Genomic DNA, 144,179 nt, shown 5'->3' with positions numbered 1-144,179 from the left:
AGAAGAAGAAGAGTTAATAGGCCCACTATATAAAGAACTCACGCGGGGCGCCTGGGTGGCTCAGTCGTTAAATGACTTCCTTTGGCTCAGGTCATGGTCCCAGTGTCCTGGGATCGAGCCCCGCATCGGGCTCCCTGCTCCGCGGGAAGCCTGCTTCTCCCTCTCCCACTCCCCCTGCTTGTGTTCCCTCTCTCGCTGTGTCTCTCTCTGTCAAATAAATAAATAAAATCTTAAAAAAAAAAGAACTCACGTGACTTTAAAAAACAAACAGTATTTCAGTAACGAACAGGAAAAGGGCACACAACAGAACTGGAAATGGTCAGTGAACAGACAAAGTTGTCCAACTTCACTAGTAATCCGAGAAATGCAGAGTAAAACATGATACTAATTTTCATCCATCAAATCATCAAAAGGTAAAAAATGGTAACAGTCGAAACTGGCTTGGGTACAGTGAGACAGACACTTTGGGCCACTACATGCCCTTCTGTAAAGCCACTTAGCAGCGTGCGTTCAGAGCCTGATAGTCACATTCCCTGGCCTAGGTGGTCAGCGCTAGCATTTTATTAGAAATCCATCCAAAGGAAATGGTCAGAAATTTGATGAAGATTTTCTGCAATTGCCTAATATATATTTTTTTTAATTGGGGAGAAAAACATGGGTTGACAAACTATGGCCTATGGGCCCACCCCCTGATGCAGCCTGTAAGCTAAGAATGTTATTTTTTTTTTAAGATTTTATTTATTTATTTGAGAGAGAGAGAGAGAAAGAGCGAGCAGGGGGAGGGGCAGAGGGAGAAAGAGACTCCCCGCTGAGTGTGGTGCCCCATGTGGGGGCTCGACATGGGGTTCAATCCCATGACCCTGAGATCACGACCTGAGCTGAAATCAAGAGTCGGACGCTTAACCGACTGAGCCACCCAGACGCCCCAAGAATGGTTTTTTACAAAATGTTTGAAAAAAATTCAAAGGAAGAATAATATTTCATGACATGTAATAATTATATGGAAGTTTTACTGGAACACAACCACACCCATTCATTGAGACAGTGTCTATGGCTATTATATACTTTAGCAGCAGACCTGAGTCATTGGACAAAGGCTGAAGGGCCTGCAAAACCTCAAATACTTGCTATCTGGTGCTTTTTGGAAATATTTGCATTTGGCATTTTGCCAAGTGCTGGTATAATAAATAATGGAATGCTCACATGATATAATATTTATAGCCATTAAAATGATATTTGCAGTTAAGTTTTAGTAACATGAGAAAATACTCATAACATCCTGTTGAGTGAAAAAATCTGGAATAGAAAATCTATTTATACTAGAGTTTCACAAGGAGTATTCTGTTGGCTAATAATAGAATTCATATATTGAGAAATCTGAGTTTAAAAACTTATGCAGGACCTCGCCTGGCTTTTACGATGCTACTTTGCAGAGTGAATCTCTATGAGGGAGAATATGGTAGGCTATGTTCCCCGATTTTTTGTTCATGGATTCCAACGTTTCATGGAGCATAATCTTGGAAATGTTGATTTACATATAATGGTTTCCATTATTCTAAAGTATATTTCATGTTCAGATGTGCATGTACACACAAGATAAAAGTGAGTCATAACATTGACTATGTTTGTTTATTGGTGATAGGATTATAGATAATTTTGGGGGGTTGTATTTTTATATATTTTCTAGAACAAGCATGCATTGATTAACAGAATATGGACTGATGTCTGTTAAAGGAAGAAGATTCTGGAATCAAAGTAGAGCCTTTGAGTAAATTAGGACTATGTAGAATACTGTGTATATGCAGCAAAATTTCAAGTCATTTCCATTTATCCAGTCTGTTTTCTCACGTGCCCCTTTTCTTTCTATGTATTTATGTATGTACATATTTAGGTAGATACCATTTAAAATAAGTGTCTAGATCACTTAGGACAGGTTTCACATTTTAATAGAGAAGCTAATCTTGTTTTTTGCCTCCAAGTAAGTAAGAATCATCATTTCCTCCCCGTCAGTCAAACTGGACCAGTTTCTTTTTTCTTTCTTTCTTCTTTTTTTTTTTTTTTGAGTAAACTCTACCCCCATCGTGGGGCTGCCACTCACGACTCCAAGATCAAGAGTCACATGCCCCAGTTCCACTGACTAAGCCAGCCTGGTGCCCCCTCCTTTTTTTAAGTAAAAGACTAGTTTTTTATTTTTATTTCTTTTAGAGAGGGAGGGAGGGGCAGAGGGAGAGGGAGAGAATCTTAAGCAGACTCCCCTCCTAGCGCAGAGCCCTACTCGAGGCTCGATCTCACGACCCTGAGATCATGACCTGAGCCCAAATCAAGAGTCTGACACTTAACTGACTGAGCCACCCAGGCGCCCCTTATTAGTATTTTTTTAATAAACTTTTAACTTTGGAATAATTTTATATTTACAGAAAAGTTGCGAAGAGAGTGCAGAGAGTTCCCGAACAACCTTCACCAGCTTCCCTCGATGTTGACGCCCTCCGTAACTGCGGTGCATGTGTCCACACTGCAGAATTAATAGTGATATGCTACTATTAACTAAACCCCAGAACTTGGATGGGTTTCCATCAGTCTTTCACTGATCTCCTTTTTCTGTTCCAGAATCCAATCCAGGAAACCACACTACATTTAGTGAACTGGTTTCTTTTAATTCACTAAAAACTTTTAAGAGTGAGCTCCATCTCAGTTTTGTGATTTATCAAGCCCTAAATATGGGTGAAGTATCTGGCTGTCCCTTATTAAATTCCTTTAAGTGGGCAGGAGGTGTCCAGGAGATCCCCTACTTGGGTTTCCAGACTGCATGGCCTCTGCTCTGGATAAAGAGCTTTCACATTTACAAGGAATTTTTACAAATATCTCAATCTGTCATCCCAGTCATCCCATGGAGGAGGCAAGGCACATGTCAGTATGTTCTTTCCCACTGTACCGGCTGGAGAATGAAACCTGGAGACAGGTACACCTGTGTACTTGCCCAGGCTCTCATGCTCAGAAGGACCCCGTGTTGGTTTAAGGCTCTGGTGCAACCTTTTTGAAATTCTTCAACATCTACGAACAAGGGCCCTGCATTTTCACTGTGCATGGGTCCCTGCAAATTATGAAGCAGGTCTTGCCCAGAAGAGCTTGCCTTGCTCACCCGAGGGCACACGGAATCAGAGCAGTTGAGTAAATTTTTGTGTGTTTCTGTCTTGGAGTTTACTCTTCCTTCTCCTACCCTCCAAGTTCCATCCACCTTGGGACCCATGCCTCGAACGCAGCCTTGTAGTCCATTCCCCGAATTCCCCAAAACTTCACTTTTCTGGCTCTGTATCAAAATGCCTCAGCATTTTTGCATGTAATTTTTGCCTCGGCAACTTTGACTTCTGTTTGAAAAACAAATCAATCTGAAAATTTGCTTACCTATGGCTTAGACAAACTGCTCTGCTAATTTATGTTCATAATAATTTCCTACTGGTGGCTACGGCCTCAGCAGCTATGCATATCATATTTCATTAAACAGGTTTAAAATAAAATAAAAATGGCTCTATTTTGTTTCCAAGGTTGGTTAATTAGCTCATGCTGTTGTCAGGCCTGAACTGTGAATTATAACTCTTTTCCTGAGGGGAGATATTAATTTTTCTGCACACATGGAAACATTTGCCTGAGCAGTTTGATTTTAAAATCAGGGAGCACTGCTTGGTGGCCAGATAGTCAAAGTAATGCTTAGTGGCCTGGATGGTAGATCCACATTATCCATGTGGGCTCGAAAGCACTCGATAACATCATTCCATGGCTCTTGAGGGAGGTGAGGACTTCACCCCTGGCTTCGTATCACTGACAGAAATAGTGGTTTTGTCTGGGAGCAAAGGTCTGGATTGACCTATAAAGTTCTGGTTATATGGGCCCTGGTTGTCCAATAGAGTTGTGTCATGGTCATGCTCACGTTTAATTTACAGAAGCAACCACAAGAATTTAGGAAAGAGAGGGAGAGAGGGAGAAGGAGAGATAGTACAAGTTTAAAAATATTTCTGGATGGAAAAATGTATAATAAAAAAACCCAACAGACAAGATAGAGTCAAACATGCACAGTATATATGACAGGCAAAAACTTAAAACCTCCAGTTTTCAAAGAACTCCCACAAACTGATGGGAAAAATGACACGATAGAAAAGAACCTTTGTATTTATATTTATAGAAACTCAAATGCAAGTGATGAATAAACTAACGAAAGGAGGCTTAACCTCATCAGCATTCAGAGGAATGTGGATTTGAAGAACAATTTTCACTTGTCCAGTTGCATAAAAATAAAAGATTGATAACATTCAGTACTGGTGACAATCTGAGAAAACAGACATTTGTGTATTGCTGTGGGAAAGCAGATGTAGACCCTTTATGGAAAGCTATCTTTTTATGTTCGTAAAAATGAAAAAATGGATATGCTTTTGGCCCAGCAATCCCAGCTATGGGGATCCGTCCTATGGATTAAACACACCGTAACATAAGGTGTAAATATAGGTATATCCAGGCAGCTTTTTCTTGTAGTGATAAAACTGGAAACAACATGAATGTTCCTCAGCAGAAAAATGGCTGAATTAATCATGCAAAATCTTACTTGGAATGATTACTAGAAAAATGAATTATAGCTATATATATTGACTTAGTTGCAGGGATACATAATGAAGTAAGGGGGGGAAACAATCTGGAAAAATAGAGTATGATATAAGTTTGGCAAAAAAAAAAAAAAAGACCCTTTCTCTCACCTGCATGTGTTTGTATTCCAGCATAGTGAGAAATGTAGCAGAATACGCCCTGAATTATTATTATTGGATATCTTGGGGGTTTGATTGGACTGGGGGACAGACAATGTGTGGTAAGGACTTAGCACTATATGTATTATAGTCAACATTTTAAGTGAATAGAGTATGGGGACCCCTGGGTGGCTCAGTTGGTTAAGTGTCTGACTCCTGATTTCAGCTCATGTCATGATCTCAATCGTGAGATTGAGCCCCGTGTCTGGCTCTGCTTATGATTCTCTCTCTCCCTCTCCTTCTGCCTCTCCCCCCTCCCCTCTAAAATGAATGAATGAATGAATGAATGGAGTATGTCATTGTGTTTCGATTACAAATGTACAAATGCTTATTTATTATAAAGCAATGCAAAATAGCATTACATTTTTCTAAAAAAAGAAAAAAAGATTGTCAATTTTTGAATGTCTACCTGTGTCCTATTTGTGTGTGTGTGTGTGTACTTACGTGTATCTCTCTCTCTCTCTCCCTTACGTATTGGCATAATAAATACGTGTAGTTTGGGATCTTGCTTTAGTCACTATTTTTAAGGAGGGGAGGGGCAGAGGGAGAGAGAGAGAATCTTAAGCAGGCTCCATGCCCAGTGCGGAGCCCAACACGGGGCTCGATCTCAGGACCCTGAGACCATGACCTGAACCAAAATCAAGAGGCGGTCGCTTAACTGACTGAGCCACCCAGGTGCTCCAGAATCTTGCTTTAGTCACTTAACTGCATCTCCCATGGCATTTTAAGATCCTCCGTAATATATATATTTTTTAGTATTGTAGTTTTTTTTTTTTTTAAAGATTTTTATTTTTTATTTATTTATTTGTCAGAGAGAGAGAGAGCACAAGTGGGGGGAGCAGCAGAGGGAGAGGGAGAAGCAGGCTCCCCACTGAGCAGGGAGCCCGATGTGGGACTCGATCCCAGGACCCTGGGATCATGACCTGAGCCGAAGGCAGACGCTTAACGACTGAGCCACCCAGGCGTCCCTAGTATTGTAGTTTTTAATGTCTGAATGGTATTTAAGTGAAATATCATGATTTTCTTAACTGTTCCCCTAATGTCAGGTATTTGTTATTTGTAGTATTTTGCTATTATGGTTTTTGCTGCATGAATACTTTCATGCTTATTATTTTAATTCTGTTGATTCATTTAAAAAATATGTTCTCTAGTATATGATTACTATTTAAACTATATAGGAATATTCATTGATCTTGTTACACACTGCCTTAGCTATGAAATTTCACATCAGATATTTGAATTGAGATTCACTGTAAATCCTTTCTGTCTGTGGGCAAACCTTCTAAAGGGAGATCTGAAAATAATTTGCAAAGTGTTGCTTTCCTCTGCATTTTACTGATATCCCATCATAAGGGCACACATTACCACTTGCTCATTACAGGTAGAAATTTTAAATATACTAAAATGCCTATAATAGCTGAAAGGTTCTCTTAAGAATTTGACAGCAGTATTGAAAATAATAACAGTAATTTGCATTGATCTGATACTCAACTGCGTGACTCCACTTTCTTTTTTAGAATAATGCATTGACACAGAATTTCTTATGCTGCTTCACTGCCCGCTCTGCACACATTGTTTAAGGAACTCTTTTCACTTGCCAGAGTTACAACAGTTTATTGGTGGAAATCGGAGAGAACTAGGGCTCTCTGTCACCGATGGTGACATCATACATCAACATTTCCTGTTTTCCTGACATATCCCTCTATCGTAGGTTCTCTTCCGTATTTAGGAGGGGATTTCGCAAGCACCAGTAAAGGCTTTGAGACACCCCCCACCTTCCCCGCTCATCTCTATTGACACCCGTGGGATTGAGGATTCAGGTATCTCACTCTGATCTTTTTGTCTCTTATAAATGACTCAACTATACCCATGAGTCAATGGATGTGCGTCGCTGGACTGTTTTCTATTACCTTTGGGGCTTGCCAAGTAGGTTTGGACCTTGTCCTTCTTTCTCTCGAGACAGAATTCCTCCTGTGGACATCTAATAACACTAGAGATATTTTCACCTCCTCTTTCTAAGCAATCTCAGCCAGCCCAGGCAAGACACTTTGTATTTTTCTTCAAGATTTTATTTATTTATTTGACAGAGAGAGAGAGAGCACAAGCAGGGGGAGTGGCAAGCAGCGGGAGAGGGAGAAGAAGACTCCCTGCCGAGCAGGGAGCCCGATGCAGGACTCGATCCCAGGACCCTGGGATCATGACCTGAGCTGAAGGCAGACGCTTAACCAACTGAGCCACCCAGGCGTCCCAAGACACTTTGTATTTTTAAGCTTCGTTGGTCATGAACTAGGAGCTCTAAGTGATCTTCATTTAAGTAGGCCTTGTTTTTTAGGATAAAGGGCTCACAGGGCTTCATGTTTTATTACTTCTCAAGCAACATCAAGATATGGTTCATGTATTACCTGCCACACTCCCGTCTCCTGTTCTGCTAGAGAACATAAGATACTTGGGGTGGTAAAGACGTCTGTTTCAAACTCAAGCGACAGTTGGTACCATCTGAACTCAACAAAAGTAGAGAAGAAATGGAACGAATGCAAACTACTCACCCCGTTAGAAACTATTTAACTGATGGTCTGCACGCTCAGATGGTACACATTGCTTCATACGTGATATACCTTAAATTGAAAGGCTCCATCCAAGATATTCGCCACTCACTTTCTGCTCAGTTCTTTTTCTGGACTCAGAGCAAGTTTCCGTTATGTAATCCTGAGTCATCCTCTGCGCTCATCCTCCTCATCAGACAACCTCACTAGTAATTGGCAATGGGACTGGTATTATGCTAAGCAAGGTAAACAGGTGTAGCTCCCATCTCTATGACTTACATTCTAAAAATAGCACTTCGCAGGGCTACGGCAGTTGAAGAAAAATAAAAACACACGGAACAATGTCATAACAAAATGTTACACCAGCTGTTCCTCCTGGCCCCCTGTTTTCTTTGTGTGTGTGAGAAGTATAATGACATACAGGGGCGCCTGGGTGGCTCAGTCATTAAGCGTCTGCCTTCGGCTCAGGTCATGATCCCAGGGTCCTGGGATCGAGCCCCGCATCGGGCTCCCTGCTCAGCGGGAAGCCTGCTTCTCCCTCTCCCACTCCCCCTGCTTGTGTTCCCTCTCTGGCTGTGTCTGTCTCTGTCAAATAAATAAATAACATCTTTAAAAAAAAAAAAAAAAATTAAAAAAAAAAAAAAAGAAGTATAATGACATACAGTAAAATGTTCTAATCTGTAGTGTACAGTTCACTGAGTTTTGACAATACGTACATGTATGGAACCAACACCCCAGCCAAGAGAGGGAATCTTCCATCACTTCAGAAAGTTCCTTTGTACCCCTTCCCTGTTCATTCTCCTTTCCACCAGGCAACCTCTGTTTTGATTTCTATCTCAGTAGATTAGTGTTGCCTGTGTTACAACTTCCTATACTTGGAATCACAGGGTATATGCTCTTTGGCCTCTGCTTGCTTTTGCTCAACTTAATGATTCTAGATTCATTCATGTTGATACATGCGTTTGTAGTTCATTCTTCTTATTGTTGAGTTGTATTTCATAGTATAGCTATCCCAGGATTTTTTTTTTCCATTCTCCTATTGATGGGTACCTGGTCTGTTTGAAGTTTTGCGCTACTATGAATAAAACTGCAATGAACATTCTTTTTTTTTTTTTTTAAGAGTTATTTATTTATTTATTTGACAGGGAGGCTGGGCAGAGGGAGAGACTCTTTCAAGCAAACTCCCTGCTGAGTGCAGGGCCCAATGTGGGGCTCGATCCCACTACCCATGAGATATGACCTGAGCAGAAACCAAGAGTCAGACGCTCAACTGACTGAGCCACTCAGGCGCACCTGAACATTCTTTTTTTTTAAAGATTATATTTATTTATTTGACAGAGAGAGAGTGAGAGAGCACAAGCAGGGGGAGCGGCAGAGGGAGAGGGAGAAGCAGGCTCCCCACTGAGCAGGGAGCCCGATGCGGGGCTCGATCCCAGGACCCTGGGATCATGACCTGAGCCGAAGGCAGATGCTTAGCCGACTGAGCCACCCAGGCGCCCTGCCCCTGAACATTCTTGATAGTGTTGTTTTTGAGGACATATGCTTTTACTTTCCTTTGTTTAGTCCCTGGGAATGGAACTCCTGGATCATGAGGTAGTTTTATGTTTGACTTTATTAAGAAACTGCCATATGGATATATTGTTTTACATTTGCACTAGCAATGTATGGGAGTTCCCTTTGCTCCGAATTCTTGCCAACATGAGTTTGGTATTGTTAGTTTTTAATTTTTCAATTTAGATTTTTTATTTAAATTTAAAATTGTAGTCATTTTAATGAATATGTAGTGGTCTCTAATTGTGGTTCTCATTTGCATTTATGTGGTAACAAACAGTGCTGAGCATCCTTTCATGCTTTCATTGGCCATTTATATATGTTCTTTTTTGACATGTCCAAATCTTTTGCTCAGTTTTTATTCAATTGTTTGTCTTTTTTGTAATTAATGTAGGGGTTCTTTACACATTCTGGATACAAATTAGATAGATGGATAGATAACTTCTTCTCCAAGTCTGTGGCTTGAATTTTCATTTTCTTAATGGTGTGTTTGTGTGTGTGTGTTTGTGTGTTTTAATAGAAGTGTCTTGTGAGAAGTAAAAGTTTTAATTTGTATGAAGTTCCATTTATCAATTTTTAAAAAAATTTTAAGGATGGAGATTTTTGCATTCTGTCTAAGAAATCTCTTCCTATTTTTCTAGTAGCTTTATTGTTAAGCTTTTATATTCAGGTCAGCAACCATCTTGAAATATGGTGTGAGGTATGGGTCAAAGTTCATCTTTTTAAATTTGGATAGCCACTTGTTCCAGTGTCAGCTGTTGAAATACTTTCCTTCCCCAACTTGACTGTTGTGGAATCTTTGTCAAAAATCATTTGACCATAGGTGTGTCAGTTTTTCTTCTCTCTGTGGTATTTTGTTGATATATTGGTGGATCACATGCCAAAACCTGCTGTATTGATTGCTATAACTTTAGAGTAAGTCTTGAAGGCAGGAATGTAATCCTCTGGTTTTGTTTTTTTTAAGAACTTTGGTCCTTTGTATTTCTATATAAAATTTAGAATTAGCATTCAGTTTCTAAACAAAACAAAACAAAACAAAACGTGGCTGGGCTTTTTTCCTGTTTTCAGTTTAACCCTTGACAATTAACCTAATACTTTATTCAAGAGTATTTTGTTGCCCCCATGGGTCTGATCTATTTCCCCTAATACTTTGTTCCATTACACTATGAAGTTTTCATTACATTAAACAGTCTTGGTTTCTGAAAAATAAATACTTTAGAAACTCAAGTCTTATTCTGTGAACATGTCTTTCAAGCACAAATTATTACTGCAAAATCAAGCTTTGTCTTTTCGCCTCGTAGGAAGCCTTCAAAGGCAGATGTGGGCTGATTACTGTCATTTGAACATTAGGAAATGCCAACCCGGAGGAAGTCAGACATGCTTATCAACACACTGTGAAGTTAAACGCTGTCACTCTGTGAAATCGTTTGAAGGCCAAAGTGATTGTAAAGAACAAAAAGACATAGCTGAAAGTAAGACAGTGTCTCCTGTAAAGAAGACACTCTGAGGATCTAGAATGTGGCATATTAAAACTTTATTTTTAAAAAAGATTTATTTATTTATTTTAGAGAGAGAGAGAGCAAGAGCCTGTGCATGAGTTGGGGGGGGGGGGCTGCAGAGGGAGAGGGAAAGAATCCCAAGCAGACTCCCCACTGAACATGGAGCCAGATGCAGGGCTCAATCTCACAACCCTGAGATCATGATCAAGAGTCACTGGCTTATCCAACTGAGCCATCCAGGTGCCCTCATATTAAAACTTCAGATGATTATTTGATGGAAAATGCAAAATTAAAAAAAAATTCTCAGACTTTGCAGACCCTTAATAATATGTCAACAGCGGTCCTAAGACGTCACTTTGAGAACCTCAGACACAATGTTTTTAGCCATCTAGTTTTTCTGTTTGCTACCCAGTAGGTGTGTACCAGTTCATATTGCTAGAGTATTTTTTTCTTTATCATTTTCTGAATGACTGCTTATGCTCAGTAATGGAAGGGGTTACAGAATATCCAGGGAGACACACTGGCCATTGAATAATGTGGGTGCAATAAAACACAGAGGGAAGAATTCTATTCAAGCACTCATGTGCCTACTGTATATTAGGAACCGTACTAGGTGTTGGGTGTAGGGCAATGAACAAAACAGAGTTTCTCTTTCACGAAGCTTACAATGTATTTGGGAGGGGCGCATAATAATCACACAAATAAACATAAAAACACAATTATGAACTGTGATACGTGCAAGGAAGGAAATGATCAGAATGCGATGATAGAGAACATCACTTAGACTGGGATTAGGGAGGGCCTCTGTGAGGAGCGGGGCTATTACCCAGGGCAAAGGACAATCTTGCAAATGAAAGGCAGCCCTCCACCCTCAGAGTCAGAGAACCCCACAGTCTTGATCACAGGAAGTGGGGTTAAGGTAGGTGGGAAGCTCTGGGGGAGCTCATTTCCAAACCAGACCTTGGTCTCTTAGAGGTGGTTTTGTGGAAGATAGTGGGAGAGAAGGAAGAGGTGTGTACATCAATAAGGTTAGGAAAATGGAGCTAAAAGGCAAGGAGAGATGATTGGCATCTAAGTTTCAGGGAACAAGTGGAAGATGGAGACAGCTTATAAGGCAAAGTTTCATGATTCAGGATCAGATAGTGCTTGGTGCATAGGAGGTTCATTCAGGTGGATGGAAACATTTCCAAACCAATGAAAATGTGTAATGATAGAGCATCTTATTTTTTCTTAGCCTCAGCTCTCTGAAAATTTCATTGTTAGCAATGCTTTTCAAAAAAATCCACTCAAGTTCCACTCAAATATATTGATGCTATGGGTCCTGGGGGAACTATTTATGGCTGAGATATTCTTTTACAAGGTCATTTTTGAACATCAGTGTGGAAATAAATTCCTTTGGGTGGAGACCAAGATATGTCCCATGGGATGCCAACTTTTCCTGAATATATTATAGCGGTGGTCACATTTTCAAGTGGTGGTCATGTTTTCTATGCACATTATTTTCACTCAGGGCTACTATTTTGTGGGTCATACGTTTCATCTGTGAAAATGAGAATAATTATACATAGCAATTAAAATATGGTGACCTCTTGAAAATATCACCTTGAGTATTTATAATCCTGCTCATACCATAAACATCATTTGTTATTAATTCAGCCATGAAACTAAATGTAATTGGAAGAGTGAAATAGCCCATGGGTCTTGTAAAATTGGTTTTAAAAGCTGGTTATCTTAGGGACAAATGTAATGACCCAATAATCTCAATGTGTAGGATTTTCTTGAGGTGCGTACATCATTTGCTCCGTTTTCTATTTTAGGTTCTCCCACTCATCTGTCTAGCTGCTCCTGCATAAAGAGAGTATATCAGAGCATCTGGAGTTCTGACAGACATCTGAGAGCATCTGACAGACACCGGGAGAATAAGTTTTTATTCAAGAGTATTTTGCTGCCCCCATGGGTCTGATCTATTTTCCCTTCCGTTGTAGTTAATATTCTTACAAACTGTAACCCTGTGCTGTGGGATATGAATTGCTGATATTTTGAACTGCACTCAGGATGATTGGAAAGATATGAATATGAATCGAAATAGTGAATCAATCACAGTGGAGATGAAGTTCTTTAGCAGTGAAGAACCACAACACGGAGAGCTCAAATGTCAACAAGGTACGTGGTGGACTTGGAAGCCTTCAGGATACCGCAGAGCTTTCTGATTCTGGGCATGTCCACAGCCACAGCTAAAATGCCTTAGCCGATGGGGTGGTGTGGGTAGGGCTAGGTTCATTGGCTGAATGACACCCTTTGGTTCCCTTGTAAACTATAGGTTAGCTTTAGGCAAACTCTGCGAAGCCTTGTCTTCAACCCAGTTACTCTCACTTGAAAAAAAAAGACAAGGAAAGACAGAAAAAAAATGTGACCTAAAAATTGGGTGTGGTTCAATGAATGTCTAAAATGCTACCTATTTCTAAAATTTTCAGCTCCTATCAAATATATTAAATTAGTAGCTCCTATTTCTCAAATTTTACAGTTGTCACCTCTGCTTCCTTTGCCATCTGAGTGAAGTGTTAGATTCTGTTTTTCCAAAAGCATGAAGGAAGCTGGTAAAAAAGGCAGCATAGGGACGCCTGGGTGGCTCAGTTGGTTAAGCGACTGCCTTCGGCTCAGGTCATGATCCTGGAGTCCCGGGATCGAGTCCTACATCGGGCTCCCTGCTCAGCAGGGAGTCTGCTTCTCCCTCTGACCCTCCCCCCTCTCATGTGCTCTCTCTCTCTCTCTCTCTCAAATAAATAAATAAAATCTTCAAAAAAAAAAAAAAGGCAGCATATCCCACACTTTGGCTAATTAACTACAAAAGCCTTCCAATGGAGTCCTTATTGGGGCCATGGTTTTCTTGCTGGCCCCGAAGTGAGGGTTTGAACGGGGCCATTATCACTGGATGTTTTCTCATTCTTAAAAAGACAACTCTTCCTAAGACTTTTGGATGACCATATTTATCACTTCTTCTGAAATGAAGTGAATTTACTTGATAAACGGCTCAGCCTGGCTTCCGAGAGCTTGGGTGCACTTTTATAGGTGGAAAAACTTCCTTGAGATACCTGCCTGGCTTTCTTCGCCTCATTGCCTAAACTATTTTTAGGTTTCTGTTCTCCAGGTTCTTGCTCCACCCCCATTTTTGGGTTTCAAACTGTAGAACTAGCTCTTACGGCACACTTAACTGTTCGTGAAACCACTTGATAAAAATGCAAACGTCAATCTTTTCTTTTTTTTTTTTTTAATGTAATTTTAGAAGCTCTGGGTAACTTGGTGTAATTGAACCGTAGGGGGCATGAAAGAATGAGACAGCAGTGAGTCTTCCTGCTGTGTGTTTTGGCCAAGGCAGCCTTTTCTTGATGAAAGAAAGATTTTTTCAAGCCTCTGCAATGGGATGACATTTGTAGTGGAATGTAGGAGACACTGATAGGGCAAAATACTTTTAAATAATGTCATAGATTCTTCCAGATGACACAAAGTCTAGAAAATATTCCTTTTCTCAGTACAAATCACGAAGATCCCTGCTTTCCCTCCAGTCTGAACAGCGCAGAAGAGAAGGAATCCACGAGTCCTCTGAGCCTGCGGCAAGGAAGAGACCATTCCCTCTCCCCTTTATGCATTGCCCAGCATTTGCCCTGTAAGAGTAGCTCCACGGCTGAGGAACTGTAAACTACAGTGTGAAGAGGCCTTGACCTGAAAACACGGAGGAGGGCAGAATGTGGAAGTCACCTCTCTCCTTAGAACACAGGGAACAGTTGTCTTTGGCCCACTCAGTATCTGGTGGGGGAGCCTCGCAGTACTTATGGGGCCTTGATTCTGGGTGTGATCATGGGGCCCAGGTCTGGCCCATGAGAGCCTTGTGCAGGCCTCTGGGTGACCTCTCAGGAAAGCATCATTCTTTTCCACTGGTCTTACTAAAGTAGCAGAGGGAGGATCCAGAGCGGCCAGTGGCCCCCTTTGCCATCCCAGCAGGAAAGGCCACTTACAAGAAAGCAGAGCCCAGTGAGGATGACCATCCAATATCTGGGCACCTGGAAAGAGTAGCACTGCCTATATATCCTTCTAGTATTCCTGAGAAGCATGCAGGAAAGACAAATGGAAAAAGAGAAGAGGAAAGAGAAGGAAAGGGCAGAAGAGAGCTTGCTATTGGCTTGAGACCCCGGCGAGTTTCTCTGGGGAATAATACTACCCACATGGCAGCCCATTTTGAGGGTCAGAGGAAATGTGGAGGTCACAGAGGAGGCACCTGCCCCCCTATTGTAATTTGATAGGCGGCCACCGGAAGATCTGAAGGGATGGAAGTTATTTAAGGCTTCACATTAGCCTCGGAAGCACCCCATTCTGCTAACCTTGATTTTCCTCTGCTGGAAAATGAGAGGCTCGCCCTTGATTACTCCTAAGGCATCATTCAGTTCTGATCTTGGCAGAAGGCTCCTTCCCTTGGAATGATTCAGGCGCGGTGACTGCAGGATCTGGTTCAGTCCTGGCCTCCTCTGTCTTAGGAATGCAAGTCAATACCACAGGAGACGGTGGAAAAGCACCCTCAGCCACCAGTGCTTGCCCCCGGGTGGTCACATGAGACAGCATCACTTTCCCTGTCCTGTGGAGCTAACGCGATCTTGGGCTTCCTTGCTGGCCAGTCATCCACTGTGTAACATAGATCAGTTTTAATTCACTGTAGAATCCTCCTCCCAAGGGTATAGTTCAGCTAGGCATTTCCTGTCTCTGAACAGTATTGGGTTTAATTATTGGAAACTAAAAATCTTGTGCCTCTGATGAAAAGGTGAGCTGGAACACAAGAATTTCGGCTGGATTTTTGGCCAGTTTCTCTCCTCTTCTCTGTTCTGTGTGCTGTCATTTCAAAGCCACTACTGCCTAGAAGATGCCCCACCTTGCTGAGGACCATATGGTTCTGCTCAGAGACTGTTCTAGAAGCACCAGTGGTTCCCACACAACTGGGAATTTCACTGACCACATGAGCTCTAGCTTTAGGAATGAGGGTCTAGGGAAGATGGAGAACATATGGGCCTGAGTATGGGTATATCTATGTTGTTCCTCTCCCCATTGAACACGGATTCTATTCTTATTTAAACAGTATTTTGTTTTATGGGTATGGAAGAGATGGTAATGCTCACTAACTCACCACGTTCACCCTTCAACTTCCCATACTCCCTTGAAGCTAGGTTTGAACATGTCCTTAGTCCTGGCCAATGAACTCTGATTGGAAGTGACATGTTTCTCTCCTGAACAAAGCAATTAAGAATCTGCATGTCATATCCATTTCATCCCAAGCTACTTTGACCTTTTAAGGCTTATGTCCCAGCTGCAGAGCCACAAAATGGAGGATGAGGGACTGAATGTGACTAAGCAATAAACATTTCTGCATGAAATCACTGGGATTCCAGGGCTGATTTGTTACTGCAGCAGGGCTTATCCTATCCTGACTAACAGCCTGGGACTATGAACACATATAGGAGAAAGACATGGGCTTTATTCAGAAGCTAACCACAGTCCCTGGCATTTTAATTCTTAATTATTCTTAGTTTTCATTATTGATTAATTTGTAAGCATGGGTGAGAGGAACATTCCTGTAGGCCAAGCGCTGTCAGGGAAAGTGCCAATATCTGGAAAGCCTAGTTTTGGGTTCTAGAAATTATCATATGGACATTCTAATGCACCAAAAATAAGATACATTTGAATAACACATGTGCATGAATCTGGAACCAATGGTCCTATGGAGAAATATCCCTGAAAGTTCACAAAGGATGCAGTTCTTACGTGAAAAAAGCCTGACCACTCCTAAAATTAGTGGAGATGCCATGACTTTCTGCCACACTGTCTTTCCAAAAACATAAGAGACTCTTACTTTCTCTACTCAGGCCAAAATTGCACAAAATTTTAAGATGAAAAGAAATTCAAATAATTTTTTCCCAAGCAGATTTATCTTTGCTGTCTATTGATTCCAAATTCTAAACCAAAGGAAAGAATCTTTAGTTTGGTGGTTATGACCATAATGGAATCCCCCCCCACACCACCCCAAGAGACTGATAAGGAAACATTTAATAAAAATTCTTTTTTTTTTTTTAAAGGTTTTATTTATTTATTTGACAGAGAGATAGACAGAAGAGCACAAGCAGAGGGAGTGGCAGAGGGAGAGGGAGAAGCAGGCTCTGCACTGAGCAGGGAACCCGATGCGGGACTCGATCCCAGGACCCTGAGATCATGACCTGAGCCGAAGGCAGACGCTTAACCATCTGAGCCACCCAGGCGCCCAAAAATTCTTTTCTTACCATAACATTTCCATTGCATATTATTAGAGCTCACTGGTGATTAAGGATTTTTATGGTTAGTCACAGGAAAGAGAATTTGCTTTCTGCACAATACAGCTTGGGGCAGCTTTATTTACTGATAGATTCAGTTTTAACTTTGCTTCCTCCTCTTCTATGTTTATTTCTGCCATTTTATTAACTCAGATGCTAGAATATTCTTCAGTAGCCCATGTCTTCTCACAGGACCTCAGGCTTATCTTTCTGCCTTAGGGTTCGGTTTGAAAGTGAGTTCTCTCTTCCAGGTCTCTCCTTCTCTCCAGTAAGTAGAAGATCCCTCATGTCAAGCTATTACAAACTTCCTTAGAATGCAGACATTCAGCTCTAGGCTTCCCAAGTGACAATGCTTGGTAAATTGAGAGGGGTGCAATTCTACCAAGTCCCTTGGAGACCTTCCTCTCAGGTGTCACAGATTTATTATCTCTGCCTTGGGGGACCTGCAGGCATTGTTTCTAGATGGTAGTCTTCTCGTACACATTATATAGTATGGAACAACTGCAAGTGTCTATCCTCTTGTTTGCTTAAATTTTAGTACTTTAAGTGAGTGATCCAAGAGAGAGGAGAGCAAGAATGTACCCAAGACAGAAGCCATAGCTTTTATAACTTATTTTTAGAAGTGCTATACCATCACTTCTGTTGTGCACAAATGGTCACACACACCAAGTCTGGTACAGTGTGGGAGGGGACTACACAAGAGTGTGAATACCAAGAGGCAGGGGTCATTGGGGGCCATCTTGGAGGCTGGCTACCACACGGGCTCTTTCTTTTCTGGTCAACCCTCTTATCTAGGGCTCCAGGACCTCTGACCGACCTCCCTCCCTCCCTCCCTCTCTCTCTCTCTCTTTTTTTTTTAAAGATTTATTTATTTATTTTAGACAGAGAGAGATTGAGTACGAGCAGGAGGGGCAGAGGGAGAGAATCTCAAGCAGACTCCCCGTTGAGCACAGAGCCCAACACGGGGCTCTGTCTCACGACCCTGAGATCACTATCTGAGCCAAAACCAAGAGTCAGATGCTTAACCGACTGTGCCACCCAGGCGCCCCAGGACCTCTGACCTTTCGGTTCCTCCAGTGTACCATGCTCACTCTAGCTGCAGTGCCTTTATACATGCAATGCTTTCTTCTTGCAAAATTCCACTTCCCCTTCACCTGGTTAATTTCTGCAAACCCTCAGCTCAAACATCTATTTCCCAGAGAAGACCCCTCTGCTCTTAACATTGTTGTAATTTTACAATGGGCGCTTATTTTAATCAGTCTCTCTCTCTACCCACCCTCTGGACTGTAAACTCCAAGTTTATGTTAGTTTTTGCTTATAAATATATCCTTGGCTCAGTGGCTGCTGCTAGGTAGATGTGTTGAATGGATAAATTAATAAATGAAGAAGGTCAAGGTCAGTACATGGGGAAAGTATTGAGAGGAAGTTCAGGTGTGTGAGGATAATAGATGTGTGAACTGGAATTACATGGGGTGAAGGATTAGGCATTTCTCTTTCCTGTGACATTCTCTATTCATCTCCTTTTAGCCATATCCTCTCCCTTCTCTTCCTTTCCTTCTTTCCCCTCTCCTCTTCTCCTACATCTCATTCTTTTCCTTGTCTATTCCACTTTACCATGACTGTGACATCTTCTCATCGATAGTAACTGTAACAGGGGAATCACAGGTTGGAACAGGAAGATGAGAAGTGAAGTGAGCTGTGCAATAGAAGTAAATGTCTTGTAACACAGGCCTGAGTAGAGTACAGGAAGTTGAGGCAAAACTTTTTTAGACCAGGAAGCATACTGCTTCCTTGTTATAGAAGTGAGTAATTGGGGCAGACTGTCCTGTATGTACATTCAATCATATATTCATTTAACCAATATTTAGAAGACCTTACCTATCTGAGAATGGGCTGAGTGTTGGAGACACTCAGTTAAGGAGACAGGATACCTGATATCAAAGAGCCCAGTGTCTAGCATCATGATACTCAAAGTGTCGTCCATGTTAGACAACTAAATATGAGACCTGAAACCATAAAACTCTTGAAAGAAAGCATAGGCAGTAATATCTTGGACATAGGCCTTAGCAACATTTTTCTAGATATGTCTCCTCAGGCAAGGGAAACAAAAGCAAAAATAAACTATTGGGACTACACCAAAATAATAAGCTCTTGCAGAGCAAAGGAAACCATCAACAAAACAAAAAGGCAACCTACTGAATGGAAGAAGATATTTGCAAATGATATATCCAATAAAGGATTAATATCCAAAATTTATAGAAAAACTTACAACTCAATGCCAAAAAACCCCACCAAAACTAAATAATCTGATTAAAAATGGGCAGAGGACCTGAATAGACATTTTTCCAAAGACATATGGATGGCCAACAGATATATGAAAAGATGCTCAACATCACAGATCATCAGAGAAATGTAAATCAAAACCATAATGAGATATCACCTTACACCTGTCAGAATGACTAGTATCAAAAAGATAAGAGGTAAGTGTTGGTGAGGATGTGGAGAAACAGGAATCCTTGTGCACTAAGGGTTGAAATGTAAATTGGTGCAACCACCATGGAAAACAGTATGGAGGTTCTCAAAAAATTAAAAATAGAATTACCATATAATCCAGTAATTCTACTGGGTATTCACCCATAGAAAACAAAAACACTAATTCAAAAAGATATATGCACCTTTATGTTTGTTGCAGCATTATTTACAATGGTTATGATACGAAAGCAACCTAAGTGCCCATTGACAGATGAATGGATAAAGAAGATGTGTATATACACAAAGGAATATTACTCAGCCATAAAAGAGAATGAAATCTTGCCATTTGCAACAACATGGGTAGACCTAGAGGGTATTATGCTAAATGAGATAAGTCAGACAGAGAAAGGCAAATACTATATGATTTCACTTATATATAGAATCTTAAAAACAAAACAAATGAATGAAAAGACCAAAAACCAGAAGCAGAATAAAAAATACAGAGAACAAACTTGATTGTTGCAGAGGGGAGAGGGTTGGGTGGACAGGAAAATAAATAAAGGGCATCAAGAGGTACAAAATTCCAGTTATAAAATAAATAAGTCATGAGGATGAAAAAGACAGCATGGAAAATATAACAACAGTATTGTAATAACGTGGTGTGGTGACAGATGGTGACTACACGTACGGTGAGCATAGCGTAACGTATAGAACTGTTAAATCACTATGCTGTATACTTGAAATGAATATAACACTGTATGCCAACCATACTTCAATAAAAAACAAAACAAAACAAAGTGTGGTTCATGAACTGACAGCATCAGCATCCCCCCCCGGGAATTTGTTGGAAATGTAGAATCCTAGGCCCCACCCAGATGTACTGAACCCGGATTTTCATTTCCACTACATGGCCGGGTCATCTGTGGGTCTCTTAAAGTTTAGGAAGCACCTGGCTAGAAAGCAGAGACAAGTGAAAAGCCGAGGACAACAGGTGAAGAAGTGTCAGAAGGGATGTAGGCACAGGGCTGTGGGATTGCATTGAACGCCATCTGGCTCTGGTCTGCTGCCAGAGGTCAGGAGATGGCAGATGAATGGGAATTTGAAAAGGGGAGGGTTCCACAGGGTGTAGTGTGCAGAGGAGGGAGGATATACAAAGGCCCACTGGTGCTCAGGAGCGGGGCCCATTCAGTTAAGTGCATGCTTTTCAACCTGGATAAAACTAGAATTGAGATGAGAAGAACTAAGAGAAGAGGGTCAACACAGGGATGGAAGCAGGTCATGAGGGGTTAACTGTGCCCTCCTCAGAAGGCTTGGCATTGGAGGGTCACTGACTATTCTAGTTTGACTGGGAAGTCATTCTGAGAGGGACAGCAGCTGAACTAAAAATACTGTAATAATAACATTTATGGAGCATGTCATTATATCCTAGGTGCTATACCAAGTACTTAAAATGCCTTATTTCACTTAACCCTTCCAACAAGCCTATGAGGAAGGTGCTAGGACAACTTCTAGAGGTACAGGGGATGGATCCTATGCACATGAGTTGGAGAGGGGCTAGTGAGAATGTTCCCTTGGTGATGTTCCAGAAAGGGGGAGACTCAAGTTGCTTCATGCTTGGAGCTTGAGCGTCTATGTTACACTATCTCAGGGGTGACAGATTCTGGAGAAGAAGGGATGAGAGCCGGGGTGCCTGGGTGGCTCAGTTGGTTAAGCGACTGCCTTCAGCTCAGGTCATGATCCCACAGTCCTGGGATCGAGTCCCACATCAGGCTCTTTGCTCCGCGGGAAGCCTGCTTCTCCCTCTCCCACTCCCCCTGCTTGTGTTCCCTCTCTCTCTCGCTGTGTCTCTGTCAAATAAATAAATAAAATCTTTAAAAAAAAAAAAAAAAAAGAAGGGATGAGAGCCAAGATTTCTCTTGTCCTTTGTTTACTGCTTCCTGTTCAAATTCTGTTTTGTTTGAAGAATGATCTCTTCTGCCTCCTGACACGGGTTATGCACCGTCAGTCAGTTTAACACAGAGACCCTAGGCAATTGCAGGTGCTCTGTGGGTTACCTGTAAAGCGAATTCCTTGAATAAACAGTTCAGTAGAAAAACACCAGGTGCTCCATCTCACAACCCATAAAGTCAAACCTGACTTTTGCATCCTGTGGAGAAACCATTTTTGCCAGGGTTGGTAGTAGCCAGAATCGGGAGGCAGGGTACATTTGTCTTAGGGCTCCCCCATCCCCTCTTTTTGGAAAACTGTCAGACTTCATTGGATTTCTATGCCTCATCAAAACACACCTGCTTGTATCTATTTCCTTAGGGTTCTATCCTTCCCCAAGAAAATATGTCACAATGTATCAATTAATTAGATATTAATCCTTCATAATGTGTTGGCCCATCAATAATATAATTCCCAGGGGTGCCTGGGTGGTGCAGTCGGTTAAGGGTCCGACTCTTGGTTTAGGCTCAGGTCAGGATCTCAGGATCGTGAGATCAAGCCCTACGTTGGGCTCTGCACTCAGTGCAGAGTCTGCTTGAGATTCTCTCTCCCTCTCTCTCTGCCTCTCCTGGCTGTTCTCTCTCTCTCAAGTAAATAAATAAATGTTAAAAAAATAGTAATATTATATCCCCCAGATAACAGATGCCTTGTATTTAGAATGATGCTAATGTGGGGTATGGTAAACAAGAGTAGAGAAGGTGGTCTGCTTTGGGATGCCTTTTCTCCCTTTCCCATGACATCTCTCTGATCTGTTACGTGAGTGAAGCTGGAGAAGGAAAGAGAAAAACATCTCTGCTTAACTGGTCTCAATTGTTCTTTCTCTTGGTTTTGCTGTTTCTCTGGCCAACACTAACTGACCTTCTAGGTTGTCTGTGTGACATGCATCCCAGTGGTTGGGCTTTCTCCATGGGGCATCAATGTTTTCTCTGGAAGATTCTATAGAGGGTTACTTCACAACACATTTTTTTGTTGTGTCCATCTGACCCCAGAACTTTCTCTTCCATTTCGCCTTAAGTTACTGTCATGGGTGGTACATTCCACAGCCGCTTGCTGCTGGCTCCCTTCTCGCAGAAGGTAGACTTCTGGGGTTGGGGGCCATTACCCAAGGAGGTAAATAAATGAAATAACTTTGAAATGCATTTTGGTTTAACAAACAACAAAGATCAAAACAAAATAGTACATAGTATGGCCAAAGGTTAAGAAACAGATACATAATTGATAGATGTCTAAGTTGACACAACCCTTTTGGAGAACAATTTGGCAATAAATATAAAAATCTTTAAAATATTTCAAATTCTTTTTTAGAGTCTGCAGTTCTATTTTTAAGATAAAAGATGAGGCAAATCAATTTGAATCTACACAAAGAAATAGCTACAAGGATGTTCACTGTTGTACCTGTTTTGTGAAAACTTGGAGTCTACTAAAATACCCAACAAAAGGGGATTGGTTAAATAAATGATGACATTCTGTGTAACTACTAGACATAACTCTGTACAAAAATATTTCATAGAGTGTGAAAGTGTTAAAAATGGCTTATGAAACAGTACTGTGACACGATTTTATTTCGTAAAAGAACTCTACAGGTAAGTATTATTAAAAAAAGAAGGAAACCATTTGCTTCAAAATGTTAACTGAAGGATCGAGGAGTAAAGAGCAAAGGAAAAGAGAAGGGGAATGGTACACTTTCTTCTTCATTTTCTAGGTTTTCTATAATTTCTACAATGCATGTATACTCCATTTGTGTCAAGAAAGCAAATAGGAAGAATCCTAGAAATACGGCAAAAAGAATTAAAGGTAGAAAAGTGATATGAAAATAAAAATAAATTTAATACACCAAAGGCATGCCACAATATCCAGCACACTAAGAAGCACTGTTCTCTTCAAGAGAATGAGAAGACAAGCCACAGACTGGGGAAAATATTTGCAAAAGCCATCTCTGATTATGGTACCGCTACGCACTATTAGAACAGTTAAAATCCAAAACAATGACAATATCAAATGCTGGTGAAGATGTGGTGCTACAGGAACTCTTACACATTGCTGGGGAAGAAAAATGGTACAGCCACTTTAGAAGACAGTTTGGCAGACTTTTTTTTTTTTTTTTTCAAAAGTAAACATACTCTTATTATGTGACCCAACAATCACGCTGCTTGGCATTTACCCAAATGAGTTGAAAATTTATGTCCAGAGACCTGCGCGTGAATGTTTATAGCAGTTCTATTCATGACTGCCAAAACTTGGAAGCAACCAAGATGTTCTTCAGTAGGTGAATGGATAAGTAAACTGTGGCCCATCCAGACAATGGAATATTATTCAGCGCTAAAAAGAAATGTGCTATCAAGCCATGAAAAGACACGGAGGAAACTTAAATGTATATTGCTAAGAGAAAGAAAACAATCCGAAAAACCTACACACTATATGATTCCAATTATAGGACACTCTGGAAAAGGCAAAACTATGGAGACAGTAAAAAGATCAGTGGGTACCTGTGGTTAGTGGGAACAGGGATGAACAGGCCGAGCACAATGGATGTTCAGGACGGAAAACTACTCTGTATGATATTATAATGGTGGATACATGTCATTATACATTTGGCAAAACCCATAGAATGTTCAACACCATGCGTGAACCCTAAACCATGGACTCTGGGTGATAATGACGTGTCAGTGTAGGTTGTAACAAGTGTACCACCCTGGTGGGGATGTTGATAGTAAGCGAGGCAGTGTGTGCCTGGGGGTAGGGGATAAGAGAAATCGCTGTACTTTCTGCTCACTTTTGCTGTGAACCCAAAACTGTTTTAAAAAATAAATTCTGTTCAACAAAAAGAAAAAAGAGAGAGAGATGCACCCTGTATCCCAACTTGAGCCAAAGTAAAGACCCTTCACAGTTTAGAGGGAACATACGTAACAGACCCTGCTCCTGGGTCTTGAAAGAATTTTCTTTTCTGATTTGTTCTAAAAAGGACAAGGGGCTATGTGCTAAAAAACAAACCACCTCCCCCCAAAACATCAAAAAATTGATATGAGTCACTTTTTATCAACTCCTTTGATATTGCCTGATGGCCTAATACCAAAGCTCAGTTCAGTAAATCCAAGACTGGAAAGAGCCACAATAAAATGGATAAAGAGCACAATTCTCTGATGATCTGGTTTTTACAAGAATAACATTTATGTACATGCAGTTGAATAGAGTAGACAGCAGAGTGTGCTGGTCATGATCTATAAATATTATTTCTTAAAATTTAGCTTTTGTTAAGGGAGTGGTTTCCCTCTTTGGCAAGTGGTCAGCATGCAGAGACTCCATGTTATCGGTGCAGTTGGATGCAGACATTTTGAAATCAGCAGAGACAGCGATAAGGTTGCCTGTTGTGGAACTTGAGTATTTGCCCAGAAAGAAATCCATTCAGATCCTACTGGTGGGAGGCAGACCCACCCAGGGTCACCTGTGGGCTGGTGAGGCTTTCCTCAGAAAGTTCTTCTGGATTGGCGTCCAACACATGGTTGGTCTGGGAGAGCTTGGATGTTTTATCTTTTCTCAAAGTCCAACTTTTCTCTTTTCCTTCCCCCGTTCACCTACCCAACCTCATCACCACTTCCTTTCCTTGTTTCTCTCTTCCCCCTGCTGGTCCGCCCCTCTCTCCTCTTTGTCTCCCCCAGCCTTGGAGCTCGCTCCCCCATCGGCATGTGGTGCTCCTCGCCTTTCACACAGAACGGAGGTTAAATGATGGAAGAAGACAAAAGCATATCGAGCAAAGATTAGCTGCCTGGGCAGTGCAGATTAAGCAAATTCATTATAAAGATGAGACTGTTTTCTTTTGTTTCCTGTTGACAGCCTCAGAACGGCTCACTGTGAAGTGCCCAGCATCTGATGCGGCCAAAAACCTCTGCTTTTCTGCCCACCGGCAGTGATTTCTGAGGTTCTCTGTTCCTTTTCTCTTGAGCTTTCTCTTGAGTAAGCTTGTAGGACAGGCCCAGGACTTACACTGTTCTTAAGGCTGCCTGGTGTTTTTCTTCTGGCATTTTCCACAGTGCAGCCACACTCACATGGCAAGGAGCTTTTACATGACTCCGCAGCTGGTAATATCCTTGAAGGAAGAGGCTCAATGTTCTGTCCTCATTAATTGCCACCAATTGAGCTACACCCTGAGGAGACCAAAGTCTTTCTATGTATCTTTTAGAGTTCTATGAGGATAAAAGAAGTACCTGAAACATTTTTATAAAAATGTGTTACACAGCCAAGGAGATGTTAAAATAAAGGGAAGTAACACCATGCTATGATTCTTTGTTGGTTATCCTGTGTTGGGATTTATAAATGAAAACAGGCAATGATGCATATTTAATTTCTTCAAAAAGATCAAATATGTCAGTGTGGTTGGGGAACAGATAGCAAATCATGAGCATGAATTTTCCCTTCTGTATGTGAACTGATAAAGAACTCTCCAGGACTGTTTTGTGTTTGACAGTTGAGCTTTTTCTGCCTCTGTTCAGCCCGAGGAGAAGTATATTTAAGAAAAAGGTAAATGTAAATAAGGAAACACAAGGCCAAATTTTTTGTGAGCAGAGTTATCTTGTTCCTTGGGAGGTTTTCAGGTGCTTGTCCTGATGATCCTGAGAGGAATATATCATAAATAAAATATGAAGAGGAATTTGAAAAAAAAAAAAAAAAAGACAAGAGGTGGTTTGCTTTATGTAAGGAGAATTGTTTGTGGCCAGTGAACAAGCTCATGCTGTTTAAACCTGGAAGCTAACCGGTTTTTGTTTTTTTTAAAAAAGATTTTATTTATTTATTTCAGAGAGCGAGAGAGCAAGAGAGAAAAGAGCGAGCATGAGCAGGGGGGAGGGGCAGAGGCAGAGGGAGAAGCAGGCTTCCCGCTGAGCAGGGAGCCGGATGCGGGGCTCGATCCCAGGACCCTGGGACCATGACCTGCAGAAGGCAGATGCTTAACCGACTGAGTCACCCAGGCGCCCCCTCTAACTGGTTTTTGTTTTTAACAGCTTCCTTGAGGTAGAGTTTACATACCATGAAAATTTACCCATCTTAAGTGTACAATTTGATGATTTTTAGTATGTTTTGAGAGTTGAGTAACCATCACCACAATCCAGTTTCAGCACACTTGCATCGTCAGCAAACTAGGGCCTGATTTTATCAATCAAATTTTCTTGGAGCACAGCCATGCTTTCCTTCACGTAGAGTCCAGGGCTGCTTTCCCTCTACAACGAAGCTGGGTTCTGTAGTTGCGACAGAATACTTCAGGCCTGCAAAGCCTAAAATATTTACTAACTGGCCTTTTGCTAGAAAGGTTTGCAGACTGGGGCTTTAACGGGAAACACGAAAACCTGAAAACACTGAAAATTGCCCAGTGTGATGAAACGTGCCTTACTTATATAAACCCTGTTTTATTTTTAGACAATCATTCCAAGATTCGCTGGACCCATTTTCACATGCTATAATACCTCTCTTAGCCTCAATTTTCTTCATCTGTAGAAGAGGGGCAATCTCTGTCTCATGGGGCTCTTATACATATGAAATTGAGACGACACATGTAAAATGGATTTAGCATAGAGCAGGGTACATGATAAGGATTCAGTAAATGACTCCCTGAAACCCCAGATGTCGGTGTTTATTTTGTTGCTCAGCCAGAGAGAGGAAGTCGAAGCAGTTTGTAAAATTGACTCTCAGAGGAAAGTGTGGACATTTCAGGGAAAGCGGCAAGCTTCGGAAATACTTTGGGAAAGTATTCTAATCTTTTTTCCCAGGCCTTTGCCGAGGAGGGCAGGGTGGGGACCGTTGCACCAGCGTGTGCCTAGAAATCCTCACCGCTCTGTGTTTAGGACTAGGGTCCTCGTTCTCTTCCACTGGGGAAACCCCACATGTGGGCCCACATGGCCAGCTAGGTGTTCTCCAGTTGTCCAGGGCCTGGTTTCTGTAGAATGACATTGGGGCTTGTGATCAAACGGTCAGCCAAAACCATGAATGAGATCTGGCAATCATCTGGCTGGGCTTTTAAATTCTGCAAAAATCATGTGGTCCTAGGAGAGAAGAACTACATGAAAAGGATCAAGGTCACAGGTTTTTGGAGTCAGAGGGAAAATGAATGTATATATCTGATGAGCCAAAGAAATGCAAAATTAAATCAAGTGAGGCAATCACGTTGGTGGGGGTGACAGAGGCTACTCTGGCGTGAAAGTATGACTCATGTCAAAAGGATGCTATGTGCCATCCCATTTGAAAGTTTTGAAGCTGCCATTACAAAGAATAAGAAGGGCCCTGGGAAGTTCCATCAGCGTCACGGTCAGACATTCAGTCGTGTTCTGCCCAATCCCCCAAATTAAATGGGAAACCAACCCCCAAATTGTGTGGGATGCCATAATGTGTTCGCAGCCTTTGACCCCGAGAAAACTTAGAATTAAGGACAGACGTGTTTCAGATAATCACAATATGTAACTGAGTCATTGATTTAGATTTGGCTAAGTTGAAATTTTACTAAATTTATAAGCTGAATTAGAATGTTCAAAGTACTTAACTATCGTATTTATAAGCTTACTACATTTATAAACATTACTTAAGAACTTGAACGTTTTATTTGTGAAGTCAGACAACTGTAATTTCTTAAAAAAGAAAATGAAATATATTAAATTTGTAAATTTAGTTAAACATGCTTAAAGCATTTAATTAAATTTGAAATGGGACTAACATTATTCAAGGGCTTTTTAAAGGTTATTCCTAAATTTTGGTAGCCTTATCCATAGAACGAAATTTTAAGCTTTTAAAAACTTAAGGAATTTGATTTTTGAATTTGTAATCGTAACAAATTGAATGTGGATTTTTAAAACACATGCACAAAACCCCAAACTACTCTTCTCTGTACAAAAACCACCCTGAAGGATGGATAGACAGACATACACGCATGTGCGCACACACACACACACACACACACACACACGGCCCACAGAAATAGGTGACCGACTGGATGAAAGTAGAGAGTATTGTTGGTAGAAAGAGTGAATGTCCTCTGCATGTCGTCAGCCTGGATAAATTAAAGATGGCTGCACCTTCTTTGAAATTTTGGGAAATTCCTTTCAAGAGGTGGGGTTTGTGTCTCTTTCTTTGAATCTGGGTGGTGCTGTAATGGCTTGATCAACATTTAGTAAGGCTGAATATGCTTCTACTCAAGCCCCAGCAACGTCTCCACCCTTGGGTGTGTATCCCAGTGAAACCACCTCATGTGTGAACGAGGAGACATACTCACGGACGCCCACAGGTACAGACCCAACTGACCAACGGACATTGTTCTCCACAGAAGAACAGATAAATACATTCATGCAACGGAACGCTCTACACAGTGGAAAGGAATAAACTAGAGTTATACATATCAAACCAGTCACAACTTACAGACCTGAAACTAAGGGAAAATAGCCAAATGTGGAACAGGCTTTCTCATTTTTTTTTTCTTTACTGCCTCCCCAAAGAGCCTTTTTAGACATTTATTCCTAATTCTCTCCCATGAAATTGTAATACATCAGATCTACTGTGTATCTGCTTATGAATTGTATGTACGTCTGTGCTTTATCCACCAAGTTTTTAAAGTTTTTTTTGGCTCCTCTAAGAACCAATTATCATTCCAATTGAGAATGCATGGTGAAGAGGAACGCATGAAGTATGATACTCTTTAGGCAGCATTTTAAAGCATGCACAGCAGTAAGGTTTGCTGATGGCTACATACATATGCGGTAAAGACATAAAGGAATGCTTTGGAACGGTAAATACCAATTCTGGGAGAAGCATAACCTCGCGGGGACAGGGGTGGGAGGAAAATGAAATTGGAGACGGGTGCACAGGGGGGACTTCGGGTGTGTTGACGGGTACCTGGTCTTACTGACGTGTCTGGTGGAAACTCCAAGGGGGTAAAGCCGCAGCCCCCATACTCCCTACATATTCGTTTTCACCAGCTTTCCTCTGCCTGAAAATCTCTCCAGAGCTTACATTTAAAACCTCTTGAAAGAAAATACATTTCGTGGGCTGCAGTCACCACATCACGTGATAAATGCAATCAGTAGTCACCGGTGTATTTTTAAAAATGTGACTAGGTATGGCATAACATCAAGTCACACGAAGTTGTAGGTCACAAACAGAAACTACCCTCCCTCCTGCAAAAACCCGAAAGACGTGCATGAACTGTTGCAATCACGGTTGTATGTGGGGAGGGGCAGGAATCGGTTGGCATGTATCATCTTAATAGAAATTTGGGGAAGATAGCAATGTCCATCAGAACAAAGCAAATCCCACAGGTTTGGGGCGTGGAACACACACCATAGAGTTTGTAATTTCTGAGTTAGGCTCATGAAGTAGCTTTCATGGAATATGCGTCTGTATGTTTAATTTTTCCTTTATTCAGCATGTTGACTATATCACACATGTTGGCTGCTCTCCCCTGGCCCGCGCCGCCTTCACCTCTTAATTATATTATGACTTCATTTGAAGGCGAGCGCCGGGTAGTTCATAAAAACCCCAACATTTCGGCTCACTTTGTTACATTAGGTATTTTAGGCTTTCGCTCATTAAAATATTTTCTCCACATGTATGCGTACTTATACATTGTTATGTATATATAATAGAAATAGAAATATATGAACACCCATTTCTACAACATTTGTCTTCATAATGAGACCCAGCAAGCATAAACAGTTTTGGTTTGTGCACATTGAGTATATCAGATTTTACATATTTTATTCTATTGTGCGGTAAAGAAATGCATTATAACAGAGCCATGTAATTTCTTTCATAAGTGATGCAGTACTTTAATATGTAACCACATGAGAGGCTCCTTTTCCCAAGCTACTACTGAATGAATGGCCATGACAATTCTTATGAAAGAGAGGAAGTCTGGCTACATGTAGCTATCATAACTTATTTCCAGATGAGTCTTTAGTTATAGTTCCTGTAATTCTACAAAGGATAAGGAAGGGAACTAGGGCAGTTTATAAAGGAAACATTTGTCTCTTTTTTTCCGGAAGTATAATTAACATATAGTGTGATATTAGTTTCAGGTGCACAATATAACGATTCAACAATTCTATACATTACCCAGGACTCATCACAATAAGTGTACTCTTGATCCCCTTATAAAGGGAACATTTACCGGTAATGCCCCAAGGGAAGGTGTGACTTTCCTTGTGCTAGGGATTGAGGTGAGCATTGCACTCACTCTTCTTCCTTCCCAAGCTTCTGGGTGATGGAGAACATAAAGTACCAAAAGTCAAATGATGTCAGCATTATTAATGGTAGGATGAAAATCTCTTAACTCACAAATATAGAGTTCTCTGGAATGAAACATGCTTTAAGGGAGATGTCAGCGTGGAGCTTCCTGCTTCCTCCTTGAACCTAGATCCCTGTATTCGCCTGTCAGAAGAGTGGAGTCTAAAGGGCAGTCTTTGCGTCCACTTCCCCACATTACTTCAGGGGGTATAAGCCTGCCTCGCTCACAGGGTGGCTGGTGGGACATATTGAGAGAGAAGGAATGGAAAGTTTCCTTTTCACAGGGAAGCTCTGTCCAGGAGGCCCCATCCCATGAAAGTGACACATAAAGATGGAGGACTTTCTCCTGAAATGCTACCTAAGCACACGATGGGCAAAGATAGAACGTGCCTGACTGGACTATGGCCTTTAAATATGTGTGTTACATATCCCATTCAACTGATCAAGAAAAATAGCACCCTATGAATACCCTAGACTCTAAACAATGGGCTTTCATGCCTTCTGTTGGGAGGAGCTTTTGGAGAGACAGAGATTGGAGGAGTTCCCGCCAACTCTTGGCCATCAGGTGGAGAGGCATGGAAGTCCCTTCTTGTATGGAAACCTAAGGAGGTGTGTTGATGTGGTGGGGTGGTGTCAACATTCCTCTTTCACCCAACATGGATTCACTAGCCCCAACCAGAAGGTCATCCATTGGACTGGGGCCTCTGAAGTATGCTGTTCAAGTCAATGTGGCAGCAGAGGATAGAAGGTAGCATTTATCGAGTGTCTACTATGTTCCAATAATTCTATACACTTACCTAATTCCACCGTCATATCACGTAATGCTCACGGTAATCAGGTGGAGTTACAGCTCACACTGGGGGCAGGCTCTAAAGTTAGATAGGAAGGCTCTATGGTCCAAATTAGCCATGAAGATCCCTTAGGAAAAGTGCCACACTGGCAAGAGATTTACCATTTCTTAGTAAGCCCAACGTGGCTGCTTTTCTCACCAGCTTTGGAACAGAATTGTGATTTTTGCTTTTCAGCCAAACATGAGGTAAATAAAATAGTTGTCTGTTTAGGGCATACGTTGTATATAAAATATGTATCTTTCGAAACTGCGGCTCTATGTAGCTAGTGAGATGCATATACGATATGAGGCAGTAAAAATGGGGAGCAAATGAGGGTGCAGCCATCCATGGATGATTCCTACCTCACACTAGTGCTCGATCATGCACTTTCTGAGTGAAAAGGGGAGCAGAATGGTATTTCCTTTTTTTTGTAATTTTTTGAGTATATTTGACACACATAATGTTACATTAGTTTCAGGTGTACAACAAAGTGATTCGATGACTATACGTTATGCTGTGCTCACCACAAGTGTCCCTCCCATCTGTCACCACGCAACGCTATTACAGTACCATTGACTATCTTCCTTCTCTTGCGCCTTCTATTCCCGTGACTCATTCATTCTATAGCTGGAAGCCTGTATCTCCCACTCCCTTTCACCCATTTTGCCTAACACCCCACCCCCCACCGGCAACCATCAGTTCATTCTCTGTATTTATAGGTCATATTCTGCTTTTTGATTTTGTTTGTTTATTCATTTTTTTCTACATATGAGTGAAATCATGTGGTATTTGTCTTTCCCAATCTGACTTACTTCACTTAGCATAATACCTTTTAGGTTCATTTATGTTGTCTCAAATGGTACAATCTCAACCTTTTTTATGACTATGTCATATTCCATCCTGTGCACACCCACACCCACACTCCCCCACACCCACACACACACATACAGAGCACATCTTCCTTAGCATTTGTCTACGGATGGACATTTAGGTGGCTTTCATATCTTGACTACTGTAAATAATGCTGCAATAAACATAAAAGTGCATAAATCTTTTTGAATTAGTGTTTTCGTTTTCTATGGGTAAATACCCAATAGTGGAATTATTAGATCATATGGTATTTCTATTTTAAATTTTTTGAGGAACCTCCATACTGTTTTCCACAGTGGCTGTACTAATTTATATTCCCATCAACACTATACAAGGGTTTCTTTTTCTCTACATCCTCGCCAACACTTGTTATTTCTTGTCTTTTTTATTTTAGCCATTCTGACAGATGTTAGGTGATGTCTCATTGTGGTTTTGATGGGCATTTCCCTGATGCTTAGTGATGCTGAACATCTTTTCACGTGTCAGTTGGCCATCTGAATGTCTTCTTTGGAAAAATATCTATTCAGGTCCTCTGCCCATTTTAAAATCATACTATTTTTTTTTTTTTGTACTGAGTTGTATAAGTTCTTTATATATTTTGGATATTAATCCTTTATTAGATATATCATTTGCAAATATCTTCTCTCATTCAGTAGGTTGCCCTTTTCTTTTGTTGATTGTTTCCTTTGCTGTGCAGAAGCTTTTTATTTTAATGTCATTCTAATAGTTTATTTTTGCTTTTGTTTCTTTTGCCTCAGGAGACGTATCAGGAAAATATTGCTAAGGCCGATGTCAGAAAAATTACTGCCTGTGCTCTCTTCTAGCATTTTTATGGTTTCAGGTCTTACATTTAGGCCTTTAATAATTTTGAGTTTATTTTTGTGTATGGTGTTAAAAAAAGCAGTCCAGTTTCATTCTTTTGCATGTAGCTGTCCAGTTTTCCCAGCTTACTGAAGAGACTACCTTTTCCCCATGTATATTCTTGCCTCCTTTGTCATAGGTTCATTAACCATAAACCATATAATCGTGGCTTTATTTCTGGGCTCTATTCTGTTCCATTAATCTATGTGTCTATTTTTGTGCCAATACCACACTGTTTTGATTACTACAGCTTTGTAGTATATCTTAAAATTTGGAATTGTGATACTCCCAGGTTTGTTTCTCTTTCCCAAGATTTCTTTGGCTATCTGGGGTCTTTTGTGGTTCCATACAAATTTTAGGATTATTTGTTCTAGTTCTGTGAAAAATGCTTTTGGTATTTTGACAGAGATTGCCTTGAATCTATAGATTGCTTTGGATAAGGCAGACATTTAACAATACTGATTTTTCCAATCCATTCCTTCTCTCTTAACTTAGGTTTTTTTTTTTGCCAAGATTATATAATTAAATTTATCTGATTGGACATATGATGTGACTGCATTATATGGCATATTAGTCAGGGTGAGGCTAGGCCATGTTGTGGTAACAAACTGATCCTGAAGTCTCAGAGGCTAAGCCCAAGAAAGGCATATTTCCTACTCATGTGAAGTCTAATAGGAGACCGTGACTCCTCAAGGCAGCCATCTTCCTTTTGAAGACTCAGCAACTGAGGCTGTTTCCATCCTGTGTCTTTGCCACCTATCTCATCTTGTAGCCTCTGCAATCAAGTCTCTAGAGAAGAGAGCTGAAAGGTCATATACTGGTTCTTAAATGCTTTGGCCCAGAAGTGACAAACATCACAAGCTCACAGTTTACTGGACAGAGCTAGGTACATAGACTTATTCAACTTTAAAGGGTCTGGGAGATCTGGGGGTGCACATGGATATGGGGAGAGCAGTAAATGTCTCTGCCACAGATTGTGAATTTAATAAGGAGCAATTCTGTGCATGGCTTTGTTCTAAGCACTTTATGTGCATGATTTAATTTAATCTATGAGACAAGTAGTATTTTTATCTGTATTTGAAGTTATGAAACAGAAGACTAGAGTCACTAAATGACTAGTCTAAATGTTCCCAGTTCATAAACAACAGAGCCAGGACGTGAACCCACCTTTATGTACATCAGAGCCACTAATCCAGGTACTTGTCATTGAGTCATGCGTCAGCCCTCTCATCAGACTTTAAAACTGTCCGTTGGGCCTATAACTGAATATGCATTGTGGTTTATCCTAAACCAAAGGATTTGATTTGTATTATAATTGAGGTGGGCTACCTGGTCTTGAGAGGTTTTCTCCCCCAAGTATCTCTTTTGGATGTATATGTAACATATATTCTTCTGCCCTCTCCTTCTTTAAAAAAAAATGTATCCTCTTCTATTATTTCCTCTTTTCTCCCCTGAAATGTCTTCTTTGCTCCTCTCACACTGAATTCACAACTTTATACTTATATAGGCATTAAAAATCTGTCCGCTTTTACTAGAAAGCTGACAAATATCCCTATGGGCCAGGGCTGGAAGTGGTGCATATCACTTCTACCCACAATCCATAGGTCAGAACTAAGGCATTTGGCCATACCTGGTTGCAAGAGAAGTTGGGAAATGTAGTCTAGCTGTGTGCTCAAGAAGAAGAGGAGATGGGTTTGGTGGACACCTTGACAGTCTCTGCCACAACCAATATGAACAGAAAGTTAGCATCTTCATTGAGGGCTCGGTTTATGCCCCTGATTGGGAGCAAGGAGTCAGGACTACATGTCAGGGGCCAGGAGAACCCTAATACTGCAGGTCAGCTTAATGTGGAACATGGCCTGAGGCAGGGAACATTAAAACCTTAATACACACAGACTGTTATTCCTTGGCGTTAATCCAGTGGCCTTCTGGGAAGAGAGGGGCTCCTAGAATTATGAGGCAGTGAACAGATGAATTGATCTGGAGCTTTGGGGAACTCCATAATCTTTTTTGAGAGCTTATATGAGACTCTGCTACATTTTCTTATTATGCTACGGACATCATCTTGCTATAATGTTCACAGATTATACAATAATTAATAGGCATCAGACGTGTAATATATCGTAACCACAGAAAGGATGATAGCCTGGAGACTCATACGTTCAGTTCCCCACACGGTCCGGAGACTAAGTATAGCTACCAAGACTAAGAGACGCTACCAAGATCTACCACGACTGTTAAGAATGGTGAAGCAGGAGATAAAAGCTCAGATTTCTGATGACTCTGCAGAGCCACCCTCACACGCCTGGACTGTTCAAGTCAGGTTTACTTCATGTGAGTGTAGTTTTCAAGCTGCGCTAACTGCTGTAACAGACAACCCCCACTTTTAGTGGCTTTAGCGCAATGAAAGTTCACTTTCATTCATGTAAATGCCCACCTTAGATGTTTGGGTTGAATGACTCTCCTGGCAGATCCTTTCAACGTGGCAATGAAGGATCTGGTCTTCCATCTACGACTCCCCTATTTTCTAGCTCTTAGAGCCCACTCCATTCAGATGGGGAGTGGAGGATCCCCTGTGGGAGGGTTTCATAACCCATGCCTGGATGTGGCACATATCACTTCTGCTCATTGCTCATTGGTGAACCTCAGTCACATGGATGTGGTCAACTATAAGGAGTCTGGGAAGTGTAGTTTAACTGTGTATGCCCAAGAGGAAAGGAAATATGGTTTGGAAAACAACGAGCTAGTTTCTGCCATGGTGAGAGAGAAATGATCTAATTTGTTTAAATCATTGCTATCTCTAGCCTCTGCCCCCCAATTGAAATTACATCAATTTTAGTATTTTTTTAAATGTTTTATTTATTTATTCATGAGAGTCAGAGAGAGAGAGAGAGAGAGAGAGAGAGGCAGAGGCAGAGGGAGAAGCAGGCTCCCTGCCTAGCAGGGAGCCCGATGCGGGACTCAATCCCAGGACCCTGGGATCATGACCTGAGCCGAAGGCAGACGCTTAACTATCTGAGCCACCCAGGCACCCCTACGTCAATTTTAGTATTGAACTGGTATGTCTTATGTACCAGTATAATAAAATTGCCAAGAAATATACAAACAAGGCTAAATTATATAAACGAAGATATCTAATCTATATAAAATTCAACATACTACATGTTTATGTATACAGATGGGTCTATAAATGGGAAGGTAATAATCCAAGAGGACCCATAGCAAATTTTTAAATGTGGCTACTTATAGGAAGTGGTTTGAGATGGACTTTTATTTTTAAGCTATGTGCTTCTATACTAATTTTTTTTAACAAAAGGAATGGATTTGTGTCTATATTAAATAAATTTGAAATAAAAAAGAGCTCATATACAGCCTTGGTTAAGGCCTCTTTTAAATAACCCATGTAATTCTGAACTCCAAAACTCATGAAGTTGGAGAACCTCACAGAGTTCCCACACAGCCCAGAAAATGCCTCATTGTAGAAAAATAAGAATGGCAGTGACACTGAGGGACTCAGGGAAGATAAAGGGAAATAAGAAAGTGGACATTAGACAAATGAATGTTTCTCTATATCTGGTGAAGATGGATCAAAGGGAAACATGGTTTAAAGTGCAAGATTAAGGATTTAGGGTAGTCATCGGCAAGATCTCTTTCCACGTTTTTGCCTGTTAAAAATTGGGCTGGGTTATAATGGGAGGGCGTGGAATTTCATTTCCCAAGGGCTGGTGTGATGACAGAAGGGCCTTTATTGTTATATTCCTCAAGTTGGATAGAACTTCATCACCTTTGACTCCCATGGGCATGGTTACTTGAGGTAAAACGCTTGAGGTAAAGACTATTGATGTCTCCTATTTATCTTGTAGCTTTTGTCTTTGCTGGCGCCAGTGAGGAGAGAACTAGCTAGTGAGTGTTTCCGGAGAGCCAGAGTGAGCGCCAGTTGGGGGGGGCGCTGTGCCCAGGACGGGGTGTTGGGCTGAGGCAGCACAAAGTTGTCATCCCATTAAGCAGGGGTAAGATGGAGATTTTCACCACTGATTACACCTTGTTCTGCATTCTTTTCTGTTCACATTTTTTTTCTTGCTTCTTAATTTTTTTTCAACTTTCTTCAGAAAAATATTTTGCTTATTAAGGATGGTATGAATAAATGTTTAATCATCATCCCCTTATTATACCGCACATAATGCTGGTCTAGCATTTTCTAACTTGATAAATGTGTTACATTTACTTGTAAATTAAGGATATTCGTATTACAGATGGGTGTGCCATGACAGGAATAAAATCTATGCTTAATACCATAAAGTCTTACAGGATACTCATGATGAGCCTACCTCCCCCCCCTTTTTTTGAGGTATTCTCAGTTTCCAGATGTAGTGTTCACAATTTTGTAGCACTGAAGGGCAAAAATAGACCAGGATAAATGAGCAAACTGATGTTAACTCATTTGCTGGCGGCCGCTCAATCTTTTTCTTCTTCCAACACCTTGAGACACCCTCCCCCCAGCTTGGGGGTGAGGGGGAATCAGCCTGAGGGATCAGACGGCAACAGGAATTTTCAGACTCCTTAATAACACCCCGGTTCATGTCAGGAAGTCTTATGTTTTGATAAAATTTAGGAGAAAAGTTTGGAATTCAATAATTTTCTCTTTACGGGCTCTCCATTTTCGTTTTTATCTCTGATCTGCTTAAGCAGTACACTCCTCCAACAATTTATCGCCTTTTAAGGCCATAAATTCAGAGGGCTGACAGTAAATCTGGACAAGCTCTAATATGCTCTGTGCCAACTGTAATTTAGCTGGTCCTTTGAGAGCACAAGTTTTTATTACCATAAATCTTCTGCTTCCAGGCGTCTCCCTGCTGACAACGTTGTCCAATTTTGAATCTCGACATCTTCATTTCAAAAGCCCACAAATAAAACTGCAAAGGTCAGGTTTCATTGTAATTGTGGGCGATGGTGAAAAAAAGACCACAGTCCTGAGGACTGAGCTGCCACCACGGCTTGCTTTGGCGAGCACAGGGCTTGGGCAGAATGTCACCGTGTAATTCAGGTGAATGATTACACCTGGCACTTGGATCATCAGGAAATATTTGGTCATATTTCAGTGTCTGACTTTGTCACCACACAAGGAGAGAAAGATTATACAGAGGACTCGGATTTAGCATACATGAACACCGCATACTTCCTACATTTGGGAATGTCCTTTTCTCCTCCTTTATGTAACTGATGGCTCCCAACTTTCAGATCTTAACTCAAGCAACACAACTAACTGTACATTGCTGACCTTTCGGTGCCTTGCGTTTACCTGCAAAACAGGGATAACGATGGCTTCTACATCAAAGAGTCATTGGCAAGATATTAAATGAGTGAGTGCGAGCCACATACTTAAAGGGGTGCCCGGCATGAAGTAAATACTCAACCACGGTGAGCTATTATTATGATCTCTATCACTGTGATGGTCAAAGCTGTCTGAGCAAGACAGTCTATGTGATTCCTTTGTATTTTCTTGCTTCATTCCCGCAGTAGCCCTATGAGGTCGGCGTGACTGTCATTTCTATTCTATGGTGGAGGAAACTGAAGTTAGAATGGTAACTTGTTCAAGGTCACAGACCAAGTCAATGATACATCCAGAATTTGTATCCAAGCACTCAGACTCCAGAGCCCATGCTCATTAGCAAAGCCATGGTGACAAAGCTAAGAAGCAGATACTGTCACTGCCCGGTCCATATCCCATCGCTCTTACTATTTCATGCACACTGGCCTGACTTCAAATGCTCTGCATCTACATTTTGTTGCTCGAGGACTCTCTCTGGCCTCCAAATCCCACTTTACCACTCAGGTGGAAGACAGATGTCAGGGAATCGACATCCCTGGAGCAGCCCTCAATTAATGATTGCTGTGGGTCTGTGGATAAATACCCCAGCTTCCTTGCCCCTGCGTGGGATAGCCCTGAGACGTGTCCTGCCCTGGCTCCTGGTTCCAGTTGCCCACCATAGCAGCTGACAGCATCCTTCTGCTCTCTCACTTCTTCTTCTTTTTTTAAAAAAAGATTTATTTATTTATTTCAGAGAGAGAGGAGGGGAGAGAGAGAGAGAGAGAGAGAGAGAGGAGCAGAGGGAGAGGGAGAGAGAAACTCAAGCAGACTCCGTGCTGAGCATGGAGCCCGATAGGGGACTCGATCCCACGACCCTGAAATCATGACTTGGGCTGAAACCAAGAGTCGGGTGCTTAACTGACTGCACCACCCACGTGCCTCCCTGACTCATTTCTTCATCTCCTGTTTTTGTTTCCTCCACGTCCCAATAACTTACACTTGAACCTGGAGGAACCCAACTAAGATAATTTCTTATGACACTAGGATTCCGGGATTCTAAAGATGCTGAAAGTGGAAAAGGGCAAGGGAGCAGCTGGACTCAGACAAAAGGACGAGGGTGTACCACAAAGCAATGTGTCCTGTGAGTACACAGCAAGGTTTCTCACGCTTGGCACTATTGACGTTTGGGGCCGGATGTATTTTAGGGGGCTGTCCTGTGCGTTGTAGGAAGTTAAGCAGCATTTCTAACCTCTACCCAATAGAAACCAGTAGCATCCCCACCCATCATTCATTATGACAACCCAAAATGTCTCCAGATATTGCAAATGTCCCCTTTTGGGGGGGGGGTGCAAAGTCAATCCCAGTTGAGAAACACTGAGTTAGAGAAATGAGACTAATTTTTTGTGTTTGATTGACATACTGACTCAGCAGGTATGAACTAATTCAAGAGGATTATAATGATATTAACATTACTGAGTGCCCACGTGCAAGACAGTGTGCGTGCTGCTCTACATACATGTCTCATTTGGTCCTCACAGCATTTTATTTTTATTTTTTATTTTTTTAAAGATTTTATTTATTTGAGAGAGAGAGCAAGCTCACGTACAGGGGTGGGGGGGAGAAGGAGAAGCAGACTCCCCGCTGAGCAGGGAGCCCGCTGCGGGGCTCGATCCCAGGATCCTGGGATCATGACCTGAATCGAAGGCAGACGCTTAAGCAACTGAGCCACCCAGGCGCCCCCATCACGGCATTTTATTACCTCCATATCATACACAAGGAAAACAAGGCTCAAGGAGAGAGTGATTTGTCATAAAACAAGTAAAAGAAGCACACAGAGTTGAAACCCAGGTCTGTCAGGCTGCAAGTTTGTGCCTCTTCAACTAAGATGCATTTGTTTATTCATTAATGGATCAGCGTACGCACTATTTATTGAGCATCTGCTGGGTGTCAGGGATGGAGCAGTAACAGCAACTGCTATAACCCTAATGCTTAGCTTGGTACCTGGCACAGAGTTGTAGCTCAAGATTTATTTCTTACCCCAAAATAAGCAAAATCAAACTATATGAAATTTTGGGGGTTAATATGAAAAATTAATCACTTTTTGAGACACCATTTCATTAGCAAATATTTTTAAATTTCAAAAACCTCACAAATCAACTCTTGCAACACAACCTATTCAAAATTTGAAAAGTACATATTTTGGAAAATTCCTATTTTCCCCTATCTCTTAGATTTAAAAAATAAAGACTTCACTCCGTAAACCATATGTGATTATGATTTTAGTGGCTGTAATGATTTTTTATGGGGACTCATGGGTACATGAGTTCTCATGTTTTCAGAACACTATTTCCTTTCTGTTTGACTTAGACAATTAAGCAAGAGGATCTTAGTTGCTTATCAGATCATAGTTTCACATGACTAGAAATTAGAAAGTAGTTTCCAAGGTAACAGAAAACCAAGATGTTTTGCCCTCCAGTGTATCAGAAGTATAAAATGGGATTCTCCCTGTCTTAGTTTTTGCTTAGGTCTCAAAGGCTTATAATATGAAATAAAAAATGTTAAGTACTCTCACATTCCAATGTTCCAACAGGAGGTGCTGGATTAACACACACACACAGAATTTTGGACCCTTAGCTCAGTACCAAGTTTGTGAGAGGACTGATGCTTGAGAGGCCAGGCGTGCGGTGCATGCGAGAGAGAGAAAGAGAGGGAGAGAGAGAGAGAGAGAGAAAGGAGAGAGAGAGAAATTCCTTGGATTCTGTAGTTGTGTGACATTTCTTCTTTCTTGATCCCATGATGTTCCTCTTTCTTGATCCCATGATGGAGGTGAAGGTGGATACTTACCCTCACTTCAAGTCAGTGAGGGGGCTTCATGGGCACCTCTTAGAGAGAGCTTGTGCACATGTCCTCTTTATACAGTGTAGGTGGTTTCCATGTCTTGGCTATTGTAAATAATGCTGCAGTGAACATGGGGATGTAGATATTTGAGATTGTGATTTCTTTTCCTTTAGATATATACCCAGAAGTGGGATTGCTAGATCGTAGAGTAATTGTATTTTTAAAGTTTTGAGGAACTTCCGTATTATTTTCCACAGTGGCTGCACCAATTTGCATTCTCACCAATAGTGCAAAGGGGTTCCCTTTTCTCCATATCCTCACCAACACTTGTTGTGTCTTTTCTTTTCGAGAATAATCATTCTAATAGGGGTGAGGTGGTATCTCATTGTGTTTTTTTTAAAGATTTTATTTATTTGAGAGAGAGAGAGAGAGAGAGAGAGAGAGAGCAAGCAGGAGACGGAGAGAGAGAATCTGAAGCAGACTCTGCATTGAGCACAGAGCCTGACGTGGGGCTCAAGCCTAGGATCACGAGATCTTGACCTGAGCCGAAACTGAGTCTGACGCTTAACCGACTGAGGCACCCAGGTGCCCCTATTTCATTGTGGTTTTGATTTGCATTTCTCTGATGCTTGGTGATGTTGAGCATCTTTTTATGTGCCTGTTGGTCATTTGTATGTCTGTCTTTTTTTTTTAACTTAAATTCAATCAATTAACATAATGTATTATTAGTTTCAGAGGTAGAGGTCAGTGATTCATCAGTCTTATATAACACCCAGTGTTGATTATATCATGTGTCCTCCTTAATGCCCATCACCCAGTTACCCCATACCGACTCCAGCAACCCTCAGTTTGTTTCCCATGATTAAGTGTCTCTTACGGTTTGTCTCCCTCTCTGATTTCATCTTGTTTTATTTTTCCCTCTCTTCCCCTATGATCCTGTTTTGTTTCTTAAATTCTACAAATGAGTGAGATCATATGATGTCTTTCTCTGATTATGTATGTCTTCTTTGTAAAAATGTCTATTCAAGTCCCCTGACCATTTTTGTTTTTTAGTTGGTTTATTTATTTTTGCTATTGAGTTGTATGGGTTCCTTATATCTTTTGGATATTCACCCTTTATCAGATAGATGATTTGCAAATACTTTCTCCCATTAGGTTGTCTTTTCATTTTGTTAACTGTTTACTTTGCTGTGCAAAAGCTTTTTAGTTTGATATAGTCCCACTTTAACTTTTGTTGCCTGTGCTTCAGCTGTTATATCTGAAAGAATCATGGCTAAGACCAATGTCAAGGAGCTTCTTCCTCATTTTTTTTTTTCTAGGAGTTTTATGGTGTCAGGACTTAAAAGTGTTTAATCCATTTCGAGTTAGTATTTTTGAGTGGTGTAAGGTAGGGGTCTCATTTCATTCTATTGCATGTGAATATCCGGTTTACCCAACACCATTTATCCTTTCCCTCATTGTGTACTCTTGGCCTCCGTGTTAAATATTATTTGACCATATATGCATGGGTTTTCTTCTGGGCCCTTGATTCTGTTCCATTGGTCTGTGTGTCTGTTTATATGCCAATACCATACTGTTTTGCTTACTATAACTTTGTAATAAAGTGTGAAATCAGAAAGTGTGATGCCTCCAGCTTTGTTCTTCTTTCTCAGAATTGCTTGGGTTGTTTGAAGTCTTTTGTGGTTCCATACAAATTTTAGGATCACTTTTTCTATTTTTGTGAAAAAAGGCATTGGAATTTTGACAGGGATTATAATGAATCTATAGATGGCTTTGGGTAGTATGGACATTTTAACAACATTAATTCTTCTGATCCATGGACATGAAATATCTTTCCATTGATGTATATTTTCTTCAATGTCTTATAATTTTCAGTGTAGTACTTTCACCTCCTTGGTATATATATTCCTAAGTATTTTATTCTTTTTGGTGCTATTGCAAATGGGACTATTTTATTTATTTTTCAGGTAGTTCATTGTTAGTGTATAGATATACACTGATTTTTGTATGTTGATTTTGTATCCTCCAACTTTACTAAATTCATTTATTAGTTGTAACAGTTTTTCAGTAGAATCTTTAGGGTTTTATGCATATAAGATCGTATCATCTGCAGAGACAATTTTGTTTTCTCCTTTCTGATTTGGAGCCTTTTTTTTTTTTTTGTCTTGTCTAGGTGCTCTGCCTAGGACTTCCAGCCCAATGTTGAGGAAGAGTAGTGAGAGTGGGCATTCTTGCCTTGTTCCTGATCTTAGCCCAGAAGCTTTCAACCTTTCCTCAATGAGTATGATGCTAGCTGTGGGTCTATCATATATGGCCTTTATTACGTTGAGGTACAGCCCTTCTATACCCAGTTTGTTGAGTTTTTATCATGAAAGGATGCTGAATTTTGTCAAATGCTTTTTCTTTTTATTTTTTTTTATTTTTTTTTTAAAGATTTTATTTATTTATTTGACAGAGAGAGACACAGTGAGAGAGGGAACACAAGCAGGGGGAGGGGGAGAAGGAGAAGCAGGCTTCCGACGGAGCAGGGAGCCCGATGCGGGGCTCGATCCCAGGACCCTGGGATCAGGACCTGAGCCGAAGGCAGACGCTTAACGACTGAGCCACCCAGGCGCCCCTCAAATGCTTTTTCTGCATCTATCGAGACCAGCATCTATATTCCTTTTTTTCCAGTTTCATTGAGATAGCACTGACATATAATATTGTATAAGTGTAAGGCTTACAACATAGTGATTTTATATATGTATAGATTGCAAAATGATTACCACGTTAAGGTTAGTTACCACATTCATCATCTCACATAGTTATTATTCTTTTGTGTCTGTGGTGAAAACTTTTTAAAATCTACTCTCTTAGCAACTTTCAAATATACAATACAGTATTGTTGACCATAGTCACCATGCTTTACTTATTATGGAATGTATTCATCTCATTAAGTGAAGTTTGTGCCCTTTGACTACCTTTACTCATTTTCCCCATCCCCTGCTTCCCACTCCTGGCAACCACTAATCTGTTCTCTGTTTCTCTGAGTTCGAGTTTTCTTAGATTCCACACAGAAGTGAGACCATGTTGTCACAAGTGGCATCTACTTTTTTAACAGGCTCCCACGTGATGCCAATGCTCCTGGTGTGGGGACCACACTTGAAGTCATAAGATTTCGAGCTATCTGCCAAACATCATGAACGCGCCCATTTTTTGAGAGTTTCCATCAGTCTCAAGCAGCCTGTGACATGAAAAACATCAAGAACCACTGCCTTAAAGAAATTAAGGTATAAACAGCTGAGTTAAGAAGCCTTTATGAGATTTGAAAACACACATTTGAAAAGAGGCTAATATACACTCATGGGAGGCTCTTAATTTGTGGGAAGGAATAAGGCTGTACTCTTTAATGTTCCCTTTGTCTTGAGGGTGGGGAGAAGGGAGCGGGGAGAGGTTTTCTTTATTTCTGTGGCCCGTATGAAGCTCAGTGCCTCTGTGTTGCTGCTTGGGCCCTCTGGCATGTTCTGGTTCTTCTGCTGCTCCCCCGCCATTTTCAGAGAGCAGGATAAGGACACAGAAATGAAACAGAACACAGAACCTTCTGGGACGTAATGACCACCAGAGTTTGCTTTAAAATGCAGATCCCCAGGCCTCAAGCTAGAGCCTAGGAATCTGCATATGTAAAAAAAATACCTCACAGGACTTGGACGTGGCCCTCCCCAACCATGTTGTGAGAAACCCTGACCTATTATTTTCCAAGTGTTATGCTGGCTTGAAGAAAACAAATTGAATCTCTAGGCGCATCACAAATCTAATTTCTCGGCTACCTGTGGTTATGAAAGCTAGGCAGCTCTCTTTTCTTATTACACTTCTAGCTAGGGTCATTTCCTCCTAAGATTCTAACTCCCCTGTGCCCTGAGGTTAAGTCGGAGCATTTCTCCTTATTTGGCTTCCTAATTGCAGGGAAGAGCTACTCTGCCATGTTTTGCAACCTCTACGCCGTACCCCGGAGGTGCGCCATCTCAGTGGTGGACCTAGTACTTTCTCTCTGCAACATGCTTTGTAGAGTCAGCAAACTTTATAAAGTGCTTCCTGAGCTATTTGGACCTGAGGCATTGCATAAAGAGATTATGCAAACAGAATGGCACCCACATTGCAGGCAGGTGGTGAGACATTTTCTCTCCTCCCCTCCTACCTGCCCCAGCCCTGGGAAGAATTTGAGCGCAGTTCTGCTGGGAAGCCTTCGCAGAGAAAGGCTGAGCTGTTAGAAGCGTAAAGTTGGTAACATAAACTGGTAACAGCTGCAGGCTGGAGGAAGCATCATGGGATGAGATAGCTTGAGACGCCGGATGTTAATGCTTGGAGTAGGAAAATCCATCAGCTGAGGATATAATATTACCATTTACTGAGCATCTACTATAGGTCAGGCACTGAACTAGGCATCTGCCTATATACCTTTTCTTATTCCATATTCATCACAATGCTGTGAGGAAAGGCGTTTTTAATCTCCATACCACAAAAAGGGAAACTGAGGCTCAGGGAAATGTGGTGAATTTGTTCCCTATAATACAATTACTAAGTTGAAAATCTTGGATTCAAAATCATGTTTCTTAAACCACAACCATCTTCTCGCCACCATCCCGCTCTGCATCCATTCATATATCTGGGAGGTAAAGGGACAGAGGGAGATGACAAGAGACACGTAAAACTGATGTGGCATCCCACACAAATCCCTTTCTGGCTTATCTTTATGCCAAGTTTCTGCTATTACACAGGCACTACCTCTTTTATGTTGTACAGGAAAAATATTTTCATTTCTGCCGAAGCAAAAAATATAATTTTGAAAGTAAGTAGATGAGGATAATATTTTGAAAATTATAACTCAATATATTTTTTATTTCTTTGTAGGTATTGCTCTCCTTCTGCTATCTTATGAGTCATAAGGTTTATGGCCAGGGAAAGAATGGGAGGAATCAAAGATCATACACAAGAAAGGAGGAAGTAAAGGAGAGGTGTTTCTATTCCACTGGGACCGGAAGTTCTTTTGGCTCTGAGAAAAAGACCCAAGGAAAGAGAAAGAAATTTAAGAGATCAGATACCAGTGTCCTTACTTCTTCCCATGCTCATGGCCGAATCTCAAGAGGTGAAGGTGCATCAATAAAACATTCCACATAGTTTGATGGGTGATGCCTAAAAGAGGGGGGCTCATGTCCTACCCTCTTATATAAGACTGGGAAGAAAGCTCACAAGGCCCTCTGCCGGCACACAATACTCATGGAATATTCCAGAAGATAACCTAGGCTTTATTGAGTTCATCTGTTTGAAATATGCCATAGACTTCTGATCTAATCACTTTAGACAGCTTTTAATTTAGTTTTGTTAGTACAAGGGGTCCTCTTTACCAACTGGATTTTGGAAACACAGACGTGATTTCTTTTTTCACTCTTTTTGTTTTAGTAGCATAACACAAGGAGTCAAATTTCATAAAAGGCCAGAAAAATGTGACATCTCCTGTGGATGCTGAAACTTGTGAGTCCTTACCTGCCAAAAGGTAGAATTGCCCCTCACTGCCTGCTCCCATTCCTGACAATACAGCATGGATATGAGCCATGGCATTGACACTTTGTATTCCTAGTAACGACACCCAAATAGAGGTAGGCAGAGATGGGCAGTGCCTCCTGGGGATTAAGGGCTTCTTCATTCATGCACATGGGATGACCTTACTCTAAGGAAATGGTGTGAAATATTGCAATTGTTGCATGTATTGAAAGTAGATGATGACTCAAGCATGTTTGAAGCTGCCTGATTTTATTATGGTGGTTCCTTGATGTCATCACTATGTCCTGGCTATCAGCTTCGATGCTTGGTGAACCGATTACAAGGGCAGGTCAATTTGTTCATGGCTTCCAGTACCCACATCCTTTAGTAGATCTGGGCTTAGCCTTTTGACTTGTTTTGGCCAATGGGACAATAGCCTATATGACATGGAGCAAAGACTTGGAAAGTGCTTGTGCATTTGGGGCTTGTCCTCTTGGTGCTCTTGGAATCTTGCCACCAAGCCCAGGCTAGCCTACTGGAGGATGAGACACCATGTGGAAAAAAAACTGGTAGTCAGCCAGCCCCCAGTCAGCCTGGCAGCTGGTTATAGCTACATGTGTGAGTCCCAACCAAGGTTGATCAGCGTAGCTCCAATCAGCAGAACCAGCCAGTTTAGCCCAATCTAAATTGATGACACACAGAATCGTGAGATCAATAAAAAGTTGTACCTTTATGCCACTACATGTTTAGGTGGTTTGTTATGCAACCGAATCAATATGGATATTGAGCACATGATTTAGTCAGTCTACTGAAAACTGTTTGGGGTTGGGGGATGACCTCAAGAAGGGCAGATGAATTAAACAAAGCAAATTTATTAAGAAGCAAGACTGATAGGTAGACAGGATGATTATCAGTGCATTTTCTCCTTTAGGAGAATTTTCATGGGAATCCAAATGATAACTCAAAAGGCAGTCTTGATAGCAAAAATATCAGCCTTAGGGAAGCAACTGCTTGATCTGAGAGCTAGCTTGCTGCATCCATGTGCACTCTCACTGTATAGTAGATTTACAAAGGGGAGAGGGAGAGAGATCTACCATGTGCAGGTGTGATGAGTCTCCTCTTCCCTGGAGAGGCTGGGGTTACATATACAGATTCTCCCACTTTGGGCTCCCCTTCCCTAGAATCCATGAGAACTGCACCAAATATGCCTCTCTGAAGGCACACCCAGTTTACTTGGCTTAGACTTGGAAATGATGATATCTTACAAATCAGCTTTTATTATAGGTTATTTCTATATAGGCATTTTATGTTTAAGGTTTTTAATCCTATATATTTTAATGTTATGGGAGGAATGGATTGGGTTGAGATGGACAGTTGATGGAGAGGCTACTGCAATGGTCCAGGCAAGGGAAATGATTATTAAGATGAAGCTGTTGACTGTGCAGATGGAGAGAAGTGGATGGACTCGAGAGAGTTTGGAGGTCGGTCAGGACTGGATGAGGGTGGGGGGAAAAGGGAGGGATCAAGGGTGATGCCTGGTTTTAGGATGGAGCAGTTTGGTGGTGCCATTTGTCATATGAGATAAATATATCTTTTGTTGTTGTTGTTCTGTGGAAAAACATGGGCTCAGAAGCATTAATCAGGATGACTTGGGCACAGTTCCGGCACCACTAAGCCCTTAGTAAATGTCAGGTTTTATTTTCATTGCCTAGTCACAGAGCTAGTCTGACTCCAAAGTCTATACTCTAAGCCAGTGCTGCTCAAAGTTTAATGTGCTTACAAATCACCTGGGTATCTTGTCAACATGCAGATTCTGATTCAGCAGGCCTAGAGTAGGCCTTTCAATTCTTGATTTCTCATAAGGTTCCAAGTGGTGCCAATACTGCTGGTCCACAAACCATTCTTTGAGTGACGGGGATTGGGAACACTTACGTGGACATGGGATTGCTATACACACTTTAATAATAGTAATGATAACACTTTGGCAGCCATAAGAGCTGAACACTTACAGAGCGTGGGTAAAGTATGATCAATAGCTACTTGAGTTTGCCTTTGAGGTTTCAATTCTAGACTGTTAATGCAAGCAGTTGGGTTGGTTCCTGGAATAGAGGAGGTAGGCTATGAAGAAGTCTCATGCTAAGAGACTGGAACACCCAAAATGGGTACTGAGTAATTTGTTTTAATTTTGCGTATCCAAAGCTATGGCTTGTAGCCTTTTTGGTGAAATTGAAATATTCAGACAAGAATTAACCTTAATCTTCTAAGAAGAAACAGAACAGCTTTCTTTGGAGCAAGGTATAGCACAACTTTCCTGGGCATTCCAACAGAGACTTAGGGCAGCCTTATATAGAATGTCCTTGAAATGTAAGTGACTGAACGACATTTGACATTCTTTAATGCATAAAGACTCACCCCTCTTTAAGACGCTATCTCCCGTAGTTGACAGAACATAAAGAGCTAAAGAAGCTATCGCAGGCTGTCACAAAATATTCAACCACATTAGTACAGGATCTGTTCGCTTGCTCAACAATTTAACCCAGGATGCTGTTGACAGATTTCTTAAGCAGCTCCATCAAACTGCATGCAACCTGACAGCATTTTTAAGTACCGAGCCCGCATTTTTTGTCAAAGAAAAACATTGTAAGCTGATTTCTCTCGGAGGGGGGGATGTCAAGGTGTAAAATAGCTTTCATGGGCTGTCAGAGGAATCATGGTGAGTTAGCATCAGGAGTGATTTTGAGGGGCGCCTGGGTGGCTCAGTCGTTAAGCGTCTGCCTTCGGCTCAGGTCATGATCCCAGGGTCCTGGGATCGAGCCCCGCATCGGGCTCCCTGCTCTGCGGGAAGCCTGCTTCTCCCTCTCCCACTCCCCCTGCTTGTGTTCCCTCTCTTGCTGTGTCTCTGTCAAATAAATAAATAAAATCTTAAAAAAAAAGAAGTGATTTTGATCACCAAACTTTAGGGCTGGAAAAAATTTAGAATCTATAGAAGTCACAGAATCTCAGAGCTGGTAGGAACTGAACATAACCTTTCATGATGCAATGGAGAAAGGTGGGCCTCAAAGAGGTGAAATGACCTAGAGTAAGTCACACAACTAGTGAATGGCCATCCTTAGTATTGGTTCTTGACAAAATTGATTGACATAACACTAATCATTTTGTTAAACTCTACAAATTGGAATTTTGCAGAGCCCACATTTTCCATGGAGGGATTTATTAAAGCACTTGGGGGATAGGAAAAAAGGGGACCTCCACATATGGATAGAAGGCTTTGACCGTCTTCTGTCCTTGAAAAATAAAAGATTTAGAAGCATTCCACATTCCACAAATAGGAGACTCCTGACATGATCTCCCCTCTTCACAGGAGAGTTTAAAATCAGATGAAGAAATTTCTTCTTTCTTCTGAAGGCTAACATGAGCTAAAAGATGCTCATGAGAAAGAAGGGAAGATGATCCTTGCTTGAGGCGGGCTCCTACCTGAAGAGTTTTTTTTTTTTTTTTTAAGGGATGACAAAGATACGTTCCATACATTAATTATATAGGAAAATTATTTAATTTTTATGCCTTTGATTTTCTCTGATTTTCGTTCTGTTTTTCCTAAGTTCTATAGTAAAATTCCTATGGAAAAATACTAGAGTGCTCTTTTACATGACCTAAGGGAAGAAAGATATTTATTGGCTCATACCTAGGCTACAACAGCCAGGGCCCTCACTGGCAGGATTCAGGAGCAACACCCAGCATGGCACTCAAGGCCATTAATGATCTGGTTCCTGCCCTGCTGACACCCACCTACTATTTGGCCATGGGAAACCCTATTTCTTTTCAAAATGCAACTTCCATGCAGTACGTGCCCTCCTTGGAGCACTGGGGGTTGTATGAAAACAATGAATCGTGGATCCTTGCATCGAAAACTGGTGATGTATTGTATGGTGACTAACATAACATAATAAAATAAAATTTAAAAAAGTAAATACGGGGCGCCTGGGTGGCTCAGTCGTTAAGCGTCTGCCTTTGGCTCAGGTCATGATCCCAGGGTCCTGGGATCGAGCCCCGCATCGGGCTCCCTGCTCAGTAGGAAGCCTGCTTCTCCCTCTCCCACTCCCCCTGCTTGTGTCTCCTCTCTCGCTGTGTCTCTGTCAAATAAATAAATAAAATCTTTAAAATAAAATAAAATAAAATAAAAAAGTAAATACATTTAATAAAAAAAAACAAAACAAAACACCAAACTACTTCTTCCTTGTCCCTAACTCTGTTTCTTTGCACTTGCTCTTCAATCTGCCTGGAATATCCAGGACCCCTTCCCTTCTACCCTAAGAACATGTGCTCATTCAATTAGATCAGGTCAATGTCTCCTCCTCTGTGAAGGCATCTGCAGGGTCTGTGGTCAGAAGCAGGGGCTCTGTCTTCTTGCTATTTATAGCACTCTGATCTTACTCGAACCACAGGGTCTTATAATGACTCATTTGCATGTGTGTCTCTCCACAGTGATGGGCAGGCCCAGTCTGCTTCTTGAGTCACCAGGAGAGCTCTAGAAAAACTACTACTGTCCTGCCCTACACCCCTAGAGATTCTGATTTGAAAGGTGTAGGGTGGGTTGAGGGTCCTGGTATTTATGCTGAGGCTCCCCTAGGTGATTCGGACGTGCAGCCAGCAATGAGGAATACTGGGATTAGAAGGTCAGCTCTTGGCTTATTTGTTTTTTTCATTATCCCTCCCTATAAGTGCCCAGACAGTGCCTCCAATGGAACTTGTGTGAACCCTGAAAGTGAAGCCAGTCAAAGTAGGCTCCTCTCAACACACAGTTGCTTACTTTGTTGAATGATCCATGTTTTCAAAGTGGATTTAAGTCCAATGGAGGGGGGGGAGAAACGTACACAAACTTCACAGAGGAAAATGGGGCCAATGTTTATATCTTCCAGTGATATGATTGGCATCCGAATATACTATTTAAGAAATAAACCCACAAGGAAGCTGCCTAGAGAATCATCTGTTTGCCACTAAGGAGGGCAGAAGTGCGAGGAGGTGCGGTTAAGGTTTGTTGGATCCCTCATGAGACCCATTCGTAGAATAGCTGTGTCCAACTCCCAGCAGTGTCACTTACTAGTTCTGTGATTTTGCTCAAGGTACTTCACCTGCCTGTCCTCATTTTTCCCCATCTGCAAAATGGGATGCTGATGTTATCCCTTGTACTGGCTTCCTAGGATTATCATGGTGATTCAGTAAGTTAATATATGTAAAACACCTAAAACAATATCTGGTATATAATGAACTCCCAGGGAATGTTAGCTCTTTTTATTATTATTATTGTTATTGTTGTTATTATTTCTAGGGGAGTGGAGGCTTTGCTGGAGCAGGAAGCTGATGAAGTGAAGCCAGTTACCCAGCACAGAAATAGATAAATGCAGTCTTATTGTTGTCCTCTGCTCTGTTTGTCCAGTATCCTTGATCTAATGTGTTAGAAGGAGTGATCCCTTTTATCTTTAAAGTATAAATGAAAAAGAGTTTGGGAGATGCCTTGGGGCACCTTGTCCATTCAACTAGAGAATGACCAATGATGGCACTCAGCTTTTCAAAGGGAAGCCTCAAGCGCATCGTTTAAGCACGACTGGCTTGGGGCCTTTGGCCCAGAATATCATTGCTTCCCTACAGTCCTGCTGGGGGCAATTTCAGGTTTAAAGACTTATATGTATATATAAGTCTTTCTCTATCAGTTGTTTCTCTTAGGCAATGCTGAGAACATAGCTCGTATTTCTGTTAAAGTCATTTCCTTCAGAAATGCTATTGATTCACAGAAAATATATTTTATGACATCTTTTCTGAACTTTTTACATGACTTTAGAGGAAAATTAACCCTTTGCCACTACCTGTTCTATCTAATGGAGAATACGGCCATCACCTACATGCTAGACAGAAATCACAATATCTCTGGGTTCAATCTCAACATGAAAACCACATTTTCTTTTTTTTTTTTTTTTAAGATTTTATTTATCTGAGAGAGAGTGAGAGCTAGAGAGAGAGAATGAGAGAGAGAGTGCACACACACAGAGGGCGAGGGAAAGAGAGAAGCAGACTCCCCACTGGGCAGGGAGCCTCGACGCAAGGCTCAATCCCAGGACCCTGGGATCATGACCTGAGCTGAAGGCAGACACTTAACCAACTGAGCCACCCAGGCACCCTGAAAACCACATTTTCAATTGACAAGCTTAATTTAACTCATTAGGAAAACAAAGCTATTTTATAGATTTAATATTTTGGCTTAGGAATCCCTCAGAATGTGACTGTACTTGGAGACAGGGCCTTTAAAGAGGTAAATTAAAATGAGGCCATTAGGGTGGTTCCTAATCCAGTCTGACCAGTGTTTTTAAAAGAAAAGGAGATTCAAACTGAGGGTTCTAGAGGGGAGGGGAGTGGGGATATGGGTTAGCCTGGTGATGGGTATTAAAGAGGGCACGTTCTGCATGGAGCACTGGGTGTTATACGCAAACAATGAATCATGGAACACTACATCAAAAACTAATGATGTAATGTATGGTGATTAACGTAATAAAATAAAATTAAAAAAAAGAAAAGGAGATTAGGACACACAGAGAGACATCAGGGATGAACACCCACAGGACAACCGTGTGAAGAGGCAGCAAGAGGTTGCCACCCACAAGCCAAGGAGAGAGCCCTTAGAAGAAACCAACTCTGCCAGCACCTTGGATTTCCAGCCTCCAGAAGTATGAGGAAAGGAAATTTCTAGTGTTGAGGCCATCCAGTCTGTGGAATTTTGTTGTAACAGCCCTAGTGAATACTCCCCTTCTCCCAGTTCTGATCCCAAGATATAGCACTGTTCTGGTCTGTTCCTCCTCTTTCTGGATGGATATGGCTGGCAACGGGCATGGTGGTGATAACTCTTTGGTCCGCATCAGGGTGACCCAGCCTCAGGTGTGCAAAGCATCATTTATACAAACAGGTCACATCCAGAGCAGTCTCAGCCTCCCACAGGGCTGAGCTCTTGTGTAATGTTGCCCCTTCTTCTGACCCAGCCCCCTTGTCCCCTCCTCCAGAGCAGGGCGAGGTCTTCTCCATGACTATTAAATCAGATCAAGAGTTTATTTCTCATTGGTTCACTTTCTGTAAAATCCGTTTGACAGACCTCGGCTGTAATTACTGTTGCTTTACTGCTTTATCTTGCTTAAGATGACAAATTTTAGCAATGCTGGGAAGTAAATCATTTTTGTGGCCACATTATGCTGACTAATACGACATAATCTCAAATTAATTTATTCAAAAGAGTACATTCCCAGCCCAAGCATATTCAGCATGTTTGCAGTTTTCCTGTTTCCAATGTGAGATCATCAAAGCATCCATTAGGACTTTTCCATAATTCCTAAAGCTAAATATGCAACTTATTCTTTGTTTGTTTGTTTTGTTTTTTTTTAAAGATTTTAGTTATTTATTCGACAGAGAGGAAAACATCGAGAGAGGGAACACAAGCAGGGGGAGTGGGAGAGGGAGAAGCAGGCTTCCCGCTGAGCAGGGAACCCGATGCGGGGCTCGATCCCAGGACCCTGGGATCATGACCTGAGCCGAAGGCAGCTGCTTAACCGACTGAGCCACCCAGGTGCCCCTATGCAACTTATTCTTGAGAAGATTCCCTATAAATTAGCTGATGCTTGTTTTCCTTTCCTCAACTTCCATGGGCAAACAATTAAAAACAGTAACAATTATAATAACAACACTTAGAATGAAAGATAACAAGCATTGAGCATTTCCTTGGGTGAGACACTGTGGTACACACTTATTCTTGTATTGCCTCATTCATTACTTAAAAAATAATTTTATGCATTAGATGCTATCAATATCTTCATTTTGCAAATAAGGAAATAGAAACATGGAGAGGTTGCCAAAGCTGTCTTACTATAGAACTTCATGGAATAAAAGATGAAGTTTGCATAGCATTTTTATCTCTTGTCTGTGTTACCCTCAGATTTTTTTGTTTGCTTTGAGAGAGAGAGAGATTGAGCAGGGGGGAAAGGGCGGAGGGAGAGGGAGAGAGAGAATCTCAGGCAGGCTCCACACCCAGTGCAGAGCCCGATGCCGGGCTCAATCTCACAACCCTGAGATCATGACCTGAGCCAAAATCAAGAATCAGACACTTAACCAACTGAGCCACCCAAGCACCCCCACCGGTTTTTTTTTTTTTTTAAAGATTTTATTTATTTATTTGACAGAGAGATAGACAGAAGAGCACAAGCAGAGGGAATGGCAGAGGGAGAGGGAGAAGCAGGCTCTGCACCGAGCAGGGAGCCCGACGTGGGACTCGATCCCAGGACCCTGGGATCGTGACCTGAGCCGAAGGCAGATGCTTAACCATCTGAGCCACCCAGGCGCCCCCCCACCGGTTTTTAATATATTTTATTTTTAATAACAAAAAGTGCTTACAAAATCTGTACATATCTGGGGAACAGTGTGATGCAATGAGGGAAAAAACATAGTCTTTGGAACCAGACCTGGTTGGCTTAAAATCTTAGCTCTACTCTTGAATAACTCCATGACCTTGGAAAAATTACTGAACTTAGCTAAGTAACAGTAGATTCAACTATCAATGAGGTTCTTATGACATCCCTCACGGTATGCAAGTCTTTGTGTGGACATATATTTTGGCTTCTCTTGGGTAGATACTTAGGAGTGGAATTACTGGGAGGGAGGTATGATAAAAATTTATATTTAACTTTTTGAGATACTACCAACCTATTTTCCAAAATGGCAGTGTTCTTTTAAATTCCCGTCGGCAATGTATGAGAGTTCCTGTATCTCCACATTTGTTATTGTCTGCTGTATCGATTACAGCTGTTCTAGCCATTGTAGTGGGTATGCAGTGGTATCTCATGGTGATCTGAATTGAATTTGCACTCCCCTAATGACCAATAGTGTTGAGCATCTTTTCATGTGTTTAGTATTCATTTGTATATTTTCTTTGCTAAAATGTCTATTCAGATCTTTTGCCAATGTTTTAATTGGGTTGTTTGTCTTATTGACTTGTAAGAGTTCTTTGTAGATTCTGGATAAAAGCCTGCTGGAATCCTTTTACGTTAGTTCTGAATTTTCCAACATCAAGTGCACCACACTATGTGGAATATCTAACAAATATTTGACAAGAACGACTCTGACAATGCTATTCAATTCAGTTTAGTTGAACAGATTGTTACTGAGTTGTGACTATGTGGTAGGCATATTCCAGGCACTAGAGATTCAGTAGAGAATATAAGAGACAAAATCTCTGCTCTCAGAGAAGTGAGGAGTCGTCATTAATGGTTGCATGGCTATCGGGTAGAAAAGACTGAAATTTGTGCTGGGCCATCCCCTTTGAGGCTCAGGCTCTCGGCTCCTACTCTCTACAGCCCGGGCACAAGTGGAGTGAAACATGCTGATCTTCTGCTCAAGAATCTCATTCCCAACGTGGCTCAGATTGTTTTGATCACCATTTGGCATCATGGAAATCCTCAATTCCAGGAGTTATCTATATTTCAAAGTGAAAACTGGTACGGAGTACAGCTTTACTTCATTAGGTTAATCCTATAGAAGATATTGTTTTTATACAAGCCATATATATGCGACCCTGTATTTTCCTCCAAAGGCTTAACCTCTGCCAGAAACTTACGAGCAGGGTCATAGTTCTCTCTTTCTCTAGCACAATACTCTCCTTTTCTCTTTTTCCATATTGTTGGCCTAAAACCCCCTCCTCAGAAGTTCTGGGGACCAATCTCACCAGATCTATAGGTAGGGAATTTTATTCCATATCTTTAGGAAACAGGCTACTAAAAGATCGATGGAGTCCGTTGCCTTGATGTCAAGGGAGTTTTCTCTGAGATGGTAGAGAGGCTGGGAAACCTTTGATTACAATGTCTCCCCAGGGGGCACCTGGGTGGCTCAGTTGGTTAAGCGTCTGCCTTCGGCTCAGGTCATGATCCTGGAGTCCCGCGTCGGGCTCCCTGCTCAGTGGGGAGTCTGCTTTTCCCTCTGACCCTTCCCCCTCTTGTGCTCTCTCTCTCTCTGTCTCTGTCTCTCTCAAAAAATAAAAAATATCTTAAAAACAACAACAACCAGTGTCTTCCCAGCCTGCCCTTCTATTAGCAGAGCCCCAGCAGACATTTCTGAGGATGGTGGCTCCCCGCATCTCTGCTCACAGCAGCTTCTGGGAACAGCTTCTTCTGGTGGAGGCAGCTTTCTCAATGGCAGCTTCCAAGTGCGTCTGCTGCCGGCTCTCCGGAGTTCTACCCTCCAGTTCCACTTCTGGCAACTCTCTCCACAGAAAGCTCGCTGTTGAGCCTCTTCTGCTCTTTCAAAATGTGCTTTACACGGAGCTGTTTTTAGGATGAGAGCTGGCTGTCACATCCCAAGTGGCCACAAATGGAGCTGCTCCCTCTGGCTGTGCTGTGACCTTTCTGCTCTTTTCCTGCTCCAGGCCTCCTGGGAGGACATGGACTAGGTGGGGAGGCAGCATCTTCACTCATGGAGTTGGAGGCACAGAATTTGGTACCAGGTGGACCTATAATCTGAGGCAGGCTCTGTCTTTTCTTAACTGCATGATCTCAGGCAAGGGACTTAATCTTTGTAGTCCTCAGTTTCCTTATCTAGAAAATAGGGGGATACGCTTTCCTATCTCCTGGGTTACTTTGAGGATTCAGTGGAAAGCACTTTGTATCTGGCACATTATAAGAACCCGGTAAGTATTAGCTACTATGATATTATTATTCGATGCCAAATAAATACTGCTTGAATAACCAAACTACGGAAAGGACTTGCAAACAGCCCTAAGTTCTTCACATAGGGTTTAAGGACATCCTAGAAAATAGACGGAAGAAACAACTGCTTGTTCTTTCCAGAACATTGCCATGTCTTTACTCCCACCTTTCCTATTTGGATAGCTGGAGTGCTCTTCTTCCCTCCTTCACAGGGGCGGGGGGGGGGGGGGAACCACTCAGCTTTCAGATCTACCTCAAATGTCATATATCATGTATGACATATGCCCACAGCCTTCCCCATGTGTATTTATCTAACATTGTTTTTTCCTGAATTGCATTATAGCATTTGTTTGTCTGTCTTCTTTATCAGACTTAGAATACTCGAGACAGAATTTTTGCCTTATCTATCTAAACACTTGCCTGCCAACATGTGCTCAGTATGGAAAGTTATTTGAGATATTTTATATTCTTTTTCTTGTGTATGTATTATATCTTCAAAATCTTGTATTTTACATTTATAGCACATCTTAATTTGGATTATCCACATTTCAAGGGCTTCGTAGATACATGTAGTGAGTAGATACTGGATTGGACAGCACAGTTCCTAGTGCTCCATCTTCCATATGCTCCTGGCCTTTGTGCATGTCAATTACAGCACTTCAAACAGATTATATTACAAATTATCTGTTCATGTGTCTGTTTCCTATGAGCATTTCTAGGATGAGGATTTTGCCTTACTTGTCTTTGCATCCCCATTCCCTGATGTAGTGCTTACCATATTGTAACTTCTCAAGCAACAATTATCAAATGAATATTATAGATATCATTTATTGGGCAACTACTAAGTGCCTGGGACTTTATACCTGATATTTCGTTTCATCATTACAAAACCTTGCTTGGTCATCCCCAGTTTGCAAATAATACAATGGAGACTCAGATAGTTTAAGAGACTTCCTAAAAGTTATAAAGTTTTAAGTAGCAAAGCTGGGATTAAACCCTTCTGGCTCTAAAATTGGAACATGGCTGGGGCGCCTAGGTGGCTCAGTGGGTTAAGCATCCAACTCTTGATTTCAGCTCAGGTCATGATCTCAGGGTCGTGAGATCGAGCTCTCCTGTTGGGCTCCGCGCTGGGCATGGAGCCTGCTTGAGATTCTCTCTCTCCCTTTCCCTCTGCCCCCCCCCAAAAAACCCCAAATAAATAAATCTTAAAAAAATAAAATTGGAACATGGCTCTCATCATTGCATGTGGGTTTCATCCCAGCTTCATTTCTAATTGGATGACCTTTGGCATAACATTGAACCCCTTGAGCCTCAGGTTCCTATTTATAAAATGACTGAATTGAAATAGCTAATGTCTAGGGTCTCTTTTAGTTTTGGTTGCTGCAATTATAACTTCTTACATATAACTGAGTCAATTTTTCTCCATATCTAAGTGGTTTCCCAGAGAATAAACTATCTCCCAAATGAGGCATACTTATGTCACTTGGTGCCCTCCAAAGAGGGACTATATATTCACCTGATTTTGTTGTAAGAACTGTGAATAAAAATTAAATTTTTATGAATGGAATTCTTTTTCTTTTTTATCCTGCATGAAAAAGTAAAGGTTGTTTTATTGTCATTCTTACTTGATTCTAATGCTTTAACACTGGCTTCCCCATTTAATTAATTTGAAGAACTCTAATGAACCTTGTGAGCCTATGCCTAATTTTAACAAGGAAAGCATTTGTTTTCCCCTGAATATTCTCTCCCCAGTTCTCACAATCTTCCCTTCACTAGCTAACACTTATAAACAAAGCTCCAGGGCACTAAAAGAAGCCTTTACACTAAAATAAAATCAGGTGGGAAAGTCTCCCGAAGTCCCTTCTAGTCTTAACTTCATATGAGTTTTTCCTATGAATTGTGTTACGGTGGCTTTACATATTCAAAGGACTTTGAGAGTGGCACTCACAGGCACTGGACGATGGGGACTGAATCACACTATACAGCCTGAGGGCAAAATCCAACTTGCTGCTGGTGTTGATAAATAAAGTTTTATTGGCACATAGCCACGCTCAGTTGTTTATGTACTGTTTACTGTTTTGGGGCTATATATGGCTGGCAAAGCTGAAAATATTTATTATCTGGTCCTTTACAGGAAAAGTTTGTTGACCTCTGTTTAGGGTACATTGCTTTGGTTTGCTAAGTTTCTTTGGGAACAGCCTCTGCCATGAGGTACATCAAGATTCTGAAGTAGCCTATTTCTTCAGGGGAGTTCACAAAAAGCCCAGCTGGAATCCAAGTTTGGCAAAAGTTTGAGAAGAAGAAATAGACTCTGGATTTACACTGCTGGATGAAAAAGTTACTTCATGCTGGTTGAGATACAGATGGGAAACAACATGCTTGCCGTTGTTGGGAGGAGTTTAATTCTAGAATTTTCTTTTCTTTTTTTGTTAAAGATTTATTTATTTTGAGAGAGAGAGAGTGAGGAGGGGGAGGGGCAGAGGGAGAGAATCTTTCAAGCAGACTCCCTGCTGAGCGAGGAGCCTAACACACATGGGGCTCCATCCCACAACCCATGAGATCATGACCTGAGCCGCCGAAACCAAGAGTTGGACGTTTAACCAACTGAGCCACCCAAGTGCCCCAATTCTAGAATTTTCTACTTAACATTTTTGTGACCTTACTAGGTAAGGAAAGTAATTTTTACTGGCCTCCTCGTCTTTAGTTACAATATAAGACTGATGATAGTATAAACCTCCTAGGGCTGTACGAGTCTTAGATGAATTAATATACACAAAGGACTTAGAACCTGGTACTCAAAGAACACTAGCCATTATTAGGTAGCTATTTCAAAGGAAGCAAAGCATACCAAGAAAATATTTTCCACCTGAAGTTACTCTAGATTTCAATTTAGAGGACAAACTAAATTAGTTACTACAAAGACTACATTCATTTTCCTTGTCATGTAGAATCCTGTGGTGACATCACACCAGAAAAAAAATTTATATGAGAGAAAATTAATTACATTTGGCAGGGACTTTTATTTGTTTATTATCAAAACATGTTCTGATGATGTTCTGATGATAGCCAGAGGGAAGTAATATACAAACCAAAGCAAACCAGCAAATTTGAACATTATTTTCTGAATATGATATATATGAGGGAGCATATGCTGTTTGACAGATACCGAGTGTTTGGGGCTCCAAGAGAGGCATCCGTCATCCTGCAGAACAAAATGAAACTATCCAATGGGGGAAAACATGGCTATTTATTCTAAGTGTCATCAGTGCTAGTTATTGCTTTGGCTTGAAGGGAATAGAAGCTGCCGTTAGTGCCCTCCACACGTCCCCTCAGCACTGACGTACGTGTATGACAGCTTGACTTTCAACTGCCAGCACCTGAGATCTTTCAAGGATCTCTCTGGCCACCAAATCCCTCTGTCTACCCACATACAGTAGGCCTGACATGCCAGATAACACCCCGCCGGGTGCAGCCCTCAACAACTACCTGGTGGGAACTGGTGGATAGATAACCCAGCCCTTTCGCCCCTAGGATGTGAGGTTTCTGAGGAGTGTGCTTTACTCTGGTTCCCAGAGCTTTCCGGTAGGATTAAGCTCCAGCTTTCCAAATAGTAACTTGCTTCACCACAATCCCTTTCTTGGCTTTCTTCCCTGTCCCATCTCACTTTGCCTCTCGAATGTTCCCTGGGATTACCTCCAAAATACATTTCTTGTAGTGGAGTTCTTATCTCAGAGTCAACTTCTGGAGAAACTGGTGTGAAGATACGTTTTTAACTGTACCTTAGTGGTGCATTTCCCTTTATTATTCATAGAAGAACTCATAAGCACATAATTAAGTAGGTTAACTATATAACTATATAACATTATAATTATATAATGACCAACCATTTTTACCAAAACAAAACAAAACAAAACAAACCCCATCTGATTTCTATACCAGAATCAGTTGGGTCCAGTTTCACACATAAGGTAAGTGAAGGAAGGCACAGTATGGTGGATATAAAGTCTAGGCTCACTTATGAAAAGACTTTGAAAGATCTTAAACCTTTTCCTAAGTTCAGAAAGTGAATCATAAACTTGTTGAGATGTGCACGGAAATATATTTGTTCCAGTATCCAAAACTATTTACTTTCTATAAAGTTTACCCAAACTTTCTATGTTGGCTATTATCAGCTTGTTTTCATTTTTGGAAACAAAACACAACAACCACATATTTATAGCTGTAGAAAGGATATTGAGCAGGGATTCTTAATTCTCAGCCTGTTGATAGCAATGATTCACAGTTGGGCTTTGGGGGAACCAGTGAAATCTCTGGAATTTTCTACAAAAGGGGACCCATGCACATTTTTTTCTGAAGAAAGTCCCTGAACTTGCATTAGATTCTCAAAGGTGTCTATGAATCAAAATACATGGGAGAGGCCAACCACATTAAAGATACCAAAATTGATTAGCAAGGGCCTTTAAATGCATCCTCAAGGAAATCTTTGGCAATATTAAAACATAAAAGATTAAAGACTCTGGTTCTGATCACGGCAGAATTACGGCTATCAGATTTACCTTTCTATCATAAACAACTATCAAATTGGACAAAATATATGAAGCAACTGATTTAAGGCAGTGGACAAAACAGGGTTTTGATCTCTGAGAGGAGATACATGAGGTAAGCTCCATATTTACTCTGCTTTCTGCTTTGGTGAACTTTCTAGACTGCAGCACAGGGGTGTGACCCAAACAGTGAATAGCAGTCTTGCTCTGCTTAGGAAACAGAGATCAGATTTCTGGATTGTTCAGTTGGCTGGAATGTACTGGAGAGAGGGACCTGAGCAGAACAGGAGTTTCAGAAATCTGCAGAGGTAACCCCTTGAATCCTTGGTCAAATACAAGCTGCATAGGCATAGGGCAAGACTCTATGAGGTCTAGCAGAGAACAGCTACTGGGAATATGGGACATGAAAGAGACACAGTTGGTTCAATTGGCAAAAATGAAGAGATTTTGCTCAGTACTCTGGTCATTCAGTTGAGAGCCTGGAAAGACCATGCCTGGGGATAGAGTACTCTAGTCCTAGAGGAAAAGCTACTGTAGACTCGCCCTAGGCAAGTCTAAAGCCAAGCTTCAACACATTTGAGCTGATCTACCAAAATTTATCTGCTAGCCAAAATAAAATCCAACACTTTTTTAGAGGAAGACAACCAAATCCGGACTTTAAAAAAAACCACAGCATTCATGATGCCAAGTATACATTTAAAAAAAGTTACAGTATGTGTGAATAAACAGAGAAATCTGAGCCATAAGCAGGAGACAAATTCAGAGATCACACAGATACTGGAATCAGTGGGTAAGGGTTATAAAATAGCTATTACAAATATAAATATTAAGAAAAATGGCCACAGTGAGAGAACATGTGGGGAATTTCAGTTTATAGATCAAACTATAAGAAAGAATTAAATAGGAACTGTAGATGTACAACATCTGAAATTAAAATTTTACTGGATGGGTTTAACAGCAGATTGGACACTGCGAAAGAAAAAAAAAAAAAAAAGCAATGCTTTTTTAAACACGGCAAGACAAACTATCCAAACTGAAGCACCACGAGAAAAACAAGACCAAAAAGTAAAACACCGGTTGCACAATACCAGGAGGTATAACAGTAAATATTTTGATTAAAAAAAGAAGAGAGGGGCCCCTGGGTGGTTCACTCAGTCAGGCATCTGACTTCATCTCAGGTCATGATCCCAGGGTCTGGGGATCGAGCAGGGAGCCTGCTTCTCTCTCTCCCTCTGTGCGTGCGCTCTCTCTCAAATAAATAAATAAAATCTTAAAAAAAATCCTAGCAGTTTTCTATATAGGAATTGCCAAGCTGACTCTAAAACATGTCTGTGAATATAAAAAGATCTGGGTTGGCCAAAGGATCTTTAAAAAGAACAACAAATTTGGAGGATGCACATTCTCTGATTTTAAGAATTACTACAATTCAACAGTAATAAAGGGAGTATGGTATTGGCATAAAAACAGACAAAGCAATGGATCAGAACATAGAGTTCATGAACAGACCCACACATTATGGTCAAGTGACTTTTGGCAAAGGTGCTAGGTATTTCGAAGGGGGGAAAGAATGGCCTTTTCAACAAATGGTCCTGGAACAACTCTGCCCCAACTTCTCACAATATCCATGTGAGAAGAAGTAAAACTCAACCACTTTATCATACCACAAAGTGTATCATATCACACACCACTATATCATGTAACATAAAGCTAATTCAAGATAGATCACAGACTCAAACATAAAGGTTAAAGTAGTAGAGCTTCTAGAATAAAACAGCAGAAGAATACCTTTGTGATGTTGGGATAGGCAAAGATTTCTCAGGACACAGAAAGTACAAACCATAAAAGAAAAAAAAATGGATTAAGTTGGACTCATCGAAGTTAAGAACTTCAGTTTATCCAAAGACAATGTTTAGAAAATGAATAGACAAGCCACAGATTGGAGAAACATATTTACACAGCATATATTGGATAAAAAGCTAACATCCAAGGTCTATAAAGAGCTCTTATAACTCCAAAATAAAAAGACAAACAATGAAATAAAAATGGGCTATAGATTTAAACAGATAATTCATAAAAAGAAGATATTCAATTGGCCAATAAGCACATGAAAACTTGATCCACATTTTTAGTTATCAGGAAAATACAAATTGCATCCATGTTGAGATACTACGACACACTCATTAATATTTGAAGAGAGTGTTGGGCAATTTGAACTTGCGTATAGTTTTTTTTTTTTTTTTTAAGATTTTATTTATTTATTTAAGACAGAGAGAATGAGAGAGAGAGAGCACATGAGAGGGGGGAGGGTCAGAGGGTGAAGCAGGCTCCCTGCCGAGCAAGGAGCCCGATGCGGGACTCGATCCAGGGACTCCAGGATCATGACCTGAGCCGAAGGCAGTCGCTTAACCAACTGAGCCACCCAGGCGCCCATGAACTTGCGTATAGTTTTTGTGGGAATGTAAAATGATATGGCTACTTTACAAAACCAGCTGGTGGTTTTTTATAAAGTAAAATGTGCACCTACCCAATGACCCAGCAATCCCACCCTTAGGTATCTACTCAAAAGAAATGAAAATGTGTTCACAAAATAACTTGTTCAAGAATGTTCATGGCAGCTTTATTCATTATAGCCTTTGCTGGAAACAACCAAATGTTCATCAACAAGAGAATGGATAAAACAAATTGTATTTTCTTTGCACAATAGACTACTAATCAAGTGTAAAGAAGAATAATACACACATGGATGAATATCAAAAACATCATGCTGTGTGACAGAGCCAGATGCAAAAGAAAACATACTCTATCATTCCACTCATATTGTGAAGTTCCAGAATAAGTCTAAATAATCTATGACAATATTACTCACAACAGAGGTTGCTTCCGGGGGCCTGTGCTTACTGATTGGAAGGGGAATGAGGGAATACTGGGCGGCAGGGGGTGGTCTTGCTAATGTTCAGGTTATGCATTTATCAAAACTCATTAAACTATAGTCCTAAAATCTGTGCATCTCACTGTATGTAAATCATACCTCAACTTAAAAATAAGAAAAATTAAAGCTAAACACATTTCTAGTTTAATTTTATACTTCCCCAACAAATCATTTTTTTCTGTAACAAAGGGATTGAATGGGTAACACCTCATCTCTGCTCTGTGCAGCTCAGTGCTTGAAGTGTAGACAGACTACGGAGATGAATGAGACACAGTCTTTGTCCTCAAGTTGCTTATATGCTTATAACCTAGGAAGAGGAGAGCTGAGCAGAGATAATGGAAGGAAAGGAAAAATAATGCAGCAGTATTTCCCTGACAGATGTGAGCTTAGGCACCGCTACGGCCGGAACTCTGCTTGGCCATAGAGAATATTAATTAGGTTTAGCTTTTCACCAGCTTAGTGCTGAAAGGGCCATGGTGATTAACGGGACTAATTAGGCCAGCCCCAAGGGCAATATCTGCATGTAAATATAATAGGATTATTCTTTATGCCTCTCTAGCATGTCACCTTATATTACTATTGTGAAATGTTTGGGGCATTTAACCTAATCACTTGTCTAGACTTGTCTTCAAGATAGACAGGCTTTTCAGATTTTATTGTTATTCTTACCCAAAACAGAAAAATCAGATTCAGTCCAGGTAGAGGCAAAAGAGGAAATGTTCCCACATTTTGGTCTCAGAAGAACCCAGGGAACATGTCATATGTACCACTGTTATGAATCCAAACCCTGTCAGGAAAGTTCACTAAGTAATGCCTTTCACTTCCCACTATTCTGAACCCTTCTACCATGTTTTCAAAATCTCTATTAAACCAAGCCCCTATATTTTTGCAATGGCAATGGTCTATAATGAACTTTTAGATCCCATAAATAAACATCATCAAAATTCCATGTAGATTAAGTTACACATCCTACCCTGATTATCTGGAAGTTGAGAAAGACTTCCTGTTGGTGGTGGACCTCTACAGTGATGTAGATGTAAGTGTAGGGGTGAGAGGGGGTTGGGGAGGAAAAAGGTAATGAAACTATGCCAAAATTGGTAGTCATAGGAGTATACACACTACTTTTAAGATCTTTTCATTGTGAAATGAAATACATATATGGAAAGCCAAACAAAACAAATGCACTCCTTAGTGGGTTGTTGTAAGGTAAACACGATTCTAACTACTAACTGGGTCAAGAAATAGAAGTTTGCCAGTCACCCCTTAAAACTCCCCTTCAACACTCTTTGCCTTCAAAAGTAACCACTATCCTTACTTCTCATAGTAATCCTTCCTTGCCAATCTTTGTGCTTTTATTACCCAACTGGGCGTGTCTGGAAACTATAGCTTAGTCTTGCCCATTAAACAAAGATATTTTTTTTTTTTAAAGATTTTATTTATTTATTTGACAGAGAGAGAGATAGCGAGAGCAGGAACACAAGCAGGGGGAGTGGGAGAGGGAGAAGCAGGCTTCCCGCTGAGCAGGGAGCCCGATATGGGGCTCGATCCCAGGACCCTGGGATCATGACCTGAGCCGAAGGCAGACGCTTAACGACTGAGCCACCCAGGCACCCCACAAAGATATGTTTTTAAAGTCTCTTTTATTATACAGGTGCCCCCTCAATTTCCCTGCGATCTACCTCTTTTGACATAGAACCTCACACATTCTCAGTTTTGCTGGCACAGTTGTGGTATAGGTCAGTATGTTTCTCTGTCCATTATATTTCCTACCAACTGGCAGGTGGATTCAGAAGTTTGATCAGATTCAGCTTGAATCCTTTGACAAAACCAGAGGGGACAGTGTGTTCTTTCTTTTGGAGACACATGGTTTTCTGGGTTGTTATGTTAACAGCTATTGTTTCTCAATGGCTAGATACATTAATTTCAATGAGGTTGCAAAATAGTGCTATTCTGTTGTTTTTCATTTATTAATTGGAATACTTTTACGAAGAGATACTTACGATCTACTCTTTGGTTACCAGTGGTACAGTTGATATAGGAAAGGCAGAATAAATGCTTGATTCTTTTTCTTCATTTATACAATTTGACAGCAACAAATTGGCTCACTGTCATCCTCATCATACAAAGGTGACAGATTACATTTTTAAAAATATTATTATATAGTCATGGATTTATAGGTATTTGATGGGTTTCAATTAGTTGCAATTACTACTCTTTAAAACTTAAATTGTCTGATCTTTGGCAGTGGGAGCTTCCTCAAGTTAGCTCCTGAATCCTTTTGACTTGACCCTTGTAGTCTTTGATAGCTGTCTATCAGGTGTACAATGTAGTGATTCAAGACTTCCATACAACACTTGGTGCTCATTATAAGTGCATTCCTTAATCCTCACCACCTATTTAACTCATTCCCCCACCCACCTCCCCTCTGGTAACCATTAGTTTGTTCTCTATAGTTAAGAGTCTATTTCTTGGTTTGCCTCTTTTTTTCCCCTTTGCTCATTTGTTTGTTTTCTTAAATTCCACATGAGTGAAATCATATGCTATTTGTCTTGTTCTGACTGACTTACTTCACTTAGCATAATACTCTCTAGCTCCATCCATGTCAATGCAAATGGCAAGATTTTATTCTTTTTAATGGCTGAGTAATATTCCATTGTATGTATATTCCACATCTTCTTTATCCATTCATCAGTTGATGAACACCTGGGCTATTTCCATAATTTGGCTACAGTAGGCAGTGCTGCTGTAAACATCAGGGTGCATGTATCCCTTTGAGTTAGTATTTTTGCATTCTTTGTGTAAATGCCTAGTAGTGGAATTGCTGGATCATAGGGTAGTTCTATTTTTAACTTTTTGAGGAATCTTCATACTATTTTCCAGAATGGCTGCACCAGTTTGCATTCCTACCAATAACATTTTTCACAGAGCTAGATCAAACAATCCCAAATTTGTATGGAACCACAAAAAACCCCAAGTAGCCAAAGCAACCTTGAAAAAGAAAGGCAAAGCTGGAGGCATCACAATTCCAGACTCCAAGTTATATTATAAAGCTGTAGTAATCAAAGTAGTATGGTACTGGCACAAATATAGACACACAGACCAATAAAACATAATAGAAAACCCAGAAATGAGCCCATAATTAGACAGTCAATTCCTCTTTGACAAAGCAGAAAAGAATATCCAATGGGAAAAAGATGGTCTCTTTAACAAATGGTGTTGGGAAAACCGGACAGCAACATGCAAAGGAATGAAACTGGACCACTTTCTTACATCATACACAAAAATAAATTCAAAATGGATTAAAGACCTAAATGTGACACCTGAAACCATTAAATCCTAGAGGAGAACACAGGCAGTAACCTCTTTGACATTGGCCATAACACTCCCTTCTAGATATGTCTCCTGAGGCAAGGGAAACAAAAGCAAAAATTAAACTATTGGGACTACATCAAATAAAAAGCTTCTCCACAGCAAAGGAAACAATCAACAAAACTAAAAGGCAACCTATGGAATGGGAGAAGATATTTGCAAATGACATATCTGATAAAGTATACAAAATATATAAAGAACTTATAAAACTCATTACCCAAAAATGAATAATCCAATTAGAAAATGGGCAGAAGACATGAAGAGACATTTCTCCAAATAAGACATCCAGATGGTCAACAGACACATGAAAAGATGCTCAACATCACTCATCATCAGAGAAATGCAAATCAAAACTACAATGAGATATCACCTCACACCTGTCAGAATGGCTAAAATAAACACAGGAAACAAGAGGTGTTGGTGAGGATGCGGAGAAAGAGGGACCCTCTTGCTCTATGCAGTTTTTTAAAAGATAAACATACTTGATCTGGTCTTACTGACATTTTCATTTCAAATTCAGGAATATAGTCTTTTTTTTTTTTTTTTTCCTAACCTGTCCCGTACTACATCTTGTCTCCTTTCTTCTACCCAGAGAATCTTGGACACAGGAAACTATGGAATAGAATGTCCCATAATTTCTTTATCCCACATTTCACACACAAAAGTCTCAAAATAACAATACTAATACTCAACCACCAACATAATTGCCAAAAACATTTGAACAGTTTTTGCCTATGTTTTTCCCTTTGCTCCCCCTCCTCCTTTTTAATAGTTGAACTATATGCATATTATCTGAGCATATGGATGTTACACACAACACTCTCTTCCTTCTAAACCTCATTTAGTCTTTAACGTACCAGGAACCATGTACCAAATTCTCATCTGCAGTCCTTATGTCAATATTTTTCTAGTTATTTTGATTATCTGAAGTTTAGTAGATTTCTCAGGCAGGCTCCTGGGGACAATATTCCCTGTTCTTGTTTGTTGATAACAGTTTTTGTCCTTTATAATGGAAAGTCAATTTTGCTTGATATAAAATTATTGCCTCACATCTTTCCTTAAGAATATTAAATATATCACACTATTTTCTTCTGGCTGAAAGCATTGCTATTGAATATATGATAACAAGCTATTTTTTTCATTATAATTCACAAGCTATTTTTGCTTACATGACCAAAAGTGTTCAAAATTTTTATTTAAATTCTAGTAATGTATGGGGTGCCTGGGTGGCTCAGTAGGTTAAGCAGCTGCTTTTGGCTGAGGTCACGATCCCAGGGTCCTGGGATGGAGCCCCACGTCAGTCTCCCTGCTCAGTGGGGAGCCTGTTTCTCCCTCTCCCTCTGCAGTTCCCCCGGACTTGTGCTCTCTTGCTCACTCGCTCTCACACAAAAATAAATAAATAAAATCTTTAAAAAAAATGTCTTGGTGTTGGTCAACTGTTCTGGGTCAATATTCTTAGATAAGTAGTGTGCTCTTGTAGTACGTAGTTTCAAAACTTTAAAAACATATCGTTGTTTGCATCATTTACCCTTTTTGTTTGTTTGTTTTTCTTCAGGAATTCCTACAATCCATTAGTGTTAAATGTTCTTTGCCTATTGTCAATATCTGACACTTTCTCTCAAATCCTTTTTAACTCTTTATTCATTTTTGCAAACAAATTTTTCTTCCTGTTTACCTTCTATTTCACCTGCGGTGTTGTATGATGCATAGTGAATGAATAACATTCTTGATTTCCTTCTGATTTAGCCTTTATATTTGAAATAAAGTATTCTTTTATATTCTTCATAGAATTGTAATTTTATTTCTGTGTTTTTCTGATTCTAATGTTTTCATGTGTTTTATCTTTTTCTTAATGCCTTTATGTTATTTTGAATGAGAAGGTTTTGACCTGTTCTGTAGGTATGTCTTTCTGGTGTCATTACATTTTCTGTAATGATGTTATTCCGTTCCTTGTTCTCTTTTCTTAAAATTTTTTTAAAGATTTTATTTATTTGAGAGAAAGAGAGTGAGAGCATAAGCATGAGTGGGGGGGGGAGGGGCAGAAGGAGAGGGAGAAGCAGACTCCCCCCTGAGCAAGGTGTCCAATGCGGGCTCGATCCCAAGACCCTGGGATCATGACCTGAGCCAAAGGCAGACGCTTAACTGACTGAGCCACCCAGGCACCCCTTTAAATGTTTAATGGCATTTCTTACTTTTGATGGTATTTGGCTTTGATAACTCCTGGTTACTTATCTTTATGTGAAATTAATTGTCTTGAACAAAAACATCAGGAGGAGATGGGGTTCCATACAGCTTCTCCAGCTTCACCAAGCTCCCTGTGTATTGGTCCTACATAGTGCTCAAGAACGTAGTAGTTTCTCTTTATAATTTCTTGGTTCTGTTCCTCTCCCCACTTTTATCTGGACCCTGTCTTTCTCAAATCTCTGTTGCCCCAATCCTGCTCACTGCTGCTTTCATTCCTAGCAGTTCTTTTAGGTTGCAGGACCTTGTTATGGAAAAGAGCCCTGGCATGTCACTTCTGAGAGTCCACAGGGTCTTAGCTGCTCTGGCCCCTTGGGTGCTCCTGCCAGTGGTCCTTGCCCTCATTTGCTCTTGGAGTGGGCAAACGCCTGCAGTTTCAGCTGACCGTCCTCGTTTCCATCTGTCCTGCTTTCAGGGGAATGCCTTGGCTAGCTTGGCATTCTTTGGTCCTTCAGAGAGCAATGCTTCTTTCTGCTTTCTCCCATAAGTTGATACTGAGCAGGTCTCAGAGTTACCAGTGATTTTTTTCCCCACCTGCTTGTATTTTCAGATCCTTGCTTATCAGCTAGTTTGTTTGAAAATGCTATCTATGGGTTTTCTATTTTTCTGCCATTTTTTGTTAGTTTCTTTGAGAAGATTTTTTTTCATTTTTTAATATTTTATTTTTTTATTTAAATTCAGTTAGCCAACATTATTCTGTCATTTTTATTTTTATTTATTTATTTAATTTATTAATTTAATTTAATTTATTTATTTAAATTAATTTTATTTTATTTATTTATTTGACAGAGAGAGAGACAGCGAGAGAGAGAACACAAGCAGGGAGAGTGGGAGAGGGAGAAGCAGGCTTCCCACGGAGCAGGGAGCCCAATGCGGGGCTCGATCCCAGGACTCCGGGATCATGACCTGAGCCAAAGGCAAATACTTAATGACTGAGCCACCCAGGCGCCCCTATTCTGTCATTTTTAATGTGAGAATTTGAAAAAATGCAGAAGTGACGTCACTGCTGTGAGTGCCATCTTCCCGGATTTTTCTACTCTTTCATACATTCATTTTTAAGACTTTTTCTTGAAGAGAGAAAATGCTTTCTCTTTTTAATACTAGCAGCAAACATTTTTCTGGTGTCAGATAATATGACAATTTTACTTCTAGACCAATATTTATGTCTCGAGTTGATTATATAGTTGAATTTCTGTCACATTATCCAACCCACCATATGTGGAAAAGTGCAAGCTTCATTAGAGGGACTTATGGGATGGCTAGAAACCAATTACAGACTCAGTGAGTCTATGATTTCACAGTAAGGCCCAAGTGATGCCTTCCAGTGGAGTTTTTAGGGGTTAAGCTCAGTGGGTGAGTGGTGGTCATTGTGAGGGCGTTGGGGGCCATGTAGTTTAAGAGGATACTGAATGCTTGAATACTCTGAGTATTCTCACTGAAATGGATTTCAGCTATAAAATGTGGATGAAAATTTACTGAAGCCTTGGGAAGGGGATTTCAACAGTTTTTGGGCATTCAGTAGTGGCCCTCAGGGTTTCAAAGTTGTCTCTTAGGCAATATTCTCTCTCTCAGCAGGGAGAAATATCACTGAATTTACAGAAAAAGCACTTCCTCAGGCTCCCGTAGGTGAATGAGGCAGTTTGCTACTCTGCTTTTGCTCCTGGGTCTGTGTGATTATGCTAATATATCGTATTCATTTCTGCTGCTTTTAAAATTTAAATAAGACATGATTTTATTCATTTGTTGAGTAAAATGTACAGGGAGGTGTTAAGAGGTAACTCATTTCCCTTTTATTTCTTGTTTATTCTGAAGGTGTGCTAAAAGGGCCTTAGTTGGTTGCCAAATGGCAGAGCAAATTTACAAAATCCCATGCAGAATGATTTTTTTAAGACATAAGAATCTGAACATGCAGACTTTTAGATTTTGCCATTGCATTTATAATTTCTACCAGAAGACAAAACTAAAAACCTGACTTGGGCTTTACGTAAGTCAGTTGCTATCTCTGGGCTTTTTTTTCTTTGTCAATTGGTAAGGTAGATTTAGATATTTTGAAAGTTCCCTCTCTTCTACTTGTAATCACTAATGATCTTCTTAAAATCTATTAAAAAGAAACAATCATATTGCCATTTAATTTCACGTTAAGGCTTCAGCTCGTATGCCAGTTGGAAGTATTCAAGTGTCCAAGTGTGGGGGTCTAGATGGAGTTTGGATAGTCACAGAGAGATCCATTCTGGTTTAAGATATTTGAACTACAAGATGTAGTCATACCTGTGTTTTCCTTAGAGTACCCTTTAAAGCCTGTGTTCACCTTTCACCTCCTCAAATTTCTTCGTGGTGTTCTTTGTTAAACAGAACTTTAAAATTTTGACATAATCCAAGTAATTGAAGTTTTGTGTTTATACTTCATGCTGTTGTTTTGTTTGAGAAGCTCTTCCCCTCACTAACATCACAAAGATAGTCTCTTACATTATCTTCTATTATTGCAAAGTTTTAATTTTTCACACTTGAATATTTCATTAAGCTCGAGCTCCCCCTTGATGCATAGTGAAATACAGCATTGTATTTCTCTGTATAATAAGCCATTTTCCCTGAGGCCACACAAAGAGCAGTCCTTATTTCCTCCATTAATTTGCGGTGCACTTTCAGATACTGAGGGTTCTTATGTTTGTGGGTCTGTCTCTAGAGTTTCCATTTGGTTCCGTTGGTCTATCTGCTTGGTTTTTCGGCCAATGTCTTACTGTATTTATTACTATAGGATTATGGATATCTGAGATCTTAGCTAGGCTGTCCTCTTCTTGGCTTTTCTTTTTCAAAGTTAAATAGCTTTTTGTGCATATTTATTCTTTCATATAAATTTCAAAATAATTGTATCAAGTTCCTTAAAAAACCCAGCTGTAATTTAGGTAGAGATTACACTTGAGTTTATAGATTAATTTGGGAAGAAATGACTTACTCACAATATGAAGTTGACCTAGCCCAGAAAATGAAATATCTCTGTAAAAGTTAGATATTTCACATCATGTAATATAGTTCAATGATCTCTCCACTGAGGTCTTATATATTCAATTTACGTACTTTATTGCCATTATGAATGGCATATTATTTTATCCTATTTTCTAGTGAATTATTGGTGTTATAGGAAACTATTCTTGATTTTTCTAAGTTGATCTTTAATTAGTGGTCTTGCTGAGACCTCATTTTTTTCCAGCTTTATTCAAGTCTGATTGACAAATAAAAACTGTATATAAGATGTACAATGTGGTGTCTTGATATACTTACACTTGTGCATTGATTACCGCAATCAAACTAATTTTCATATCACCTCACATACTTACCAATTTTTGTGTGGGTGGTGAGAACACTTAAGATCCACTCTGTGAACACATTTCAAGTATACATTATTAACTATAATTACAATGCTGTACTTTAGATGTCTAGAACTTATTCATCTTATAACAGAAGGTTTGCACCCTTTGATTAACATCTCTCCACCATCTCCACCCTGTAGCCCCTGATAATCGTATCAGTGATATCATATAATATTTGTATTCTGTGTCTGGCTTATTTCACTTAGCGTAATGTCCTCCATGTTCATCCATGTTGTCACAAATGGCAGGATTTCCTTCTTTTTAAAGGCTGAATAATACATCACAATTTCTCTATCCATTCATCCATTGACAGATACTTAGGTTGTTTCCAATACCTTGCCTTGTGAATAATGCTGCAAGGAACAGGGGAGCGCAGATATCTCCTCAGAATACTGATTTCACTTCCTTTGGATAAGTACCCAGGAGTGAGATTGTTAGATCATATGGTAGTTCCCTTTTTAATTTTTTTGAGAAACCTCTATACTGTTTTCCACAGTGGCTGCACTAATTTACATTCCCATCAACAGCGAACAAGGGTTCTCTCTCTACATCCTCACCAACACTTGTTATCCCTTGTCTTTTTGATGGCATCTATTCTAACGGGTGTGAGGTGGTATTTCGTTGCAGTTTTGATTGGCATTTCCCTGATGATGAGTGATGCTGAGCATCTTTTCATACACTTTGGTATATCTTCTTTGGAGAAATTTCCCCGGGCTTTTAACTTCAGGAGGGTTGATTTATTTCTGATTTATCTTTACTACTGAGTGTAGCCCTTTGTTGTCACAACTACAAAACCTTAGCGTTCATCAGCATCTCCCCTTCTTTGGCACTCCCTGATTCTAACTTCTGTCTACCTGATACCCAAGGGTCTTCTAAGATCTCTGCTAAGTGTCACAGCCTTTCAGCCACCACATTTGAATTGAAAATTGGCCAGAGTAGAAATGAAGCTTCAAATGCCAAGCTCATTTCTCTTGAGTTTTTCTTCTCTCTTGACTCTTGGACTTGCCATTCTTCACTTCCTTTGTAGCTTCTCCAGTGACTCAAAGGAGATATTTCAATACTCGTTCAGTATTTTAGTTGTCCTCAGTGGGAGGGTAGGCCCCAAACAACCTAGTTTATTATTGTTAGCAATAGAACTTGACAAACCACTTTTGCTGAACCCCATATGCTGCTACTCCACCAGGCGACCTCTTTTGCTGAGAATTCAATAGTAAACTCTTACAAAGCAGCAGCACCGGAATGAGACAATCTCCTCCAGCCTTGAGGGTTTGTAGGGCCCGGGGGCAGAGGGGTGACTCTTAAGGATAACAGAGTCACCTGTATCTGTTTCACTTAAAACATTTTTTTTTAAAAATTGGAAATAATTTCAGATTTACGGAAAAGCTGCAAAGATAGCACAGTATATCTTCATCCATCTCTCTTTCATCCAGCTCCCCCTGATGTTACCATCTAACATAATCATGGTGCGTTTGTCAAATCCAAGAAATTAACGTTGGTTCAATACTGTTATCTAAACTACATACTTTATTCATGTTTAACTAGTTTATCCACTCGTTTTTTTTTTTTTTTTTTTTCCTGTTCTACGATCCAATCCTGGGTGCCACATGACATTTCTTTGTCATATCCTCTGATCTGTGAGAGTTTCTCAGACGTTGTTTTTCATGACTGACGGTTTTGAAGAGTACTAGAGTACTGGTCAGATATTTAGTACAATGTCCCTCAATTTGAGTGTGCCTGAAGTTTTTTTTCAAAATTAGAATGGGGTTATAGGTTTTGGGAAAAAATACCATGGAGATAAATTTCCATGCTTGCTCCGTCATGTCAGGGATACATGGTATAATTATGACATATTTTTGATGATGTTAACCTTGATCACTTGGCTAAGAATGGGTCTGCCAGGTCTCTCCACTGTAGAGTTACTATTTTTCCCTTTGCAATCCACACCTATTTTCATTAGCTCTTTACCCCAGAAGGACTTCTTTGCTATCTGGATATCGCCCTCACAGACCTGCGGCAGCCTAGATTTCTCCAGTGGTGGGACAGGCAATCACGGCCTCAAGGGAATGTAAAAAATAAAAACAACAGAACTTTAAAGCTGTCTTTCAACCCACCTTCGGCCCCGGGAAGCTGCCTTCTCATTACCCCACTCATTTATGACAGACTTGCCCTCAGCTCCTCAGGGCATCTTAAGGTTTTCATAACTTTATTTCTTCAGTTCACGGTTTCTTCTTGCTTTTGCAGGAGGTGGTTTGTCAACCTGTCAGAAAGCAGAAGCCACCATTTGGTAATTTTCACAACCCTATGGAATTCCGTAGTTGCCATGGCCCAATTTTACAACCAAAGAAACTGAGGCTAAGAGAGGCTAAGGAATCTACTCAATGTCACAGAGCTACTTATCGCAGAGTTCAAATTCACACCCAAAGCCCTAGATTCTAACCATTGTGATGTACTACTTATCAGTTAGATACCAACTTGAGCAGCACATACTCAAAACGGTGCCCTCTCTTCATACAGAACCCTTGACCTTGGATGCAACTTGAGTACCAAGCTCAGCTTTGTTTCTTTGGGATGGGACACTTTATAGGAGACATTGTCCTCTTATGTGAAGAGTCCCAGTAAGTCAACCCTCCAGACATCTGCTGCCTTATCCAAACCTGCTGGATCTTTATGGCTGGGTCTCTCACACTAGAACCCCAAGACACTTGTTTCAACTGATGCTTCATCTGTACTGCTGAGTGTCTCTCTTGAGCCAAGGTCCTCTTCAGACAAGTAGTTCTTTGGCAGTAGTTCAAGATAGCACAAGATGAAATTTATCCTGCAAATATTTATTGAGTGCCTACTGGTAAAGGGCCCAGTTAGGTGCTGGCTGAGAAGGAGTGTGGTTTTGAGAGAAATAAAGATGCCTAAGACACAACTCTCAGCTTCATGGAGTTTAAACTAATGGGCGTTATAGTGAAAAAGTATATATTTCTATCTCTATCTCCATTTCTGTATCTATTTCTCTACACACACACACACATACACACACACACACACACACACACACACAACTGGTTGCAAGTTTTTTCCATTGCTTTAGAAGTCAGGGAAATATTTTCTGCACCTGGATATAGAAAAAAATGACTAACAAATGAAATTCTGTGGCCAAACCACATGCCTTGTCATCCTTAGAGAAGTTTCCTGGGTTAGAAAGCTACAGAGTTTCATTTTTAAAAAAATTTAATTCTTTTTTCTACCCATACACTTGATTGCAGATCTTGTTTCACTTTCCTTATGTCTTTGATGATAACAATTTCCTCTTAGAAACATGTTTAATTTTTCCCGTTCCATATGTCATCCCTGTGCAAAATCATCTTGTTGACTCATTCTGATAGGATATGGACGGGAAACCCAGTGACTTCTTTTTGGTCTCCAGAGCATAATTAGAAGAAAATTCCTTTGAACCTCTTCCATAAAAGAATATAAAGTTTGCTTAAAAAAATGGACATATCATCTCTTTTTAATTGCCATTACAGTGGGTCTTCCAGATGCATGCATTTTAATTTAGATTTTTTTTTTTTTTTACCATCTAAGGAAAAATAACTATTTTCTTCTTCACCTAGGTAGAATCAATGCTAGGGGCAATTTAGAAACAGACTGTGGCTTTTGTGACATTTACTGGCAATTTTTGGCCATAATGACTGTTCCTCTGTGCCAGAGTCTCACAAAGGATGAAATGTTGCTAGAGAAATGTTTTCTCCTCCCTTTACATATTTTTTTTTTTTTTAAAGATTTTATTTATTTGACAGAGAGAGACACAGCGAGAGAGGGAACACAAGCAGGGAGAGTGGGAGAGGGAGAGGGAGAGGCAGGCTTCCCGCAGAGCAGGGAGCCCGATGTGGGGCTCGATCCCAGGACCCAGGGATCATGACCTGAGCCGAAGGCAGACGCTTAACCATCTGAGCCACCCAGGCGCCCCCTCCCTTTACATATTCTTAACAATTCATTTGACTTCTGCTCCACAAATACATTGCAATTTAAAAAAAATTGGAATGCATAACTTCAGGGTTTGAAAAGTCCTTGAATCCTGGTGAACTGAAGCTCAATTTTAATAGTTTCTTTGGTTTTCTTTCCAAGAAACTGGCAGGTTTAAAGATGTATGTGGCACTTCCTGAGTCATTTCCAAATATTCAAGTTTTAAAAAACGACTTCTTAGGTTAATTAGGAATTTCTCCAGAGATAGTAAGCAGATCATTGGGTGTGGGAAATTGTTGTTGAATGGTGACAAAACGCTGGGTGTAGCATTTATTTGTGTCCGGGTATTTCATTTATGTATGTATGTATGTTATGTATATATCTAATATATACGTGTGTATATATACAATTTAGTATCAAAAGTTAGGAAATTTGGGGCGCCAGGGCAGCTCAGTCAGTTAAGCGACGGACTCTTGACTTTGGCTCAGGTCATCATCTCCGGGTTATGGGGTCGAGCCCCACGTCAGGCTCCATGCTCAGTGGGGAGTCTGCTTGCGATTCTCTCTCCCTATCTCTCTGCTCCAAACATGCACACACACTCTCTCTCAAATAAATAAATAAATAAATAAATAAATAAATCTTTAAAAAAAATTTAGGATTCAAAAAATTTGATTAAAAACTATGCTTAGCCTATTTTTATGTCAAACTACCCATATAAATAAGATCCTAACATCAGATTTTATGTGGTAAATTATGTGCTAGAGTCAGAAAGGTGTGGTTCAACCCCCAGATCTACATTAACAATACATTCTGGTTTTAATTGAGGTAAGCTTAAATGTTAGTTTTATGTTAATGTAACCGAATACAAATTACTATTTTAAAGCTATGGGACCACTTCTACACCCTTAGGTGTAGAAACCCTAATGGAATGACCATTTACCCAGATCATTCAGATCAATCCAACAATCTGCCAATTAAATGGAACAGCTCCATTGAGGCCTCTATTCTTTAAATGGTTTCATCTCCTTGTTGGCATATATCATAAATATGCAAAACAGAGATAGTGCAGGAAAGTGAAAGTACACCAGATGAAGTCAGGAGACTTTACTTCTAATCCCCAGTCTGTCACCAACAGTAATCACGAAACATATACACGTGTATCTTCTTACTAATATTAAAGCACACTTGTACGCATATTGTATCATTTGAGATCAACACCTAGGGAAGCAGATATTCTTATTATCACTTCTTTCTTTTGAAAGCGTTTTGACTCTGCTTATGTAGATACCGAAACTCTTGAATTCAAAGGCCCTTGGCCAAGGTGATTTAGTACTTGAGGATGTTTGGCATTTGAATCTAAGCCTCTGGGTTTTAGAATTCTCATCTGCAGAATGAAAACCAGATGCTCTCTAAGGCTCCTTCAGTTAAAAAAAAAAAAAGGTTCTACAGAAGTTATGTTTCCTAGATGGAAAAAGTATATTAACAAACCAGACTTACAGGACATAACCAGAAAACATGCTAGTTTTTGTCTCCCAATCACTTTACAATTTATTCAGTGGGGGAAATACCACCTCTGATCCTGGACAAAAACTCAGGCAGTCTTGGGACATTTCTGTCCACTGTTAGGAAAAAAAGGCCAATAATCTTTTTAAGTTATCAGCACAGTCCCAGTTCAGAATTTAGAATGCCATGGCCTTGTTATATTAAACAGTCCTAACTTAAAGTTAAAACCTCTTCTCCCCAGTCTGGGGGCCTTCTATAGGAAGAAAGCCAGGGAAGCAAGGCATGGTTCCTTCCCTCCTCCCCCACCTCCCTAACCATAGCTCTGACAAGCCCAGGGCCTAAAGAATGGAGGGGTGTCCAGAGGTATTGAGAGTGTTATAAAGCTGCCTGTATCCAGTTCTGGGCCCTAGTCCTTCAGGGGCCGTCACTAGGAATATCTGATGGTACTTGTGATGTGGAGTGGGCATGTCTCTGACTGGCAGCTCCCCCTCAGCTGCTTGACCCTTCAGTGGTCCGCTTGACAAGGACTTCTTCTGCTGAGGTCACAGCTCCCCTCCACACTAACCTCTTGGGTGGGATTTAAAATGGCACCAGGTCTCCCACCTGGTTCGTGGGAAATATTCATCCATTTTCTGCCTTACTAGACCAGTCCCAACCCAACCACCTGTCCTTTGCTTTCAGGTTTTGCAGGTTGGAGTCAGAGATCTGGCCAATGTGTCCCCTTAACATGACTGAACAATGTCAAACCTCTCTTGCTAGAAATGAAGGACAGGCATACCACACACTCCTTGGGATGACAGGGTTCACAATCTAGCTCTGTTCAAAGGAATTTTCCTCAAAAATTCTCTCTAAATCTCATCTTTATTGATACTCTGTATCTTCAATAAAAATGGTCATCTAATTGTTTCTCAAGCAGGAATTTTGACATTTTTGTTCTCTTTGGAATGCAGTACTTATTATTTTCATATATCAGCCAAAAGACAAAATGGAGACACAAAGTGTTTCGTAGTTAGTATTCCCCATGACCGTATAGAGAGGTTAATAGTTTACATCTGAGTATGGCTAGTCCATATTGGCTGTGACACAACCAACCTCATCATTTTGGCCATGATGTTAATGGTTAAACCATTTAAATGAATGATAGGTTTGATTTTCTGTTGACTAAGTTGGCTGTGTCACAGTTTTGTTAGTAGAAAAAAATATTCTTAAATTTCTCCCCTTCTCAAAGGAATGGAAGGACAAAGAGGCGAAGAAGTGTTTTATTGTTTTTTTCCAGCTATGTTGAGATATAATTGACACATACAATTTTAAGGTGTACAAATGTTATGATCTGATACACATATATATTGCAAAATGATTACCTCAATAAGGTGAGTTAACATATCCATCACTTCAAATAATTACCCTTCTGTGTGTGTGTGTGTATTTGGGAGTGTGTGTGTGTGTGTGGTCAGAACATTTATAATCTACTCTTAGCAACTTTCAGATATACAATAGAGTATCGTTAACTATAGTCACCATGCTGTACATTAGATCCTTGGAAATTATTTGCCTTATAACAGAAGTCTGTGCCCTTTGGCCAACATCTCAGCATCTATGCCCCCCAGCCCCTGGTAACCACCACTGCACTCTCTGTTTCTAAGATTTAGGCTTTTTAAAGATTTCACATATATGTGGAATAACTTCCAGTTATAAGATGAATACATTCTGGAGATTTAATGTACAGCATGGTGACTGTAGCTAAGAATACTGAATTATATACTTGGAAGTTGCTAAGAAAGATCTTAAATGTTCTCACAATGAAAAAAATGGTAATTATGTGAGGTGAGGGAGATGTTAACTAACCTTACTATGGTAGGTGTTACACAATATATACATGTACCAAATCATTACTTCGTACACCTTGAACTTACATATGCTATATGTCAATTATATCTTAATAAAGCTGGGGGAAGAAGTACCTAAAACTTTACTTACTAGCCTTCTTATTCCTAACCCATTGAACACTCAGAGCAGGCAGCATTAGGTGGTCTAAGACTTTGAAGATGGATCTGTCTGCTGCAGGAGCTTCAATTCTAAGCTTGTGAATAGTTTCTGTCATGGAGGGTTTTTTAGTATCCCTTGTGGTATGTTAGGGGCTGTATAAATGCAAATTTCATTTCATTTAGAAAGGAAATGAGCCACACTAAATGGACATGGATACAACTCTGGAATTAAAAGGAAGGTGGATTCCTTCTGTCAGCAGGGCCAAAACAATACTCCATACCAAATGCATCTTTTTTGGAAGTCTTAGCAGTTAAAAGGAACATGAGATCTTGGAAGAAAACAGAAACAGGGTGAGTCCTCTGTTCCATTTCTTTGCTTTATTGCTCAGCACCTATAAGGCAGAACTTACCATATTGGTTTTCTCTGCTGATTCCTGATCCTGTATGACCACTGGGCTCAAATGAGCTTCTTTTGACTTAATTCTAATAATGGAAGGCAAATCGCTGTACCATTGTTGGATACAGCCCTTCTACTGCTTAGCAGAGAATGAACAACTTGGGAGCAATGTTCCCTAGATAGAAGAGAGAGATCCGGCAAATCGTGTGCCTGTGGTGCCACAGACCACACGTACAAATGTTGTATCTTTCTTCTCTGTGGCAGAAATTCCTCATTGGCATAGCAGAAAAATCTTGTTGCTTTATGAAAAATAGTAACTGTGAGTTGGCTTTGTTTAACAACTGCATCTTAGTTTGCTAAGCGTTGGAGTACACAAAAGAAAGCTAGACAAGAGTATGCTCCAACTAAAAACTCAAAAGTGAGGACTACAGTAAAATGAAAAAAAAAAAAGCATTCACTTGAGTTCGAAAGGAAAAATGAGATTAATTTTCAGTTGCCGAAATCAAAAAAGGAATGCAAATTTATAGTGGAATTTTACGAGAGGAAGATCAGAAGGGTTTGAGGGAAAGGGACCAAATATAGGCCCTAGTGGGATAGAGTCAGAAGTAGATTAAAGACAGCCACACATTTTTTGCCCCCCCTTTCCATCAAGAAGTAGAAATTCCATTTGTACTGAGGCTGACCTATTACTTGCTTTGACCCATAAAAAGAGACAGAAATTATGCCGTGTGATATTCAAGGCCATGACTTAAGTGATCTACAGCTTCACCTTTCTCCTCCTGGAAGGCTCCCTCTTGAAATCCAGCTGCTTTGCTGAGTGAAGCTCAAGCCAGCCTCATTGAGTGGTCATATGGAGGAGCACCAATGCATCCTATCCAAAAGCCCTAGCTGAGCCCCCAGTCAACAGCTAGCAACAACTTGTAGCAATCTCAGTGAGCCATTGTGAATGTTTCATCTCCAGTAAATCCTCCAAATGACTTCAGCCCAGCTAATACTCATATGGAGTAGAAAAAGTACCTCGCTGAACTCAGTCAACCTATAGACTCATGAGAGATAATGATAGGTTGTTTTTGTTTTAAGCCAGTCAGTTTTGGAGTTGTTTGTTACACAGCAATAGATAACCAAACCAGGGCTTGAGATTTTTTTTTTTTTTTAAAGATTTTATTTATTTATTTGATAGAGACACAGTGAGAGAGGGAACACAATCAGGGGGAGTGGGAGAGAGAGAAGCAGGCTTCCCGCTGAGCGGGGAGCCCGATGTGGGGCTTGATCCCAGGACCCTGGGACCATGACCTGAGCCGAAGGCAGACGCTTAACGACTGAGCCACCCAGGCGCCCCAGGGCTTGAGATTTTAATGTCCACATAATAACTGAATGTATGGCCATCAGCCTATACAATGCAGAGGGGAGGTGCTGGAACCAAGACCTCTGCATAACCCCAGGACACGGAAGTGTTCCTCCCTTGGTAAAGGAGGAACAAGAAACACTCTGCCCACCGTCCCACATATGCACAAGGAAGCTTGCCTCTCTTGTTTTTTATTAGGAGGTAGATGAAAAAACATTCTTGTGTGAAAATTGAAGCCTCGGGCCAACATTATGCCGGGGTATGAAGGCTAAATTTACATGACTCACTTTGTGCAGGATTTCTCCAAGCTGTGAAATTAACATAAAAATTGATCAAGAATGGATAAGGCTCCTTGAGTACTTTAATAGAAACAATTTAAAACTGTTCTGTTGCAACACTGCTACAATTTAAGGTGGCTGTGACACTTATCAGAGCGGGGGAATCCTGATGAAGATGATCTCACAGTAAAAATTTATAAACTACAGGAAGAAGAAGAAAAAAGAAACTACCTGAAGAAATGATTTACCTTGAGAAAGGGTCAAAAGACAAAACCACAGAAGGATTCACAAGCATAGATAACAAATCCAGCTGAAGAATGTTTTTAAAAAGTGTATTTAAAAGTAATTCAGAGGGAAAAGGAAGAATCAAAACTAAACTTAAAGAATAAACAAGATATTTTTAAAATAGCACATGCCCTTGAAAAAGAACCAAATGTAATGTCAAGAAATGAAAAACATCACTGAATTTTAAAAAGTTATCGCAGGTTTTAAACAGCCGATTTGGCCCACCTGAAGAAGGAATTAGTGAACTGGAAGACAGCTTGGAAAAAATTAGCACTAAACCTAAAGTGATAAAGATTTTTAAAAAATGGAAAGAGATTAAGAGACATGAACGATAACAGGAAAAGCTCTAACATATATCTAACAGAGTTCCAGAAAGAAAGGTGAGAGGTAATGGGAGAGAAGGAATAACTAAAGGGACATTAAGTATGTTGCTAAGGCTCTGCATGCCACATTGACATTTTTTTTGTTATTTCATTATCAACATAGAGGGATGAGATTAACCGTTATCCTCATTTGCAGTTGAGGAAAGTGAAACTTTGAAAAGCTATATGACCCAGCATTTTCTTTTCCCTCCACAGTCCCCACATGCTTGGTTCTACCCATTTCTCCACTCCACCCACACTGCTCCTTAGCCAAGGTTGCCAATGACTTTGTGGTCAAATTCAGCGCACTGTAGTTTGCCAAGTCCTGCCCTATATGAATGATATGTCAGGCCCTCAAACTGGCCCACTGCCACAAATAATACTGTTTAATATAAAAATGGAAGATTTGAATGGAAAAACTTGCTGGAGGGAGGGGGCACACCAGAATCATTAATGAATACTGTAATCCCTTTTGCAGAAGCCCTCCTCTTCTTAATGGGAACACTTTTGCTTACGTACAGGTGAACATATTCTCGAGTCACCTCCATTTCAGAGTAAATGAAAGGTTTTTAACCAGCCTTCTTAAATCATGATTGTATATTTTAGGGAAAGTGACATTTCCTATGTATGATTGGAAACATAACATTATAAATGTAACTAGCATGTAGGCTATAAGGAATATCTTACTTCTGCCTCGTTCTGGATTTACCAAAACTGTCAGAGAAGACTCCAATAAGGGTAAGTGAGAAAAATGGTAGATTGGGTCCAAATTTATTTCTTTCCATTTTACAAGATAAGGATGAAAATATGAGAAAGCAAGTGCCAGGGAATAACTGAAGCATAAAGATGAGAACTTTCCAACCCTCAAAAGAAATAGGTTTACCCTTGGGACCGATCTCAGCCCTCACAGAACTCCCGGAGGAACTGAGGTCTGCTAAAAATGTTCTTACATTTTGTAATAACCAGGAGCCTTGGCTATACACTAAGCTCAATTTTCTCTTGTGCTGGACAGGACAATGGTGGTGTGAAGATGATTTAGGGAAGGCCAATCCTCTTCTACTCAGTGGTGGCCCTCCCACACCACTGTCCCCAGCCTATATATGGTAGTGCCTGAAGCTTAGATATCTACATCCTACGTTACTCTCCCATCTTACTAGTCTTCCTCTTATTCTAGAGAGAGTAAGTTCTATGATCCTTGGTCCAAAACAGGAAGGGCCCTTTCTGATTTTCATTCTGGGAACTTCCCACTCTGCTGATTTTCTCTCTTCTCTTCCTTCCTGTCAACCTATTTTTTTTTCTCCCGTCAACTTCTCTTTCTTCACCTACCCTTCCCCTTCTCAGATTTCCTGTACTCAACTATAGCTTTGGCTTTCTCCACATGGAAATTCACTCACTAGTTACTTGACTGTTTTCTATTTCCATTTTGTATTTCAACTGAAATATTTTTTCCAAGGGTCTTTCCTCACTGAGTAGTTTTTCTGGATATCCCTTTCAAGGTGCTATCTCAATGGGATGTAAGATTGGATAGTGAGAATGGGACCAAGTTTTGGAGAACTCTGCATACATGGACATGAGCTGAAATTCCCTGTGGTATAACTATGGAGTCAGGGGTGAGTGAGCAGGGGCGTGTCCTGGTGCTGGTGGGGGACAAAAAATGGGCTGTGTAGCAAGCAGAGCAGAGACAGGCAGGGAAGTCAGTCAGGGATTATTGCAATGGATATCTAAGACTGTAGCATACTTTAGAATCTAGTAAAGTGCTTTTACTTGCTAATACAATTGATCATCCCATAGAAAATCACTAATTGTATAGGTTCTTAACCAGTTAACTGAAAGCATAATAAGATACCCTAAGGTAGTATGGAGGTAGCAACTGCAGGAAGCAATAGGGTCGTGTGACAATCTTAGTTGTAAAGAGGAGGAAACGGAGAGCCAGAGAGCTTATCCAAGAAATGATATAATTTAATAACAGAGCTAATGAAACTGTGTTCTGATCTGATGACTGAAGTACCTTGCCCTGCCTATAAATAAGTAAATAATTAAGTATAAGCAAGCTTCCCTCCTTCCACCTATGAGCAGAGGAAGTATGTTTGGCTAAGTAAGGAGAATGGTGGCAGGGAAGGTGGATGCCTTACTCCCAAGGGCATGGATCTGGTTGCCGACGAAGAGCTTCCATTAATCCAGAGATGCCTGTGGCCACTGCTGAACTGAAAGGGATCTGAGCAGAAGCCAGGGGCCTGTGCCATCTAACTGTTACTGCGCACGTTCAGAGCCAAGGCAACTGTAACCTGTATCCTTCTCTGGGATTCACATGGGCTGAGCTGGTTCACTCGCAGTGCCTGATCATTAGTGCCACGCCTGTGTGCATTTAGCTTCATCCTTCTTCCACGGTCATAGGATGACTATGAGGTAAATCTGAGTTTTTTTTTAAAAAGATTTTATTTATTTATTTCAGAGAGAGAGAGAGAGAGAGCGCACGTGAGCAGGGGAAGGAGCAGAGGGAGAGGGACAAGCAGAGCAGACTCCGTGCCGAGCGTGGAACCCTATGCGGGGCTCAGTCTCATGACCCTGAGATCATGACCTGAGCTGAAACCAAGAGTCAGACGCTCAACTGACTGAGTCACCCAGGCGCCCCAGTAAATCTGAGTTTGAACCCAGGTCTCATGATGCCAAGCAGTTTGCTCCTTCCTCTACACTAAACAGTTAATCAAACATTGGGAAAAGGCAGATGCACAATGGCCTAAATAAGGAAGTTCAGGAGGAGGCTCAGAGACTAGAAGCTGTGGCCCAGAATAGGGAAGGGACACAAGTGCCTAGGAGTGTAAAATCATACCAGTGAACGTTTGTTGAGTGTTTTTTGTATTCTGGACATCCTACTAAACATTTTACATGTATTCTCTCATTTAATCCTTTCAACAACATTGTAAGGCACATTCTGTTATTATGATTGCTATTTTACAGATGAGAAATCTAAGACTCAGATAGATTAAAAAGTCTTGTTTAATGTCCAGAGCTGATAAGTAATAGAACTGGGCTTCAAATCTGGTTATCTCTGTCTTCATTAATACATATGCTACTTTTGATCCTGAGTTACCTCTGGAGTATCCTCTTCCACCAGAGCCCAACTCAAAGAAAACACCCTGGACACTAGCCCACCTACCTTCCTGCTGGGTCTCTTCTTTGAGTTCATTTTAAAGGCTAACGAAATGTCAATTATAACAGCATATTGATGTCCAAGTGGAATTTGTACCTTAGATAATAAATTGTGGAGCTAAAAATCTTCTACCTTACAGGTTATATACCTGGGGAATGTTGGGGAATATAATTTCCAAAGAAAGAGGTTAGCTAAAAGATTTATTAAGCTGGATCTTTCACGGTCCAATGGAAGCTTTATCGGTTGCTTGGCAACTGGTTTTTGAGATGGTGCAACTTGATCCAACTGACAAGCAAAAAAAAAAAAAAAAAAAAAAAGGCCAAAGCAACTTGTTTATCATATAAACTCATTCTTCTCTAATAGCTGAATCTAGATTCTGGATCATTTGTCTTCCAGTGACTTTGGTATCTATCTACTAAAATTACTAGTTCCCTAGGTAATATCTATGCCCATGGTTTGAAGCAAAATGCTAGCATAACATCTGTGAAGTTCTTTTTGCAAATACATTTTATGAACTTTTTCAAAGCCCTGGGTAAGTGTGGTTTCTCTTCAGGGAATATAAATCTTAAATTTCTACTCTGAGAAATACAAGAAGTTCACATACAATGCGGGGGTGGGGAGGGGTAGACAGCGGACATCTGGATTCTTAGTGACCTTCCATCCATGACCACCTTGAATCAGATACAATTTCAATTGGTTTTTCTAGGAGCTGCTACATCTGAAAAGAGTAAGAACAAATTTCTCTTCCCTCCTCATTATGTACCTGTCATATGTGCCCACTGAATAGACCTAGGTGAAGTCCAGGTATGCCACCAAAGCTGGGCAGCATGCAAAGATTTTATTTATAAGGAGCTCCAGTGCTAACAGATTTGAGGCATGGTTAAATCAGGTCTGAGGTTCACAACCTTCTAAGAATATCTTTGACTTTCACATCTTCTTCTATCTGAGATTTAAGAGCTTCTAAGTGGTAGAGCCAAGATTTGAAACCAGATTCATGAACTCAGGATCATAGTTTCCACTTTATAATGATAGAACCTCTCCTTCCTGAACTGTCAAGGACATTACTGTCATTATTATTATTTTTTTGTTTAAAACAAGAGAAATTTAGTTTCTCACAGTTCTGGAGGCTAGAAGTCTGAATCAAGGTGTCAGCAGGGCCATCCTTCCTTTGAAACCTGTAGGGAAGAATTCTTTGCCTTTCCCTAGCTTCTCATGATTTGCCTGCAATCTAAGGATGTTACTGTCATTTAAAAAAAAAGATTTATTTATTTATTTTAGAGAGAGAGAGCACGCGTGGGGGTAGGGACAGAGGGAGAGGGAGAGAAATCCTCAAGCAAACTCCTGGCTGAGCGGGGAGCCGGAGGTGGGGCTTGAGCCCAGGACCCTGAAATCATGACCTGAGCCAAAACCAAGAGTTGGCCACTTAACTGACTGAGCCACCCAGGTGCACCTTTTTAAATTTTTTATGTTTTTATTATTTATTCATTTATTTATTTATTTGATGTTACTGTCGTTTTGATGAAGTTTTATGCCCCAGGATCACCTCTGCCATCATATGGGAAAGTACAGTAAAATACCCAAGTACTGGCTCCATACAATGATCCAAAGAGTATTACTATAAAGCAAATGTGTAGACCCCACCTATTAAGGCAGTTGATGGCATCATACCAACTTTTGGCTTTATGAATGCTAAAGAGGAACATCCAGTGACTGCTTATATTCACTATCATTTTCGTGTTGTGTGTGTGTTCACTATCATGGGTGTATGTGCATGCATATTTATGTAATTGTGGAATTAGCAAATACAATTATGAGTTGTATTATGAAGCACGAACATAAGGATTATGGAATTATCTCAATTTTTGTGTGTGTGGGTCATCTTATAAAAGGGTAATATATATAATATATTAGATGGATTTGGAGTTGGTTTATGTATTTATTTATATATTTATGGTGTTAAAAATCCCTTTTTAATTTTTTGGTATTTATTATTTATTTAATTCCAGTATAGTTAACATACAGTGTTATATTAACTTGTGTACAATACAGTGATTCAACGATTCTATACATTATTAAGTGCTCATCATGATGAGTGTACTCTTCATCCCCATCACCTATTTCACTCATCCCCCCTACCCACCTCCCCTTTGGCGACCATCAGTTTGTTCTCCATAGTTACGAGTCTGTTTTTTGTCTCTTTTATTCTTTGCTCATTTGTTCTGTTTCTAAAGGGTCAGTATCCAAAATATATAAAGAACTTATACAACTCAACACCAAAAACCCAAATAATCCAATCAAAATAAGCAGAAGATATGAACAGATATTTCTCCAAAGACATCCAGATGGCCAACAGACAAACGAAAAGATGCTCAACATCGCTAATCATTGGGAAAATGCAAATCAAAACCACGATGAGATATTACCTCACACCTGCCAGAATGGCCAAAATAAAAAACACAAAAAACAAGTGTTGGTGAAGATGTTGAGAAAAGGGAACTCTCGTGCACTCTTGGTGGGAGTGCAAACTGGTGCAGCTACTGTGGTAAACAGTAGGGAGATTCCTTTAAAAAATTAAAAATAGAATTACCATACAATCCAGTCACTCCACTACTGGGTATTTACCCAAAGAATATGAAAACACTAATTTGAAAAGATACATGCACCCCTATTATACTGGAGTTTAAAAAAATAAAAACAATTGACCATAAATTGAAACAAATAAACTTAATTATGTATCAGGGTGATGTCATAAGCATGTAGAAAAAGGAATAACCTCAAATTACTTTAAAACACAGTATACTGTTTGTACGTCTCTAGTGGGATATCTCCTGAGGACAGAAAAAAACACAAAGAAATCTTAAACTGTACTGTGACCTTATTACTAGTAGTAAAATTAATATTGGTGCTAATATTAATTAAAACACCAGCATTACCATTGGTGTTTTTGTAATTACTATGGGTATATTTTACCTAAAGCAAATAAGCAATTATGTTACTGCAATTAGAAATCAAGATTCTCAGTATTTGTGAGGTTGTGAAAGAAAGGGAACTCCTGTGCACTGCTGGTGGGAACGTCAATTAGTACAGCCACTATGGAAAATGGTAGGGAGGTTTTTAAAAAATTTAAAATAGAACTACTATATGGTCCAGCGATCTGATGTCTAGGTGCTTTGCAAGATGAATGGATAAAGAAAATGCGATTATTTATTTATTTATTTATTTACACACTGGAATATTATTCTGCCATAAAAAAGAAGGAAATCCTGCCATCTGCAAAAACATGGATGAACCTGGAGGACAGAATGCCAAGTGAACTAATCAAGACACAGAAGAAAAAATAGTACAGGATCTCTCTTATATGTGGAATCTAAAATAGTCAACACCTAGTAGCAGAGAGCAGAATGGTGGTTGCAGGCACTGGGTGGGGGGCGGGGGGAGAGGGAAATGGAGTGAAGTTGGTCAAAGGGTACAAACTTTCAGTTGTATAAGATGAATATGTTCTAGAGATCTAATGTACAGCATGGCGACAATAGTGGATGCTGTGCTGTATATTTACATTTGTTAGGAAGCTACATCTCAAATTAAATCTCACTGCATACATGAATGGTAATTATGTAGAAGTGATGGATATGTTAATTAGCTTGATTGTGGTGATCTTTACACAACGTATACCTATATCAAAACATCAAGTTGGGGTGCCTGGGTGGCTCAGTCCTTAAGCGTCTGCCTTTGGCTCAGGTCATGATCCCGGGGTCCTGGGATCGAGCCCCATATCGGGCTCCCTGCTCCGCGGAAAGCCTGCTTCTCCCTCTCCCACTCCCCCTGCTTGTGTTCCCTCTCTTGCTCTTGCTCTGTCAAATAAATAAATAATATATTAAAAAAAATAAATAAAAAAAACATCAAGTTGTACACCTTAAATATGTAAAATTTTTATGTGTCAAAGATATCTCAATAAAGCTGTTAAAAGATTTTCAGTGTGAAAAAAGATACAAGTGTAAAATCACAGTAAAAACCTTGTAGTCTTAGATGTGAATAGAAAAATATAATACGAACTTATTGTTTCTCATTGTCATAAAATGTTTCCCCCAAATTTGCTCACTGAGAAGGTCTTAAGTTAATGACGATACAATAGCAATAAGCCCTTTTATAGCCCAGTCTATGTTGTAAAAATACAATTTCTTGATAAAAAAGAACCAAGGCTCCTTGGAGAAATGACAGATTCTATGTTTGGAGCAAGCCTTGGGAGAAATGAGGCTGAAACTCTCTTTGTATGAGAAGTTAGGGGATGCTAGAGAAGACTATGCTGACTCTGTCAAAAGGATAATGAGAGCCAGAAAATTAGGATCTCTGCAGGTTGCATATTTTGCTGAAAATGGATAAATAAAGTATCAGAGTCAAGCTTTTATTCTGATTTTCCTGCATGAATGGTATGTGAAGGTGAACAATAGTTTATGAAGGGAAGTTCCTTTTCATAGAACAATTCTGGGTAATAAATATAGAATAGAATTAGAAAATCATTATTTTTGCAACCGTTAAAGAAATAATGAATGTCACCAAAGACCATGAATAAATACCAAACTATTGGGTGAAAGCTTGCTAACTTCACAATACTGGATGGGGCTGATAGCCCATGTACCTAGTAATCATTCTCACATCACTGAAAATGGAACAGAGATCGGATGCCTAATTACAAGATACACTAGGGTGTTTACAGCAGTGCCTTTGAGTTATTCTCAATGAAAACAGTTGAACTTGAATTGAATGGAGCCTCAAGGTCTGTCTGCCAGTTTACTGAAAATATTGGGAAAGAGAGAAACAAGTTAAATGGTACCATGAGGAAGTAATCAAAATCCCAACCATGCTACATTCTTCAAGACAAATAACCAAGTTTATCCAACAATTTGTATCATGAGAACTAAAAAATAAGTACAGATGGTCCCCAACTTACAATGGTTTGAGTTATGATTGTTGACTTTATGATGGTATGAAAGTGATACGCACTCAACGGAAACTGTACTTCAAATTTTGAATGTGGATCTTTTCCCTGGCTAGTAATATGCAGTAGTATCATCTCTCATGACACTGGACAGGGTAGCGAGCTGCAGCTCCCAGTCAGCCACACAATCACAAGGGTCAACAACTGATACACTGACAACTGTTCTATACCCAGACAACCAGGCTGTTTTTCACTTTCAGTACAGTATTCAATGAATTACATGTGATAGTCAAAACTCTATTATAGGGGCGCCTGGGTGGCTCAGTCGGTTAAGCGGCTGCCTTTGGCTCAGGTCATGATCCCAGGGTCCTGGGATCGAGCCCCGCATCGGGCTCCCTGCTCAGCAGAGAGCCTGCTTCTCCCTTTCCCTCTGCCTGCCACTCTGCCTCCTTGTGCTCTCTGTCAAATAAATAAATTAAAAAAAAAAACTCTATTACAAAATAGGTTTTGTGTTAGATGCTTTTGCCCAACTGCAGGTTAGCATGAGTGCTCTGAGCACGTTTAAGGTAGGCTAGGCTAAGCTATGATGTTCAATAGGATAGGTGTATTAAATGCATTTTCGACTTTTGATATTTTCAAATTACAAGGTGTTTATTGGGATGTAGCCCCCTCATAAATCAAAGAAGATCTGTAATAGAATTAACAGAAACTCAAGAACCATAATGATATTAAGGAATTGTTAATTTTGTTTGGTAGGTTAATGGCATAATGGTTAAGTTACAAATAACACCCTTATCAGAGTGACAAACTAAAATATTCACAATGAAATGACATGATGTCTATCATATGGTTTAAGATGCTCCAGCAAAAAAAAAAAAAAGTGTGTGTGTTTGTGTGAATAAATGAAATAAAGATGGCAAAATGTTGATTCTTTGTTGAATCTGAGCGATAAGCACATGAGAGTTTATTATATATATATTTTCTTCTTGTGGATATTTGAAGGTATCCAATATCAAAAGTTTTCAAAAATTGCCCCAAACTCAAATCAATTATTTTGCAACATTTTTCAATGATGTAAACACTTTTATATTGGTAAAGGCACTGTGATCTCATAACGACATGAAAGTTCATGTTTACATTTATGTGTAACACAAGAAAAGCAAAGAAAACAAAGAAAAATTAGCTTCGGCTAATTTGAAGTTGCCATTGCTTTATTTACTGCGATAAAAATCCAGCCTAAGTTTTCCTTTGATTTTGCAACAGAAAATGACTGGATTGATAGCCTTTGATTTTATTTTCCTCAAACAGAAGATAAGAAGTGAGATAAAAACAAGGATCCTCTTCTAATGTTCTGCAATTCTTGACCTCCTTCTATTTTAATAAAATCTGGTTTGCTTGTCAGTTTAACGTTTTATCAAAGGTCAGATTGCAGTTTGTAATAAGTAAATTCCAGAAAGGTGTGGGTAATAGAACTTGCATTTGAGGGCAAATATAGCTGTTAAAAATAATTATCGGAGAAAGCAAAATTTTTCTTTGGTGTCGATATTATTCCATTATTTATATATTTTGCTTTTAAGTACGTATCTTGCTTTATTTTTATATATTCCATTTACCGTGGCCTATCCTTCTCCATATATTCCTCCTTTTTCTGATTAACTCTTTGCTCATATCTTAAGGCTCATTTGAAATGTTACTTTTTCTATGACCTTCCTGATTAATAATAATGATGCTGTACATTTTGCACTCACTAATAGGGCCATGTGTGTTATAATGACTTTACACGTAAAAACTCATCCAGGCCTCACTACAACCTTATGAGAGAGGTGCTATTTTGTACCTACTTACAAGCTGAGGCCCAGAAACACGAATAGACATTTCTCCAAAGAAGACATCCAGATGGCCAACAGACACATGAAAAGATGATCATCATCACTTATCATCAGGGAAATGCAAATCGAAACTCCAATGAGATATCACCCCACACCTGTCAGAATGGCTAAAATCAACAACACAAGAAACAACAGGTGTTGCCGAGGATGTGAAGAAAAAGGAATCCTCATGCGTTTTTGGGAATGCAAACTGGTGCAGCCACTGTGGAAAAAAGTATGGAGGTTCCTCAAAAAGTTAAAAATAGAAATACCTTACAATTCAGCAATCGCACTACTGGGTATTTATCCAAAGAATACAAGAACACTAACTCAAAGGGATACAGGCACCCCTACGTTTATAGCAGAATTATTTACAATAGCCAAGATACGGAAGCAGCCCAAGTATCCATCGATTGATGAATGGATAAAGATGTGGTATATCTATATAATGGGATATTATTCAGCCATAAAAAGAATGAAATCTTGTCATTTGCAACCACATGGATGGAACTAGAGAGTATAATGCTAAGTGAAACAAGTCAGAGAAAGACAAATACCATATGGTTTCACTCATATGTGGAATTTAAGAAACCAAACAAGGGAAAAAAATAAGAGAGAGGGAGAGAGAGAGAAACCAAGAAACAGACTCTTAACTCTAAAGAACTGATGGTTACCGGAGGGAAGGGTTTGGGGGGATGGGTTAAATAGTTGATGGGGATTAAGGGGTGCACTTGTGATGAGCACGGGTGATATATGGAATTGTTGAATCACGATATTGTACACCTGAAATTAATATTACACTGTATGTTAACTAAACTGGAATTAAAATAAAAACTTAAAAAAATAAATGTAGTTAGGTCTTTAAAAAAGAACAGGCTTTGATTTAAATGCATAGTTACATAAATGTCAACTTTACATCAAGTACCCTATATTGACCTACCTGCATTTCCTTCTCTTTCAAAACGGCACCATCAGAGTAAGGAGTGAGGTGTGGAGAAGGGAAATAATTACTATATTCAGTGTGAAGTGAACTATCCTTGCTTGCAAGTGACGATAGTCATCCCTGAGCAAAACACTATCATCAACTTCCTTAGTCATGAGCCTTCCCCAAAAAGTATCTTCTAGTTTATGAGAACAGGCTACTTCATTTTGCATTCTATATCTTTACAACAATTTTGCAACCTATTTCAGAATTTAAAGATAGGATAATTCAGTTTTTCAACAGACTGCACGATATGGTTAAATCACTTCAGTGACCAAGGGCTTACCCCCTTATTTCTTTTTCTTTTAAAGATTTTATTAATTTATTTGACAGAGAGAGAGAAGGAAAGAGAGAATGTGCAAGCAGGGGGAGCAGCCGAGGGAGAGGGAGAAGCAGGCTTCCCACTGAGCAGGGAGTCCGTCACGGGGCTCTATCCCAGGACCCGGGGATCATGACCTGAGCCGAAGGCAGACGCTTAACTGACTGAGCCACCCAGGAGCCCCTGCCTCTTTATTTCTTAAAACCAATTAGCAAGTGTAATCAAACTATAGGAGAAATTGTGTGTCTGACACCATTTAACATCTCCTCCTGAAAGGATGCCATTAATTGTTCATATCCTTTAATCTGAGTCCTATTTATTACAGGGATTTTCTCAGGGTGAACCCTGGGGACTGTCTTCCTAGAACATGAGGAAGATTTAAAATCTTCAGTGGTCAATATGTTGTAAACTGTTCCATGATTTGGCCATTTAGGACAACACGTCATCTCCTTGACCCCAGGAGATAGCTTGAGTGTCAGAATGAGCATCGGAATAGTTTATTTAATTACATCTGCCTTTGAGGTGCTGTTTTTGAGAATGGAGCCAACTTCATGAAGGAGGTGCAATTTATCTACCCTATGTGTCCACAAGTTTGTCCACTGATCAGAGGCAGAATGTCATCCTTGGGTCTGCTGACGTTTGTAATTTATGCTACATAATGTTAAAACATCATTATAATTTTATTATGTATTTACAAAATATTTTCGCTTACAAAATATGGATAAGTCAAAGGAAGATTTTATTTTATTTTTTCAAAGGAAGATTTTAAATCAGCCATAACCCCATCCTCTAGTTGACATTTTACTAGTAATCATTCCTGTTTTTTTTTTTTTCCTGGAGACAAATTTTTTTTACTAAAATAAGACATATTTCAATAAATAGTTCAAAAATTTAGAATAAAACAGAATCCAACATAGTACATAACTTGCTTCAAAAGTGTTTCTAGAGTAAGAACTTCTTCTCGTGCTGCTAAATATTTATTTATTTATTTTTAAAGATTTTATTTATTTATTTGACAGAGAGAGAGAACAAGTAGGCAGAGAGGCAGGCAGAGGGAGAGGGAGAAGCAGGCTTCCCACGGAGCAGGGAGCCCGATGCGGGGCTCGATCCCAGGACCCTGGGATCATGACCTGAGCCAAAGGCAGTGGCTTAACTGACTGAGCCACCCAGGTGTCCCTCGTGCTGCTAAATATTTAAACTATAGTCTTATTTTTAACAATGGCATAGAATTTTGTTGTATGGATATAACAATTTATATAATCCAATTTACTATTTTTGGAAATTAGTTTTTCTCCCCCTTTAAGTACTGCTGGATGAACTTTTTTGTAGCCAAATATTTGCACATATCCGTAACTATTTCATTGAACAAATTTCTTAGAAGTGGAATTCCTGAAATGAAAGGATTAGATATTTTTTAACCCAAAAAAGTCTATCCGTTTGGCCTAATTTTGTTTCCAAGTCGTCTAAAAATATCTGAACATTAGGTCTCACTATTTTGTTAACGGACGCCTTTTATTTATCACCCAACTACAACACATGCCAAGGAATTCTGTTGTTGGCTTAGTGAGTTGCAGCAGGGATGACTAAAATTTTTATTGCTCCCAGCGTTTTCTCAGTCTTTTCTTTTTGTTTTGCATACATGTTACAGGAAGCATGACCATGTACCCTGGTTTGCCTTGGACAGCTACAGTTTATGTGTATTGTTCCAGCATAATTATTCACAGCTCCCCATTTCACTCTCAAAATTGTTCCAATTTAGATGGTCATGATGTGAATGTGAGAGGATGTGTTTGGAGTTTTAGAAAAGAGCATGAAAAATACTTAGAGCTCATGAGGTAGAAGATGAACAAGGAGCAATGAAATTATCATTATCCACCCATGATACCACTTGAAAATTTTGGTTTCCAAAGGAAAATCAAGAAATGCTTGAAGTGGGTGAACCGTAACAGTGGGGGTTACCACCATTGGTACTAGAAGATGGATTTATCAAAGAGTTGAGAATTCTTTGACTTGGAGGGTACCTTGGGTCCCTGATTGATGGAAATTCATAGGTTGTTCCTAGAAGAGGCGCAAGTGTTGGTAGTCAGGTCATGGCTTACCAAGAAGAGTACTCCTAAAGGAACTGGTCCTCTGGTAGGGTGAGTTAGCTTGAGAAATTGAAAACAGAGAGAAGTGGTTCTGGGCTCTACTGTCTACTTACAGATTTTCCTGAAGTCCATACTGTTATTTATTTCATAATCACCGGCATTATTTCCTGAATGATGTTTATACTCTTCTTGTGAATTTCCAAGGACATAATTTTGGGCAAATAGTAATTACTTATTAAATGTCATGTATTATAAATAAAGGGAATAATGAACACTGTAGTGGAATGCATGAGCCATGACATTTGGCATCCAGATTTTTAATTTCAGGCTTCCTCTCATTAACTTTATTATTTTTTCAGAGCAAATTATTTACTGCCTTCTCTATCTGTTTCTTCTTCTGAAGAACATTTTGAGCAGAGCTTGAAGGAATACATTGTTGAAACCCTGGAATTTCTAGGAAGGTCCAATTACATCCACGGTGCTTTGCAGTTACAATATCTCTCTTATTTGGAGTAGTATGTGTTCATGAAGCAGCAGGTGGCAAGCAGAATTCTCCATCTTTATCGATGAGAAAGATACTTCTACACAGTTATGGTGGATAACTCAGCAGTGAAATCTCTCTAGTTAACTACCCAATCATCTGCCATTAACTTGTTACATCTCACCAGCAGAGATTTGGTATTTTTCTTAATGCAATTCTTATTCTGGCTATGACCAAATAATGAGGTAGAACAATGATCAACCTAGCAATTTTGGTTATCATGATACTTAAATCGTATTTGTAGTATAACTCAATTGATTGTACAGCCACTAATCAAAAAATAGATGAAAAAAATCACTTTGAAAGTTTGTACTCAAGTTTGTACTTCGGCTGGCTCAGTCAGCAGAAAATGTGACTTCTTAAAAAAAATTATTTATTTGAGAGAGAGAGAGAGAAAGCACCAGCACGGGGTGGGAAAGAGGAGGGGCAGAAGGAGAGGGACAAGCAGACTCCCCACTGAACAGGGAGCCTGATCTGGGACTCGGTCCCAGGACCCCAGGATCATGACCTGAGCTGAAGGCAGATGCTTAACCAACTGAGCCACCCAGGCACCCCAAAACATGTGACTCTTGATCTCAGGGTTGTGGGTTCAAGCCCCACATTGGGCATAGAACTTACTTAATAAAATAGAAATAAAATCTTTTTTAAAAAAAGAAAGTTTGTACTCAATAGTTTTGCAGTTTTGAATTACACTTCCTCATACCTTGCCTTTTTGGAAAATATAAATGCTCTTTTTCTTTTTTTCTTAAATCTGAAACTTTAGAATAAAATATAATGGGTAATCAAGATGTCAACAAAAATTTGCTGGGCAAAAATCTCACCCCACTTTAACTGAGCAAGCATCTGTGGTTTATGTCTGCTGAGACTGTAAATCTATTCTTATGTGATTGAGTCGGCAACCCAATGATGTCCTCTGGACCTCATCTTTAATTAGCTGTAGCCCTAAGTTTGGATGGTTTATTGAAAATATTAAAATAAGTCTTAGGAAAATATAGGCAGTATTCCTACTATCAAATGTTTTAACACTGGATTTTATTTATTATTATTTTTTTAAAAGATTTTATTTATTTATTTGACAGAGAGAGACACAGCGAGAGAGGGAACACAAGCAGGGGGAGTGGGAGAGGGAGAAGCAGGCTTCCTGCTGAGCAGGGAGCCCGATGCGGGGCTCGATCCCAGGACCCTGGGATCATGACCTGAGCCAAAGGCAGACGCTTAACGACTGAGCCACCCAGGCGCCCCCTGGATTTTAATTATTTAATGAAATTTTTCATAGATCTCAATTGGGTATGCATATAAAACAACTTTATTCTGTTCTCCATTTGCTCAGGGGACTGTTTTCCTCTGAAGGGAAATCTCAGAGCAGGTCCCATAATGTTTCCAGTTATTCTCACGTAATAACAGCCCTCCAGTCATAAGCATAGTCTTATTTTGATAATTGATATTTCTATTCTGAACTCTAATTTTTCTCTGGCCTACTTCAGATCTAAGCTGGGGGTTGGACTGGGCTGGGAGGGGTAGAGATATGATTTGGGAGGTTTCAGGATTCATTCTCGATTAGCTCCATCTCCTCCTCTTTCCTTCTCAGTTGGCTGACCTTAGTTTTGGAACCCTCTAGCATAAGGAATGGAGCTAGGGGGCAGAAAAGGTCTTAAATGACTGGTATTATTATGATTTCCTCTTTATACTCGCCAGGCTTGGCAAGCAGTTAGAGCTGACTTTTGGTGCACTTCAGAGTTTTTCAGAGATTTCCCAGTGGGAACATCTGATACTGTTCAGTGTAGTATCCCCCCTGACTGGCTGCTGAGGAACATTCTCTGCAACTTCTTCATCCAAATATATATTGCCAAACTCTTTCTGCTCAGATCACTTTGATCCATATCAGGAAGACTTCTTAGGCAATTTTCCTTTTAAAATAAAACCGATTTACCTTCCATTTTCAGAGCCCACATCTTGTCCAAAGGATGGATAGAATGACTGTCTTACACAGGTTGGGGGGGGGGGGCATGGCTCTCAACACTGCCCCCTACTCCGATGCCATCGGCTGCTTCCACCAGCTTCTTTCCTGGCATGAGCCACTGTGTCCTTGATCGCCAAATGATATGGCGGTGGGATCACCATTTACATAGGCTGTAATGTGAATAGCGATCCCTGTGGGTATGCAATGCTTCCGAGCCTTCTGAGCAGTCCTCTTAGTCTGTCTCACTAGGCTTGAAGTGAGCTGGGAAACTTCCGTCTCCCTTCCCCTAGTGTGGGAGGAGAGGGGGAAAACAGCACAGGACTCCAATAATACCCTCCAAAGAGAATTTCTCTCTGATTCTTTAAGCCCAAGCCCTTTACATCATCTTGATATGCCAAGATGCTCTCACATCCCAGCCTGGAGTTTCTTTTTTGCACTTTTAATAGGGGAATGGGGATAAACAAATTATGGTCCATTCATACAATGACCATTTTTCAGTAACAAAACAAACCAAACATCACACACACAAAACAAAACCCAAAACCTCCCCACACAATGGATATATACAAAAACATAGATGACTCTTAAAAACATTATTTGGAATAATAGAAGCCAGGCGAGAAGTTTATAAATTATATGAAGCCATTTATATGATGTTCTACACCAGGCAAAATAAGCTTTTCTGTTAGAAATCAGAACAGTGTTTGCCCATGGTTGGGAGGGAGGATTGACTGTGAATGGGCATCACTGAGACGATGGGAAGGTTCTATGCCTGGCTTTGGATGATGGATACCTGGATGTATACATCTGTCAAAACATATCCAATCTGGTGTGCACTTACATTGTAGATAAATTATACCTCAATGTAAGAGAACTTAGGTTTTACCAGACAGCTTTTGTAGAATATTGGCATAAGGAACACTGAAGCCAATTATACAAAGAACACCCTGTATTCTCCTTCACTCTCAAAAAATTACTTTGTGCATTTAGCTCAGCATTTTGGCACATCAAGGTGGCTTGGAAACTGTGTTCTCTCTTTGCTTTTTGCTGTCTGCCTACATTATTTTGTCTTCTCTGTCTTCATCTGTATTATGAGTATAAATGCTGAAAATCTACCCCCCATCAACTCCTTCCAGGTTGAGATCAGGTTGTTCTATCAAATGCCTGCAAGTTGTGCTCCTTAATAAGCTATGCCCTTACCTGAGCTTATTAGCCCATAATGAATAAGTCATCTACATGAAGGTCACAAAACATTCTTTCAAAATAATTATTGACTTCAACATGCACCGTATTTCCACACTTCCTCTGATTTACTGAATGGTCAATATTTTCAAGATGTATTTTCTTTCTTAAACTAAAATATGTAAAATTGAGCTAACATCTCTTGTAAAACCATTTCTGCTATTTTCAATGTCACTGATTCCTTTTATGTGTCTTATCTTTTTCATTGTGTTTTATTTTTTTACATTTACAAGTATATACTAAAGAGAACACTTGAAAGGCTGTAGCCCCTTGCCCTTTATAGATGATACTAGATAAAATGAAAAATGCCTCAAAGCTTCCAGCAATATGGCAGACTGAGCTGATAAGGAAAAGCAAATAGGCAGAGATGCTGGACAAAAAGTAGCAGTCTTTTTCAATACAGCTAGACTGGAAAGAAAAGAAAGAAAATCCCCTGATACTAGAAATGAAGAGAAACCACCACCAGAGCACGAGGCAGAAGCTGCTGCAGTGGAGGCTCATGGGGGTATCAGGTTCAGGGGGCTAGAGGTTGGATTTTGATGCCCACATAGGGACAGAAAATGTGGGCTTGAAGCTGCAGATGTAAGGAAGTTATACCTAAGCTCCATAAGTAAAGCTCAGAGCCCTAAGAGGCTGTTCCAATAATGCGAAGTGAGTAACTTCCTCTCCTTGAGGAAGATACAAAGAATGTTACTATCTGCTGAGGGATACTGTAAATATAAGAGTTGTCTGTGAGGACAGAAACATTATGAAGTGGTGGGGGGTGGGAGGGATGGGGTGGCTGGGTGATAGACATTGGGGAGGGTATGTGCTATGGTGAGCACTGTGAATTGTTTAGGACTGTTGAATCACAGACCTGTACCTCTGAAACAAATAATACGTTATATGTTAAAAAAAAAAAAAAAAAAGAAGATATCAGGAAGGGAAAAATGAAGGAGGGGGGAATCGGAGGGGGAGACGAACCATGAGAGACGATGGACTCTGAAAAACAAACTGAGGGTTCTAGAGGGGAGGGGGGTGGGGGGATGGGTTAGCCCGATGATGGGTATTAAAGAGGGCATGCTCTGCATGGAGCACTGGGTGTTATACACAAACAATGAATCATGGAACACTACATCAAAAACTAATGATGTAATGTATGGGGATTAACATAACATAAAAAAAAAAAGAAACATTATGAAGATCCAACCCAGAGCCGTCTATAGATTCAAGGCAATCCCTGTCAAAATTCCAATGGCATTTTTCACAAAATTAAGATAAAGCAATCTTAATATTTGTATGGAACCACAAAAGACCTGGAATAGCTGAGGTGATCTTGAGCATGAAGAACAAAGTTGGATGCATCACACTTCCTGAATTCAAACTTTATTATTAAGCTATAGATATCAAAACAATATGGCACTGGCATAAAAAAAGACACATGGACCAATGGAACAGAATCAAGAGCACAGAAATAAACCCATGCACATCTGGTCAACTAATATTTGACAAGGGAACCAGGAAAACACAATATGAAAAAGATAGTCTCTTCAATGGTTTTGGGAAACTAAATGTTCACATGCAAAAAAAATAAAATTGGACTCCTATCTTATACCACTCACAAAAATTAACTCAAAATGGGATTAAAGACTTAAACATGAGGTCTGATACCATAAAACTCCTAGAAGAAAACATAGGGAAGAAGCTCCTTGGCACTTGGAAATGATTTTTGGAAATATGACATCAAAAGCACAAAAAACAAGGCAAAAGTAAGCAAGAGGGACTACGTCAAACTAAAAAGCTTCTGCACAGCAAAAGAAACAATCAATAAAATGAAAAGACAATCTATGGAATGGGAAAAAATATTTGCAAGCCATATATTAGATAAGGGATTAATATTCAAAACATATAAAGAACTCATAGGACTCAGTAAGAAAAAATCAAAACAATCCAGTTAAAAAATGGGCCTCTGAACTGAATTGTCATTTTTTCAAAGAAGACATCCAAAATGCCAACAGGTACATGAAAATATGGCCACCACTAATCATCAGGGAAATGCAAACCAAACCACAATGAAATATCATCTCACATCTGTTAGAATGAACTATCATCAAGAAGACAAGAGATAACAAGTGTTGGTGGGGATGTGGAGAAAAGGGAACCCTTGTGCACTGTTGTTGAGAATGCAAATTGGTTCAGCCACTATAGAAAACAGTATGGAGGCTCCCTAAAAAATTAAAAATAGAACTATCTTATAATCCAGCAATTCCACTTCTGGGTATATATCGAAAGGAAGTGAAAACAAGTTATTGAAGAGATATATGCACTCCCATGTTTATTGCAGCATTATTCACAGTAGTCAAGACATGGAAACAACCTAAGTGTCAACAGAGGAATAGTTAAAGAAGAATGGCGCACACACACACACAATGGAACAGTATTCAGCCACGAGAAGGAAGGAAATCCTGCTATTTGCAACAACATGGATGGACTTTGAGAGAATTATGCTAAGTGAGGTAAGTCAGACAGAAAAAGACAATTAGGTATGGTATTGCTTATGTGTGGAATCTAAAAATGCCGGACTCACAAAAACAGAAAGTAGAATGGTGGTTACCAAGGGCTGAGGGTGGAGGAACTGGGGAGATGTTTTTCAAGGGTACAAAACAACAACCAGTAGATAAATAAGTCCTGGAGATTGAATGCACAGTATAGTGACTGTAGACAATAACACTGTACTATAAACTTCAAAGTTGCTAAAAGACTAGGTCTTAATTGTTCCCACCACAAAAAAAGAACTGATAATTAGGTGATGTGATAGGCCTGAATCTTAGCTAACACAATGGTGGTAACTGGTAGATACATCAAATCAACATGTTGTACACCTTAAATTTACACAACATGCCAATTATATCTCAGTGAAAAAATCATGAAGAATGGGTTCTGAATTGATATTATCTGCATCATACAGAAACCTCAAGCTGAGCAGTTAAAATAAAAAGATTGAAATGAGATGAATAAAAACCACCATTTCAGTGGGGGAAAAGTCTGTTCCAAAATCCAGAGCAATACAGGATTCCCCCTCCCCACAACTCCACTGCCTCCCCAAAATAGATGAACTCACAACAAAAATTGCACACAATTATGGTTCTAGCAATACAATGATCTTGCTAAAGGGAAAACTCTCTTGCTATGAAATGCTGGACAAACTATAACAAACTTTAAGTATGTAGTTCACACACACACACACAAATAGGGAAATCTGCAGAGGGAAAAAGAGGTGGCTATTAACAAGACATCAAATTGTGATTGGAAGTTACCAATTCCTTAGGGTGAATGGGATGAAGGTTGCCAGTCTTAGTATCATCAAGGATTGGGTTTTAATGCATAGAAACGGGCAACGAACTTTTGGTTTCAAATTAGAAGAAATCTCAAACCATGTCTTCCGAATAAACCCACGAATTTGAAGAGTTATATCCTTCACTTACTGGATTGTTGTTGGCATGAATCACCTTTCTAAATTCCTATGCTCTATACAAATTACAGTAGCTAGATGCTTGAGAACAACATTCCTGAGAATCCCCTGTAAAAAGTATTTTGGCTTAGATTTGGCCAATGATACAGAATCATGAAAGAGTTGGGGATGGAAGAGAAGCCGATGTTGTTGTTCTTCTGCTGGTGGTCATGAACAGATGTGTGAGCTGCAGATGTAAAGTTTTACAGTGGCCTCTTGGTGTAATACTATGAACCACCCTCCAAGGTTATGCAGAAGCTATGAGCTTCTGAGCTGTCTTTTGAAGTGACTGACTTGAATGATTGTACTAACTTCCTACTTCTCAGGAAACCAGTGGTGAAATGGAGTCTTCTTTGAATTTCATACTTCAAAAACCCCTGATGGTTTATATTTGCACTTATTTCCATAATTCCTACAAGAAATACCTAGACTGGATCCTGACTGACAGACGCAAAGGATAGATAAGAAAAAATATCCTTCAGGTAGAGCAGGTAGATATCAAAGGAAGCTTGTATGTGTTGGCCTGGGCTCTGGGTGGGGGAAAGTCTCCCATGAAAATTTTTCATAATGGACCTGCCCCTCAAACAGATGGTCCAAGAACCGCGAAGCCAAGGAATTAAAACAAAAGTGTTAAGAAAGAAGTGAAACTCTCAGTGTAGGTGGAAGAAGCATATAGAAATCTTTTATGAAGGTATGTACCCACAGTCCTGGCTACATAGATTCTTAGACATACAACCCCATTGAACTTGACCTCACAACTCAAAATTAGGAGGCTCACAGGATAACAATCCATCATAAGTGAGAACCGTACTTATCAACAGGTATAATCACAGCAGGATTATACTCCCAAGAATTTTAGATAATGGAACCATTTTATTAAAATAATAAAATATGCTTGGTATTAAAGACATAAAGAAGAGAATCAAAGACAACCATGAAAAATTACAGGCAGGTTTGAAAAATAACCAAATGGGTTTCTGAAGGGAACAAAACGGCCAAGAAACTTAAAAACACACTTGCTAGTTTTAGTTTTAAAGCAGATTAGACAGCGCTGCAGAGAGAACTAGTGAACTAGAAAAAAGCTCCAGAATGAAACACAGAGAGTGAAAGAGACAGAAACAGGAAGAGACTTAAGAGACAAGGGGGATAGAAGAAGAAGAAGAGCCAACACATCTAACTGAGTTCTCAAGGGAGGAAAAGTGAAAGAGTCGATTCTTTAGGCAATAATAGCTGAGATTATTTTATAACTGACGAAGGAATTAACCCCCAGATTTCAGAAGCACAAATATTTCAGAAAGAATTAAGAAAACAAAAAGTAAAAACAAAACACAAACAAAAAAACCTAAAAGCACACTTGGACATATCATTGTGAAACTCCAGGACATGAAAGACAATGAGATACTTTCTCAAGCAACCAATAAGAAAAGACAAGTCCTATGCCTTAGCGGTTACATGATTTAATCTCAGACAAGTCACTTAACCTTTATCCATAGTTGATATCATAATTTGAGAGGTGATGTTTTTACTCACTTTATCATCCTTTCAGTATTTTTGATGAGTCACTGTAAAGCCACTATTGGTGAGGTTTACATCTCCCCAGAACTCCCAGCCTGCTCTCCTTTTGAGTCCATGGGAATGGCAAGTTCCAACTGCAAGTCTGCATGCCCTTTTTCTTAAGGACCATCTCTGTCAACCAGGAGAGCAGGCTGGGAGTTCTGGGGAGTTGATGCAGCTCTCAGTGAATGACACAAAAAATATCCCATCTCCTACTTCCGTCATTTTACGTAACTCTGAGAGATGTAAACTATCTCACGGAGTTCCCCAGGGGGACTGGGTTTCAGCGTCTTATGGTGGGAACTTGCTCTATAATGTACTTTTTTTTTTTTTTTTTTAAAGATTTTATTTATTTGAGACAGAGAGAGAGAGAGAGAGAGAAAGAACATGAGCAGGGGGAGCAGCAGAGGGCGAAGCAGACTCCCCACTGAGCAGAGAGCCTGATGCGGGCCTGGATCCCAGGACCCCGGGATCATGACCTGAGCCGAAGGCAGAAGCTTAACCCACTGAGCCACCCAGGCGCCCCTATAATGAACCCTTAATTGGCTTCCTCCCTTCCTCTAATTCCCCACTGGTGCTTCCTGGGATGATGTTTCACACAAACTATGTGCATTTACATCCTTGTGTCAGGGTCAGCTTTAGGGGAACCCAACTTAAGGCAGACATAAAAAATAGGATTTTGACCCCACAATTTTAAATAAAACCACTTTTTTGTTTCAGAGGTACAGATCTGAGATTCAACAGTCTTGCACAGTTCACAGCGCTTACCAGAGATCTGTACCTCTGAAACAAATAATGCAATATATGTTAAGAAAGAAAAAAAGAAGAAGAAGAATGTAGCAGGAGGGGAAAAATGAAGGGGGGGAAATCGGAGGGGGAGAAGAACCATGAGAGACGATGGACTCTGAAAAACAAACTGAGGGTTCTAGAGGGGAGGGGGGTGGGAGGATGGGTTAGCCTGGTGATGGGTATTGGGGAGGGCACGTTCTGCATGGAGCACTGGGTGTTATGCACAAACAATGAATCATGGAACACTATATCTAAAACTAATGATGTAATGTATGGGGATTAACATAACAATAAAAAAAAAAAACCACTTTTTTGGGGAAGAGGGATATTGTTCTTCATTTTCAGACCCCGGAATTCTGAATTACCACATAGTTGGCCATGTCTGTGTGAGACACACATGAGGCGGGATGTATGGGGCTCATTAGGCCTCTTTTTGGCTGTTGCTCATCAAATCCTGAGTGAGGAAGTTCTTACTCCAGCCTGTGAAAATCACACTCCCTTTATCTCTTTGAAAACTTAATTTTGAAACAAAGACTCCCAGGAAGTTGAAAAATGGTACAGAGAAGTTCTGTGTGCCCTTCATCTAGCTTCTCAGAATGGTAACATCTTCTGTGCCTTATGGTGTAATATGAAAACCAGGAGATTGGCATTAGTACAATCTACAGATATTATTCAGATTTTGCCAGTTTGTGTGCATGCATTTGCATGCACATGTGTGTAGGTATGTGTGTGTGTAGTTCTATGCAATTTTATCACATGTGTAGGTTCATGTAAGCACCACCACCATCAGGATATAGAACCGTTCCATGACCACAAAGGAGTCTCCTTGTGCTACTCACTTAGAGGCATACCCACCCCCAACCGCGTCCCTCACCCCCGGCAACCACTAATCTATTTTCCATCTATATATTCTTTAATGCATAACCTTCAGACTTGTGTAAGAAAAAAAGTTTTAATCTCTCACAGAGACAAAGCAGATTAACAGGCAGTTTTTCAATGTCAATGGGACTTTCAGACTTGATTCTAAATAAATTCACTGACACTTTTGATACAGTGAAGTGTTTTTAAGAGTGTCCTTTATATGGGTACAATCCTACTTCAAGGGAAATACAGGTTCATTTCAAAACTGTGCTTTAAATATTTATGAAACCGATAATGTATTTCCTTTCCTTCCTTTTAATCAAAGATTTATTTATTTATTTGAGAGAGAGAGAGAGAGAGAGAGTGTGTGTGTGTGTTGGGGGGTAGGGACAGAGGGAGAGAAAGTCTTAAGCAGACTCCCACTGAGTGTAGACCCCAGACTCGGGGCTCGATCTCATGACCCTGAGATCATGACCTGAGCCCAAACCAAGAGTCAGATGCTTAACCAACTGCGCCACCCAGGTGACCCAAAACAAGAGTATTTCTCATGATTTTTTTATTTGTACTAATCGACACCTAGCCTTGATACCTCCTATTTGCAAGAGTGTGTTTCTTCCATTCATATGAGCCCACTTTCATGATAATTCTACGAGCTTTAGTATTGGTTTTTTGGTCCAACGGCCTCAGTTCTATTACCTTGAACAAAGAACAATGGAAACCTTCTCTTATTATTGTTGCTTTGGCCCAAGGGTCCCAGGCTCTTCCAGGGCTGCTGTTTTTTGTCTCATGGTGTTGCTGAGAGTCAAGCAGTTGGATGCAGACCCCCTCTGCTTTGAAGATAAGACCAAGCACACACTGCCGCTTGCTATACCGGAAGCTTCTTTGGGTGCAGTTGGGAAAGAGGAAGTCTCCACATACCCAAAGAATTATCTAGATCTGAAGGCATTCCAGCATCTGCCATGCACTGGGAATGGGATCAGTCTTCCTTTTAACCTTCAAGAACGACAGCTTATCTGTGTTTGAGAAGTGCCATTCCTGGCTTTCATGCTTCCTGGGGGAGCTGAATTCTACACCTATGCCACCCCACCAGCAAAGTGAAGTGGGAGGGAGAGAAAGGAGATGCCATCAAGGTGGTATTTATTGTACCTTCGCTCCACAAGGCCAGGGAAGCTTACCCATAACCTCAAGAACTCACCATCTCCGGTCTCTTTGAGTATCAATGTCCTTGTCCCTAACCTTAACCCTAACGTACTCCAACAAGGGTTGCCCATTCCTGCTGAGATGACTCGGCATTTTAATACTGTATGTCTCGGCAATAGACAATCACAGCTTTCTAAAATATTTTGTAAGATCTGGATTTTTTTCACCTTATCCAGAATCACTTTATGTTCAAAAGTAAACAAGTTTTACTTTACTTTATTTTTAAAAAGATTTATTTATTTATTAGAGAGAGAGAGAGAATGCAAACGGGGGGAGGGGCAGAGGGAGAGGGAGAATCTCCAGCAGACTCTCCGCTGAGCGCAGGGCCGGATGCAGGGCTCCATCCCAGGACCCTCAGATCATGACCTGAGCCAAAATCAAGAGTTGGCTGCTTAACTGACCGAGCCACCCAGGCGCCCCAGTAAACAAGCTTTAGAACAACCATCTCTAAAATTGACTCTAGGACATTAATCATATAGCTCTACTACTGCTAGGCATAATTTCCATGGCCAACTATAATAAATGAAAATTTATTCCCATAGATGCATTCCAGTAAAAATCCATCTGAGCAGAGGTTGAGCTCTGATGCACCAATTACAGAGCCTAGTGAACCATGCTGTGCACCTCCTCTCTCTCTCCAACTGCCTGTAGGGTTCCTGGCACCAGTCGAGAGCAAGACGGTTATGGAGATCACATTCTAAAACGACGAGACTGGCAATAAACAAATAATGTGATGCATAGTAAGAATGAAGGGAAAAGTGGGGAGTCATGGCCTTGGGTGACTAAAGTGTGCATTTCTTTAGCTAAAAAACCAGAGAAGACTCAGAAAGCAGCCATAAAACATCCTGAGAAAGACAGTATATACTTCATTCGGGCAGGGGTCTCCAGATGTTTAGTTCACACAAAATAGAATAGTGCCTGACACATCTAAGACGTATTTGCGAACTGAATTAATAAGGATTTCAGGCAGAGGGGACAGCCCGTGCAAAAGCCCCGAGACAGAAAGGTCAGTGTGGTGGAAAAGAGTGCATGAAGAGGGTCAAAGGAGAGGACTTGGAAGGTGCACGGAGGGGGGCCACTTTTGCACGTTGGCTCCTGCTCTATTTGTAATGCAATGGCATGACTTGCTGTGGGAGAGGTGCATGGGAAGCTGGGACTCTGGAGGGCTCGCCCGATGCCTGGGATCAGCCCTGCCGTACAGGACTCTTCACAGTGTAGACAGCTCAGGGTCACTCTGCCCTCCCTGGAACTGATAGAATCCATCGGAGGATGCCCGGGTCATGAGCAGCTCAGGATCAGGAGTGAGGCGGGGATGTGTGGATGACACCCCCAGGAGTGGATGCAGTGAAAGGATCTGAAAATGCAGGAACAGGGAGGGACTGAGAAAAGCATCGCCAGATGATCAGTTGCAAGGAGAGCTAAAATGACTGATTGCAGTCACGGGCATGGGGTTGGCATGACCTTCTGCATTACAGTCAAAGAATCAAAATTTGCTTTCAGATAGACGCACGTGATGTCTGTTTCTGAACCTGCCTTGATCTCTTTAGGAAAGAAACATCTGGGCTCATTGTTCCAAATGAGTATATTTCAGGAGAAAATTAATATATGCTTAAAAAGTTTCTGTGTTACACAACTTTCAGAGTTTTCTTTCAGAAATGAATACATATGCTCACATAAAGCAGCTCAGCTATGAAATAAAAAGACAAACTGATCAAAACAGGACTTGAAAAATACAGCTTGGTAAAAATGTTTGGATTTTCACTACTTACCAAATAGCTATATTTATGTTTCTGCTAGTATTTTATTTTGCTTTTTCCCCTAAGTCCGGGACTTGCCTAGGCAGATTCTCTTATTTTTGAATTTGTAGATCTGTAGGAAATGCTACCTTTATAAATGGTGAAGACCCAGCTGGGAAGCCACAAAACTGTGATGACAGTTAAGCAGAAAACATGATCACTTTAACAAAAGTGGCCAAATAAACCAAGATGATTCGGCCGTGTTATTCTCATTTACTTCATATTTTCTTCAGCTCTGATAAGCTCCTGTAATCACCGTCCTGTTCACCACAGAATTAAAATAAATCCTATTTAACTAATATTCCTTGTAGCTCTGTGTCTTACCACACAGCTTCAGTTTAGTGACATACAAGCAGAGAGTGGCCGGAGTTGGCTTATTGGGAGGGAGTGGTATGGGGTGGGGGTGTGAGATGGGGTAGGTGGCAGAAATGGCTGTATTTCTTCTTCCTGGATGCAGGCTCTTTGCCATGCAACTCTGTGGTACCTCTTACTCTGACTCTGGACCAGGCTAATAAAATGAGGTGGGAGTGGCCATGGGGTCATTCTGAGCCGAGGCCTTGAGGGGCCTTGAGTGTTTATGCTTGCCCGCTGAGCTCTCCGCCTCATGGTGGCCTGTGCCAGGCAGAAAAATGGCTGCCCGAAGATGTTGACGCTAATGCCTGGAACCTGTGAATATGTCACTTTACACGATCAAGGAGACTTCGCAGGTACGATTATGTTAGGGATCTTGAGATGCAGATGTTATTCCGGATGATCTGGGTGGGCCCAATTTAATCCCGTGAGGCCTTAAAAGGTCTTTCCCAGTCAGTCAGTGGGAGGTGTGACTCGAGCAGAATTGTCAGAGAGATGCGGACTTTGAAGGAGGAAGGGGGGCCATGGACCAAGGAATAGGGGTGGCCTCTAGAATCCAGAAAAGACAAGGAAATGGATTCTCTCCTAGAGCCTCTAGAAAGGAATGCAGCCCAGCTGCCACCTTGATTTTAGCCCAGTGAGACCTGTGTCAGACTTGTGACTTCCAGAACTGTAAGGTAAGTTTGCACTGTTTAAGCCATAACTTTTTTTTTTTTTTTAAAGATTTTATTTATTTATTCATGAGAGACACAGAGAGAGAGAGAGGCAGAGGGAGAAGCAGGCTCCCAAGGAGCAGGGAGCCCGATGTGGGACTCGATCCCAGGACCCTGGGATCATGACCTGAGCTGAAGGCAGACGCTTAACCATCTGAGCCACCCAGGCGTCCCAAGCCATAACTTTTTGATGGTTTATCGCAGCAGCAATAGAAAATTATGCATGGCCATAGATAACGGATACCAAAAGCTAACAGACTTTCTCTCTCTTCTGGTTTAAATAATCTGTTTTGTAGGATTCAGTTCATATTATGGAATATTCAGTCAATTCAATTTCAGCTCCCCATGAAGGCCATCTTCCTGCTTACCCTTCTTGCTGTGCTTCCGGCCCGGGCTGCTCTTTGACATCCGCTGCTCAAGTCCATGGCTTACAGATCTTGTGGTCTGTCTTCTCGTTATAGTCAGCCATCGCTCCTCCTTCCTGAGCTCCACCTTGATTCTCTCTGGCTTTGTGCACCCTTCAAGGTTTGACTCACTCCTCTGTTCAGCCGTTCCCTGTGTGGCCTTCCCTGTAGGATGCTAAGCTACTTTCCCCTCCACAGGCACCTTCCATGGCAAGTTCCCCCGTAGATTCTCAGCTTTATTCTGGTCCTTCCCTGGGGCATGTGGAAACTTATAGATTCATTCCACATATGGGAAGTGGGGGCTAACACAGCCGTGTCACGTCAGCACCATTCTATTAAGTGTCTTTCCTCCTGGCATGCCTGCCATCTCAGGAGTTCCCAGTTAGCAGTGCACCCCCCAAACCACTGCACTTTCAACTTCGCAGACCGTGTAAGAGACCTCCCCACTGCAGGATTCAACCCAGAGCAGGGAGGCCAAGGCACATGCTCTCACGCTTTCCTTCCTCTTGGCCTCCTTCTTCTTCCACACATCCTCCCCAGGGCAGAAGGAATGGACTTCTTCTTCCGTCCAAGAGGGATTCCCAATGCATCCCAGGCTCCTCCTAAAGAAGGCAGTATTTTCCCTGCCCTAGTCACTGAGTGTGTAATTGCAAATGAGAAGCAGGGAGAAAAGCAGTGTTGCTAATAATGCAAGATCAAAAAAATACATTTCTGGTTACAGCCAGGCACTAGGCTAGGTACTTCAATGTGAAGTATAGTATTATTCAACAAGAGAGTTCTGATAAGAGAAGAATGTGTGTGTGTGTGTGTGTGTGTGTGTGTGTGTGTGTGTGTGTTTGCATATGGTTGTGAAAGAAAATATAGACAATTTTGTCTAGTGTAACAAAAAGAAAATGATTTATACAATGTTTTTGAGTCGATTAAAAATGGAGGAGACATTTTTTAGGACAGCATATAAAACTAGGTGATGGATCAACTGAATCTGCAAAAAAATTGTTCTACTAATAGAGAACTGTGGTCAAGATTCTGAACTATTACAGCAGTGCAATTGGTTCTGGAGCATACGACAAATCATTTGTACTAAAGCCAGGAATGAGATATGAACGGAGAAGTCTCGCTAAGTTGTGATTCTTATAAAAGTAGTCCTTTTTTGCATCCAATAATATCAGATTTAAGGCTTGAATCTGATGTACTGATTCACAACTTCAGATTTGATCAAAATGGAGAGTAACTGCTTTGACTTGTTGGACAAACTCCCAAGTCGGATTCTCAGCTTCATCCTGGTACTTGTTTTTAAAAATTATCCATTAAAGATCTGATGTGGGGGCACCTGGGTGGCTCAGTCGGTTAAGCGTCTGACTTTGGCTCAGGTCATGATCTCGGGGTCCTGGGATCAAGTCCCACGTCTAGCTCCTTGCTCAGCAGGGAGTCTACTTCTCCCTCTCCCTCTGCCCCTCCCCCCACTCGCGCTCTGTCTCTCTCAAATAAATAAAATCTTAAAAAAAAATCTGAGGTGGAAGAAAGGACCATAAAAGCCCACAATGAGTAACAGCCAATGTGGCCTCTGTAAGAACACTTTGCAAATGGTAGTGTGCTGTCCTGGGTTGGGTCCTTTGGAAAAGACCCCCAGGCAAGGATTCCCGTATACACGGTATATTAAGGATGTGCTCCTAGGGAAGACTGCTCAGGGAGTGGGAGAAGCAGGGCAGGGAAGAAAGGATGCCACAAAAGCTTGCAATCTTGGGCAAACTTCCCCCAAAGTTGGCTTCAGTCTGATCCTGCAGGGGAGATCTGGGGTATAAGCTATGCTCCAGATTTTGTCTCACCTGGGAGGAAAGCAGCTAGGCTTTCATATTCTGGCATCTATCAGTCATTGGTTCAGGGCTGCCGGGAAAAGGGGGAGCAGGGTGTCTGGGGAACATCAATCTCTGGCACTCTACAGTGTAGAATACAGCTCCAGCTCCAGCTGCCTGGGCGGTGACCTCCAAGGAGATTCACAGGGGCAGGTATTAGGAACAAAGGTCACAGTAACTGGAGGAGGCTGCATGGCCATGGTAAAAGGGATCACAAGGGATCCAGGTGGAGCACTGAGGGTGTTCCCGACATGCGTCAGCTAAACTAACGTGAGGTCATACGGTGAAAAAAGACTAAGCTTTCCCAACATATTCTTCCTGTTTCCTGCGGATCTTGTGACAATCAGTAACCACTGATACACAATTGTGAGGCTGCTTAAACTCCAAGTTACTGTCCCATCTTTCCCCACCCCAGACAAGAGATTTCCTCGGTCCAGAGCTCAGCTTCCATTAGCAAGCTCAGATACTTTTCAATTCAGGAATACCAGTTTCCCAAAGACGGCACCATCGGTCATCTTGACAGAAGACCAAGGCCATCCCTTCCACTGACCTTCCAGTGGCATGGTGCCACTAGTTTAGGCTCCTCTGCTTGGCTTCTGAGGCCCTCTATAATCTGACCCACTCTTTCTTATCCAAATCTGTGCCCTGCATCCCACTTTCCAGCCTTCCTACTCCTCTCCTGCCGGTTGACTCTCAACTGTCAGCATCACATGACATGTTCACATCTGCTTTGTTCCTACCTTGTGGGGCTAGTTCTATTGCCTGGATTCCTCCTTTCTTTTCTTTCATCTGTGCGAATTCCATTTGCTGCTCCGAGTTCAGCCTGTCACTCCTCCCTGATCTTCCCTTTCTGGACAACTCCAAGCCACGCTGCTGTCCCCCTTCTTTGAATGTTTATGAGTATTTAAGTTGTCACTAGAACATTCTACATGCCTTTCTACCGGGCTTTCTCTGTTCACTATGAAAGTGTTCCGTGAATTACGCTCAACTGATTTTTAAAGGACCCTGAGTGATACTAATGTACAGCCAGAGTTGAGAATTTGCTTGGAGATACAATGAATAGAATCACGATGGTAAATACTCAACTCCAGAAAACAGATTCATATATTGTGGCGATGGGAAATACCCAACATCGGAAAGAGCTTCCCATGAGCATATCGTATCACTTATGGTCCCAGGTGTCCCTGTTCGGGATGACTGTATTGTGCTCAGGGTTCACATGGTACCCAGGTCTGCTAAACCCGTGCAGAGAACAGTGGTCAGTTGGAGCCATTCTGCAACCATCCTACATAAGCCCTGCATCGTCTTTAGCTAAAAAAATACCACAGAAAATAAGGAGGGAACGCCCATATATCTCTAGAACTTCAGATCCATGTGTTTGGCTTTTTAAGTCTCATTTTTGCTAACAACTCATAGTGGCTTTTCAAGCAGAAAGAAATTTCATATAAGGAATCAGTTGATTATGGAACTATTGGAAGGGTTAGAGGGATCTGAATCAGGAGGCTGTCTCTAGGCTGACTTCCAGGTCATATGCCAACATGACCACAATGCAGCCAGGAAACTACCACAGTGACTATGAAATTCAGCAGCATCAGACCTGCTGTGCCCGATTTTTATGCCCAAAGAACGTGGAAAAGAATGGCCTCTATCTCCTTCCCATTTTCCGTATCTCCTAGGAGTATACACAGTGGGCAGAACCTGTATCTCATCTGGAAGACTAGCGTCAAGGGGGTCTGGTCAACGTAGGTTTTAGACTTCCAGCCTTTTAGCTACTGTGGGTGGCTATGGATGCTCAATGCCAGAAGACAGTATCTTGCATACATTCCTGAGCAAGCCCTTGCGTCAACAACTATATAGCTCTTGGTGAAAAATAACAGTGTTTCATATCAATAGTGTTGCTCCGTGTCTGTGTTACAAAGATGAAAAAGCCCCAGATCTTGAGACAGTAAGTTTCTTTCAAGGAGTTCTTACATCTTAGGCTCCAGCTGTGGCCACAGCTCCTTGGAAGGTTTGCCTTATTATGTCAATCACCCCCGAAGCCCTTCCTAAATTAGGTGAACTCATGTCAGTTGTGTGTGCCTGGGCTCGTCATTTGATCTCCCTGGGTAAAATCGGGGCATGAAAAATTGGCATTCCTGATGGCAGCAGCTACGTGCTGCTTTTCCAAAGACAACTCTAAGTTGAGGAGAAATTTTAAACAGAAATGGTTCGCTTTGAGGAGCTTTGCAAGTTTTCCGTTTGTAGTACACATGGAACACTTAAATGTTTTTATTTTTTATTGTTTAGACAGAAACAGCGCAACTAGATGACAGTTTGAAATGTCAGTGCTAAAATATAATAATACACCCTGAGAAGTGAAGTTTGGCCTTTATCTGCTTGTCTTACGTTTATTTCTGTTCAAACTGAGATTTAAGCATCAGTGGAAATGTTCCAAATAAGGGAGCTGTAACATTTTGGGCAAATTAATAACTTCTGTGGACCCTAACCTCGACAAGTGTGAAGTAGGGAACATTACACATTTGTTAGGAGTGAATAAAGGAAATACCTCTCAAATTTCTCCACTGACCTTCCCCTAATGGCAGAGAGAATGTAAGGGACCCACAGAAAATTCAAAGCTTTTTTTTTTTTCCAGAGGGGAGGGGAGGGGCAGAGGGAGAAGGAGAAAAAGAATTTTTTTTTTTTTTTCCAGCGTGGGGAGAGAAAGAGGGAAAGAGAATGTGGAGGGGAGGGGCAGAGGGGGAGAGAGAGAGAGAGAGAGAGAGAGAATCCCAAGCAGGCCCCATGCCTAGCATGGAGCCCGACACGGGACTTGATCTCACAACCCTGAGATCATGACCTGAGCAGAGATCAAGAGTCGGATGCTTAACCAACTATGCCACCCAGGTGCCCCTCAAAGCTTTTTTGAAATCTTTTGTTTTACCATAAAATTTCAAGTGAATTCTACATATGAATCCACATTATATTCATTACAATTTTTTAAGGTTTTATTTATTGATTTGTCAGAGAGAGGGAGAGAGAGAGAGAGAGAGAGAGAACACAAGCAGAGGGAGCGGCAGTCAGAGCAGGCAGAGGGAGAAGCAGACTCCCCGACGAGCAAAGAGCCCGACGTGGGACTCGATCCCAGGACCCTGGGATCATGACCTGAGCCGAAGGCAGATGCTTAACCAACTGAGCCACCCAGGCGTCCCTATTCATTACAATTTTATTATAGAAATATCTTAGATATTTTTCACCAAGGAAAATTGACTTTTTAGGATGTAAAGTTTTATCCCATGGCTTCCAGTAGATTCTAGCAGTCTCTCTTGAGAACCAAGTTTACAACAGGAAGTGTTTCACCAGTGTCTGCACGTAGAAAGCCTTTAATCACTCTTAGTTGAATTCTGAAGACGTTTTCAGATATAGGGAATTTAGGATATTAACATATTGAAGAGTAGTAGGTAGCAATTTCTAAATTTTGAAGTTTCCTGTTTTTGTCTTGTTTTTACAACTTTGCCAGAGAACTTCCAATTTTTTCTGATATGCTGAGGTGCGCTTGAGCCTGCTTTTTCTATCCCATTAAGTTACAGATACTGAACGTTTTTACCCAGTGAGGTCTTGTCTGTCTTGCCACTAATTAATCCAGACCAAGACTGCTTTTATGCCTTTATATTAGGAGTCCTATCCTCACCCGCTGGTGGTGTCTGGGGATGGTCTTATTGCTAAGTTCAGAAGTCTCACATATGTGGAGTGTAACCCAAGAGCCTAAATACTACAAAGGCCTGCTGGATGCCTGGGTGGCTCAGTCGGTTAAGCGTCTGCCTTCGGCTGAGGTCGTGATCCCGGGGTCCTGGGATGGAGCTCCCTGCTTGGTGGGGAGCTTGCTTCTCCCTCTTCTTCTGCGCTCCCCCTCCTTGTGTGTGCACGCTCTCTCTCTCTCTCATGAATAAATAAGATCTTAAAAAAATAAATATTACAAAGGCATGCAGACTATTTCCTCTACCAAATTGCCAGTCAACACCAGAATTGAACTTACTCTGTTTCCCTGAATGACTTCCAGGTCCTCCACTGTGGCAGAAGAATATTCCTGATTAACAGACTGTTCTACTGGGGGTGCACCATGGCCCCACAAAACCAAATGTAATTCAGCTTGCAAACGTGCCCCTCCTGCTCTGCTCTCCCCGTGCTGCCAACCAGATATAGGGGATCTGTATACTTGTCTATCTTGGATAACCCTACTCAGAATTTCTCAGCTTTTGCCTACTGTGCTTCCACACCTTTATTACTCTGCTTGTGAGGTTTCCCTTGACATGCATAAGTTCATTCTTCCTTTGTACTTGGAAAAATTCTGCTTTTCATGTAGGACAACATTCAAATGACAAGTGATTTAAGTTTTTCCTTCCTCGATGCCTGCTGCTTCATCTACCAGCCACTTTCCATTTCCTAGGATCTGATATCTAGGTCTAGTTTAGCACTTGTCACATCATATTGGCGGTTGTTACATGTTGGCCCTCTCTAACGCTGGCTGGCTGTGAGCTTCACAAGGGAGAGAAACCCACCTTAGCTATTCTGGCATTTCCAATGCCTGCAAACTGTGGGTCACCAATTGTCGAAGGGAGGAAGGGAGGAAGGGAAGAAGGGAGGAAGGGAGGGAAGGAGGGAGAGAGGAACAAATAGTAGCCTAGATCATAAACAAAAGCACAATCCAAATGATGGAAACCCATCAGCACCACTGAGCCTGTTTCCTTCCTTGGGAAATATTTGTGAAACTGACAAGAAGAACTGATGAAAGTCTTTACAGGAAGGTACCTCATTTGCAAAAGAAACATAGAGAAGGCATTGACTTCATACCTCAAATCTGCTTTACCAGGAGAGTTATTTCTAAATAAAACACATTAGAAAGATGACCACGCTCCCCCCCCCACTGACCCCTGTCCCACTTCTTTTATCAATGGTGAAGGAAGTAGAGTCTGCATATCTGAAAGTCACTAAAGTATAGCTTGAGTTTGTGACCTGGCATTGTATCTATGCTGTCACTTCGTTATTTTGAAGTGAGTGGATTAATTAATGGGTAACCACTAAGTGAGAATGATGCACAAGCCGCTTTTCCCAATATTAAATTTAATATTTAATAACTATTTCACAGATTATTTATATGAGTAAAAAACAGTCTCATGGAACCTCCTTTCTCAAGAAAAGTGCAAAAAAAAAAAAAACTTCCATTTTTAATTTAGCACTGAGATTGCTGTTTCTTTGTCATAGTAATTATGGGTCTTCCTGCCAGGGCCCCATTTTGGCTTCTCCTTTATAACATGGCCATGATTGAATAGCTTTCATCAGGCACCAATTAGTCCCAAATCTATAACTCATTTAAGTCCGAGTCTTTAGTGGTTGTGCTTTCTCCTTTCAAACTGGGAGGGAAATGTTAGCAAAGTTTCAGCAAATGATCTCAATCCCTGATGAATAGTTTGTAGAGAGATATTTCTGTAACCTGCCCAATAAACTGGTTATCATATTAAACTCATTTTTAGCAGCTTATATTCACTTAAGCCTTGCTCCAGATGGTGGCTGTCAAAATGTTTTTTATAATTAGCATCAGTAAACTTCTCCTGGGCCTTTAAAATTCATCGCAAATCACATGTTGTCTATAATCATAATAAGATTGGAAATGTTATTAATATCCTGCTCAGTATTCTGCTATACCAGTTTCTGTAAAACTACACGAATCGACAGAGCCAACTCTTCTCTACTGTGCTGTCTCAAAGGCTGTTAAGTGGTAAGGCTGTGACTATATCTAGATGCTGTTAAAATTAAATATAAAATGGAGACCGGACTTGAGAATTCCCTGAGCAGACAGAACCATTTAAGCCACATAAGCAAAACCAAATCTAGCTTATTTCATGAACATAAATGAAACTTAGCTTAGGTTACTTCTTGTAAATGCCTCTGACAATCATAAAATAAAGTCATCTTCCTAAAAATGCTATGAGATAATCACTTTTAAACAATCCCCTGCCATCTGGAAACCCCCGCTGTAATAACCAGTCATTGTAGAGATTAAATAACTTCCTCATTTTCACTTTGTAAGCCATCCTATAACTTCATGCCCCTGAGCTTCATATGCGTTCTTATTTTTGGAGGCTCCCAGTTCATGAACTGTCCTTCTGTGCACAGTAAAGTCTTACTAAATACTATTGATTGATTTAGTGGTTTTAATTTTGCTATTTCTGGATTTTTGACCATCTACAAACTGATCTGATCATTTTCATGGAGTCGACTAATCAACTCTGAAACGTAAAGAGCTGTCAATCCATTGGTTTAGTCAAACACATAAACGGTTCTGTTCATCTTAACATATATTCTATAAAATAACATGTGGATCACACCATATCCCATTGAATTGGGTGTCTTGGTTGTTGAATTAATCAGGTCTCTTTTGGTTGCAAGTGACAGAACCCCTATCGGAGCCAGTTTATGAAGAGGAAACGGGGTTGGAAGAGCACCAGGCATCTTAGGAACCAAACTTCGGAGGTCTACTGAACAGTCCTGGGGATGATTGGGGCCAGTGACTCACCTGAACGCTGTCTTACTTTCTGTGTCTTGTGCTCTTTGGAGAAACCAGGAAGGCAGTATGAGAAGCAGGACAGGAAGCTGTAGAAGGCAAACAAGGACGCTGTTCCAGGCCAAGTCCCAGCTTCAGCTTAATCCTGCAGGGTAGCTCCGACATATAAATTATAACTCAGAGTTTGCTCCAACCGGAGACAAGGGAGCTTGATTTTCATGTGCCTGCACCAGTCAGCCATTGACTAAATCCCCAACCCCCACCCTGGGCAAACATAACCCCAGGCACTGCTGGCTCCACGAGTCAGGATAAAGAAGCTCTAGTGGCCAAAAAGCTGGCGGCTTTAAAAGAGGCACAGGTGTGGAACATTAGTAGCAAGGCCCAGAGAAGCACTAGTAATCCCCAAGCGGCTTCCTGACAGTCACAGGTGTAGACCATTAGAAGCAGAAGCCCGAAGAAGCTGACGGAGGGCTGCACAGAAATAGTTAAAGGGATTCTCAGAGGGATATGGGTAGGATGCTGATAAGGTCTACTAATATGGAAATCATTTTTTGTCTTTGATCTTGGCTTCTTGGCTTTCCCTTTTCCCCAATACACCAGCTTCCTTCACGAGTCAGGGAACATGGGTGCCAATTGCTCTTAAGTATCACATCCTGTAGCTATCGCTACCAAACTGGGGTCAACTCTAGCCTTGGGGACAGGGTGAGAAAAAACATGGTGGCCCTACAAGAGATGCATTTGATGTAAAGGAAGAAGCAGTCCCTAAGAAGGGCTGTGATGTGACTGAAGAAGGCGAATATGCTAGAGAGACAAGAGACCATTTGTTTGGAGGATGGGGTTGTCGTGGCCAGCGTAATGGGTTTACTCCCTGAAGGACTTACCGATGCTCTACAAAGGCATCCTATTTAAGATTACATCCTAACTATGGCAGGGGGTTGCAGGTGGCAGTCTCTGGCACAAAACTAAACATGAAAGCAGAGATTGTAGATTGTTTTGAAAAAACTCTCAAAAGGGCACCCTATTGGGACAGATATAAACATGAATTCATATTAATATAGAATAGATATTACATGAACATAAATTCAGCGTTCAGTCATTTATTCTATTGGGTCCTTATGCATGGACTTCCCTGTTAGATACAAAAGGGATTTCAAATGTCGGAAATATACAGCTGGAAGGGAATTGGACCATTTAAACCATCTAAATTTATCCCTTAGCCTGATTTTTCTTTGTGAGACTACAGATGCTTAATAACTGTTTAATCTGAACAGAGCTCCAGCACTAGTATCTCAGAGGTGAGATACCCACTTTTATTTCTCCAGTTTAAAAAGATGCCATCTTTGCTCATTTAACATCCTTTTCAACCTATATTCCCACTTCTGTTTATCAAGCATTTTGAGCGTAACATGCTCCGATATTAGCACAGCCTTGTGTGAGTATTTCAGTGTGCCGAGGAACAGCGTTGTTATCAAGCATCAGCAGCTGCTGTTTATTGGTGATAAATGAGTTTTTTCCATCGAGGGCAATTTCTCTGGTTTTTAGTCTATTATCTAGGTAGAAATGAAGGATATAATATATCCTTAAAGTGGTATTCACACAGTTATCCAGTTAATGAAGCATTGAGGAGAGGGGTAGTGGAGACAGACACAGAGAGGGAGAGCGAGAGTGGGAAAGGGAGGGAGAGGGGGGCAAAGAGAGACACACATGCACAGAGACAGAGAGGCAGAGAGAGACAGAGGCAAAGACACACACACACACACACACATACACGGGTACAGAGAGAAGTGCAGAGAGAGGGGGAGAGCACAAAACAGGCAGAATCTGAAAATACTGTGGATCCCCACTGTGCATCTATCTCCGGGGCTTTGCTGTGCTATATTTTGTAAAGAAATACTACCTGACAGTGCAAGGTAGCGAATCATTAGTATTCATGATGAACAAGTTTCCAGCATTGTATTTCATAGTAAGATGGGTGCTTCTGCTGTTGTTTGGAGTTAGTCTCCCTAGCATTGACAGCAGAGACTTAATTCAATGAGTAAATTTGAGTAAATTCATAGCTATATGTTGGCGGAGACAGCACTGTGTTTACCTCTGTGGAACATCGAATCGAGGGAATTAAGTGGAAACAGTTCATAAGCCTGGGCATTTGGATACACTCTGTGCAGGGCAGAAAGTCTTAACCCGTGGAAGGAATGAGTTGAGAGAAGATGCAGTAGTGTGAAGGCTGGCTGCTAGGAGTTGTTCTAGGATTTTAGGTTTTATCTAGGGAAGGACACTAATTCTGATCACTTCAACAAACGTTTCTTGAGTATGTCCCATATGCCAGGCCCCATGCTACATGCTAGGGATTCCAAGGTAAGTCATAGTCCTGCTGTCAGCAATGTTAATCGATTATTTCAAATCATTGTAGTGCATCTTCTGGTAGAACTGAACTCACCATGTCATGGACATACAAAAGAGAGTTACCTCATGCCTTCTGGGTGTTGAATGTAGGCAAGAAACATTTGTAGTTCAAAATATAGCAAACATGGGGAGGTTGACTGGTCAGCACAGGCTACATGGAGCCCACAAACCCCAGATCTGAGTTGCCCGGCCTGAAGGATAGATCCCGTGTGGTTATCCTTAGTTGTTATCCTTAATGCTGCTCAAGGTAATGCTTATTCTTAGTGGTTATCATTCATGTGGGTTCATATGGTTATCCTAATGCTGGTTAATATAATGCTTATCCCTAAAACACTAGCCAACAGTACTTACCCTTAATACTGGTCAACATAATGCTTATCCTTATTGTTATTCTAAATGCTGGTAAAAAATGGTTATCCTCAGTCGTGGTGCACAATGGTTATCATTAATACTGGTCAGCAACAGTTATCCTTAATGCCCATCCTCAATGATTATATTTAATGCTGGTCACCAACTATTGATGGCTTGGTCTACTTCCTGGTTAGACGATAGGTATGCATTTCCTGGCCCCCTTATAGATGGGTGATCTCATGTGACTAGTTCTGGCCAGGGCATTATGACTAGGGGTGATGTGTGCCACGTTCAGACCAGAGGAGCATTTAATCCCTGGAGTGAGAGCCTTCCCTCTGGGACAGTGAGCTGCAGCATCTGGGGCGGGAGTTGTTCCATTACCGTGAATATGATGAGCAGAGTAGACCTGTAGCCTTGCAATACATATGTAACATGAAGCAGAAATAAACACGTTTAATTTTAAGCCACTGAGATTTGAGTGCTATTTGTTTCTGAAGCAGAACATATCCTATCTTGACTGATCGGGGCACAATGGCCCTCAGCCCTGGTTACTCACTGGACTCACCAAGGGAGCCCAGAGCAGATGTGAATATCCATGTTCTACTGCAACTCAGTTGGAATAGAATCCATAGGTCTGAGTCCTGGATATCATTATTTTTTAAGTTGAGTCTTAATGATTTTTTTTAAAAAACTCAAATGATGAGTGACTAGAACGTAAACTTCACAAGGGCAAGGACATTGTCTTGGTTGCTGCTCTACACCCAGTGCTTGGAATGCTATCTGGCACGTGGCAGACATGCAGTAAATAGTCGTTACATGAATTAGTAAGTGAAGAAATGAATAAATATCATCATGCCTAGTTTATTTAATTTTCTTACACCAGGGTCTGCATCCTGATCCCTATGCCATCTACTCAAACCAAAGCCATTACCCAGGGTTCTCTTCAGGATGCTTTGCCTTGGTTGCTTCGCCAACTTTCTACCTGGATTTCTGCATATGTGTCCTCCCCCCTCTGTTCTGAGCCTTGTTTATATTGAGGGCCAAATTTAAAAAAAAATTGTTCTCTTTTATTCCATTGTTACCTCTCCCAACATCTTATTCATCTTGACTGCTAGTCCATCTCTGATCACACGTGTGAAAAAGGAAAAGAAAATGATACTTTTGACAATCTTCAACACCTAGCTGAGCTTCCCTTTCCACAAAACCTTTCCCCAGGCTTCCCAAATCACAGTGAACTTTTAATTTTCTGAATTCCCAAAGAACCTTTTGTGACCTGAACTAATTATTTTGGCACTGGGGTTGTGTTTGATTGTGTGTATGGATGTGTGGATAAGTTCACTGAAAAATTAAGAGTTCCCTAGTCATTACTGTATATCCTCCGTAGTGCTTAGCGGTAAAGGAGAGTTGATATTCAATACTTTATTTTTACTCAATAAATACTTGAATGAGCACATATTATTACATTAAGGTATATGTTATATTAAATATTTGTACTTGACTGACAGACTGAATAAGAAAATAAATTATGTTGTATATATATGTATATACATTTACATATATATGTACATGACATATGCCTTTATTACATTCATCAATTAGAAATTTATGGTTTATATCAAGACTGTAATTAAAGTGAAATGATTCTAAATCTTGAAGCTCATGTTAGAGTATTTAATCACTTATAAAAATTAAGAGTTTCCAAATTCACACATCCATCACGTTCTGTAGCATCTCACCATTACTGCTGGTTATGAATTTTAAGCAATGCTCCTAGCAAGACTAATGCCGGAAGTGTCAAACATTATCAAATATTGCCTAGTTGCATAACTCTGCTAAACACTTACAGGAAAGAGCTGCAGGTGCAGTGCTATTAGAGAATGGTTAGTGTTAAAGAATTTTCCACCAGAGATATAAGTGCATAAATCTGGCGCATAGCCAATCACTTCTTCCATTCCAGTAAGGGATATTGTGCTCTAAACCAAGTGAGGGAATCTGTATAAGATCATTGGTTTTAAGATCTTTCTTAAAACTTATTTTTGCCATTTAACATAGCAGTTGTATTAACATATTTTTAATTTTAAAGAATATTCTTTTTCTGAATAAATTGTAAACTTCTTGAGAGAAAAAATAGTAAATTTCTTGCGAGCAAGGATAAAATGGTCTTGGTCATGTAGAACCATGCTTGAAGAATTATGTTCATTAATTCTTTGTTGATCTGATCATTTATTAAATTGAATTAAATAAATAAGCTTAAACGTGCATGCAGCATTGATTATACAGTGTCTATTATAAAATAGAGTTTCATTAAATCAGATTGTTTTTTCTCATATCATGGACTTCTTGAAAAGTCTGGTGAAATCCCCTTCTCAGAATCAATGTTTTTAAATGCATGAGATAACGATACAAGCGGGTCCTGGCTTTGTCTGTGGAGACTGATTACACCTTCCCACTTGCTGAAAAGGTCAAGGCCTTCTTGGCTGATCCATCTGCGTTTGTGGCCGCTGCCCCCGTGGCCGCTGCCCCCACTTCTGCACCTGCTGCCGCCATGGCCCCAGCCAAGGTTGAAGCAAAGGAGGAGTCGGAGGAGTCGGACGAGGATATGGGATTTGGTCTCTTTGACTAATCACCAAAAAGCAACCAATTCAGCCAAGTTTAGTTGTGAAACAAGGAAATAAAGGCTTACTTCTCTTAAAAAAAAAATAAAATAAATGCATGAGATAAAATGCATAGAATTTGATGGTATCAAGTTTATGGATGCCTTGAATTCTGTCCATGGATCCCTTAGTTGATGGACTTTGAGTTATGAATCCCTGCACTGGGGGCATGAAAGTCCAGTAAAATGTATGGATCATAATTGATAAATAACTGTTGCTACCATGTGTACACATTCCATGGAAAATTCCATGTAATTTACTTGTGATAAAAATCTTAGAGTGGAATCAGCTTTTCTAAAAGTGTCAATAATATTAAATAACTTTATTATGAAATGTACATGTTTTGACACAAGTGAATGAGAGTATGACCAATGAATAAATGATTTGCATCGATTTTTATGGGAAAAAGAAAACTCACCATAGATATTCCTCCCTGAAGACACATTCAGTCTTTTTATGTGTCACACACAAAATAAACAGAAAAGATAAAGATGTATTTGTAACTACTGATACATAATTGATATTTTTATCATATGGGGTTTCTACGTGTCTATGTGTTTGAAAAGATTCCCTGGTAACTCAATGGATATATTGGCATGACCCAACCTAAAAGCTGCTAACCAGTTATAATTCATGATTGCTAGCTTAAGTTAGCCATTATTTATAGTAATCATCTATCAACAGTATAGGGCATGATATTTGTATGGCTATATATGGGTGTACGTGCACACACACGCGTGCGCATACACACACACACACACACACAGAGGTACACACACTGGAGGCAATGTTGAATAATGGAATGAAGCTGGGCTTGAAATCAGATGGATGTGGCTTTGAATCCTGTCTCTTCCACTTAGTGCTTTTGTGACCTTCGGGGCTTCCCTTTCTCACTTCTTTCCTCTTTTGCTTCATTCAGAAACATTCAGAAATAGTAGCTGGGTATGCCGTGAGTAGACAAACTTAGGTGAAACCTGTCTCTCTCGGCCACAACCTGTTCATATTTAAAACAGGGAGCATTTATTTTATAAGATTGAGAGGAGGAATATAATGAGAGCACAAACAGAAACATTTTATGGAATTTTGGACATATAACAGGCTCTCCAAGGAAAACCTTTATGGAAAAAAAGAGTCATTAAAAGGAAATTGGGAGGGTGGCATTGGAGGGAGGAGGAGTCAAAAGGCACAAACTGCCAATTAAAAGATAAATAAGTTCTGGGCATATAATATGTGGCATGATGACCACAGCTAACACTGCTGTATGATATATAGGAAAGCTGTTAAGAGAGTAAATCCTAAGAGTTCTCATTACAAGGAGAAATTTTCCGCCCTTTTTTCCTTTCTTCTTTTTTAAATTTTTATTGTAGCTATATGAGAAGCTGAGGGTTAGCTGAAGCTACTGTGGTAGTCATTTCACAATATATGTAAATCAAACCCTCATGCTGTATGCCTTAAACATACACAGTGATGTATGTTCATTATTTCTCAATAGAACTGGAAAAAAATTAAATACAATAATGTATTTTAAAAAAAGAAATTGGATGCAGTATGAAATGGCTTTCCCATAAGATCGTGGTGTCTTTTGATTGCATTGCTCTAGCAAAAGAGCTCGAGGCCTACTCACCCAGTACTTGCATCCTTGCTATAGCTGGTAAAGCTCACTGGAACTAAGAAGATGTGACTAACACTGATTTAAAGGCTAACATAAATAATGCATATAAAAAATGTAAGTCTCGACCAAGGGCTCCTAGACGTAAGCATGAATCACCACGTGATTGCTGAGCCACATTCCCAGAGCTTTGGCTCTTGTCCAGAAATTTGTACTTCTAACAAGTCCTAGGTAGTGCCGACTGGCTTTTCCATAAGTCAAGGACCACACTTTGAGGTCTAGACTCGGCCTTGCTATTAATAGCAGTGTCACAGAAGTTCTACTGGAGTCCAGAGTCTTGCAGTTGGCCAAGGGGCCACAGAACATTACTCGAGAGCCCCCATTTTAAAAGGAATGAAGAAGAAAGCAAGTATGGTAGACAGAATAATGGCCCCCAAAGAGGTCCGTGTCCTAATCTCTGGAGTCTATAGATAAGTCCCATGCTATCTTACGTGACAAAAGGGACTTTGTAGATGTGATTAATTTAAGGTTGTTAGCTTGGGAAGATTATCATGGACTATCTGGGTGGACCCAATGGAATCATAAGGGTTCTGATAAGGGAAAGAGAGAGACAGAGGAGTCAGAGATAGAGAAGGAGATGTGATTACAGGAGCAGAGAAGGAGAAAGAAATTAACAATGAAGAACCGGCTGGAATAATGTGATGAAAGGATACAAGTAACCTCCAGGCAGTGGAAAAAGCAAAGAAAACGAAGTTTCCCTTAGAACCCCCCCCCAAAAAAATGCAGCCCTGTCGACACCTTATTTTAACTCACTGGGGCCCATTTCAGACTTCTGAACCCTAAAACTGTGAGGTAATAAATTTGTGTTCTTTTAAGCAACTACGTTTGTGGTAATTTGTTAGAGCATCAATAGGAAACAAATACAGCAAGTAATAAACACGCTAGTGCTTTCTGTTGTCGACAGAATAAAATTCAAATTTTTAAAAATAAAAAAAAAGAGACAATCTAACTCCATACTCAGTTTACCCAGGCAAGAGATTCTTATCAATGCTTCAGAGTGCAATGACTTATTCTTTCCTTTAAGGAAGCTGGTAAAAACAGTAAAAAAAAAATGAAGTTTCTAGACATGGGTCTACAGATATGGTACAGCCAACACTCCATTCAGCATCATCTCTTCACTTCATCTTTACTTCTGTAAAGTATCATCTCCTCATCATCTTTACTTCATCTACTTCTGTACCAAGTCAGCTGACTTGTAGGCTGTTGACTCAAGCATCTCAATGTAAAATCAGGTCTGGTCTGATTCACCAATGGGAACTTCGTGTGTGTTGGTCTTATTACTCCGAAACTACTAAGATAAAGGAAACCCAAATGTCTTGTGTCTAGTCAGCCAAAGAAATTGAATAAACTGTTCTCGGTTAAGTTTACAGAGACTCCGCTATCTATTCTTAAATGTAGATTGTACAGATTGTTGTGAAAACTAAGGAAAAACGCATGTATATATATTCTTCCATCATTGTTTGGCTCACTGTAATGTGTCTGGATACCTGCACCAGTGAAGTGCAGGTTTTCATAATTTTTGTATGGTACCCACATCCTTCATATTTACAAACATTGGTAGGTATTCCCTTCCTTTAGCAAATACAAATTCTTTTTTAAAAAAAGTATTTATCCATTTGACACAGAGAGAGAGACAGAGAGAGACAGAGAGACAGAGAGAAAGAGACAGCACAAGCAGGAGGAGTGGCAGAGGGAGAGGGAGAAGCAGGCTCCCCACTGAGCAGGGAACCGGATGCGGGACTCGATCCCAGGACCCCAGGATCATGACCTGAGCTGAAGGCAGACGCTTCACCGACTGAGTCACCCAGGCACCCTGCAAATGCAAATTCTTACAATTCTCATTTATAAAACGGATGAATTAGGACATTGCCTTAATATTAAGGCATATGCCGCCCTCACTAATATTTTTATGGTTTTGAAATAATTATATACAATCAATACAATAGTCTATTTTTCTCCCCAAAAGCTGTTATTGACCCAATGGTAATTTTTACAATTCATGGTGTCCTAGATGAACAGAAATACAGGAGTGTTATCATTATTTTTGTGCTTGGCAAAAAGATTTATAATACATTTTAAACATGCATTCAGAATCTCCTGTGATCTTTTAGAACAAAACAAAACTAATAAAATATATATGTGGATTTTTAATATTCATAGTGAAGATATACTTTACAAACATTTGAAAGCTTTCCTGGGTCATAGAATTGTTGGAGGTGGTCTGGAGGTCTTGACTCCAGGGGCCATTGCTGATCTAGAATGACAAATGTGCCCGCAGTCAAGAGCGCAGACTGGAATCTGAGTGAATTCCTTACGGAGACAAGATTTTTCTTTAGGGGCTGAGAATGTTGCTTGTAAAGCAGGAGAAAAAATACCTAATTTTTTAATTTACTGTATATTGCTTCTGTAGGTTTCTTTTTGTCAGGATATGTAAGAACAAATGACTTCATTAAGTTTTCTTCACGTGGTGCATAGCCACACCAACAGTTGAGAACAGATTAGAATTATCCAAATTCTTCAAACTAAACTTTGGTGGGCATAAAGAGTGCGGTTCATTGCTTTCAATATTAAGATACTGAGGCTATGACTTTGGGCTCTTGCATTTAACGGGCTATAGTGCGGTATAATGTTTTCCACCTGTCATTTGACACCAGCTGCCATTGTGTCTATTCTAAGAATTAGGATAAATCAATGTTATGTATTCATTTTATCATTACTTGTTCAAGTGTGGGTGATAGTCTATGAAAACTGATTTCATATTCCCTGAGTCTTTTTCTAATACAGCACAGTCAAGAGCTCTCATTTGGTATTATAAGAAAGAGGAAAAGAAATTTCACTAAAATTAATAGGTAAGTTGGTGATACCCTTAATTTAGGGATAATATTGATTTCACCATTACTCTAACTTGCCACTTATTTCTACTGGAATAGTAATTTAGGCCAATACATAATTTACATTAAATGAGTATTTGTTGACAGAATGATTCCTATGAAAACATATTTGATAAAATTGTTCCTCATTGGAGATTTTTCTATACACATATGTTCTTTATGGATATGCATTTGGCCTGAGAGGCTCATGAAGGCAAGACTGTGTATGTGAATTTGGATTTTGAAAAATTTTATTTTGCTTCCCATTATTTGCCTTTGAATGGCTTTAGGATTATTTTCTCCTATTACATGAATGACACTTTAAAATTTTAAAGCGTCATTCCTTGCCCCTTTGTGTTGACGTTCATGCCTCCTTTCATGAGACCTATATTTTCCTTCTATTTCCAAATTTTCTGTCTTTATCGGTAAGCCTATTACAGATCCATTCCGACCCAAAGATCTTCTCATTTTCCGCTGTAATATCAGCGTCAACACCTAACAGTTAATGTCCCCTGGTTGTCAGATTTTTTGAGAACCCTAATTAACTAGATGCATGCATCATTGATGTTTACATGCAACAGATGGCTTAGTTGGGAGAGGTAGATAAATTTAGCTTCTGTTGGGCATGGATGAGTAATATACTGGAAGGAAAAACGTGTAGAAAAAAGTGACTTGAATTTTCCTATATTTTCAGAGTTTTGTACATTCAGCTTTGGAAAACTGTATCTTTTTATAAAATCAAAGTTCCTTGAAGGTAGCGGTCTGGTGAATGTCTTGGTGAAGAGGTCATAAACAAAGGAAGGTCCTGACTAGACTGTAGATTCTGGAGCAGGATGCTCAGCTAATCATGGACTCTCAAGGAAGAGGCAAGTAGCCGATCCTGAAGGACAAAAGCTATTTATTATTCACTGTAGTTAGAACAGATGCTAGGTTCTCAATACATGATTGCTGGCAGATAAATGAATGAATGAATGAATGACGCTAAGGATAATTAGTGAGAGCTAGTAAAGTCACAGTTTACAAAATCATATACATTTTGTTTGAACTTCATGACAAATCCATGTGGTGGATATTATTGTCCCCATTTTCTAGCTAAGAAAGCAAAGTTCAGAAAAGTACAGTGACTTATCCAAGGTTCTTAAATGGTAAATGGTGAAGGCAGAACTTAACCAGCACTTCTGGCTCCAAATTCCCTACTCCTTTGGTGACACCCTGCCATGTCCTGTTATCTATGGTCCATCTGAACTTGGGTGTCTAGGAGGATAACACAAGGATTTCTGGTGGGATATTTGAGGGGTTGCACATTTTCTTGAGGGCCTAAACTAGGTCTCCCTTTATTTATGGTTTATGAGAGTGGAGACCCAATGATCCCTGACCTTGGAGCAATACCCCTGACCCCTCTGAAGGCAGCAAGCTTCCAACACAGAAACCAGAAGCTAGCTAGTTAGCGTGTGTGCTCTCTATCTGAGGTATAATTGACAAAAAAATTGTAAGACATTTAGATTGTACAACATGATGATTTGATATATCTATACACTGTGAAAGGATCCCCCACATCAACTCCAGACAGGTAGAGCCATATCTCTGGAAATAAAAAATGATTTCAACCATCTTCCCAGACTAACTGCAAACCCCAAGAAGGCAGGAACACAGTGGGTCTGTTCCCTGACTTTTTCCGCAGTGTTTAACACAATTTCTAAAACATAGTAGTTCCTCCATATCCTAACCCTACACCTACCCTGACCCGAAACTCCTAACACTTAACCCTAACCCTAAACTGAACCCTCCGGAAAGAGGGATATAACCTAACCCTAAACCTCACCCTCACCCTGGTTTTAACCCTAACCCTATAACTGTAACCCTAGATCTGAGGGAGGAAAAAAAAGATACCTCTCTCTCTCTCTCTCTCTCTCTCTCTCTCTCTCTCACACACACACACACACACACACACACACACACACACACACAGGAATATTACTCAGCCATAAAAAAAGAATGAATGTTGCCATTTGCAACAACGTGGACGGAGCTAGAGAGTATGATGGTAAGTGAAACAAGTCAGAGAAAGACAAATACCATATGATTTCACTCATATGTGGAATTTAAGAAACAAAACAAACGAGCAAAGGGAAAAAAAAGAGAGAGAGAGGCAAACCAAGAAATAGACTTTGAACTTTAGAGAACAAACTGCTGGTCACCAGAGGGGAGGTGGGTGGGGGATGGGTGAAACAGGTGATGGGGATGAAGGAGTACACTTGTTGTGATGAGTACTGGGTGATGTATGGAAGTGCTGAATCACCATATTGTACACCTGAAACTAATATTTCACTGTATGGTAACTAACTGGAATTTAAATAAAAACTTAAAAAAAACATAGTAGTTCCTCAATAAAAATACTTAGCCCTCACCTTTTGACTTTAAATTGTACCTGAAAACCTGACTGCAAAGTGAGAAGTCATTAAATAATAAAACATTTCCATTAATATTAATGGGAAAGATTATGCTGCATCCCATCCCAACCCAAGACCCTTCATTAATTTTTAACAGGTAGAAAAATATTCATCTGGACAATGAAAATACGCTTTTATAAATAAGAAACAACAACCTGAAAATAAAGTAATGCTATTTGACATGAAATATAAGAAAAGCTTATTACACTTTTCAAATGCTGAAGAAAAGTCTTGAGAGGGGCTGGGGGTGGTGGAGAAGAGGTATCAGGGAATCATTCTTTACAACGTGTAGTTTTCTTTCAGCCTTGTTTTAGCCCCTAAGTTTTCAACCTTTTGGGAGATTATGATTATTTTGCACTTACACTGGCCTTTTAAATATTACAGCACAGAAAACCACCTATAAGTCAAAATAAAGGCTCATTTATGAGAGGGGTTTGAAACATGTGGAAATATTTCCTGCACCCAACAGCTTGAAGATCTTCTCTTCCTGGCTGTATGAACTCAGAGCAAAGCATTTGGGTTTATTCCAATAAGTCACACAGTTCAAATACATTCCGTATGATTTTCTCTGACTAGGAAATTATTGTTTCAAGTAAATCGTGGAACATGTCTTTTTCTCAAACGGTAATGTTGGTATATTATTTCTTTAGTGTATTTATTTAGTGCTTTTTGAGGTAAAAACAAAAAAAGAATCATTTCAAAAGTGAAATAACTTTCTAAGAACTCCTAGGAAAACAACTATTAACTGACAGTCACTGTGTAAAGTTAAGTCTGTATTTAATGATTGATCAATGGATTTAATCCGGATTCTGAGCAAACTAGAATCTCTACATTGACTTGGATGGTGCCGACCTCTGTTGATAAACATGCATAGCTCTGTCAGAAACTTGCTAACTTTGCTTTTGTTGGAACAAAGCCCAAAACCAGTTGATCTGCTGCTTTTTAAAAAAAATTTTATTTTATTTTATTATGTTATGTTAGTCACCATACAGTACATCTGCTGCTTAAAGAGGGGAATGAGGGCACGGTCGGGACAAAGGTTGGCTCCAAAGACCCCCGCAGCCTAGTCTTTCCCCCCTCAGGTCCCATCTGTCTACCCAGATGCCTTTCTCCTTACTTCCTTGCACCCCTGTGATTCATAGCATTTTCAGTTTTCAAAGTCTCAAAAATGGTTTGAAAAGGCAACTTGAATTTCAAATCTTAGTTTAGAGGTATTTAAAAAAAATCCTTCTAACGTTGGTAAAAAACGCACTCAACTCTAATTGAAATTAGAATTTAAAGGTAGATACTCCTGTAGGACTTTTAGTCGATCTCTATTTTTACTCTATGCAATAATTGCTAGTTTAAGTATTTTTCTCCCAGAGTACATGCAACTCCTCATGGGAGAGACCTTATTCTTTTTCACTACATTATCTCCAGTGCTTCACATATATAAGGCACTTGTGTCTCTTGAAAATATGAATGCGAGAGATGCCACACTGAGAGAGTGGGAGAAGGCGACTTTAAAGATCTCCCACATATTTGCTCAGAAAGTCATGCACTTATATGCTTGTTGATCTCCCAAAGAAGAATCCATGTATGTGGCCAGTGTCCTAGGTTATCTGGTTGGCGTGCATGCTAAAAGTAACGTTAGGTTTTTAGTTTTAAACATAGCCCCTTGTCTGAAGTATTAGGACTCTAAGATTCAGTCCATAGCCGTGGTTATCCATATTCTATCTAATGCAGTGATTTTACAATCTCTGCATTCGTTTCTGTATATATGTACTTTGAAACTCTCCCTGGAATTTCATGTAGATACATTACTTTTTAGGATCCCCTACCTTTGCTTTGGGTGGTTACAGCTCATCCTGGGATTCTGGCACATTTGTCATCTGGGACTATTCTGCAACGTAGCATGTGATAAAGTGACCTTTAGTTTTCAATTTTTTGTGGCATTGAAATTGACCCAATTATATTCCTTGCTTCAACTCTTACCCATTGATTGGTTTCCATCCTGTAATACAGGAATCGGACAGTCAACCTAGTAACATAAAAATGCTTAGGAATCTGAAATTAGCAAAATGCTAACCGCAAGATATGCATTCTTAAATTTTACTTGAATGCTTGGGAGTGGTAGAACACATTCAACATTCATGTTTGCTTTGTTTTTAATAGTAAGAAGTTGGTTCTATTACACACATGATAATGGATGATATGAACAAACAATGGGGAATCTGAATTTACAAGTCTTCAAGTAACAGAAAGATATGCTGAAATCTAAATAAAATTGAAACATCCTTTGGTATTTGGAAAGGAAGATAGAATTCCAGAGATTGTTTTCCTCATCAAATGAGAGCTAATAAGAACTGATGACTGAGACAGGTGGTAGAATTAACTAGGCCAACCATCCAATCATACAAGCTGACACAAATCACTTGAATGTACTTTTCAGGCTGAAAACATGGGCTCTGAAACCCATCAAAATAAATTTTACAGATGGTTTGACAAAATGTCATCACATAGGATGCAAATCATTTTCTGTACTCTTTTAATACCTATCTGTTTTTTTTTGTGTTTTTTTTTTTTAAAGTTGCATCCTAAAGGTTTCTTGTAGCTTATAACTCTACTAACAGGAGTTATAAAAATGTATCTATCTTATGTATTCCACGATAGTACCTGAAAAACACACATATATGCACACCCATGCTTCTTCCCTTGTTAGAAAGAATGTGTATTCATGAAATTGTATTTTAAAGTGTTTTGATATTTTAATGTTTTGATGACAGGTTTTAAGGATGCTCTCTCCTGGGATGAGGAGGGAAATGAGAGAGTGTTGGCTATGCTTTAACATCGTTGATCTAATCTAGGCCATTGTCCTTCCCTGCCATTAGGGTAAGATAATGTTCCTGACTGGTCTCATATGTTACCAGGGAGAAGGTCAAGTTCTGACCTTAGAAGGATCAAGTATCTCACCAAATCACATAGTAGTTACAACCCAAACAGACTTGGACTGCATTCGGCACAGCCTGGTCAACGGTCCCACCCGGACATAGTTGGGCAAGCTAATTCCCTAGATAGGAGATGGAGATGAATTCCCATGGGACTATGTGAGTAGAGTTCTCAACACACATCGTCTTGGGAGAAGGGTATCGATATACTCTTTCACAAGGACTCAAGAGACATTTAGTGACTTATTCAGGGGTCGGAGTGGAACTGGGACTCCATCCTAGCACCTTAACCCATGATATTTGCTTTTATGACACTACACATACCTCACAGCACTGGTGTACTGGTAGATGTTGAAGAATTGGGTCTCCAAGGGAAAATGAAAAAGGTCTGATATGTAGTAAATTCTCTCACAATGGCCTATTTAAGGCTATCAATATGATGTCACTGTATGCAGAATAGGGGAGTGATGCACAAGTCGCACATCATTATATAGTATTTTCACAATGCAGATATATTAGACGCAAATAACTTCAAGCATATAGATAATAGTAAAATAATGGGGAAGTGATGAGTTTGAGTATTACCTTTGTTCTTGATAATTTCATTGCAAATTTGTACAGCTTAATTTTTAATAGCTAATGTTTGGCCACTGGATTGCAAAATTTCTAAATATTTAACAATTGGCTCTCACAAGCCAACACATGCTGGCTTCAGCACACTGTTGCCTGATGTCTGCATGAAGACCAGGGATAATGAATATCAGCATTTTTTAAAGATTTCCTGTTAAGTCTACAACTTACTCACTGTTTGTTACTTCTCGTTTATTTCTGCGCTATAATAGCAACACTTGGATGACCAAAACAAAAAAAAAAAAATGGGGGAGAATGTGAGCTTCTTTTTGAAACTCTGTGAAGGAGAAAATTTGGAAAACTGAGCCAGGCTTTGAAGCCAGGGCTGGAGAGAAGAACTAGGCAGGAACTGGGAGCTACCCCAAAATTAGGAAAGAAGTTTAGAGCCTGAAGCAACAAGCAAGAAGGCGTTGTGGTCCTGGACTGATTCCCAGAATAATTTTTCTCATTGCCAATCACCACCAATGTGTTTTTCCTAGACAACTCACAGAAATATATAGTGTTTTTATTTTAGTGCTATAAATTGCTACAGGCCTATTAAAACTTTACTTCCTCTTTTCCCACTTCCCTAGATGACTCAGAATTTTTAATTTCCACCATGTAAGATCATTTGAGCTTCATTTCTGGATCACACCCAACTCCTCTTTAGCATACAACTCTTTCCTAATACAAATTCTGAATCCTCAGTTGCCTATAAGAACATCTCTGCCAGGGTGGCCCTAAACCTCAATTTGGCCACAACAACCTCTTCATCCTTTTCCCAAGCAAGCTGAGCCTGTCTGACTTTCTGGCTTGTGCTGATGGCCCACAGCTCACCTAGTCATTCACACTTAAAACTTCTGAGTCCACACTTGACTTTTCTCCTTTCCTTCTGGCCAAGTCCAGTCCATTCTATCATTGAAAGGCCTTCCTAATATGTCTCTTTCTAAGAAACTTTTTCTTTCTTTTATTTAAATTTTTTCAGCTTTTATTGAGATATAATTGACATATAACATCGTATAAGGTTAAGGTACGCAATGTGTTGATTTGATACACTTACATATTGTGAAGTGATTACCACCATAGCATTAGCTAACACCTCTATCACATCACATAATTTGTTTTGTGGTGAGAACATTTAAGATCTACTCTCTTAGCAACTTTCAAGTATAAAGTACAGTATTATTGACTATAATCACCATGCTGTGCATTAGATCCCCAGAACCTATTCATCTTATAACTGGTAGTTTGTACCCTTTGACCAACATCTCTCTATCCCCCCTGGCCCCTGGCCCACAGCCCCCAGTAACCACCATTCTATTCTCTGTTTCTATGAATTTGGCCTTTTTAGATTCCACATATACGATATCATACAGTATATGTCTTTCTCTCTCTGACTTATGTCACAATGCCCTCTTTCTATGGAGTTCTTCCTTTCTATGCAAAGGCCCCACACCAACAAGACTAACAAGGCTTTTGTGTCCTATAATTGCACACAGCAATAATTTCCCCTCTTACCTCTTTACTTCTGATTCCTCCACTCCGCTCAGTTTTTTGGGTTTATCTTCCTCAGTTGTCTACCTAAAAGCTGTCATTGCTTCCTGAATCTAGCCCAGATGACTTCTCCTGGCTCCACAGTCTTAAATTCCAACTGTCTGTCCCATGACTTCAATCTCTACCCTACACTAGGCAAAGCCATTGTTTTTTTTTTAAGATTTATTTATTTATCTTAGAGAGAGCAAGCGGCGGTGGGGGGAGGGAGCGACAGAGGGAGCAAGTCTTCAAGCAGACTCCCTGCTGAGCGTGGAGCCCAATGCTGGGCTTGATCTCATGACCCATGAGATCATGACCTGAGCTGAAACCAAGAGTCGGCACTTTAACTGACTGAGCCACCCAGGTGCCCCAAAGTCATTGTTTTCTGAGTATGCCTTTCCCTCTTCCAACTCCCAAATTTTACCCATTCTACTATTTCTGCTTGGAATTACCTTTCACCCATTATATCACTTTTTTCCTGGCTTCAGCTTTCCATCCAGATTCCATCTTTCCTCTCTGCAAACCTCCATGGAATCATTTGTTCGTCTGCCTTCCCCCTTTTATAAGTTATTTGGGTAATTATTTTAAACTTCCTACCAGAGAAAGAAGACCACATCTTACATTTATTTTGCATTTTTGCAGTGCTCAGAATAGAGACATTTGCTGACTTATTAAGATGAGCAGTCAGCTGCATTTTAGAGGGTTTCTTCCAGACTAATTTTGTTAGGGCCACGAGGGAAAAAAAAATGCTTTAGAATGTTGATTGCCATGGTGGGAAAAATCAACAATAACAATAACAATAAGGTAATAATATTAATAGTTATAATTTATAAGTGTCTGCTCTGTTGTCAGATCCTTGTTAAGTGATATATATATCTCCTGGTCCTTACTACTCACCAACGGATGCATTATATATGAGTAAACTGCTCCTCAAAGAAGCATAGTGATCTTCGCTGGAATTTCAACTCAGGACTCCTTTTAACTGAAGCTCATATCTGTCTCGTCTCTATTTGGGAAGGATGTCACTACCAGTGCATAAATGCCTGGGAATGGGAGGATGACCCCAGCACTCTCTTTGTGGCCTCTGCCAATCCTCTGTCAATTTTTCTGCACAAACATTTGAGATTCGCCTACATTTTACACCACATATCGCTTGATTTCAAGGATAGTATACTTTTTTTAAAAATTTTTTTATTGTTATGTTAATCCCCATACATTACATCATTAGTTTTAGATATAAGGGATAGTATACTTTTGACGTCCTACTATGCAAGGCCAAAAACCCATTGGGCATGCCTAAGGTTGGTTCTTCTGGCTTGAGCCTTTTCATGTCCTCTTTCTTATGTACATGGTACTGGCATCAGAGAAAGGTCTTTACACTCAGAAATGTGATAAAAGATAATAAAGGCCAAGAGATATGTAAATACCAAATATAATAAAATCAAGTCACCCTACATGTGAAAACTTCTATTGGGGTGAAGAACATGGATAAGTATCTAAAAATAAAATTCCAAAGTGTGACACCCAAAGGTGTCTTTCAGAGGATGTTTTACTAAATATTAGACCACCAACTAACCAGCTTCTGGGCTAGAAGTGGACGTTGGGGCTCAAATGACAGCACTTCCTAGTGTTGGCTATAGAGCAGCATGAATTTGGGCTCAAGGAGGTTTGAGATCATGTAGAAGTTGAAAGCTCTAAATTTTCTATTTATTTATGTACCTTTTACTTCATAAACAGTATGATGCAGGAGAAAAGGGGCTTTGGGAGTAGGCAGGATTTGATTCCTGGCTCCACCCCCAGTCACCTAGCCTCTCTGAACCTGAGTTTCCTCATGAATAAAATGAAGTTAACACTATCTACCTCAAGGCACTGTTGCTAAAATAATGAAATATACAACCATTGTCTATGGATGTGAAGCTTAGTGGCTTAAAAAACACCGTCACTATTGTTATTCACAGGTTTAGGTTTAGTTGAGTGGTTCTGTTGATCTGGATCAGGCTTGGCTGATGTTGGCTGGGCTCACTTGTGCTCTGCCATCAGCTGGCAGGTCAGCTGGGGCAGGCTGGTCTAGGACAGTCTCACTCACGTGTCTAGTAGCTGGCTGGCTGTTGGCTGGGATGAGAGAGTTGACCCAGCCACATGCTTCTCATCACCCAGCACGCTAGCTCCAGCCTGTTTACATGGAGACTGAGTAGGGCTCCTAGAGAGCTAGCCAGAGCAAGTCACAAGGCCAGCCCAGATTGAAAGATGGGAAAGATAGGCTCCACCTTTTGATGGGAGGAGCTAAAAAGTCACATCATAAAGGGATATGGATATGGGATATGGAATGAAAATTGTGACCATTTTTGCAGTCGATCACATGACCACTTTGAGAAGTTGTCAGTATTTTTAAAAACTGAGCACAGGCATTCCTTTCAACCCAGCGAGAGCATTCCTAGATATATACCTAAAGGATGTATTCATATGAGCTCAAAATATATGTACTGCAATATTCATAGCAACCCCATTCATAATAGCCTCAAACTGCAAACTACCCAAATGTCCATTAGCTTGCCTATTTAGAATAGATAAATACACTGTAGTATCTTCACACCATGGAATACTATGTGCAATGAAAATGAACAAACTACCACCACATGCAATAATATGGATGAATCTCACAAGCATAGTGCTGAAAGAAAAAAAGACAGACACAGACAAGTACACGTTTTCTGGTTCCATTTACATAAACTTCAAAAACAGGCAAAATCTATCTGTTCTATTAGAAATCATGACAGTGGTTACCTTTGGGATAAAAGGATTAAAAATGGGTCCAAGGCAGAGGGGGGACCTTAAGGGTGTTGGTCATCTTTTCTTCCTTCCCTTCCTCCCATCCTCCCTTCCTTCCTTCCTTCCTTCCTTCCTTCCTTCCTTCCTTCCTTCCTTCCCTCCCTTCCTCCATCCCTCCCTCTCTCTCTTTTTCTTTCTCTTTCTCTCTCTTTTTCTTTCTTTCTTTCTTCTTCTTTTCTTTCTTTCTTTCTTTCTTTCTTTCTTTCTTTCTTTCTTTCTTTCTTTCTTTCTTTCTTTCTTTCTTTCTTTCTTCTTTCTTTCTTTCTTTCATAAACTCTAGGCCCAACATGGGGCTTAAACTAAAAACCCTGAGATCAAGAGTCATATGCTCTATTGACTGAGCCAGCCAGGCACCCTGGCCACCTTCTGTTTCTTGATCTGGCTGCTGATGAAACAGGTGTGTTCAGTTTGCAAAAATTCATTGTGCTGTACTCTCATGAATTAAGCACTGTTTTGTATGCATATTTTATATCAATTAAAAAGTTTATAAAAGATGACATATTTGAAAATACCTATTCATATCAGGCTCTCAAATATTTATCTCTCCTCTTCACATTCCAAAAAGAGACTATTTGTATGGTAACAATTTCCATTGTCAAAAGTTTAGCATGGAACTATCAATCATTTATGTAAATGTAAACAAGACACCCAAAGATAATTAAAACAAGGGGCACATTAAAATCTTTTTTTTAAGATTTTATTTATTTATTTGACAGAGAGATCGAGAGAGAACACAAGTAGGCAGAGAAGCAGGCAGAGGGAGAGGGAGAAGCAGGCTCCCCGCAGAGCAGGGAGCCCGATGCAGGACTTGATCCCAGGACCCTGGGATCATGACCTGAGCCGAAGGCAGCCACTTAACCGACTGAGCCACCCAGGCGCCCTGGGGCACATTAAAATCTTATGCTTTTAAAGTACCCCTACTGTCTGAGATATGATGTTGGCATTCAAAGAGCTGAATCTGTTATAATGGCTGGTTTGTAGTCTGTCTGGACAGAGTGTCTCAGCTGTGTTCAACTTTTTCTTCCATATGTTCAGATCAGTGAACTCAGGGTTACATCCAATTTTAAGGTCAGTAGCCTTATCTCCTTTCCTTTATCCCCCACTCAAAAACACATATTGGAATGTAAGAAACCAAGCATGACTTTATTACAGAGATAACTGTGCATTCTCTCTAATTTATAGCAGAGGAGAAAACCATTCCAAACTCTGGAGATACAATGGGGAACTACACAGATTATATCCTTATGCTAAAAGAACTTTACATCATTCATAGTGATAAAATACTTGCAAGATATTCACAGTTAATCAGGATAATCAGTGTATTATGACAGGAAATTGACAACTACTAAATCAAAATCAGAGCTCGGTACTAATTCGGATAGGGTTGAATTATGCGGTGGCAAAAATTATCTCCCAAAATCAGAGGAATAAAACAATGAAGGCTTGTTTCTTGCTTTCACTGCATGTTCATTGACAGTTAGCTGGGAATTTTGCTCTGCTTTACTTTCAACCTGGGACTGATGTCAATCTGGAATGTTGAATGTCATCAAGGTATATAGGGATAGAAAACGTAACAAAGCACACACTTAGTCTTAAAGGTTCCACCTGAAAGTGACATAGGTCATTGTTACTCACATTTCACTGCCCAAAGCTAATCATGAGGCCACACCTAACTTCAGGTGGGTAGTGAAGTTTAAAACTATCATGTATTCAGAAGGAGAGAGAGTTAGAACTATTGGGGAACAATCTTAATTATTATCATATATCATGAATTTGCAGGTCTTAAGATAGTTTCTTTCATTCTTGGTCACAGAGTATACCTTGATTCCTGCCCTTACTACCAAAAATATATCTTGATAATTGCAGGAAGGAATGACTGAGAACTTGAAAGTGAATTAACATAAGTCTACCCTAGTATTATTCATGAGATATTAGAGCTGGAAGAGACCTTCCATAGCATCTAGTTCAATCCTCTTATATTAACGTTGGAGAAACTGTAACTCAGAGGTGACCTGCTTCAAGTCAAAGAGCTATTTATGATAAAACCAGAACTCAAACTGAATTTAATACTTTAATTCAAAGTGCCAGCCTTGTACGTAAAGGAAAGAAACTGCATATTGCAATAATATTTCAAACATTTATGATTTTGGCCAATTTCAGCCTTCATTCATTCAATAAATATTTTTTCAGCACTTATAGGCAATGAACTAGATACTGTATGAAATAAAAGATGAAATAGCCACAGAATCTACACATAAAGAGGCAGGGTCTGAGAGAATCAACCAAGTAATGGGATAAGTATGGTAAGAGTTGCAAGGGAATAGCAAAGGTCACTTTTGCTCTCTAAAAAATTAACTCTTAATGATAGCTGGTCAAGAATTGATATGCAGCGGGGCACCTGGGTGGCTCAGTCAGTTAAGCATCTGCCTTCGGCTCAGGTCATGATCCTGGGGTCCTGGGATAGAGCCCTGTGCAGGGCACCCTGCTCAGCGGGGAGTCTGCTTCTCCCTGTCCCTCTCCCTCTGACCCTCCCCACTGCTGTGCTCTTGCTCACTCTCTCTGTCTCTCTCAAATGAATAAATTAAAAAATCTTTAAAAAAACAAAATAATTGATATGCAACAGTCAACTGATCTTTGACAAGAGTGTCAAGAATACACAATGGTGAAAGGACAGCCTTTTCAATGAATGGTGTTGGGAAAACTGGATATCACACATGCAAAAGAATAAAATTGGACCCTTATGTTACACCATACACAGCAATCAACTCAAAATGGATTGAAGACTTAAACATAAGACCTGAAATGTAAAACTCCTAGGAGAAAATAGTGGGGAAAATCTTCATGACATTGGCCTTGGCAATAATTTCATGGATATGACACCAAAAGCACGGGCAACAAAAACAAAAACAAAAACAGTGGGACTACATCAAATTAAAAAGCTTCTGCACAGCGAAAGAAACAACCAACAGAGTGAAGAGTCAACCTACAAGATGGGAGAAAATATTTGCAAATTATATATCTGATAAGGGGTTAATTCTCAAAATACAAAGAATTCCTACAACTCAATAGTAAAAAAACAAAACAAAACACAACTAATGAATCGTTGAACATTATATCAAAAACTAATGATATACTATACATTGGATAATTGAATTTAAATTAAAAAAAAAAAAGAAAAAAAACCCCTGGTAACTCAGTTTAAAAAATGAGCTAAGAATTTGGATAGACATTTTTTTCCAAAGAAGACATACAAATGGCCAAACAGGTACATTAAAAAATGTTCAACTTTACTAAT

The sequence above is a fragment of the Halichoerus grypus genome, chromosome X (assembly GCF_964656455.1).
Source record: "Halichoerus grypus chromosome X, mHalGry1.hap1.1, whole genome shotgun sequence".
Classification (NCBI taxonomy): domain Eukaryota; kingdom Metazoa; phylum Chordata; class Mammalia; order Carnivora; family Phocidae; genus Halichoerus; species Halichoerus grypus.
This window is presented reverse-complemented; position numbering follows the sequence as displayed.